This window comes from Xiphophorus maculatus, chromosome 6 (assembly GCF_002775205.1).
Source record: "Xiphophorus maculatus strain JP 163 A chromosome 6, X_maculatus-5.0-male, whole genome shotgun sequence".
Lineage (NCBI taxonomy): Eukaryota > Metazoa > Chordata > Actinopteri > Cyprinodontiformes > Poeciliidae > Xiphophorus > Xiphophorus maculatus.
In genome coordinates, this window is record NC_036448.1 from 1,975,323 (window position 1) to 2,118,386 (window position 143,064).

General features: G+C 40.1%; 9 protein-coding genes across 12 annotated transcripts in view; 7 read left to right on the forward strand and 2 right to left on the reverse strand.

Annotated features, from left to right (window-relative positions):
* LOC102218734 (growth/differentiation factor 15) overlaps window positions 1–965 on the forward strand; it is a 1,936-nt gene extending 971 nt beyond the window's left edge. The window contains exon 2 of the mRNA XM_005811061.2: window positions 1–965. This exon is cut by the window's left edge and continues 132 nt beyond it. Within this exon, the coding sequence (XP_005811118.1) occupies window positions 1–626 (626 nt within the window). The 3' untranslated portion in view covers window positions 627–965.
* Window positions 966–19,988: 19,023 nt separating this feature from the next.
* Window positions 19,989–58,446, forward strand: LOC102216691 (CREB-regulated transcription coactivator 1). 3 transcript variants are annotated; one of them, XM_005811053.2, is made up of 15 exons: window positions 19,989–20,255; window positions 25,610–25,726; window positions 31,680–31,805; window positions 33,947–34,008; window positions 38,893–38,987; window positions 40,050–40,135; window positions 40,215–40,255; window positions 40,736–40,914; window positions 41,082–41,227; window positions 42,641–42,733; window positions 45,373–45,471; window positions 47,968–48,069; window positions 52,343–52,426; window positions 52,518–52,695; window positions 53,839–58,446. In XM_005811053.2, exons 1-15 carry the CDS (start codon window positions 20,130–20,132, stop codon window positions 54,042–54,044), a joined length of 1,740 nt encoding a protein of 579 aa, XP_005811110.1. In that variant the 5' UTR covers window positions 19,989–20,129; the 3' UTR covers window positions 54,045–58,446. The 3 variants fall into 3 exon arrangements, with proteins under 3 accessions (XP_005811110.1, XP_023191509.1, XP_023191510.1); XM_023335741.1 differs by having other exon boundaries at window positions 45,376–45,471; XM_023335742.1 differs by lacking the exon at window positions 47,968–48,069.
* A 4,389-nt stretch (window positions 58,447–62,835) lies between these two features.
* On the forward strand, window positions 62,836–68,399 carry LOC102218999 (mediator of RNA polymerase II transcription subunit 26-like). The gene is made up of 3 exons (XM_005811062.3): window positions 62,836–63,156; window positions 64,882–64,956; window positions 65,035–68,399. Exons 1-3 carry the CDS (start codon window positions 63,085–63,087, stop codon window positions 66,721–66,723), a joined length of 1,836 nt encoding a protein of 611 aa, XP_005811119.1. The 5' UTR covers window positions 62,836–63,084; the 3' UTR covers window positions 66,724–68,399.
* Window positions 68,400–71,909: 3,510 nt separating this feature from the next.
* On the forward strand, window positions 71,910–84,056 carry LOC102216954 (calponin-2-like). Its single transcript, XM_005811054.3, has 7 exons — window positions 71,910–72,184; window positions 77,894–78,015; window positions 78,108–78,174; window positions 78,426–78,563; window positions 80,096–80,212; window positions 80,731–80,877; window positions 82,819–84,056. Exons 1-7 carry the CDS (start codon window positions 72,128–72,130, stop codon window positions 83,122–83,124), a joined length of 954 nt encoding a protein of 317 aa, XP_005811111.1. The 5' UTR covers window positions 71,910–72,127; the 3' UTR covers window positions 83,125–84,056.
* A 3,451-nt stretch (window positions 84,057–87,507) lies between these two features.
* Window positions 87,508–90,680, forward strand: rps15 (ribosomal protein S15; the record flags this gene model as incomplete). Its single annotated transcript, NM_001286309.1, is given in 4 exon segments — window positions 87,508–87,525; window positions 87,929–88,014; window positions 89,344–89,578; window positions 90,522–90,680. Coding segments are annotated over 4 exon segments (438 nt in total). The 3' UTR covers window positions 90,636–90,680.
* Window positions 90,681–91,786: 1,106 nt separating this feature from the next.
* dpp9 (dipeptidyl peptidase 9) lies at window positions 91,787–108,314 on the forward strand. Of its 2 annotated transcripts, none has more exons than XM_023335964.1 (21): window positions 91,787–91,925; window positions 92,800–92,890; window positions 92,978–93,216; window positions 93,411–93,523; window positions 95,908–96,081; window positions 98,516–98,687; window positions 98,966–99,076; window positions 99,158–99,286; window positions 99,406–99,467; window positions 99,614–99,714; window positions 100,304–100,481; window positions 100,567–100,726; window positions 100,828–100,907; window positions 101,754–101,906; window positions 102,038–102,173; window positions 102,435–102,580; window positions 102,661–102,807; window positions 102,902–103,054; window positions 104,449–104,591; window positions 105,097–105,208; window positions 107,459–108,314. In XM_023335964.1, the coding sequence occupies exons 2-21, from the start codon at window positions 92,835–92,837 to the stop codon at window positions 107,549–107,551; spliced, it is 2,658 nt and encodes an 885-aa protein (XP_023191732.1). In that variant the 5' UTR covers window positions 91,787–91,925; window positions 92,800–92,834; the 3' UTR covers window positions 107,552–108,314. The 2 variants fall into 2 exon arrangements, with proteins under 2 accessions (XP_023191732.1, XP_023191733.1); XM_023335965.1 differs by having other exon boundaries at window positions 98,519–98,687.
* A 2,969-nt stretch (window positions 108,315–111,283) lies between these two features.
* angptl4 (angiopoietin like 4) lies at window positions 111,284–117,404 on the reverse strand. Its single transcript, XM_005811056.2, has 7 exons — window positions 116,807–117,404; window positions 116,338–116,448; window positions 116,146–116,248; window positions 113,125–113,238; window positions 112,937–113,032; window positions 112,437–112,721; window positions 111,284–112,356 (listed from the first exon to the last, which is right to left on the reverse strand). The coding sequence occupies exons 1-7, from the start codon at window positions 117,308–117,310 to the stop codon at window positions 112,175–112,177; spliced, it is 1,395 nt and encodes a 464-aa protein (XP_005811113.1). The 5' UTR covers window positions 117,311–117,404; the 3' UTR covers window positions 111,284–112,174.
* A 17,073-nt stretch (window positions 117,405–134,477) lies between these two features.
* On the reverse strand, window positions 134,478–137,450 carry rps28 (ribosomal protein S28). Its single transcript, XM_005811057.2, has 4 exons — window positions 137,352–137,450; window positions 137,027–137,074; window positions 134,818–134,940; window positions 134,478–134,595 (listed from the first exon to the last, which is right to left on the reverse strand). Exons 1-3 carry the CDS (start codon window positions 137,436–137,438, stop codon window positions 134,818–134,820), a joined length of 258 nt encoding a protein of 85 aa, XP_005811114.2. The 5' UTR covers window positions 137,439–137,450; the 3' UTR covers window positions 134,478–134,595.
* Window positions 137,451–140,955: 3,505 nt separating this feature from the next.
* Window positions 140,956–143,064, forward strand: part of LOC102219519 (potassium voltage-gated channel subfamily V member 2-like) — a 4,557-nt gene continuing 2,448 nt past the window's right edge. The window contains exons 1-3 of the mRNA XM_005811064.2: window positions 140,956–141,670; window positions 141,774–142,407; window positions 142,622–142,747. Of these exons, the coding sequence (XP_005811121.1) occupies window positions 141,144–141,670; window positions 141,774–142,407; window positions 142,622–142,747 (1,287 nt within the window). The 5' untranslated portion in view covers window positions 140,956–141,143. The remainder of the gene's footprint in view (window positions 141,671–141,773; window positions 142,408–142,621; window positions 142,748–143,064) is intronic.

Genomic DNA, 143,064 nt, shown 5'->3' on the forward strand with positions numbered 1-143,064 from the left:
GCTTAGGTAACAATCCCAAAACTAGAAGATACATCAAAGTTAAAATTAATGGGATGAAGCCAAGAAACTCTGCTGCATGGACCTACAATGATAGCAATTCAATGATCCCAAGGGTGACCCTGGACATCAGCCCTGAGGCAAGCAGAGGGATGTGGATAGATGATCAAGTACTGGTCGTAGATGTAGGGATGGCTCCACTTAGCAGGAAAGCCTCTAAATTAAAGCCGACTGTGACTCTGGAACTGGGCCTAAAGGACTCTGTCCCCTCTCGGGGCGGAAGGTGGCGCCGCTCAAACAAGGAAGACCACTGTGATGAGCGAGGGTGGTGCTGCCGGAAGTCTGCGACCGTGTCCTTCAAAGATATCGGATGGACGGACTGGGTGGTGGCCCCAACCGAGTACACCATGCATTTTTGTGACGGCACCTGCCCCCACAACTACAAGCCGGCCAGCATGCACACACAGGTGAAGTCCCGCCTGCACCAGATCACCAAGGGAGAGATGCCCCGGCCCTGCTGCGTCCCGGCAGCGTACGAGCCCATGGTGCTGATGCACTACGACAGCAGGGGGAAGCTGAAGCTGACTCTGTTCAACGACTTCATCGTCACTAAATGTCACTGTGCCTGAGCAGAACATGCAACAGACTGTTTCAACGCCTTTAGACTCCATCCATCCACCCATCCATCCATCCATCCATTCACCCATCCATCCATAGATGCTCCTCCAGGGATTATGGCATTAAATTAAACAAGAAGAATATCTTGTGTGACGTAGGTTAGTTCTTAAAAAGGTGGATTTCATGAATTAAATACTTGACTTGATTAAAAGTGCATTTATTCACTATAAATGGAAAAAAAACCCAGGTATTTATTTAATGTTTGTTTATTTATTATTTGTTTTATTATATCACTGTTGTGCTCCGTTACACCAGATGCATTGAGCTGCATTGTTTTATAGGACTTTGATATTCTGAGTGTTGTCTTATGCATTTCTATAATTGAAAATTAATAAAACTTCAATTTAAAAAAACATAACTGTTTTTCTTGAATTTATCACTGTGCAAATCTGATAGATTAAAACAAAAATCAACGTCCTGACATGTTTTGGGAAGAAAACAATAAACCTTTTCAGGTTAGTAAAGTCAGGGAGGGGCTGGGAGTTTCCGACCAGATAAGGTCTTACTCACTCAGATGGCCTTGAAAGCGTTGCTAAGCGTCGCCTTGATTCATTAATTTAAAAGAAAGCTGCCGGGCAATTTAGTCCAAACTGGCATATCAGGAGACAAACCTTTACAATATTTTTTATGGCATATTATCAAATCTTCCTTTGGTCATTTCCTTTCCGTGCTGCCTAGGTAATGTTTGGCAACAACTGAAATCCCCACCAGAAATCTCAAAGGCACAATTCAAGGCCAAAGATGTGTTACCGGAGAACAAAGATGAATGCAATAAAGAGGGCACCTTGATATGAGCCAGTCGCAGTAGCAGAAAGAAAAAGAAAAGTTTACAGTGTAATAACCCTACCTCTTTTAATGAGTAGTACAGGTGAGGGTCACCGACCTGCGACTGTTTTGATGAAGTCATTGCACTGAAGGATAAGTCTACCTAATAACCTTGAACAACTAAATAAACAGATAATCACGAGAAGGCACTAAATATATCAGACCTCAGTTTAATTTGCTCCTCTACCCAGTCATATACAGCTTTCTATTCTGTTGCCTTCTGTTGGAACGATAACTTCTTAGCATCCACACATTTTGGTATAAACAAAAAGGTCTGCACCATCAGATCCTGAACTGCTTGGGTTGGTTATATCACCCAAATTACTCAAGTGGGTCAGGTCAGCAGTCTTTATCATGGTCGCCATTGTTAGGGTTCATTTCAGTCGTAGTCTCAACTTAAATCAGCGGGGTCAAAGTTATTTTCATGTTGGGTCACATCAGGATGATGAATGTCCTCAAAGGGTAGGCTATAGCCGAATGTATAGATAAAACTAATTACTAATAAAATCCTAGCCCTGTTCTCACGGTGATTACAGTAGTACTGCATTCAATTGAATTTAGAAATCAGAAATGTGTTAAGTTCCAGTTAAACTTAGAAAATTTTGTGCTCAATGTTGTTAGTAGGACAGATTCAGCCCCACCATTTTTAGCATAGTCTGATTTAAAGTCTGAAAAACGGTCAGAACAACAGCAAAAAGGTATGGAATAATTTAGAAACACCAGCTGACCTAATACAGGAACAGTACATTTCATCTTATTTCAGTGAGGATAAAAGGTTACATGTCACAGCGTGCATGTAAGTAGCAGGTCTGATGCACACATATTTTCTGCATATGAAGACGCAAAGTGAAAGCAAAAACAGAAACTCTCAGAGTCTGTTCTGTATTTTTATGTGCCTTACTGGTCAGTTCTTCTTTTTATTTATTTTTCATTAATTAAGCATGGTTGCATCTTATTTATTCAGAACTTCCTCTATATGCAGCATGAAAAGTCATCAGGCTCCTCCTGCTTCCTGGTATGACTGAAACTGAAATAGCATAAAGTAAAATTAAAACAGTAAAAATTCTCTTGCCCAGAGTTTCTGAAATTCTTTTATAACACCATCTTTTAAGGTTTCCAGGTGCCATTATGTTGATAGAGAGTAACACAGAGTTTGACTTCATCTATTGCTCCTGCAATAAGCATCATGTTTATTTTGCATGACGCTAAATAAACTCCCTGTTATTAACTTTTAACTTTTCATTAACATTGAAAGCCCGTGTTAGTTGTGGCAGATGGATAGTTGCACTGAGCCAGGTTCTGGTTCTGCTGGAGGTTTCTTCCTGTTAAAGGGGACTTTTTTCTCTCCACTGTCACTACATGCACACTTGGCATGGGGGATTGCTGTAAAGTCAACAACACAATGCAAGCAATTGTCTGCTGTTGGGTCATGTTTGTCCAGGAGGAGTGAATCCTGCAGGTCAATAACTGGATGCAATCTGCTGGGTTTAATTAGACAAAAAATGTTCAAACTACTTTGAATAAAGAATTGAGCTTGATGCACTGATTGATTGGAGTGTACAAGATCTGTCCCTGGTGAAGCTTGTGTCATTGCGTCTGACGTAAGATATGAACATGTAAGATATGGCATTGAACTTAATTGTTTCAAGTAACATCAAAGTGAAAAGTTCCTTTAGGTTAAAGACTTGTAACTTTTACGTTAATTCAACACAAAAGAGTAAGTTGCCATCACTAAACCAAAAAAAAAGTGAGATTAATGTAAATAAGTCCATAAAATGAACTACACCCCAAACTTTACACTTTATAGAATGTAGGAAATAGGCAGAATATAAATCTAAAGGGATTAAGGCACAACTAAGTACAATGATAGTAATTTATTGGTTGATGCTACAAATGTAAGAGCATATAAGTTGCATTATAACTTTGTTTATTCTTTTATTACACTACAGCCAGTAAAGTCAAACCAAACCAACAGATCTATCCTAAATAAATCAACAACTAAGAATAGACAGATCTAAAGTAAAAGATACAGTTTGGGGTTGAGCACAATAGAACAAGAAAACAGGTAATCAAACACATAGAAAAACCAAAATGACCCTGAATCCTGACACACATACCTCAAAATGATAATTATTGTTGTTTTAAAATATGCTTTAATGGGTGAGTTCACTCTAAGCACGTCTGCAAACAACATGGAGAGAAGAAAAATACACAAAAAATGCTGCCATGAAGTTAGAGCATTCGGAAGACCAACCATAAAATATATGTCAACACAAATAAACGAATATCAGAGTAAAGTACAGGCATCACTTGTTATCCTGCCCTCAGCTCTCTGAAGGTTAAATGAGGTGTAACATCAGTCATTATATCCACACACATTATGTTTAAGTTTCATCAGACCTCAGGATGTCAAGGTCTGCAAACTGCAATCTGGTGATTTTTGCTGCTTGTAGAGTAACGGCAAACAACCATGCACGCACACTCACAAGTAGGGAGAATTTAGAGACACCAATTTACCTGACAGTCATGTTTTTGAACTGTGGGAAACATGCAAACTCCATGTAGAAAGACCCTGGGCTGGGAATCATACCTAGGACCTTCTTGCTGCAAAGCAACAGTGCTATCAGCTGCTCCACTGTGCAGCCCCCAGTTTGTACATTTCACACCAAATTATATTTATGTCTGAGACAGAGAATGTATGAAATGATATGATGGTTGGACATTTCTATGCTGTTTGCATTTGCCTTTAATTGTTTTTAATTGAATGAGGCACATTCCAGAATGCACTAAAACAAATGTGTAAATTTCTTACATGAAATCAAATCAAGTTGGCCAAACGTACTTTATTACTTAAGATAAACAAGTAATATATTTACTTAGATAAACTGGATTCGATTACATGTAACACATTAACACACTTTTTTTTCTTTTTAATTTGGAGCTCCATTCTTTTTCTTCAGTTTGGGCATGTGGTAAATAAAGATAACACTTTATTTTAAGGGGTGTGCATAAGACTGACATGACACTGCCATAAGCATGTCACATCAACAGTCATAAACATGAAGGAGTCTTCATGAATGTTTACAACTGTTGTCATAAAGTATCATTCGGTAAATAAAAGTCCATTAAAAGTGTAAACTTTGCATTATTCGGTTAATAATGACCCTTTTACACATAGTTCTATTAAAATTTGTATTAAAAGTCCATTAAAAGTATCAACTTTGCATTAAAGTGTCATTATTTACCAAATGACACTTCATTACAACAGTCATAAATATTCATAAAGACTCCATGCTTATGACTTTATTTGAAGGGTTGTGCATAAAGCACAACCCTTCAAATAAAGTGTTACCACAATGAATCAGACTTGTGGAGAGCCACAATTTCTTTCTTGACATCTTGATAGACCATTCCTTTAATGCAGTGTATGTAAACTTCTGGTTCCTACTGCAACTATCAATTACATGTGGCAACAAAATGTATGGAAAGACCTCATAGACAAATTGTGGTTCACCAACTTTTCTATTTACAATCAATCAACAAACATAGCAGCAAAAGTACCCCATAATGCTGTATTTATATAGTATTTCTTACACTGTCTTTAAAGCTCTTTCTGACTAGAATCTCAGTGTTTAAGACTATAGTGAAAAGAAATTCATCCATTCATTCATAAACGTCTCCAAATATGCAGCGCTTGACACAGAAGTCTTCCCTTCAGGAATCAGGCATGAGGTAGACGTCTTCATCGTGGGGCTCAGGTGGTTTGGGGTTAAACTCCTGGTCATTGCTGTATATTCCATCATCTATCTCTTCACACTGAATGTACACATCCTCTTCACTCTGAGCAGGTAACCTTTGGAGAAACAGAGTTGAACTAATGACAAAACGCGCAAGCACCATTACATCACAAACTGAGTGGATTTTCCTGCCTGTCATTTTAGGAAAAAACTCCAGGACTGACCAACCAGCTGCCACGGCTAAATAACTGAGAAGAGTTATCTTTGAAATGCATCAATCTAGGAGCAGATACTTGTGGGAAGGTAGGTAGTTTTCTGCATGTATTGCATAAAGATTGTGCAATCCAAAGTAAAGAAATAAACCCCAGGCCCCCACCTTCAAGCACATGCACACAGCCTCACACACATGCATACACGCCCACACACACACCCAGGCACAACCCCACACGCATACACTCACCCCCACGAGTGCACACACACTCAAAGAGCATTACTTTATCTGCTTCCGTTCTGCTGGGAGTCTAGTCTGACAGTTTCAAAAGTCACACAACTGATTCACACGCACACTTCTCAGTATCTTTCAGTATGCACAACATAGTCTACCTGCTCGGTTCTGCAGCAGGCCTGTTGAACGGAGCCTTCTTATTTCCCAGGTTTTCATAGATTGGAGACTGAGGCTGGGGCTGGAGCTGTTCTCTGGTCATACTGGTGTACTGGTTATCATCACTTTGTGGGCTTTCAGCAGAAACCTCCTTCTCCTGGTCTCTTCTCTGTACGGACCCCAGCACAGTTCTGATTTTACTCCAGTATATGAACGCAAGCACTCCGATCACAATGGCAAGGAAGATAACGAAGAGTGAGAGGCCCACAGCTACACCTGTGGAGGAACTGGGATGCAAACAGGCATCAGTGCAGTTCTCCTGGAGCCGGGTTCTGTTCAATTCCATGATCTGGAATAATAAAAGTAACCACATGGTATTACATTGACAATAACTGCTATTTTTAAACAATTTCTTGCAAGAGCTAAGGGATGTTTAAATCTGATAGCTTTTTGGATGATGTCCAGATACAGAAATTTGAAAGCAAGTTTGGTATAGAAAAAATATTTGGTCTTTTAAGTCCCTGTTGTTAAAAAAATGAGAAAGAAAAAAGTTCCATAATTCTGAGATGAATTTGCACGATCAGACTTTGCTTTCATTGATATGCAACATTTTCCTCAATTTACCTTTCCATGTAGATTGAGTTACTAGACCATTACTGAATAAATGTAAACATAACCAAAGAAAGGCTTAGTTTTAGGGTTCAGAAGACTTGTAAGAGTCACAACTTCCATGGAAACGTGAAAAACAAATCAGAATTTACAAATTTTATGTTAATCACTGAGAAAACCTATTTGCCCGTTGAAGATTTATTCTATTTTCCCTTTGTGTCACACTTAAATGTTTTAGATAAACAAACAAAGTTATACATCAGATACGACGACCACTATACTTACAAAAAGCTGGTTCCAGAAGATGATATTATTTATTAGGGCAAAAATTATCATCATTATTATTAATTAGTTATTCAAACAAAATTGATACCATGTGGAAAATATAATTGCCTATCATTATTACATCACAGATTAACTATAAAACAACATATTTTTGGTTCAAATCAGGTGTTTTGAACCAAAACTCCTGATTATCGCCTGTTCCATTAAACCAAGAAATTCCGTAAACAGAACTTGTTTGATAACATTGAAGTGGGTTAAAAAATCCTAAAGCAGCGCATCATACCCTGGTTTAAACAAATTCAAAAACAACCAGGGGACAGAGTCTCTGATGTCTCTGAGTCTGGAAAGGGTTACAAAGCTATTCCTAAGGCTTTGGGACACTAAAGGACCAAGGTGTGAATCATTATCCACACATGAAGGAAACATAGAACAGTGGAGAACCTTCCCAGGCAAAATTACTCCAAGAGTGAATCAACTCATCCATGAAGTCTAAAACATCTAAAGCACTGCAGGCCTCTCCTACCTCTGTTAAAGTTATGATTGGATAATAAGAAAGAGACTGGGCCAAAAATGTATCTAACACCCAAAAACACTGCTGACTGTAAAGAACACATAAACCTTCCTCTCATCTACCAACAGACATCTCAATGACTACATGAAAAGGCAGTTTTTATGAAGATGTGGGACATCTGATATCAAAGTACCACAGTGTTTCCAAAGAGTATAAAAATGACTATAGTCAAACATGGTGGTTGTACCACAGTGCATTTTATAGACCTAAACAACTTGTCACAATCGATGAAGACATGAAGTCTGCTCATAAGCAAAAAAACAACAACAAAAAACCAGGAAAAAAGTCATGAAGGAAAGGCATTTTTGTGTGACTTTAAACAGGCTTAAAAACCTTCCACTGTGGCTGAATTACAATTATGCAAAGAAATTTGGACCAAAGTTTTATTGCTAGTTATCACTAATAATACCTGATTGCAGTTGTCTCTGTAGTTACTTTATCACACAACACCAAACTGGTTTGGATCATTTTTAGACTTATTTTATCTTTGTCTGATGTTAACATTTGTTTGACTGAAATATTTAAATGTGACAAAAAGGCTGGTATGGGCTGCACAGTGGCACAGTTGGTAGCACTGTTCCCTTGCAGGTCCTGGGTTCAATTCCCAGCCCGGGGTCTTTCTGCATGGAGTTTGCATGTTTTCCTTGCATGCGTGGGTTCTCTCCGGGTACTCTGGCTTCCTCCCACAGTCTAAAAACATAACTGTCAGGTTAATTGGTCTCTCTAAATTCTCCCTAGGTGTGAGTGTGCGTGTGCCTGGTTGGTTGTTCTGTCTGTCTCTGTGTTGCCAGGGTGTACCCCGCCTCTCGCTCAAAACCTTTGTTGGAGATAGGAACCAGCACCCCTCCTGACCCCACTAGGGACATAGGTGTAAAGAAAATGGATGGATGGATGGATGGAAAAAGGATGCTAATAGAAAAATATATATGATTCACAACACTGTAAGTGTTTCTACATCTGGAGGAAGTTACTCTGAAAAAAGAGCAACAGAAACCCAGACTTCTGATAAATGTTAAAAGAGCATTCTAATGTCTCATATCTTATTTTTTTCAAGTATACCTATGAAATGAAATAAATTAAATCTTTCTTCCAAAGAAATCTAAAATATCTTCTGTTAGATAAGTTTCAGTCTCTTGTTTGCCAAATAAAAACCCCACAAAGTACAACTTTTCTTTCCAAGCAATGAAAATATGTCAGATAAGTGAAACACGTATCTGGCAAGCTTTAGATCATGAAAAAACTCTGACCTTAGAGGGACAAGTTCCAGCTTCACAGGTCGAGGTCCGTGTAGTAAGTGAAACTAGACTTTGAGCTTTTTTTTCTAAAAGACCTCAAAGTTGCGACATTAAAGTTCCCTTTTACTGAAATCATGGAAGTGGGTGAAACAGCTAAAACCAGATTTCCTGTTAAGGCTCCAGCTGAAAATAGACAGTTGCTGACAGGTGGTAAGTTTTTATTAGCAAACTGTGAATCAGATGATGAGTGAAATATTGGAAATATTGGCCTTAATTAGCTTATGTGGCATTTCTTCTCTTATTTTGTTCTAATTTTTTTTAGAAACAGGAGTGTCATCTTGAAAAGTTCATCAAACATTTACTCTATCTACTATTTCAGTGTATCCAGATCCAGATGCTGGTTTCACCCAGTTTTAGGGTCACCTAAACATAAACACAAATGCCTGAGTTCACAGAAAGTGATTTCCAAAGTAACCAAACATAAGCATAACTGTGATCAGCGAATGGCTGAACACGTCCTTTGCTTCACTCTCTGTGTTCCCTCATGCAGCATATTGAAATGCCCCCACACTTCACTGGCCACAAGTTCCTTTAAGAGTAAAAAAAGAAGAATGTGACAATTAGCAAATCAGTGAGGTCTTTCCTGTCAGTTATACTATTTTGTATTTTGGTCAGTGCTGGCTGAATGAAAGCATGGAGAGTGGTAAAATTTATTAAACAGTTGCCGTTCTGTTGAAAATGCTCTAACTATAATAATTTGCTGCAGATGTTAAAGACAGGGAACAATTTCTAATGACTGGACTGCTTGAGTTTGCATTAATAGCCAAAATAGGTCAAAATTGTCTCTTATTTTCTCTCAAGAAAAACAGCACAATTCCAAAGTAAAATTCTGATTTGATTTTTCTTTTTTAATTGACATGTTAAACTCTGTGATCAAACTATAAGCAAAACAAACCCCAGATTGCCATTCCAAAAAACACAATCATCAGTAGTCACAGTTAAAGTGTGGAAACACTGGAGAATAAACAGAACCGAGGCAGTGCAACAACAGCTGGTGAGTTCACAAGGACCTTTGTCTCCCCCTGCAGTCAGCCTCAGAGCATTTCATCATAATGTGGGAGAGATACAGCAGCTCTCCACATTGACACTTTTCTTGTGGAAAAATATCTGAGAATGTATGTGGTCTCCAAAGACTCATTGACATAACATGATTTAGTTTGATAATGTAACCCAGGCTTTCCCTCTTTAACCCAGCAGCTGGTGGAAGACACCCATTATGCACTGCTTTACAATAATAATGCCACAACATGTACATATATGTTATTTTTCTGCAAAGAACAACTGATGAAGACATGTTTTGTAGAAGATTTAAATTTATAGGGAATTTCCAGATAAGGTTCCTCCATGTATGGTGGCTCGGAAAGTGACAAGCTGCGTAGCAGAGCAGCAAACACATCCTGGGTTGAAAATGTCAGTCACAGCGTTTTTGCAAAAATATTTTTGCATATTATTATTATTATTATTATTATTATTATTATTATTATTATTATTATTAGTTCATATATTCTCTACTGCTCTGCAGAGGTTCTCTCCATGTTCTTCGGCTTGTTCCTACAGTGCAGAAACATGTACGCTGGCTAAAGGCCACTCTAAATTATCCTTGTGTGCAAGTGTGTGTGTGTGTGTGTGTGTGTGTGTGTGTGTGTGTGTGTGTGTGTGTGTGTGTGTGTGTGTGTGTGTGTGTGTGTGTGTGTGTGTGTGTGTGTGTGTGTGTGTGTGTGTGCGTGTGCGTGTGTGTGCATTTGGGCTGTGCAATATCAGGTAAAGTAAGAATGTTGACAATGTTGCAATAATACTATAGCTTGCCAAAAAATGTTTTACTAAGTACTTTTGCTTTGCGATATGTGCAAACATATATACCATATAGTGAGTAATTAATCCTGCTAAGTGATGATAAAAAAAATTTAATCATTATTTTCATTGTGACAACAGTGATTTGTTACAAATGTTGCATCTGCCTGCATGGATGTTTTGGAAAGCAACCAACTTGGAAGCATGGTTTATCACAACATTTACTGCAGTTCAAACAGTTCTTTGCAACATTGATTTTGTGTAGACATTGCAAGAAATGCTACATTTGGGAAATATTGTGAAGCCCTTATGTGAATGTTTGCATTTCCGGTGTGTTTCTGTGCTGAACTGGCATAAACTGGATGTATGAATGCCTTAAATGTGACTGTATTATACTGTGGTATTTATTGCCGTTCATGATCAACCCGGTGTCAGTAGGGTAGCCCAGATCCTCAGCACTATGCCACCACCCTGACAGGTGTTTGAGCTGTCTGTGCTGCTGGTCCAGACATGGTGCTCTACTTTGGTCTCGTCTGACCTATAAATATTACCCCAAACGTCCAGTGGTTTCATCAGATGTAACATCAACTCTTCCATTGTCTTTGCCTGCTTGCTGGCTGCAGGTTTGAGTTTGGCCTTGTGCCTATCACCACTGCACTGAGACAGAGACAGGGAAGAGTCTTATTGAGAAGACTTAATGGGGCAGTGTCTGTTATGTGTTTTACAACCACATAGTGCCATTTCATAGCACAGCACATGTTACCTTCAGTTGTTATAGAAATGCTAAATATATGAAACATGACTTGAAAGAAATGTAACTTTGCAACTGGACCGCTGTCTCTTTAAAACCTCCTGCTCTTTCTGAAACTGCGCCTTCAGGAAATCATCCCAACATGGCTCCTCTATTAGCCTTTTAAAAATCTTTTAAGTAGCTCCTATACTGAGCTCAGCTGACATGCAGTTCTACCTGGTGTTTGCTAATTGCTGCTGGCTAGTCTGAAGGAGAAGAGTGGGGTAGTTCTGGGGCAGGGATGCTCTGTGAGGCAGAAGGTTGGAAATTGCAGCTCTGAGGATTGTGTACAGCGTTCACTGCTGTCTTTCAATCACACTTCTGTTTTTCTGTCATTATGTTGCATATTTGCTAAGTTGTTGGAGACCATTGTGCTCTTCATAACCCATTTTGGGTTTTAGCTTCTAACAGATGGCCTCTGATTTCATTCTAATATGTTGGTATGCAGAGCAGTTCTGGGACCACTCAAAGACTGCAAGATTTCAAACAGTTTGGATGCAAAATGCACCTGATTTATTTCCCCTTTTTGTGCCGTAGCATTTTCTTGTCTTTCCCTCTTAGTCTTTAACAGGACCTCACTAGTACGCTCAGTTGTAACTATTTACCCCTTGAGGCTCGTTCATTGATGTAGCATTAGGAACACATACCCCTTCCTTGTTCCACCTCCTCTGAAATTGCTTCTATTGCTGTGTTACCATGGTAACTTTACAACCAAAGTGCACTCTTCTTATTGGCAGGTGAAACAGCTCCACTTTGCTTTTAGTGGCTGAAAAATACAACAATTAATTATAGGTTGTGAGGCAACAAAACACAAGCCAGAGGTGTTTTCTGTTTACTAATAGTCCAATAAAGCAGGGAGGATTTTTGAACACAACTTTCATAAAAAAACAAAAATCAATAATAATAAAAAATACTCAGAGCCTTGTAAATATAGTAATTACGACCTATACATTTATATCCCATAAACTGATGAGTTGGAAAATTGCTGAGTACAGGAGAAAATCCTCCACCAATAATAATAATAATAATAATAATAATAATAATAATGGCAGCAGAACATCCAAAATGACCACATCAGGATTCCTGTCTGAAGTTTTTCCGCAGTCCAGATGTGTAGTGCGCCTCCACAACACCCCCGCGCAGCAACGTGAACACGCAGAGCCTCTGCAAGGGAAGATTTGTCAAGTCAGCCAGAACCAGAGAGGAAACCAGGCAGCCACAGCAGTCACAATAAAGGCCCTTCCTTTAGATTGATTTATTTAATAAACTTGTTAGTAATTAACCAAAAATATCTACCATTGTCTGTGTAAAGCAGGTCTATGTGGGGACCATGGTGGTTACGGAGGGAGGAGTTTCAGTGTCCCTGGGCAGACACTTCACCCGCCTTGCCTTGCCTCGCCTTGCCTTGAATTGTCTTGCCTTGCTTGTCAGTCTGTTCCACGGTAGCTGTGGCTGCAGCTACAGTCCAGTAGCTTGTCAATGGGAGAGTGACTGAAAGTAGTGTGAAGCGCTTTGGGATCCTTTTGACTAGATAAAGTACTCTGCAAGAACTGCAGCTAAAATATTATAGTATTTTAATTATTTTTACACCATTCTAAACAATACAATCCAAGAAATGGTATACCATGTATGTAGTACATTTTTCCATTAGATCATGTCAAAGTGTATACAACACTTTTTCAACACATTACAATAGACTATACAATCCTATAGTAGTGATGTTATAGGATATAATTACATAGTATCATTTTTCATTATATCCTCTCAGTGTGCACAATATTTTTTTTTACTAATCTCGCCTCTGCGCCCTGTAGCCACAGGGTAGCCACAACTGCCCTGTGGCTACAACTGAGTAGTAGCCACAGGGCAGCTGTGGCTACTATCCAGTAGCTTGCTACCACCAGCGTGTGAGTGTGTGTGTGAATGGATGAATGACTGTAGTGTGAAGCGCTTTGGACTTGTCTTCTGGGAGTCTTCTGGACTTGATAAGGTGCTATACAAGTATAAAACAATTTACCATTTAATCTATAGTAAACAATGCTATCACAGTAATGGTGTAGTATATCATAATTACTACATATAGTATATTTTTTCAATATATCATCTCAAAGTGTGTCCAACTACTTTGCACTGTACTGTGCTATGCTATATAATAGTAATGTCATAGCAAAGTGACATAATTTTCCATTATATCATCCCAGTGTGTGCAATGATTTCAGTATGGTATACCATACTGTACTATATACTTTACTATACCATACTACACTATATCACACTATGCAATACAATACCATACTATACTATACCATACTATACTTTACTATACCATGGTATACTATACCATACTGTGCCATGCAATACCATAAAATACTGCACTATGCTACGCTATACTGCACTATACTATACTACACTATGCTATACAAAACTAGATTAAACTGTGCTACGCTATACTATTCTATATCACACCACGCTATGTTATACACTGCCTGGCCAAAAAAAAGTCGCCACCAAAAAATGGTCATACTCTCTAATATTTTGTTGGACCGCCTTTAGCTTTGATTACAGCCCGCATTCGTTGTGGCATTGTTTCAATAAGCTTCCGCAGTGTCACAAGATTTATTTCCATCCAGTGTTTCATTAATCTTTCACCAAAATCTTGTATTGATGATGGGAGAGTCTGACCACTGCGCAAAGCCTTCTCCAGCACATCCCAAAGATTCTCAATGGGGTTAAGGTCTGGACTCTGTGGTGGCCAAGATGTCTCATGCTCCCTGAACCACTCTTTCACAATGTGAGCCCGATGAATCCTGGCATTGTCATCTTGGAATATGCCCGTTCCATTTGGGAAGACAAAATCCATTGATGGAATAACCTGGTCATTCAGTATATTCAGGTAGTCAGCTGACCTCATTCTTTGGGCACACAATGTTGCTGAACCTAGACCTGACCAACTGCAGCAACCCCAGATCATAGCACTGCCCCCACAGGCAGTGTTGTATAGTAACGAAGTAAAAATACTTCACTACTTTACTTAAGTATATTTTGGAGTACTTCATACTTTCCTTGAGTATGAAAATTTTTGATGACTTTCACTTTTACTTCACTATATTTCCGAAGTTAATTGCATACTTTTACTCCGATACATTTTCAATGTGTGGTTTAGTTACTCGTTACAAAAAAGCGAGAGAGAGAAACGCAAGTGTTTTGACCCCACCTACTGATTAGCAAGTAGCAAGCAGGCTACCGAACAAAGTCGGTAGCCTACTTGCCTGGGCTTGTTCATCACCTCCAATAGGATACACCTGTTTCGCTTCTCCCATTAAACACAAAGCAAGTCTCGCAATCAGCAGCAGCCACATGGAGGAGGAGACGGAGACCGAGACGGAGACCAACGACTGCAACTACGTCGGACACGGCTCCAGAGGAACCACCAGCTGGTGATGAGAGCCCATGGCCTTATTTAAACACAATACACTCTTTCGTGGGTGTTAAAGATTTGTCGTACCGCATGCAGTGTATGTTATTTCTGCCCGAAGATGTGGAAATTCTATCTTACAAAAACTCCCCGTCCAACTTGAAGAAACACATCGAGGTAACTTCTTATGAAATGGTTATAATCAGTGTTGTATAAAGTACTGAAATCTCAGAGTCAAGTAAAAGTATAAGTACCTCTCCAAAATATGACTTTGGTAAAAGTCCAAGTCACTGACTGAAATACTACTTGAGTTAAAGTCTTAAAGTATCTGAAACTTCTTGTACTTAAGTATGGAAATTACTGTAAAAATGGATGTACTCAAGTAATGTAATGAAAAGTACAAGTAAAAAGTAAAACAAAGCAAATGCAGAATGAATGACATAATGACCAGTTGTGTGCACCACCTACTGACTGTAGCATTGACTGTTTCACTGATTTGTGAAGTAGAGTAATCGTAACAGCTCTTTTTCTTCATGTTGGCCGCATTTTCTGTACTATTTATTTTTCTCATTTTCAGCACTGACCTTACTTGAAGGGAAAACTTAAGGCTTACAAAAACTTTGTATTTTCTGTCCTGGAGGGTATACTAAGAAGCTGGTTCAGTTGTAAAGCAGGTTAAGTTAACCTTGTGCTATAGGTAAAGCACCTAATTTTCTTAACTAAATGATGCCTGCAGGTATATCTATTAGCAGGTTTAATTTTGCCTGCACTTGGTTGGGTACATTATTTTAAGTGTATTTGACAAGTTTACCAAAATATAAAAAATGTCATTCAAACTGCATTTGCTTTGTTTTACTTTTTACTTGTACATTTCATTACATTACTTGAGTACATCAATTTTTACAGTAATTTCCATACTTAAGTACAAGAAGTTTCAGATACTTTAAGACTTTAACTCAAGTAACATTTCAGTCAGTGACTTGGACTTTTACCAAAGTCATATTTTGGAGAGGTACTTATACTTTTACTTGACTCTGAGATTTCAGTACTTTATACAACACTGCCCACAGGCTTGTACAGTAGGCACTGTAAAGGGTGCATCACTTCACCTGCCTCTCTTCTTACCCTGATGCGCCCATCACTCTGGAACAGGGTAAATCTGGACTCAGACCACATGACCCTCTTCCATTCCTCCAGAGTTCAATCTTTATGCCCCCTAGCAAACTGAAGCCTTTTTTTATGGTTAGCCTTACTGATTAGAGGTTTTCTTACGGCTACACAGCTGTTCAATCCCAACCCCTTCCACTCGCGTTGTGCGTGTGGAAATGCTTTTGCATTCACAATTAAACATACTCCTGAGTTCTGCTGTTGTTTTTCTTCGATTTGATTTGACCAAACGTTTAAGTAATCGCCGATCACGATCATTCAGGATTTTTTTCCGACCACATTTCTTCCTGGAAGACGATGGTTCCCCACCATCCTTCCAGTTTTTAATGATGCGTTGGACAGTTCTTAACCCAATTCTAGTAGTTTCTGCAATCTCCTTAGATGTTTTCTCTGTTTGATGCATGCCAATGATTTGACCCTTCTTAAACAGACTAACGTCTTTTCCACGACCACAGGATGTGTCTTTTGCCATGGTTGTTTAAGAAATGAGGAGCTACTCATTGCATCAGCTGGGGCTAAATAACTTGTTGCCAGCTGAAAGATAATCGCCTATGCAGTACTTATCCAATAGGAGGCTTGTACCTATTTGCTTAGTTAAATCCAGGTGGCGACTTTTTTTTGGCCAGGCAGTGTACTATACTATGCTATAGACTTAGACTTAGACTAGACTTAGGCTGACTTTATTGTCATTTTGCATGCACAGGGTGTATACAGAATGAAATTTCGTTGCTTACAGCTCAGGACAATGTTTTGAGGTTCCAATGTTGTGAGGTTACTCCAGAATAAAATAAAATACAGTATAAAATATGAATATAAATATGAATATAAAATATAAAGTGCAGGACTGACAGTAAAATGAAAGTTACTTAGCTATGTACATGTGTAAGATATGAAGTGGAGACCAGTTTTTGAGTGCAGTCCAGTTAAGAGTTCAGCAGTCTGATGGCAAGTGGGTAAAAGCTGTTTTGGAACCTGGTGGACCTGCACCGGATGCTGCGGAACCTCTTTCCAGAGGGCAGCAGGGAGAACACTCCATGGTGGGGGTGTGAGGGGTCACTGATGATGTTTCGGCCTCGTGACACGCAGCGCTGTGATGAAATGTCCTGAATGGAGGGAAGGGGGGCCCCGTTGATCCTCTCTGCTGTCCGCACCACTCTCCTCACGTTCTTCCAGTCGGAGGCGCTGCAGCCTCCACACCACACAGAGAGGCAGCTGGTCAGAATGCTCTCTATGGTGCTTCTGTAGAACGTCTTGAGGATGGGTGGGGGCAGGTGTGCTCTTCTCATCCTCCGCAGGAAATACAAGCGTTTCTGTGCCCTCTTGACCAGAGACGTGGTGTTCCCAGTCCAGGTGAGGTTGTTTGTGATGTGCACCCCCAGGAATTTGGTGCTGCTGACCACCTCCACAGCGGAGCTGTTGATGAGCAGTGGAGCGTGGCTGGGCCGGTTCTTCCTGAAGTCAACGATCATCTCCTTCGTCTTGTCAACGTTCAGGATCAGGCTGTTGTCTCTGCACCAGTCCACCAGCTGCTCCACCTCCTCTCTGTAGTCCAGGTCGTTGTCGTCTCTGATGAGGCCCACCACCGTTGTGTCTTACGCGAACTTCACGATGTGGTTGGTTGCGAACCTGGGGACGCAGTCGTGTGTCATCAGAGTGAACAGCAGAGGGCTCAGGATGCAGCCCTGAGGGGAGCCTGTGTTGAGGGTGATGACATCGGAGGTGTGTTGTCCGATCCGGACTGACTGAGGTCTGTCGGTGAGGAAGTCTAGCAGCCAGTTGCGCAGGGGGGTGCTGAAGCCCAGGTGTCCCAGTTTTTCTGCCAGATGCTGTGGGATGATTGTGTTGAACGCTGAGCTGAAGTCCAGGAACAACATCCGCACATGAGTGTTCTTCTCTTCCAGGTGAGCCAGGCTCAGGTGTAGGGCGGAGGAGATAGCGTCCTCAATGGAGCGGTTTCGGCGGTAGGCAAACTGGAACTGGTCGAATGTGGGGGGGAGTCTGGAGACGATGTGTTCTTTTGCCAGCCTTTCAAAGCACTTCATCATGATGGGAGTCAGGGCCACAGGCCGGTAATCGTTGAAAGAGGTGACTTGAGGTTTCTTTGGCACCGGAATGATGGAGGCAGTTTTGAGACAGGCTGGCACTGTGGCTTGGTCCAGTGAGGTGTTAAAAATGTCTGTTAGGACACCAGCCAGCTGACCTGCGCATTCCCTGAACACCCGCCCAGGTATGTTGTCGGGGCCCGGGGCCTTCCGTGGGTTGACTCTTTTCAGAGTCTTCAACACATCGACTGTGTCCAGGCAGAGTGCCTCCTCTTCCTGGTGGGGAACAGTTTTCTTTGCCGGATTACTGCTCAGTGCCTCGAACCTCCTAAAGAAGTTATTGAGTCCATTTAGAAGGTCAGCATCAACTTCACCCACTGGGGGGGAGGATGGATTGTAATCTGTGATCGCCTTTATGCCTTGCCACATACTCCTGGTGTTGCTGGTGTTGTGGAAGAACTCCTGTATTTTCTGACTGTGGGTTCGCTTTGCTAACCTGATAGCACGGTTCAAGTTGGCTCTCGCTGTCCTCAGTGCCTCCTTGTCGCCAGACTATACCATACTATACTACACTATACCATGCTATGCTATGCTATGCTATGCTATGCTATACTATACTATACTATACTATACTATACTATACTATACTATACTATACCAGGCTATACTAAACTATACCGTATCATGCAACACCCATACTAGACTAGACTATGCCATACTACACAACACTGTGCCATTCAATACTATACCTTGTTATGCTATACTATACTATACCATACTATATTGTGCTTTGCTGCACTATACTATGCTAAACTATTCTATGCTGTACTACTACTATATTGACACTGCAGCCAAGTTTATTGGGGCAGGAGCGGCCACAGTTGGAGTTGCTGGATCTGGTACTGGAATTGGGACTCTGTTTGGTAGTCTCATTATTGGCTATGCCGGGAACCCATCTCTGAAGCAGCAGTTGTTCTGCTATGTTGCTTCAGTATAATAGAATGCTGCACTGTACTATACCACTGCACTGCACTATATATTATGTTATGCTATACTATATTATGCTATACTATACTATATCGCGCCACACAACACCACACTACGCTATGCTCTACTGTGCTTTACTATGCTACGCTATGCTATACCACACTATGCTATACAATACTATACCAAGCTATACTAGACTGTACCATATTATACTATGTCAAACTATACCAGGCTAGACTATGCAATACTATACTACGCTGTGCCATACTATACTATACTATACTATACTATACTATACTATACTATACTATACTATACTATACTATACTATACTATACTATACTATGCCATACCATATTACACTATGCTGCACTATACTGTAACAAACTATGCTATGCTATACTATACTATGTTGTGCTGTGCTACACTATACTATACTGTGCTATGCTATACTATACTATGTTATACTCTGCTGTACTATGCAGTGCTGTGCCATACACTGTTCTATAATGTACTATATTGTGCTATACTATACTACAGCATAATATATTATGACAGTATACTATAGTATGCTATGCTAAACTATTAAATACTATACTATGATATGATGTGCAATACTATAATATATGTTATGCTTTATACTATGTTATGCTACACTACAATATACTACAGTATGCTAGTATGTTATATGCACTAAATTTTGTTATCTCTTCTAATATAAATTGACACACGGAAGTTTTTGTACTTCCACACTACGCTATGCTAAACCAAACTAAGTATGTCGGCATACTTAGGAGCTATGCCAACATGTATTGTGTTGTAGTCTAATTTATTTTACTTTACAATATTCTACTAAATAATATTATATACTTCAATCGTATTATCATTTAGTGTAATTGTGTACCTCATCAAACGGAATGTATAGATACTATGCCGTTGTATTATGTACAGCACATGTTATTATCTGTAAATATATGGTAGTTTAGAACAGTGTAGTTCAGTATAGCTTAATCGAACTGAATAATGGTATTCTGTATCATTAATCGTTGTGTTCAAGTATACTATTTCATTCATATACTACAGTGTACCTGCATAGTGTAATTTCATAGTAAATTACAATATATGCTACACTGTAATTCTACACTATGGCACTACGTACGTTCTCAATATATTAAATGACTCCAATGATATTGGAGAAATGGGGGGTGGGAGAAAGTACAATAAAATAACGCTGTGTTTGATTATTTTTTGGTTCGCTTAAAATCCCTGACCGGAAGCTGGACGTCAGCACTCCGTGTAACTTGACCACTGTAGAGAAAACGGAGCAGAAGAGCGAAACATGGCGACTTCGAACAATCCGCGGAAATTTAGCGAGAAAATCGCTTTACATAATCAGAAGCAGGCAGAGGAGACAGCAGCATTTGAAGAAGTGATGAAGGACCTGAGCATAACGCGGGCAGCCAGGGTGAGGACATCGCTTTCTGGCTTTTCTCCTTCCTCTGTCCGGTTTGTTTGTAGCGAGCTGTCAGATGTGGGTTGCAGAGCGCGGCGGCAGGCAGGCAGGCAGCAGGCAGCAGGCGGGCAGCAGGCAGGCAGGCAGGTAGGCAGCCCACAGCCTGGCCAGCAATGGTAAACAATAACAAACGACATTCACTGCCAGCTGGAGCCCTGCTCTCCCTCAGCTCACTGCAGACGGAGCAGGCAGCAGATATCCGTCATGCAGGGATAATATGGACTGTACGGTCTCTAATATGAAAACAGTTATTGTAATATTTAGCTTTGCGGGAGTGCAAAGTGGAGGGGCGTGCATGCCTGTTTGACAGCGCGCGCCCAGGCGCTGCCGTGTCCTCCCCTCCTCGTATAGTGCTTTCTGAGGCTCTGATACATACGAACCAGAACCTACATGCACATGTTTGCTGAAGTCAATGATTTGCATTTATTTCCATCGCTTGCATGGGTGCCAGTGACATAGGCTGTGCACGTGCATGAACGCGGCTTAGGGAACTAGTCCCAGGCCCCTGTACACCGATACATGAGTGGCATGTATGTCAAATATAAAAGCCGTGAGATTACGTGAAATTTAAGCCACACAGCACAAATCCAACGGAGAAAAGCTGGGCTACAGCTGCTGAGTGGAAGCTGGGTCCTGATTGCTGTTATAGTGGAAATGTCATGAGACTGCAGCCAGCCAGGTCAGGTTAAAGACCAGAGGAGACGCTGCTCATTACTACGTCTGTTAACAGGTGGATATTTTTCTATTTTATTGCTGGAGATAGAATGGCGTGTTAACAGAAATTTGATTTGATACGTTTAGCAATTAGATTTCATCCCAGGAGCAGTCCAAGGTTATGTGTGGCCCTAAGCAGAAATTAATTTGGGGGCCGACTTTCAGCAGATCTACTTACAGAGTATGGATAAAAATGTGATTGTTGCTCAGTTGATATATGACACACTGTTAGCATAGCGTTCAATTTGTCAAACTTTATCTTAGTGTGTAAACAAACTAAGCATTTGTAGATCACTCTTAATCATAGTTTTTATCCATAAAAATAAATTATTTAGATGAGGAGTGATTTGCTTCTTTCAAATGGAAGACATGTTTTCCATGTAACAGAAAACAAAATGGACAGCTGCAAATGTTAAAGTAGGGCAAACATTTTGGTCTGTATTTAATTCAGCTCAAACAAATGTTCCCTTTGGTCTGTTCCATACAGACCTGCGGGCTCCTATTGAGGGTTTCTCACTTTGATTTTCCCTGTCATGTTATGGTTTTAGACTACATTTACATGAGACTGCCATCTGGAAGCTGCTGGTCTTTCCAGATGTGGATTGGGGAAAAGTTTCACGTTCAGGCGGCACTGCCTTAACACCTTGAATCCTCTGTAGTTGTCATGCCAGACCACTACATGGCACTGTGATTTTAGCATGTCACCACAATGCACATGTGTTTTTGACCTGCAGCTGTGATTGCTGGAAATGTAGAAATGAGCTGCTGGATTGCAACAAAAAGGTTACAGTTTCACTGAAAATCGTCTCTATATAGACAGGGCCTTAAAGGGACAGTATTATGTATTTATCAGCCATGTTATAGCACAATCTAGTAACTATGTTAACTTCGGTTGTCATAAAAATGCTATATATGTAAAACATGACTTAAGAGAAATTTGACTTTATAATTTATCACCTTGAAATTAGGCCTCTGTCTCTTTAAAAACTCCTACTCTTTCTGAAACTCCACCTTCAGGAAGTCATCACAACATGGCTCCTCTGTTAACCCTTTACAATATTTTAATGAGCTCAGCAAATGCTCAGTCCCACCAGTTGTTTGCTAATTGCTGCTGGTTAGTCTGGAGTTGAGTGGGAGAGTCCTGGGGCAGGGCTGCTATGTAAGGAAAAAGCTCTGAAGCCCGGTGGGCTGACACACATTTATGGGCTAGCCTGGGGCTGTCATAATTTAATAAAAAAAAGGTTTTTGTAAGTAGTTTTTGTTTACATCGATGGACCATTGGTGAATTTTCTTGAAGGACATTGGGCCAATCCGATGAAATCTCTCAGCACTTCTGCCCGACCCTCCCGTCCCTTTTGACCAAAGTTATTAGATTAAATTTGAGCTGGCCGGACTTGGAGAAAAGTGCGTGGCACCACAAAAACAGAAAAAGCACAGATGAGATGTAGAAAAGCTGTAAGAAAAATGGTTTATTAAAAAAACAAGTTTATTAAAAAAGGTCTGCAAATGGATGCAGCAAAATGCGCAAAAATAACCCTGATGTTTGCTATTGCCACCACAAGCTGTACTGCAGCTTCAGGGGCACAGCCAGAGAAACAGGCAGAATTAGCAATTCAGGGGAACTTGTCATCAAAGGAGGATGAAGAGAGGGACCCAGGTCAGATCAGCTGCTGTAGTCAAAATGTTATTATGCAGTCAGAAAAACATTGGAATAAACATATATTTCATGAAACAGTAAAACGACATCTCTAGCAGAGTTTCTTTCACATCCACTTTCACTTTAAGATGGTAACTGTGATCATCTCTCCCATCATGGGTCCAGTCCTGACCACCTATACATGTTCAAATACAGTGAAACTAACCCTGGGATCAGATGCTTATAAAAGTCCACTTGTGCTGCAGCTCTAGTAATTGTTCTTATTAGATTTTCTACCCTGCCAACAGTGAGCAATGGGTTTCTATGAGCTGTAAGTTAAAGGCATGTCCCTTCCCGTTCTGGGAGAAAGGAAAGAGACAGCTCTGCAGACAGAGCTGCAGGTGTACATTTTGCAACTGTACATCTAACCATCAACAGACTTGGAATGAAGGTATAGATGGAAGTACCTCTCAAAAGTATTCACACCCCTAGAACCTTTTCACTGCATGTCCTGTGACAACCAAAAATTTCATTGTACTTTGTAGGGATTTTATGTGACAGGCAATGCACTTGTAACCAACATAAATCAATATGTGGTAGAACCATCTGCAAGTCTTTTGGATACGTCTCTACCACCTTTGAACACCTGGAGGCTGAACTTTAAAGCCCTAACTCTTTTTGAACTAGTATTGACTCAGTCAGAGCTTGTGACCAGGAGTTATTAAGAGCTGCCACCGGTACTCTACTTAAGTCTGAGTGTAATGTCTTCATACTAATACATAAATATCTCTGATCTAAATTGTATTGTATCTCTGGCTGTATGCTAAGGTTCGCTGTCACGCTTGAAGGTGAACATCCAGCCACGTCTAAAGTCTGCTGCAGCCACTAGCTCCCTCCATCCAACCTTTAGCTCCATCCAGCTTTGCATCTGAAGAACTACATAACATACATGTTATATGGGGAGAATAGTGAAGTAACTGAACAGCGTTTTGCATGTGGAGCATAAAGTTCAGTTTTAATTTCATTTGCCCGGAGCGCCTCCCTCTTTCCACAAGTTTGCTGTGTCCCCTACAGGCTTGTGGCTAACTTCTTATGGCTTTCTTTCAAGGATTTAGTAATCTTGCCACTTTTCCACAAAGGCCAGATTTGCCAGCTTAGTATTTTCTGCACTTATTATTGAATACAGAATCACTTCACGCCATATATGAAGATCTTGAATGCAATAAATGTTGGATAATTAACCCATTTAATCTCAAATTTTTTCCTGCAAAATAAGTGCATGCATTTCAATCCCTGGACCTCCCTAACACATGATATTTATGAATTATTACTTTTTGATGTTGGTTATGTTTATACTTGGCAACAATTGTTGCCGGTGGGAAACTGCATACTCTATATTACACAAATATGGCCCGTTTACACATATATAAAGATATGAAAAATCATGACATGCATAACCTATTATGACAAAGAATGGCTACAAGAGTGTTCAGAAATATTTTAGATACATAAAGATTCAATGCCACATCCAGCAGATGTCATTGTCTCAATGTGCCGAGTGACCTTTGACCTCATTTAGTTATTTCATCAATGAGGCAAAGTCAGATGAAAATGTTAGTATGAGGAAATGTGCATCTGGGAGGAAATTCTCCCTGTTCTACCAGACCAAGAACTACACCTTGGCTCTGTCCTAAAGTAGCTTCAGACATGGCATAGTCTTGTATTGGTCATTCAGTGCACAGACTACACTTTGTGGCCGTTTCGGGGGTGAAATAGGGGAGGGGTTCAGCTGTGGGAACGACAGTGATGTAGAAGACATCATTTTGAGGTTCCTTCAGGTCTAGAAGATCTAAAATATCTGATAGTTTTAAGCTGTGTGGGAACAGCAAGACATAGAATAAACAGCAAAGCTATGGACTCATATATACTGAATTATGCTATGTATTATGCTAGCGGCAACAATTATTGCCATGCTTACATTCACTCTTATGATCAGAAGATGAATGAAGGGATACATTTTTTTATATATCAGTAGAAGACACTTGAAAGAACATATGTTCAAAATATTTTATTTATTTAAATATTTTACTGACTTCCTTTTGTACAAGTTTGCAACAGACATTTACCTCCAGGGTCACAGGCAGGAAGTAAAGAGGTCTGGTCATGTGACCTTTCACACTAGATACATGAAATTGATACTGCTTTGAGTAGACACACTATTATTTTATTTTAAAACTTAAATTAGCTGCCAAAAGTCAAAACAATTATTTTAGAGCTTCCAGAAGTTAGAGAAAATGTCTGGCAACAATTGTTGCTGGCGGGATTAAACGGGTTAAGCATGTAGCCATTGAGTGTAATAAGAAATACCATGTTTGAGACTATTTTTAATATTTTGTGACCCCAGTTGTTTAATGCAGCATAAAAAGTTTTAGAGGGTAAAGAGATAAAATAAAGCCTGTAGTTGTTGAGATGAAAATAATAATCAATTTTTGAAAGTAGCTTCTTAGACTACTCATTATCTGGGGTCTTTCTTTGCTGTGATCCCCAAGCAGAAAGACTTTACCAGTTTTTATTTAATAGTAATAATCAATTTTATTTATAATGTCCTTTTTAAACAAGACATTGCCCAAAAAACCTGCAGCTGGAAAAGGAGTTTTCAGAGACTGGAAACATGTTTTCTCTGTCAGAGAAGCTTTCTGAGTCTGAGCTGTTTGCTGCAGCTGCAATTGCAATGAAAGATGTCTCTATATAGTATGAGGAGATTAATACAAAAGCACTATAAGGGTTCAATATTTTCTTCTCAACAATAAGTTTTTATTTAAAAAATAAGTTGTTTCTAACCAGTATTGACCGTTTTAGGAATATATTCTTTACTCCGGGGTACTTTATACAAAATCACATGAATGCGATGGATGTGTATGATGACTTTCTTACTGACCTGATGTTCTGTTTGCAGCTCCAGCTGCAGGACACAAAGTATTTGCAGATGGGATCGAGCCGTGGGCAGTACTACGGAGGGTCTTTGCCAAATGTGAATCAGGTTGGAAGCTGCACTGCTGATGTGTCTTTTCAGGTGAGACCTTACCAATATAGCTTCTCTTTTCAGCAGTTGGGTGAATTTGGGGCTCAAATCAATTTGTTCAGTTTGCCGGTCAAAATTAAATTACAAACATTGCCTCACAGACAATAACGTCCTCGCCTTTTATTTGCCACAGTCGGCCAGATGTAATAATTTAAAGAACGAGGTAATTCCCAACCCAACCATTGATGTACCTGGAGAATATGGAACAGAAAAGTACCACCTGTCCTCCGTCATCTGCCGTGGTTCTGACCAAGCCCAGTGTTATACGTACATAATCTATGGACAGCAAATACTGAAGGCTGTTGATGAACATGTCTTCACTGCAGACAGCCGCTGCAGTGAAGACATATTCAGAAGGGGCTTCATTTACCTTTATGAGAAGGAAAGGAAGAAGACAAAGACCGGATAAAAAGATTTAATGCGACGGTCTCTCCTCTCGAAAGCAATTAAGGTACTTTCGGAGAGGAGCTAGAAATTTCTAATTTGGTTGAGGAAAATATCACTGATAAGAAAATAACCGAGCATTTTGAGGCTGGGGACGTTTCCGTAACTGGGACAGAACATGTGTTGATGAGTTCAGTTACTTAAACCTTCATGACAAGAGACACAAAATCTTCTGGGATCAAAGGGTAAAAAGATTAGACAAGTTTCCTGTTTGCAGGTTTCTCTCCGGGCGCTCCGGCTTCCTGCCACAGTCTGAAATCATGACTGTTTGGTTAATTGGCCTCTAAATTCTCCTTAGATGTTAATAAAACATTTATTTTTTTGAAGAAAACGGTTGGACAATGGCTCAGTTGGGAGCACTGTTGCCTTGCAGCAACAAAGACTTGGGTTTGTATCCTCTCTCTCATAACCCACTTTCCTGTCTACTACTATTAAATAAAGGCCACTAGAGCCTTTATTTCACAATAAAGGCTCTGAAACAAATAAAAGTATTTTTGACATTTAATTACAAAATGTCAGAAATACATTTTGTAATTACATTTCATAAATAAAATAGCAAAAAGAAATTTGCAAGTTTCTCTCCGGGCGCTCCAGCTTCCTGCCACAGTTTAAAATCATGACTGTAAACAAATTATATATATATATATATATATATATATATATATATATATATATATATATAAATTTTGGAGGGAGGAGAAACCGTCAGATAACGCGTCTGCATTTGGTGTTCCCGCTGAAGGCTTTTTTTTTTTTTTGCCCCGATTTTCCCTTTACGACAATCCTACAACGTCTTGCAGTGTGTGGTGTGTTACGTGGTGGTGTGTTGAATATGCCCGATCTAAAATCAGGCATATTCAACATTGTTTTGGCCCTTTTATCGCAGCCTGTGGGGTTTTCCCTGACTGGGAGCGAGGACGCAGCCTGTTGAATGTGACAGGTAGCCAATCAGAAAGCGCAGTGACGTAAGAACGGAGGGGAATCCTAAACAGTCATCAGTTATCAAACGCCTTTTCTTTTTGTCACATCTTTTAAAATGAGTCCAGCTTCTACATTATCATCCCTGTTTGATTATTCTAAATTCACGTATGGTATGTTGGGGGTTTTACTGGTTTTTCTTCTGGAACCGTGATGTTCGTGAGTGGAATCGGTTCATGTGTGGTGTGTTGCTCCTGCCGTGTGGCTGGACACACTAACCGATCGAACCTGTTGGACTTTTATTGGCTCTGTGGTCACAGAGGTTTGGAAAATCAGCCAACAATCCTTAAATCGTGTGAACCAGACCTAAAACTCACACGCTCCACTTTTCTCATCTTGTCTCCACCACTGTCCTAACGCTCTCTGACTCTGGTCGCTATGGTAACGTTTACATATCCCTCCAAAATAAGATAGAGATGCACCACAAAAAATTAATATTTTACTTTCATGAAAATTTTAACGACTAATGGGAGCCCTGAGCTTGTTTCTCTGCAACGAGACAGTTGCGTCTGGGAGTGATGAGAGACAATGACACCCGAAGTGTTGCTTATGTACAGGGTTCTTGGTCTCTACCTGGCCGGTACCGGTTCACGGCCCGGGGTTGGGTACCACTGGACTAAAAGATGGAGGTTAGAGGTTGTCAAAATTTCTTCCATCATTTTAGTTCAATGTGCAGAAGTTCTGGTTCTGGTTTTCCTGGATGTAATCCTCATTTATCCTGGTCATGATAAGCCAGGGGTGTCAAACTCCAGTCCTCAAGGGCTGCTGTCCTGCAGTTTTTAGATGTGCCATAGATACAAAACACTAGAATGAAATGGCTTAATTACCTCCTTCTTGTGTGGATAAGTTCTTCAGAGTCTTGCTAATGACCTAATTATTCTATTCAGGTGTGGTGCAGCAGTGGCCCTCCAGGACTGGGTTTGACACCTGTGCTCTAAGCTGTCTGTAAACAAAGAGAGGCTTTGTGTAGAATAAGCATGACTGTACCAAGTTACACTATAGAACCTCTCCCAGCAGGAAAACTGGGATTTTTGAACTGAGTTCACCCTTGTGTGATCAGTCCTTTCTCAGTGGAGATAAGGACACAGCTTTGTGGAAATGAGGTAAACAAAACACACTAGGAATCAATTTTAGTATATTTAGAGATGAAATTGCTTTTTGCTAGCATTTGTATTTATGTGCATGTAGGAAAAAACAATCTTACTGCAACATTCTGAACAGTTTTGAAATGCACTTTATACACAATCATCATGGGTATGAATGTCATGTCAAATTTGTATTTTCGTTCATTTTTTGAATGGTTCCTTCAGGATCCAAAAATCATACATACAGTTGTAAATGAGTAGAAGTCTTTTGGTAAAGTGCAGCTGAATGATTGTCTATGCCTTTAAGACAGGTCAAGGTCTTTCACTTTGTTGTCAATGATCTGGGCTGACTACAGCTAGTATCTGGAACTAGAATTCATTTGACTGTACCATCTGGTCAAACTGCCACGTCTGTATGTGAACCTATTGTTTGATTGGTCAGAATTTAATCATGACCTACACAGCAGTGGTAAGGATTTCACAGGAGCTCGACTCGGTGTGACTTGTGGATCTTGAATGGGGTGTGTGAGAGCAAACGTCTCGCAAACTTGTGACCTCGTATTGACTGTTCGACTTCGACCGCTGGACCCTCTAGACTGGCCAACACGTAGATCAATTGGAAAATCCAGAGAACTTAATGAAGACCTAATATGGACAGCTGTAGATTTGATAAAGTTGGGAGAGTCTTTTGAAGCCTTTTCTGAATAGTTGTAGACTATCAGTTCACACAGCTGGATGCTAGTATTAGGCCATGTGTCACCACTTTAACGAGGTCTAGAAGAAGGGCAAAACTGTCTGACTCAAATAAGAGCAAATTTATTAGTGATTGCTATGTGGAACAATGCAGCAATCACCAACTCTCAAGCCTGTTATGAACTGGAATCTTCTGCAATACTGGTGTCACCGTCCACAGCGAAGAGAAGTTTACGTCCCATGGACTGGGAAGGTGTTGATCAAGAAAGTCCCTTCTTCAGAACTGATACCTTTAAACTTGACTGACATGGAGAAGCCAAACACCTTCAAGAGAATGTTTTTTGGTTAGATAAGAAATAAGCTCATGTCACAAGATATGAAAGTGCTGAGGTGACTTAACCTGCTGCTGTTTTACCTCTGAGTGACTCTGAACTATACAGACAGAAAAAAAGAGGCAAAGTTTTTTGATTTCACACACCTCTGCTATGTTTTACTCTTACGGTGATGTCCAACACATATTTTATACATCCCAGCCAGGTTCGTCTCCTTTAGTTTTTGCTTAGCCGGCTTCATTCATGAAAGCTCACATTTTTGGGGGGACATTCTGGACTCCATTGGAGACTTCTGGACAGCTAGCAGCACTTTACAGAGAGACAAAAGGGAAAGTGTCGCTTTAAATTTCAGAACAGTGTGCCGACTGTCAAAAAAGATAGTGGTAGCAACATGCTGTGAGATTGTTTCACTGCCACTACTGATGCACTGGGCAAAATGAATGCAATAATCAAATCAATATCTTAAAGTTGAAAAGTTATTATCAAAAGGGGTTCCTGTGAGCCAATAATATCCAACACATATTACAGCTGATATGGAAACACAATGAAATAAGCTAAAATTTTGGCCCCACATACTCGGGGATATTGTGTTTATTCTGTGAGCTACATGGACTCCACGCACTGTCCACAGACGGCTGAGATTTCATGGTTAAGTGTACTGTTAGCATACATATCTCGGGACAAATTCTTTCATTTCCTGCAACTTGATAAGGGAAAAGATATTAGCAAGTTTGATGAGCTAGTGTCGTGATGTGAGCACTGTTTCCTGTGGAGCAGTTTACAGTGCGACACTCAGTCAAGTGACTGAGTATGCATAAAAGCCCCTAAAAACTTTCCTTTGTGTGGATGTTTACGATGGACAGTCGCTCTAAGTCTGCCTACAATGATAAGCACTATCCTCTGCGGAGTGAAGCACGCCCAAGTATGTAGGGCCTTCAGTTTGTGGAGAGACCTTTTCATAGCCATGCTCTGAAACATATTGGAAGCTTCTAGATGATTCTTAAGAAAAAGCAACAAAAAAAACAAATTGGCTCTACAAATTTTGCAAGTTGCAACTTGCTAAGAGAATTGCACCATATATTCAAGAGACTTCCTCCTAGTCTCTGTCGAGGTCTGTGTGCGACCCGCACTCTGGTGACCACGTTCAGTGTGTGTGCAGACAGTTACAAAAATACTCCCACTCACAAAGTGGCACCAAACACACACCAGTTAAAGAAAACATTACCAGTGACAATAAATTCTGCTATTTTCCCTCCCATTGTGGATAATTTCTCTCTCAGGGAAAGATACAAAACCTGGCGGGAAATCCCTTTGTTCCTACTCTTCAGTTCGTCTCTTCCTCTTCTATCCTTGAGGGGACATTGGATTGTATTATCGGTTTAGTGACAACTTTGTGGAACAACTGAGTGGAACATGATGGTTCAGCTGGGTTAAAATAGCTGGAATAGTAGCAGGATTTTGTCAACAAGGTTCAAGTGGCTAGCATATAGATATGGAGACACATGTCAAGTTCTTTTCTTGGGATTTGTGTACATGTTATGTTCCTTCATTCTGGATTATAACAAATTAACTTTAAAATCAAACTTTTGCAAATCATAGTAGTCTTTTCATTAAATACTTACAGCTGCATGTTGTATAACAAATTCAAATCAGTCATTTAAAGCCTCAAATTAACATGATGTTCATGGCCATACTAAATGGACGTACACTTCTCATTAAAGCTGTAAGCTTGAAGAAAAACAGCAGACTAAATGAATGAAATAAAGAAGCAATCAAAGCTGCCAAGGTGATAGAAAAGTTGGTTTGGGGAACTTTTAACACAGAACAGGATAATCGAATGCCTCTCTCTTTAGGAACGAAGGAAAAAACATGTCTTCTTTTCACCCTAATTTCTCAGGAAAAAATCGCTCAATCAACATAAAAAAATTTTCTGTGGTAAATCTTTGAGTACATTTTGCTGTTTATTAGGATTAAACAAGTTAAAATAATAACTAGTACCGGTATTCTACTGATGCACCAAAACTTTTTGTTTTGAATACTTCACAAAAGTGAAGTAAATACTTCACTTTTGTGAAGTATTCAAATTAAACTTCACTTTTGAAGTTTAACTTTGAATTTTTGAAGTTTAATTCCAGTGTTTATTTGTCATTTTGCCATGAGTCCCATTATTTGTTCTACAGCCGTTTTGTACTCAGATGCTTTCTTTATTTTCTGCTGGCAAAGGTGGGGAACATGGGCCAAACAAAGCCTACTTTAGCTAAAGCTGACTTCGAAGTTTAAGGAAAGATTTCCTTTATTTACACAGTAACTACTTACTTAATACACATAAATCTCTTTAGTGGGAAGGACAACTTTTTTCACAGTGAGTGATTCTGTTGTTTTGTTCATTAATATCTTTTCATCATCTCTCAGAATTCAGGTCTTGACACTAATAGATCTACGCGACACCACGGATTGGTGGACAGAGTCTACCGAGACCGGAACCGCATTACATCGCCCAATCGGAAACCGCTCTCTATAGACAAACATGGACGCCAGATATCCTTTACAGCTGTGTCAGTGCTGGAAGACTGGAAGTTACAGTCAACATGTTCAGTAATTCCTTAACAAATGGAAATCTTAATAGATATGGTGGTAAAACATATTATGGTAATGCATTTTCAGTAATTTCCCTATTCGGGGAACTATCAAGTACAATTATTTTATATTTTCTATTAATGGATATAAGAATCTTCTGCTTAGACAGTAAGATCACAGATGAACCAACAACTAGTGTTCTGTTGGTGCTTTAGGTCCATAATCACTGTACTGTAGAAATATTCACTCTAAGTTTTACCAGTTCAGTTTATATTTTGTCCTTTACCACCTTCAACTGAGAGAAGCTCAGTTTCAGTGGTAGCAACTGCATGGTGGCATTTTTTAACTAGTGTTAAAAAACACCAAATACTAAAAAAGAAATAGCCCTTATGTTAGTAGTTACAAGCTTGTAAATAAATAAGCAATGAGAATACTTGGTAAGTGCAATAATAATCGCAGACTCGGCACCAAAACCCTAAAAGACAGAAAAAGTCAATTTCAGGCACGATGGTATTTCCTGCTGTAGCATGCAGAAAGATCAATCTGCCCACATTCGTGCATAGAATATGAAACAGTATATAATTTAATGATTTATGACAGTAACTCGTGATTAGTCGTAAAGTTAGAACTATGCGTTATCATTAGGGTCAGGAGGAGAAAGAATTTATGAACTGGTGAATGACCCCCTAATGAAGTGCCACCCAGAGTAGAAAGCCATATTTCACCTTAAATACTGACACTGGGTTAACTGGCAACAAACAAGTGTGCCCAAAAGGTTAATCAGTACTGCTTTTATGTTAGACATCTAGACGAAATGATGCTGTCTGTCCTGGCCTGGTGGACGGACATAAGCAATGATCCTAGAGGAGAGCTGCTGCTATCTGTCAGTTTACAAAGCCAAAGCAACATCAGCTCAGGAAGTAAGTACTTCACTCTGCACAGAACAAGCTTTTATTTTTACCTGTTCAAAGAGAGTGAGCAGTTTCCGGCGGCGTGCTTGTCTCAGCAAGTTGGCTCATGTCACACTAGGCAATAATCAGAGAAACTGCAAAATGAAAACCCTAAGAGCTACATCTAACACGGCAATGTCGAGGCTCAGTTCAGACTAAGTCCAGTAAAAACAATGGACAAAATCCAGAAAAATCCAGTAAAAAATCCAGTAAAATCAAGTATTATTAAAGACAAAGTTATCATTCCCCTGGGAGTTTTTGGTTTAAAATCATCTTTTAAGTTGAACTACATGTTTTTACTGACTAAAAGTATTTTGGTCTAGCCAGAGTTTTGAGTTTAAATTGGTCCAAAAATCAAAAAGCTAGTCAACAAATATGAGAAGGGTTTGATTTCTATAATGCTTATAAAGATTGTTCCATTGGTAATTGATAACGGTACAAATGCTTTTCAACATGCCCTCTTTTGAAAGCTGTAATGGGAACATTTTTATTATTGATTCTACTTTTACGTCATTTTTATCTCCTGAAAGAATGTCCAAAACATATTTACGGACTTGCTTATGTATGGTTTGGATCAATAATGTGACGTGCGTCAATGGGTGCTGTTTCTTATATAATACATAACTGGAATCAAGGCGGAAGAATGAGAAATAAAACAGGAATACTAAAAATAATAAATCCATATCTTGAATTGTGATTGGAGGCCAAACAAAACCATTCAGAGGGCCACAAATGGCCCCTGACCACACTTTTTACATCTACGTTTGCATCAATTACCTGTGCTGGATAGGCCAATTTTGTATCATTGTTGGGGGCCATATTTGGGGGCCACACAAAATCAGTCCAAGAGCTACAGATGGCCCCCACGCCACACTATGGTGGTTCTTTGTGGTATGTTGTTTTTCTGTGAACCGAATGAACAAATAGTAAAAAATTATGATCACATTCTTTCTTTTTCTATCCTGATAGCATTTGAAAGTGGGTGTACCTCCCATTTTTATAAATAGTTACAGTGTGTTGAGGAAGAAGTCTTGCAATTCGATGAACAAATCAGTAAACTGTAGGCAGATATCCATTTTTATTCTGTCTTGCATTTAACAAAAAAAGTCATAAAACTACATGGGATGATGATTTCTTGACCTGAAGCGTCACATTGACAGCTGTCCGTACGGCTCAGTGTACCTGTCGCCGCCTCCTGACACCAGCTGGAGAAGGTAAGAGCATTTGTTCAGTCTAACTTCGTGGCTCGGACACTTCCTCACACAGCCACACATGTAGCCTTCCACATGCTCTTACATCTCATGAAACAGTTCAATAAGGTTAATGTAGAACTGAGAGCATATAATCACACCTCCATACTGACTGTGAAAAACAACTGATTAGTCCTGCCTTAGTGTATTACCGCTGCATTTCAAAACTACTGGATATGCTTAAAATGTCCATCATAAAATGGTATTGTTGCTACATTGTTCACAAAAAGGTTAAAAGAAATTAAGCATCTTTAAAAACCGTAACTAATGCATGTGGTGTTTGACTGTTTAATTAGAAACCCTTCCATACCAATTTTTGTGTCAAGTGTGTGGGTGAGAGCAGTGCTGATGCTCCATGACTTTAACAACATTTCGACCTTGGAGGACAGTGTGGTAGTTGTGGGTGTGTGCCTGCATTTCAAGGCTCAATTTGTTAGAACGGCGCATGTTTTAACATTCTTGTCATCAATAGGCCCGAGCAGCAAAAGAGCTGTGAAGGCCTATTGTAATCATACTGTTTCTCATTATTATGATTCCGTCAAATGACTTGGCTTTATGGGGGCTTTATCATATTCAAAGAGTCACCAAACTTCACGGAAAATTGTCCAAATTTTTGGATTCCGGGGCCTCCTCCCAGTAGGACGTGCCCGGAACACCTTACCAGGGAGGCGTCCAGGAGGCATCCTGACCAGATGCCCGAGCCACCTCAACTGGCTCCTCTCGATGTGAAGGAGCAGCGGCTCTACTCTGAGTCCCTCCCAGATGACTGAGCTTCTCACCCTATCTCTAAGGGAGAGCCCAGCCACCCTACGGAGAAAACCCATTTCGGCCGCTTGTATCCGCGATCTTGTTCTTTCGGTCATGACCCAAAGCTCATGACCATAGATGAGGGTGGGAACGTAGATCGACCGGTAAATCGAGAGCTTCGCTTTTTGGCTCAGCTCTCTCTTCACCACGACGGACCGGTACAGCGCCCGCTTGACAGCAAACGCTGCGCCAATCCGCCTGTCGATCTCTCGCTCCCTTCTTCCCCCATTTGTGAACAAGATCCCGAGATACTTGAACTCCTCCACTTGGGGCAGGACACCCCCCCTGACCCGGAGAAGGCACTCTACCCTTTTCCGGCTCAAGACCTTGGCCTCGGATTTGGAGGCACTGATCCCCATCCCGGCCACTTCACACTCGGCTGCGAACCGCTCCAGCGAGAGCTGCAGATCACGACCCAATGAAGCCAAAAGGACCACATCGTCTGCAAAAAGCAGAGATGAGATCCTAAGGCCACCAAATCGGATCCCCTCACCACCTTGGCTGCACCTAGAAATTCTGTCCATGAAAGTGATGAACAGAATCGGTGACAAAGGGCAACCCTGGCAGAGTCCAACTCTCACCGGAAACGAGCCCGACTTACTGCTGGCAATGCGGACCAGACTCTGACACCGGTCATACAGGGACCTGACAGCCCGTATCAAAGAGCCCGGTACCCCATACTCCCAGAGAACCCCCCACAGGGCTCCCCGAGGGACATGGTCGAACGCCTCCAAGTCCACAAAACACATGTAGACTGGTTGGGCGAACTCCCATGCACCCTCCAGGACCCTGCCGAGGGTGTAGAGCTGGTCCAGTGTTCCACGACCAGGATGAAAACCACACTGCTCTTCCTGAATCCGAGGTTCGACTATCCGGCGGACCCTCCTCTCCAGGGAGGCTTAAGAGTGTGACCCCTCTATAATTAGAACACACCCTCCGGTCCCCCTTTTTGAACAGGGGGACCACCACCCTAGTCTGCCAATCCAGGGGAACTGCCCCCGATGTCCATGCAATATTGCAGAATCGCGTCAGCCAACACAACCCTACAACATCCAGAGCCTTAAGGAACTCCGGGCGGATCTCATCTACCCCCGGAGCCTTGACACCGAGGAGCTTCTCAACCACCTCGGCGACCTCGTCCCCAGAGATTGGAGAGCCCAACCCAGAGTCCCCAGGCTCAGCTTCATCAATGGAAGGCATGTTGGTGGGATTGAGGAGGTCTTCGAAGTACTCTGCCCACCGGCCCACAATGTCCCGAGTAGAGGTCAGCAGCACACCATTCCCACTATAAACAGTGTTGGTGCCATACTGCTTCCCCCCCCCGAGACGCCGGATGGTGGACCAGAATCGCCTCGAAGCCGTACAGAAGTCTTTCTCCATGGCCTCTCCAAACTCCTCCCATGCCAGAGTTTTTGCCTCAGCAACCACCGCATGCCGCTTCGCCTGCCGGTACCTATCAGCTGCTTCTGGAGTCCCACAGGCCAAAAAGGCCCAGTAGGACTCCTTCTTCAGCCTGACGGCATCCCTCACCGAAGGTGTCCACCAACGGGTTCGAGGGTTGCCGCCGCGACAGGCACCGATAACCTTGCGGCCACAGCTCCGATCGGCCGCTTCGACAATAGAGGCACAGAACATGGTCCACTCAGACTCCATGTCCCCCGCCTCCCCCGGGACATGTTCGAAGTTTTGCCGGAGATGGGAGTTAAAGCTCCGCCTCACAGGGGATTCCGCCAGACGTTCCCAGCAGACCCTCACAACACATTTGGGCCGGCCAGGCCTGACCGGCTTCCTCCCCCACCACCAGAGCCAACTCACCACCAGGTAGTGGTCAGTGGACAGCTCCGCACCTCTCTTCACCCAAGTGTCCAAGACATACGGCCGCAGATCCAATGAAACAATGACAAAGTCGATCATCGAACTGCGGCCTAGGGTGTCCTGGTGCCAAGTGCACGTATGGACACCCTTATGCTTGAACATGGTGTTCGTTATGGACAATCCATGACGAGCACAGAAGTCCAACAACAGAACACCGCTCGAGTTCAGATCGGGGGGGCCGTTCCTCCCAACCACGCCCCTCAAGGTCTCACTGTCATTGCCCACGTGAGCGTTGAAGTCCCCCAGCAGAACAAGGGAGTCCCCAGGAGGAGCACTCTCCAGTACCCCCTCTAAGGACTCCAAAAAGGGTGGGTAATCTGAACTGTCGTTCGGCCCGTAAGCACAAACTACAGTCAGGACCCGTCCCCCCACCCGTAGGCGGAGGGAAGCTACCCTCTCGTTCACCGGAGTAAACCCCAACGTACAGGCGCCGAGATGGGGAGCAACAAGTATGCCCACTCCTGCCCGACGCCTCTCACCTTGGGCAACTCCAGAGTGGAAGTATGTCCAGCCCCTCTCAAGGAGGCTGGTTCCAGAACCAGAGCCATGCGTCGAGGTGAGACCGACTATTTCTAGCTGGAACCTCTCAACCTCACACACTAGCTCCGGCTCCTTCCCCACCAGAGAGGTGACATTCCACGTCCCAAGAGCCAGCTTCTGCAACCGAGGATCGGACCGCCAGGGTCCCCTCCCTCTGCCGCCACCCATCACACAATCCACCCGACCCCTTTGGCCCCTCTCACGGGTGGTGGGCCCATGGGAGGGGGGACCCATGTTTCCTCTTCGGGCTGAGCCCGGCCGGGCTCCATGGGTAAAAGCCCGGCCACCAGGCGCTCGCCATCGTGCCCCCCCTCCAGGCCTGGCTCCAGAGTTGGGCCCCGGTGACCCGCGTCCGGGTAAGGGAACGCCAAGTCCAATGTTTTTTCTCATCATTGGCGTCTTCGTGTTAATTACGCCATTTGATATATCAAAAATAAATTTGCTTAATTGAGTTTGAAAAAGGTGAGAAGCTCAGTCATCCGGGAGGGACTCAGAGTAGAGCCGCTGCTCCTTCACATCGAGAGGAGCCAGTTGAGGTGGCTCGGGCATCTGGTCAGGATGCCTCCTGGACGCCTCCCTGGTGAGGTGTTCCGGGCACGTCCCACCGGGAGGAGGCCCCGGGGAAGACCCAGGACACGCTGGAGGGACTATGTCTCTCGGCTGGCCTGGGAACGCCTCGGGATTCCCCTGGAGGAGCTAGAAGAAGTGGCTGGGGAGAGGGAAGTCTGGGCCTCCCTTCTGAAGCTGCTACCCCCGCGACCCGACCTCGGATAAGCGGAAGAAGATGGATGGATGGATGGATGGAGTTTGAAAAACTTGTTTTTAAATTAAAATTTGGCATCATGGGGTGCTGTGGTGGCATAGGGGCGAAGCATGACCCACGTATACTGGCCTTAGTCCTTGTGGCGATAGTCTCATTACTCTCTTTCCTGTCGAATTACCTTCTTATAAAGGCCACTAGAGCCACCAAAACCTTTAAAAAAAATTGGCATCACAAAAGTCACATGATCAATGAGTTAATGTTGACTGTGGTGCAAACCACAAAAAAGACGATGGCAGGAAGTAGTTTAAGGATGATGGTGCGGCATGTTTCTTAATGACCTAATGTGTACAATCTTATTCACATGTGATTTTACTTATTTAAAAGAAATACATCCAGTATGGCCTGGTGTTTGTTTTTTTTTTTTACATCAGTGGAATATTGACCAACTTTTGCACACATTTGTAACAGAAATGCAACTACTTACTCCAAACTACTACATAAATCAACGTTTTGAGGCTTAATCATAAATATTTCAAACTTTTGCTGTGTTTTTCAATAGCACCCAAGTTATGCATGAAGCCTGCAGAAGCATATTTCAGTCAAATGTAGTGTCTGCCTGTACCTGATAGGTACCTGCCGTGTCTGCAAGCGGCAGACACGGCAGGTTGGGGCAGAGGGTTCTTACTTCTATCTTCTTCTCTGACCCACTTTTCCTCATGCAGGACAACTTTTACCTTTGAAAACTAAACTTTGTTCTTTCAAAGAGTAAACAAGCACAACATTATGGATGGCATATTCACATGCTAATTTGCTTGTTATCTAGATTATTTCCTACATTTCACTGTATGCATTGTTTCCTGCAGGACAAATTCAGACTCAGCCCTGCATCAGAGCACTCTGACTCCTGCACAACACGCCTCCTTCACTGGAGGCTCTCAGGAACTTCAGCCAAAACGAGGTACAGGACATGGCAACACTAATCATACTTTTCTTTTGAGTTACCATGGGTAAAGGAACGTTTCGGTGTCCTAAACTGGTTTAAGTTGCTGTATGTAGTGCAAGTTGTTTGCTAGCTCTGCCTTTAATCAATTAGTTTGTGCTCCTAATGAGGCGTGTGCGTATGATCTGAAGTGGACGGCTGTTTTGTTGTGATCTTGTTTCCCTGTGTGCTGTGTTGCTACTTTCTCTTGATGGTTCAGTCGAGTGCCCTCCAGTGCATGATGAAAGGGTCTGTATGTTGCTTTGAAGGCGTAGAAGGAAAATTGATTGGTGGGAACATGTGGCTAATGGCTTTTTTTTCATTTAGAAGCTTGGGATGAAACTGTATTCATTATCTTTTGTGATTATAACACATTCTGCTTCAGCTGTACTTTTGTTTACTTTTATTTTATGTCAGTATCATGGAAGAAATTACTTTAACAAGAGTCTAGATGAGAAGAAATAAGAAATTTATTAAAACCTTGCAAGGTGAGAAAAGAAATACAGAGTCAAAGGAGTCTGTCAAGTCTGTTCTGACCAACAGTGTATCTGGCTTCCTTTTATAGGTTCTGGTGAGAGAAGAGAGACTTGATTGGGCTATAAGTGTGAATCCCCGATTGTGATGTACCAGGGATTCTGTGGAGCCCAACACAGATGGTCTTGCCATTTGTTAATTGTTAAGGATAGGGGATTGTTCTTTCATGCTAAAGAGGGCAGATAAGTTCTACGTTGGGGAAGTAACAGATAGCCTCCAGGATCAAGGAGCTCTCCCCTGCTGTTATATGGTACTGCAGAGGTCTATCTGAGAGCAGATTGACCAATATCATGATAAGACTATGCAGATAACCTAAAACAGAAGAGGGATGAGGAGCACCTTGTAAAATTTTCCATTACAGTCAGTGAGCTTTTCTTTTTTATCTAAATATAAGTGCATCACAATTAGCATGAGCTGATGTGCTCTAGCTCATTATGAGATGAAATAGAATTGATGTCTGTGCAGCAAAGAGACTGAAAGGACTGTTTTCTGTCTCCATCGGTCCAGTTCTCCTCCTCACCGTTCCAGGGTCTGGAGTCCTTAAGCAAGAGGTTGATGAAGACGGACAGAAGCAGAGCTGGGACTGTAAAAAGGTAGAGACTGGATGTGAGGATTTTTCAGATCTTTGTGGGATCCACTCACTACCTTTGCTGTCATTTTCTGTCCCTTCAGAATGTGTCGCAGAATGAACCCTGTCAAGTTCCTGGCATCCAGTGAGTATTTTACTGCTTTTATAAAAAGAAAGGAGACAAAATATATGGGGGATTGTTGCAGACGTTCTGTGTGTTGGACCATGTGTATACCAGCCAATCTCAGTGTGTGAACGGTTGGGAGTTGATACATTCGACTCCTGGAAACAATAGAGACTTACAGACCATACCCTTTTAAAATTATAGCTTCAGTGCCGTCACTGGGACAAACGAACAAAAGGTGATATATTTCACAGAAAAAGGAAAATGGAAGGTTAACTCAGATAAAATGCATGTGTTAATAACGCATTAACGTTAATAGCTCTACTTCACACACATGTGGTAAGCAAATATATTAAAAATACATTTCTATTTGAATTAAACCCATCTGACTTCAATTAAAACACATTTTATCAGCTTAACAGCCAGAAAGCCAATGAGCCAAAAGACGAGTGCGGTCCAGTCCAGCGTTCTTGGATTCACAGCATTGTCTGTTTCCTGCAGCATATTCCCGACCCCAGAGCAGCAGATGGCTACGTCTCTGAAACCAGGGGCCCACAACAGTGGCGGCTCTCTTCCTGACCTGACCAACATCCAGTTTCCTCCCCCTCTGCCCACCCCGCTGGACTCAGACGACACAGCAACCGTCTCGTTCGGCTCTGCCGGCAGCACTCAGACTCCAGGTATTCCTCACATGGAGCCATGGACTCATTCAAAACTTATTGCTGAGTTCTAATTCCTGATAATCTCAAACATATCTCTACAGGGCTTTTCATTTCAAACTTCTGTTAGTGCCAGTTTCATGTGCTTTTAAGAAGACTTCCCTTGTGCTGTTTTTTGTACTGGGTAGGAGAGGACACTTCTCAGCCAACAGTAACCATGGAAATGGAGCCTGGCCAGGAGAACATGGTTCCTCTCATCCTGAATGCAGGAGACTCACACCAGCAGCAGAACCTGCAGCTCTCACAAACGTCTCCAGAACTCCCTCTATCCCAGGTATTCTCTGCTCCAACAAGGAACTGGGACAGAGAAATTCTTATTTTACTTTATTTTACAAGCATGGAGAAATCATCAAAGAAAAAGAGACTAAATCTACAAAAGAATCTGCAGGTTAAACCTGTCAGTGGTGGCATGAATAAAGCTTTTTGCAGTTCATGTCGTTGGAAGCTTTCAATTGGACATGGACGGGAGAACAATTTATCTCAGCTGTTTAAATCAAGTTAATGATAAATAAAATACTTTTCAGCTTGCTATTTCATTAGTGTTAAATTCTATTTGCATAGTGATGTCTCCTTGAAGTTGCAGTTTGGGTTTAAAAGCAACATCCTTCTGTTTACTCAGGCATCACCAACTCACCAAGTGTAAGAAAAAAAACATTGTGTTGATTCCATCTTTTAATTGTTAAAAGTAAAGTAAAGTAACAGAAACAAAATTAAATCTTGTTTAGGTGGATGTGGCTCAAATGTTGGAGATATTGGAAATGTTATGCAAAGACATCGCAGATGATGCCTCATGTATTTTGGAGGTACTGAGTTGGCAAGCCAACATCTCATGTTCCAAATGACAATCTTGTCATGTGAAGCAGTTTGCGTGGCAAAGTAATAAATAAATAATAATAGCTTGTTGATAAATGGGTCTGTAACATTTCAGTGCGGTTCCAGTTAAAGTTTTGTTTAAAACTTACAGAAAATATCATCTGATGCTTCATGAATTCAGCTCTGTTTTCAAAAAGGTAAAATGTTCTGACTTTTGTTTCAGTTGCTCTCCGGTGAAATATCTGGTGATATCTCTTAGCCCAGCCCAGCATAGGTTAAATCAGCGGTCTCCAACCTTTTTAGTCACACGGACCGGTCAGCCCTTCGCAATTTTGCTGCAGACCGGGGGGGTCTTCATTCTGCTGCAAGTTGGCTCAATTTTGACGCGCAAGACGTAACCGGTGAAATCTGGTTTAGGATTTTCAAAATAAAAGATCTGGAAGTAGTTCATTATTTCTTGCGCGGCCCGGTACCAATTAGTCCGCGGCCCGGTGGTTGGGGACCACTGGGTTAAATGACTCAGACACACACCTGAAGCTGCAGCAGTGTCTATTTCATTAACAACATTGTCATGTTAAAGAGTTAAAAATGGCTAATTAGTTAAAACAAATCCAGATTTGTTACCCAGTAGACTCACACTATAGGCCTCTTCAAAGAATCTGTAGTGCTAGTGGACTTCATTCACAGTATTTTTTCAAGATGTGTGCGGAAAGAAAAGGGGCCAAGACAAACATCAGATGTCCTGAGGTTGGGAATTCAATCCTGGATGCATCCAGAAAATTGCATTTCTGTTAGCGTTTTAATATTTCAAGGGTCCATTAATGTCACCTCTGATTGTGTTTTTTTTGTGTGTCTATGTGTGTGTTCTCCCCAGACGGCCATCAGTGCTATGAATCTTGAACAACAGTTGTCTCAGTATTCTTTCATCAATCAGCAGTCAATACCCCAGACACACCAGAACCAGCAAGTGAGTTTCTGTCCAACGTCAGCTGTTATGCAAATTGTTCAACAGTTAACCTGATCCCACATTACACTCCCGATTAACATTCTGAGAGCAGGAAAAAAGTATTAGCATTTCTTGCTGCTGCATCATAACCAAATGCTTTAAATTGCCAAAAGAAGAAACAAGAGTAAACAACAAAAAATGCTGTTGAAAACTCTTTGATCAAAGGTTTAAGACCACAGATATCCTGCTCTGAGCCACGTTGGGCTCTGAGCAGATGGAAAATGACTTGGCTTTTTCCTCCTATAGCACACAGGTTCTTTGAAATTACGGTCTTAAAATGTCCAACCTTATCAGTGATGGAGTGTGGTAAGAGGTTTTGTTTGTGCAGCTCAGCAGTCCTGCAAAAATCAAAGACAGGAAGGCTTTTTGCTTTTCTCCTCAGAGGAATATGACGGACAATTATATGAAAGCAAGATTTATGCACAGATTTGGACTTCTGGAGAAAATCTCCTAAACCTTTGATCATCTGCTGAAGTGCATCCTTGAGTTCAAGTGCAATTTCTAATTTGTCTTCTCTGTTTGTTTTGTCTCTTGCTCATGTTTCCTTTTTTCCGTTATAAAATTCTGATACTACTCTACTACCTAGTTATAATATGAGTCATTTTCTCCCCAGTCTTATCATTTTGATCAGGAGTGCATTTTTTATTTTATATATTTAGATGTTAGCGTAGTGGAAAGAAATCCCCTTTGGAATTTGCTAAGTCACATGACCATTCTTTCATATTTTGAACTTAACATAAAGTGAAAATGTCAGGATCTGTGTTTTTCTGTGTATTTATTTTGAGTTTTCTGTGTCTGAGTGTTGTCCTGTGTCCCTTTGATTGTTCCCAGGTGTGTCTCGTTCCCTGATTACCTCTTGTGTATTTAGTGTCACCTGTGTCTCTGCGTCTCGGTCGGGTCCTTGTCGTCTGATGTTATTCTCAGTCCGTCGTCTGTCCATGCGTTTAGCCTGTCGCTGCCTGTGTTGAGCCCAGGTCTTCCGCTCAGCAGTGCTGCCTGGCTTTTGGACATTTTGTACCGTTTATTCTTTATTAAATATCATTATCATCACTGCAACCTGGTTCCACCGCATCTGCCTCACCACTACACCCGCACTTCATGACAGAAAATCCAGAAGCAATAAGTGTAATTCATTACTTTTCATCTTGCAGCAGAGCAGCAATAATCTGAAGTTATTGATCTTAATGCAACCTTATTAGTTACTGACATCATCGTAGAGGAATTCTCGCCACCCTTCTTCACAATGCTGTTTCACTTTTATTGACATTTGATGACTTTAGGTTCTGTACTTGTCTCTTTGTACCTGGTATCACAACATTTTACTCAGTTTGAGGTCAGTTTGAGGTCTTTGACTCAGGCTTTGTAATATCTCAGTATTATAAGAGTAAGCACAATTGATTGTTGACACAGTAACGGCAAATAAAATTACAAATCATCGATCTTCCATCATTATTTAACAGAAAAGGAGCATCACAAAATATTTCTGGTGGTGTAACAAGACTATTTTTAAATTTATACATGTCACAGACTGTTTCTCTATGGAATTAATGAAGATGTTTTACTCTAGGTTTAGTTTACTAGCTTATTTTGGATGGAGTTAAGCCCAAACAGATATCATTTATTGCTCAGTATTAGTGCCAAAATTAAGACTATTTCACACCTAGCTGTGGCTACTTCCTTGTTGTAGGAGGCTATATTCATTCTGAAGATGGCTACTGATCTCATTAATGACTGTCTAGTGCTGGTAACTGAATAGCCGACGATGGCTAATGAGAAGAAGATTACTTAGTTGCGTTAGCTTTGCAGAGGCTAGTGACTAGCATGCCGAGGTGGGTCACCCACTGGAGTGCCTGCTTCCTCTGTTGTCCATTAGCAGAGATAATCTAGTTTCTGCCTTGAAAGGGCTAGCATTAGTCTTGAATAGACTAACAGCTAGCATGCTTGGGTTGGTCACTCACAACTTGTACTTTTCTTTTTTGAAGAAAACGTTATCAAGGAAAACGGTTGACCTACAATATCTGTAAGCAACATATAATAGATTTATTGACATGTTCTTTTGTAACACATTAAGCATAAACATGCTGTATAATACGGAACTGAAGTTGACTTTCGATTGAGTCTTCTGATTATAGTATAGTAAATGGCAAATGGGCGATTCCCATTTACTACCTTGAACATCTTTAATTTGCTCTTGTAAAACTTCAATACTTAGATTCTTCAAGCATGGACTATATTTTTCTGCACTGAAAGCAGTATATCTAAAATTTAGTTTGTGATTTATGAAACCCTTACTGATGCCAGCGTATCATTAATCATATCAGCAGCTGTCTTCAAGGAAGAAGCCACCTGCTGACTATTGTGAACCACTGGGTTCACAATAGTCCTAATTTTGGCACTAATAATGCAGCATAATCACAAACTGTTTAGGTTAAGATTTGTCTAATGGAAGACACAATGTGTAAAAAAAACCCAGGAAATACAGTTGCCTTGATCTACATGACACACCAAAGCCTGTCTTCTACCTTTAAAGAGGATTCTTCTCTCTGTAGTTGTATTATGAGACAATCTTATTTATTGTGATTCCACTGCTTCCTCTCCAGCAGACAAGTCTAGTCCAGCTGCCATCTTCTGTGAACTCCTGCCCTACGTCAGACAACCAGACATCTGCACAAACTAACATGACCATCGACATGAATGCGGTGAGCAGTGCATAGCCCATATGGCTTAACAGTATCTGTTTTGTTAGTGAAAACAAGGAATCCGTACTTTGGCTGGTTCCTGTACTTTCTCGGGAGTTAAGTCGGATGGTATGACTGGGTAGATTTCTGTCCCTGTGTGTCCGTGGTAAGCAGTTTTAAGTTTTTAGGGGTTTTAAGTGTAACTTGGTGCAAACCTATTCTCCTTATTTAAAATTCAAATAAAATCTACATGGTATTATGCTCATCTACAAAATCATTCAGCTGCCTGTTAGCATATTTAGTTTTGCCGTTGTATGAATGCTGAAGTTTGAAGGTGCATGAAAAAGTGGTTTACATCCAGTTTGTCCAGGGAATGAACGGAAAAAAAGGAATACATAAAACTTGAGGCTCAGAAATGTTGACTTTGAAGATCTACAGCAGCGGCCCTGCCAGACAATCTAAAATCTTTATCTGTTTATAAAGCTGCTTTTTAACAACTTCAACAACTCTATTACATTTAAAGTAGCAAGACAATAGGTCATTCATGTTTTGCTGTCTCTCTCTGAGCATGTTTGTGGACAACATTATGGGATAGCATATTCAGGTTTGCCTTCAGATTTTTCTTTATATTCTTTAATGGGGCTGCATACAGCCCTGAATGTACACAGTAAAATCAACGTTTTTAATTTGTTTTTGGAACAGTACTAAAAAGAGGCAAAATTATGCAGCTCAAAAGACAACAGATGGTCAGTCTGATCCCTTGTTGTGCCTTGGTTTTATTTCTAGCAGTTTTTCTTGTTTTAAATCATTTCCTGCTGTTCTTCCTGTTTCTTCCTGCCAGCTTTGTTATGCAGTGAAGAGATGTGCAGTATTTCTTTTTTATTCCATTACCGTGTTTTGCAAAAAGGCAGCAACACACCTCTATGTATTTTATTGCGATACACCAACACAAAGTAATGCACAAAGGAGAAGTGCCAGCAGTATGGTTTTATATGTTTTCACACATTAATATCTAGATGGTAAATTGACATAGACATTATCATTCTTTTCTAGTCTCTCTGAACACTGAGAGCTGTGATTCCAGGAGCCACACTCACATTTCTACATCAGAGTATGCAGTGTTTAGAGGTTCATTTACAGCCTTTATGTGTTTTAACAGCTTTGTAAACTTTTGTTCGTTCTTTGCAAAATAGTTAAAGCTCAATCAAACTGAATGAAGAGTGTCTGTGAACATCAGTTGTGGAGTCTGTTAGGCCTGGATTTTGACTGGGCCATTCTAACTCATGAACATGCTTCAATATAAACCCACTCCATTATAGGTGTGAGTTTAGTCTTAGTCAGATTTTCTTCCAGGATTTTCTGGTGTTTATATCAATCTACCTTCCCTCCTTAAGAAATCATCCCTTCAGCATAATGCTGCCTCCACCATGGTTTCATTGATACCTTGTTCACTTTGATCCTCCCATGTAGAGCCCCCTCCAATAAAAATGTTCTCTTCTGACCAGAGAACCCTCTTCAACATGTTTGTTGTCTCCTACAAGGCCTCCAGCAAATTGCAAACTAGACTTCTCATGGCCTTCTTTTCAAAATGACTTTTTTCCTGGCATTCTTTCATGAAGACAAGATTTCTGAATTGCAGGACTCGTAGTTGTCATGTCAACAGGTTCTCCCGTCTAAAGCTGTGAGTCTCTGTTGTTCCTGCTTCTCTGATTAACTCTGTCTCTGTCCAGCCTATCAGTTTAGACCAGAGGTCTGCAAGCTGGTGCTCCGGACCCGCAAGTGGCTCTTTGGGTCGTCCACAACAGCTCTTTATAAATTTGTCTAAAATAGTGAAGAACCAACTAATGTTTTTAAATATACTGTAGATATAATAACAAATCCTGGTTTCATCACATTCTCATGGAATAATTTCATTGGATTTTCACAACACAGTAACACTAAAACTGCCAGTAATATTTATCTTGTCTTTAGCTTGGAAATTTATGCATAATTAATAATTTTCTACAGATCAGCATCCTATAAAAAATGCATCCGTTCTTTTTCTTCCTTTTTTTTAAGCCTAAAAATACAAATAAAATGTTGGTTCTTTAACAGTGACAATACATTTCCCGCAGTAGAGATTTATCAAAAATTATAAGTTGTCTTCTGTCAAAATGTTATGCAACAGTAGCATCTCTAAATGAGTTTTGGAGCCAATGGATCTCACTGGGTTTTTATGGGCATTAAAGTAAAAGGAACAAAACAAAAGTACGTACATGCCACACTTTCCAAAGACTAATTTGTAGTGTAGAAACAATCAGGAAATCATAGCTTTGTGTTATTTTCCTCCGTTTCATAATTACAAGGTCATTTGTGTTGATCCAGCGTGTAAAGTCTCAATAAAATACATTAAAGTTTGTGGTTGTAACATGAGAAAACTTGGTTTAAGAGTAAATGTTGATGTATGAGAGGAACGGAACTGCACATGATTGGAGAAGGTGCTCCTGTCTGAATAACAGATGTATCCTCTCGTGTCAGGCTGCCTCCCTGCAGTACCGCCACAGGGTCGGGTCCTCAGCCAATCAGTCTCCAACCTCTCCCGTCTCCAATCAAGGCTTCTCACCCGGAGGCTCACCTCAAGTAAGGGCGTGTGAGCCGACAAGCCCAGGGCTCGCTCTGTGTTGACATCACCGTCTGTTCCATCGTGGTTCTGTGGTTGTTTTTGGCGCTTGGGGCTGCTGCCCAGCTCATCCCCCACCCCACATCTCCTCCTCCCTCAGAACTCGTTTCTGTTGGTACTGCAGATCTGGGCAACATATTTTCATTTCTATCCGGTCACACATAGTCAAAGAGCCCCTATCTAACTCAAAGCTTGTCACATTTCAATGCATATCTATCCCTGCTTGTCATGAGTAAATATGCAAATTTGTCACATCAGATTCCATATCCCGTGCAGAACTCCACCGAAGTTGAAGAGTCTCCTGATATCATGGAGACCTTCACAGATGACTTGTTTTTACAGTGTAAATGCAGGAAATTCCTTCCCTCTTTTCTCAATCTGCACTATACCGTGAATTTTCACCCTTGGAAAAGATGAAGAAAGGCAAATCCTTTTCAAACTCTTTAGTATATCTTGCCCAGATTTAGCCTGCAGTGTTGTGAAGCCCTCCGTGTCCTCGTTGTGTAGTGTTATAGCTGTTTTCTGATGTGAGTCCACTCTCTGCACCTTTTGTGGTGCTTGCATTGCAACTCAATTTTTTGCTGCAGCCTGAAGTTGTTCTTGTTTGCCGGATGCTTGTCTGTTGTGGCTCTGCAACACAACAAAGTATGAATGAGCTGGGAGATGGCTTTATTTGTCTCACAGTTCCTCAGTTTCTCTTTCCTTGTCACTCTTAATTCACAAGGCAAATTGACACTTGAATGCACAATATATTGAATCCATACGATAGCCATATCATTGCTTGTTGAAAGCTTGTGGAAAAAAGTAGTGGCTCACAGTCTGGGAATTACTGCAAACCTTTCAGTCAATTCCAATTTTTTCCAGTCGTAAGAATTGGGAGCTTGTCCCGGATTGTTACGACTGGCTCAAGGTCATAACAAAAACAGGAGACCATGCAGTGGTTAAAGTGCATAAAACGGAATATTTAATTAACAAAAACAACAATGGATTGGGGGTGTCGGTATCAGTGGTGTAATGCAAATGCTGGGGTGTGGTGTGTGAGAGCATATGGAAGTGTTGAAGCGCAAAAACAAAGACAAACTCAAATGTGCAAAAAGGAGGGGAGCTGAGGCCTGGCACCAAAACACCACAAGCGTCAAATGGCAGAATGGATGCTGAAGGCGACCCAGAAGGCGGAGACAGCCAGGTTTAAACACAACCTAAGCGCTGTAACGCTTGGGTTGTGTTTAAGGGAGGAGAGGAGGCGGCAGATTCGTCAGGACGGTCAAAAACTCACAACCACACTGGTACTGGGAATTCCACAGTGTTGTCCATTAATAAATACGCTCTTCACCAACCTTACAAAGCCCGGTTGAACGACTGCTATATTATCAGACATGAAAATTGAGCAGCGTCCAAACAACCCGTAACATTACTAAAAGGTTAGGGAGCTAACATGTCCGTCTAGCACGTTTCTCCCACGCTCTCTACAGAGAAGTCGTGGCGCATACTTCTGACATCATTAGCAATACTAGAGTATCTTAAAGAGACACTACACAATTACGGCTGTTACAGCGCCTGACTACGGCCAAATATGGTAATAGGCAATCAGAAAGGTTCGGCTGAGGAGACCGTGTGTGTGAATACGGCCCAGCCTCACCCAGACTCTACCTCCAGCGGCCCCCGAGTAAATTGAGTTTGAGACCCCTGCCATAGAATCCTTTTTTTCCTACACCTCTACTACTTTAAACTTTGCCTTGTAATCAGGGCCTTTAAATTAGCCAGGGGTATGTATAATTTTGGCATCAACTTGGGGTTTAAATGCACAAAAATAAATGAAAAAAAAAACAATTGGTTGATTAGCACCAATCTGAGATTGGAGCATCTGAATTAACAGCAAGGGAAGATGGAAAAAAACAGAACCCAAATCTTAATGTGTTGCTTCATGTTGAGCCAAACACACCCAAGCTGAACTCTGAAGAGGTTTATGAGTCACAGTTGAAAAAAAGGCCAGAAGACCTCAGGACAAAGAGCGCTGCAACTGCAATATAAATTAAAATTTGTTTGAACTGTATTAAAGCTGGGCTTTGTATACTTGAGATGAAAAAGAGATACAGAAACAACAGTGGCGAGGGACATGGGTGAGGTGAATTGCTCGGTGTATGTGTGCATGTGTGTGGGGGTGGGTGTGTGTGTGTGTGTTAGTCCCGCTGAGTTTGTGCTGCAGGGGCTGAGCTATAATCCTGAGGTCATCCACTGCTGCCTAACAGTGGGCACCGCTGTCCTGCTCTGTCCTGTAGGAACATGTGCAGCACTCAGCCATGATGTGCTTTCAGACCAGCATGACTGAAGAGATGATCCAATTACTGAGGAGCTGATGTTTAAAACAGGGAGGCTATGCTGCTGAGTCTGTGAGGACATTCAAAAGAAAATTTCTGAGTGAACTGTCTTGAGTAGAGTGAGGGAGGAAAGCATAGAGTCATAAAGGGGACAACATTTTCAGTCATTCCCTTTATTCTGTGGGTTTTACGTCACCAGTGGGTTCGTGTTAATTAAAACATCAAGGCCAAAAAACAACAGGAGGAGAAAATGCCATAGCAATCTCCTCCCCTTCATCACAGCGAACTAATGTTTCTTTTTGTCAAACAGTATTTCATCTACAGACCTCTACAAGAGAATATGGCATCTAGTATTAATTGATTGATTTCTGATGATTTTGTTGATACAGGCAGTTAATTTAATTAATCAGTTATGTATTTTCTGTTTATTTCAGTTACCGTACAATCTGAAATGTTCTAGAGCAAGAGATCCAGGCTGAAAAGACTCTGGGTTGATTTCACTTTAACTGTGTGTGCATGGACCAGTTTAATATGGCATTGTCACAGCATAGCCATTAGCAAACATACCAGACTTAAGCTGGACAATATACAGTAGTTAGGCAAGAATTTCAAATTCCCAAAGTTTAGCTAAAATCTGCTGGTACCTGATTCCATGTTGATCATACTATCTTCATCAAACTGCTGTCATAGAACAAAATGTATTTATCCACATGTTTTGTGAACAATGGGTGTTTTTCTTTATTTTAAAACCTGAAAATAGAAATAAAATGGCAGTGCTTTAAAAATTAAAACAAATTTCCTGTAACAGATATTTATTTTTAAAAATTAGGTTGTTTTTTTTCAGAAGGTCATGGAACATTTGAGTTGTTTAACAGGACAGAGGGCAAAAAATGGCTCTGAGGACTGTAAAGGTTGTCTGTAGATGATGGTGATCCCACAGAATGATTGTCAACTGTCATTAAAATGTTGGCTCACCGCTAAATCTACTACCACTCAAGGTGTCCTTGGATGGTTTCACATCACTGATGTTGTTATAGAAGTGCAGCTTTTTGTCTGGAAGGTTCCTTTTTACTTTGAAAATATGTCCATTTCTGCGTTACTTTAGCATTTGTTGTAAAACGCAAAATCATTTTTATTTTTACAATCTTTTATGAACTCAAGAGAGGCTGAGATTGGTGACATTGATGTTGATGGTTGGATTTATTTTTTTAATTCTGCATCAGAATATGAGAATGTGATTATATGACATATGGTAAGAAAAATATTTGGGGTTATATTTATTTTTGATAAGTTATTGTTTTTTCATTTTTTGAGTTAATTTGTGTATCTGTCTTGTTTTATTTATGTCACTTGGAGGGAGGGGGAAATTTTGCAATATAAAATTGTATAAATAAATAAATCTACTTCAAGCTAAAAATACCAAATAGAGTTACAGAATACTTCCAACAGATGGATTGAAAAAAAAAAGTAACTTCAAAAAGGCTGATATTTATTTTAATACATGAATGAAGTGGTTTGTGATGGTGTTTGACAAACATATACAACTTAATGAAGATAAGTATTTTGCATTATTGTAAGGCAGGGGTGTCGAAACTTTTTGTCAAGTAGGCCAAAACAGCTGAGTCAAAAAGGGTCACCAAAAAAAAAAGTTAAAATAAATGAAAACAAAAATAACAAACAAAAAAATATTTTTTTTACTTATTCTACAATAAACTATTCTGCAATATTAAACGATTAACAGGATGTGTAAATAGATGGCACCCGAGGCACACTTTGGAGACCCCTGTTGTGAGGTCACCTGAAACATTCGTATTGCTGTATTTTTTTCCATCCACCGTATTTCCACTGCTCCCTCCTCATCGTCACTCAGGAGTTTGGAAAGAAATAACAATCAGATCTTGTTTTTCTGCTGCAGCACAACTCCATCCTGGGCAGTGTGTTTGCTGACTTCTACGACCAGCAACTGCCGTCCATTCAGGCCAGCACTCTCTCACAACAGGTCCACGCTGTGTGTGTGCGTGCACGTGTGTGTGTTTTCACAAAAAGAATACACGCAGGTTGGAATGGAAAATGTTTTCTGTGATTTCCAGTTGGAGCAGTTCAACATGATGGAGACTCCCATCAGCTCTGACAGCCTGTACAGCCAGACCTCCACCCTCAACTACTCCCAGGCTCTTATGATGGGTTTGACCAGCCACTGCAACCTTCAGGACTCCCAGCAGCTGGGCTACAGTAGCCATGGCAACATCCCCAACATCATTCTGACAGGTGCCTCTACAACATTTTGTCTAGACTTGCTCATGCAGAAATCTTCAGTTTTGTCTGAAACTGCAGAGTTCTGTCTGTGAGCCTCATGTTGTTACACTGTCTGAGTCCAGTCTGCACACCTGATCACTTCCCTAAACTTAAGTCAGGCCTTTCTGCTTGACTTAACATCAATACAGTGCTTGTGATTGATTTTGGATTAATCAATTAATAGCTGGACAGCAAAAGGAGCCTAATAGCAGATTTTTTTTTACAGTAATTTGAACAAAGTGAAGCTAAAATTTTAACATTTAAGGAGTTCTGGGTAGAACCGATTTACAGACAAAGAGTTTTAGGTTTGGTTAGGTCAGGGGACTTTATTTACCCATAGGTGGATTTGGTCTGGAGTGGTTGAAATCATACATATTCATACACACACACACACACACACACACACACACACACACACACACACACACGCACACACACACACACACACATACACACACAACACACTGTAAAAAGTAAGAACACATCACATAACCTTTGACAGATAAAATGATCAAGGCTTCACAAGTCATATTTGAAGCAAAGTAAGACCCAGAAGAAGAGAGTATGTAATTGATATAAGTATTGTGTTGAAATAAGAATATTAGCATAAAACTGAGAGCATTGATAGAGCAGTGGGAACAAAGCTGTTTTTAAAGCGCCTTGTCCAACATTTAGGGACTAAAAACCTCTGACTGGAGGAAAGAAGCTGAAAGTTCCTGTTAAGGGGATGGAAAACAAAGAGGCTCTCTGCTGGAGCCAGCTAATATACAGGAATGCTCAGTTTCAGTTTAGACAGCAGCTTAACAAACTGCTGGTTGGAACTCTAGTTCTCTGCAAAATGTATTTATTTTTGGTACAGTTTTGGCTTCATTATTCTGACTGGAGGGTTCTTTCAGCAAAAGACCTTTTTTAATGTCTGTATAATATTAATACTAGATTAGTTGATAATGCATCATAATTGAGATTAAGCCAGGGCGCTGTTTTGTCTTCCTTCACTTCATTTTTATTATATTTAGCTCTGGAAATTTTCCTTAGTGCACCAAAGACTTAATTAAAACCAATATTCACTGTGTTTTTTGTTTTTTTTTACCGATCTAATATCCTGTTTTGCATCAGTGAGTGGAGAGTCTCCTCCGAGCCTCCCCAAGGACCTGACCAGCTCACTGTCCACAGACATCGGCTTCGACGTGGACTCCCAGTTCCCACTTGATGATTTAAAAATTGACCCTCTGACTCTGGATGGCCTGCACATGCTGAATGACCCAGACATGATCCTCGCCGACCCCGCCACAGAGGACGCATTTCGCCTTGACCGCCTCTAGTTCTTGTTCTTTGTCACTCACCGTACCTGAACCGGGCCGTCCAGCGTTTCTGCCTGAGCAGAACAAGCAATTCCACTCAATCGAACCCCTGACTGTGAGTTTTTCAAAAACCAGGCAAAACGAAAAAAATCCTATTTGGGAAATTGCATGGAGACATTCCTGAAGACTGCTTCTAGCTTCTGGCATAAAGTACGGGATGAATCTATTAGATGGCTCAGTCTCTACATTCACCATTCGGATCGCTTTTCAACACCAGGCTAACTGTTTGAGCAATCCGGCAGCAGACAGCCTGGTGACTAGCTACAGTTAAAACAATCAGCATATTCCAGTCCAGCTGCCTGAGTATTTTATATTTTGATGATTTAGAGAAAATCCAGAAAAGGTAGACTCCTCTCAGACTCCTCTAGCTTGGGTTTTGTGATTTCATCTTGATGGTTTGTGATATATGCCCCAAGAGGCGCTGAGTCATCACTTTATTTTTAGGCTATTTCTGAGAATAGATTTTATCAAAGGGAATAGGAGTCATCGTTTATGCATGAAATCATAAATCACTGTGGATACTTGTTTTGCCTTAAAAGCTTGATGTTTTGGTTTTCATTGCAAAAAGAACAAAAAAAAGCTAAGAAGTCATTTTTACAGAGTTGCAAAGTTGCTTGGCCTGCATAATTTACAGTTGTGTTGTCACTACTAACTCATAAGTCAGAACCTAACTGCGGATCCACTCGGTCTTGGTGAAGAAAACGATGTTTACAGGCTTACAGGCTTATACCCTTACTTGTACAGAATGTGGTTGGATTTTTGCGTAATGATATCTATGCAGAACTACGGTGACTGGGAGGACTGGAATGTGGGAACTAGTTGAAGGCAGAGTCGGGGGTTCCTCTGGAACGCACGTGGATGTCTTTCAACAAACATTTTTCTTTCATTTTAAGGTCAAATATGGAATAAAATAGAGTAAGCATGGCAGTTGCTGGAGATTCCTGGATTTCTCCCAAAGACGGGACCTCAGTGGGTGAAACCTTTTTTTCCAGTCAGCCGAACTGCCAAACAGCACTGTTGATGCAATGAGAATGTACTTAGTTTACATCTGTGTGGTTGTGATGCTGTCATTTTGTTATCCTCATTCCCTTCTTTTCTATTTTTTTGCTACCTGTAGAGCCAAACACCTTCCGCCTGTTACTTTAAGCACACGTTTGAGTTTGGTTGTTTTCCTGCCATGTTTGTCGTTTTTGTCTTTAATTCACCTTTCTGCTGTTAAGGTTTGTCTTGATGTTGTCTTTTAGGTGGGTGGTTTCTCTTCACTTTGTTCACAGATATGTTCCATATCTCATTTTTTGCACTTTATGCTTTCATTCGAAAACACAGATTCAAGAGTTTCTATATAGAGCACCCCATCCTGTGACTGTTAAGTGAACTGGACCTGTTTGATCTGTCTTTGTTCAAACTTGCCTTCTTGTACAGACAAAGAAGAAAAAAGAGGAAAAACCCAAAAAGCTAAATTAAAATTATTTTTGAAAAACAGAATTATCAGGATAGTTTATACAAATGTGTTTTTTCTGAACTAGGTTGTATTTTAGGATTCCTGTGTTTAAGCATTTGGTCACTGCAGCAGATTATTTTGCTACTGTCAGAGGGTCTGGGATATAGAAAATAATAATCACACAGAAGATATGGAAATAAATATGTATCGTAAATACAACTAGGGATGCACAATATTTTATTATGTCGTCTCTAGGTCTGGCTTAAGCAAGAGATGCACCAATCAGTGTGTTCTGACTGGATACCAATCTCTGTTTTTGTGAAGCTTTGAGCTGCCTAAAGGATTTGAACCGTTTCTCATTTGTATTCAGGATCTATGGAGTACAGTATAATGCCATTATAGCTCCAATATCTGGACTGGTCAATTTCAGAGTTGGGTAATGAAGTTGGAGTAACATTACTTAAACTTATTTTCAATCTGCAAAAGTGAAAACTAGCAACGTAAGTAAGAGTAATGCGGTATTTGGTAGAAAGGCCACTGAAGTACTGACAGTAACTGATCATCATCTGACTTAATGTATAAAAATGATGTCATCAGAAAATATTAAGGAATGTGCAAAACCAGGTTTTTTAACAACTAGAGAGAAAAAATATCCAAATAAATATCATCACAAAATAACCAATTCAAGCAGTAAAATCAATTAAAAATAAATGTTCTACATATAAGACTTATGAAACTTATGAAATATATCCAGAAATGTTACTCAGGCAAAAGTAGCGGTATTTTATGATAGTATTATTCAAGTAAGAGTAAAGATTAAACTCCTAAAATTACTTTTATTTTTCCTCCTGGATGTTATTTGAGAAAATGGAACTAGCTAGCTTAAAACAGCTCTCTAGTTGATATTCAGGGTTCTACTGTCAAGATTTTGCTATGCTAACATAATGTAACAAAACTCAAAATGTTAATCTTTCATTTCCTCCTTCTTGTGGTTGGTCTCTTCACGTTTTCAGCTCTCTGTGTAATGATAACTCACACATTTGATAAGGGAGCATGTATTAAATTAACCTGCACAACGTCCAGATTCCACAAAAAAATTTGAAATATTTTTAATCTTCACTTTAGAATCAGGGTTAAGAAGTTTATACAAGCTAAATATTTTCTATGGTTTTAAGCTTTAAAATGTAATTTTCCAACACTTCTTTGTGCATCTCTGGTTTAAATCTACATCTTGACAATAGCTGAGGCTGCTTTTGACCATTTCAGAATAATTTGGTATATTAAAATAGGAAGTCTATAGGTTTGGTTTAAAATGTTGAAGTGCTAAGCTGAAAATGAAGCTCAATGTAGGTATCCAGGATCTGAGCCAGAAAATCAGTCCAGGTGAAATTTGTATGAAAATAAAAACAGGCTCTTTTCTTGGTCACTATGTTGGATCACCTTTAGCCAATGAAAAAAAAAGTGCAGCTGCAATGATTCCTACTTAAATATGTTTTAAAGACTATTTTACTTCTCCTGTCACAGTCTGAAACAGAAACGTTGGTCTTTTATTTTCCTATTAAATGCATGAAACTTCAGACATGATTTCTCTTTTTGTTGGTGATTGTTTCCTCTGAATGTTGGAAAATATTTAATTCAAATATTTAAAGGTTTTTTTGTTTTTGTGTGTCTGTTTGCTAAAGATATGTTGTCATGTTATACTTGTGTCATGTGTGTGTAAGTGACGCCTAAAAATGTACAGTGATGAGCCTTTTATGCACATGTGGAAGCTATTGTTTTGGCACTGTGTTTAATCTGCAATATATAGTATGTGCTTATTTTCTGTGCAACACCTGCAGAATTTTATTATGTCAAAGTACCTGTAGGATAGTTGTGTATATTGCTGTACTGTAGGAACAATGTTTTTGTGCTTACTGTGAGATGGTGTCAGAATGGGAAAATGCACTGAGAAATACTGCTGGATCTCTCTGCTGGATCTCCAGACTCTAAAGTGAGCCTGATGTTTTGCTGGCTCGGTTTTTTTTTCTTTCACGTTTTCCGTTAAATTCCTTTAGCTAATGTGTTGTTTGTGTTTGTCACTTCTCTGTACATCGGTGTTCAGGTATCCATTGGTGAAGCACCAGTGTTTACAGAGACAATGGTTTACAACAGGGCAAAGTTTGTTTGCCAAAGCCTTCATCATAGTTTCCGCCCTGTATCTGGACTAATGAGCAACTGCACTATAGATTAGGAAAATGGTTCAGTTCCTTCGCTTCAATGCTGGGAGGATAATCTTTGTATTGGTGAAAAAATATAGATTTACTTCCGTGAGGTTAGTGATTAGAAGTTTCCCTTATGTTTCATCCTCATGCGTTTCATGACCACAAAGTACTGTTGTTTAGTTGAAATTTCCCATTCCTCTGTTCTTGCTATAAGCAAGTGCCATAACAAAGATTTCTAGCACGTTTGCATCTGGGTAAATTTGAATATCATTGAAACACTTATTTGTTTCAATAATTCAATTCAAAAAGCAAAACCTGTTCATGCTGCAGCTTTGACTTTGCACAGGGAGATATTTCAAGCATTTATTTCTATTCCTTTTATTCATTTCAAGGAGCAGTATTATGTCAAATTGACTTTTATGAGCTTTACTTCATGTTATAATGTTATTTTATAATCAAAAACATACCTGGAGTGTCGCCTTCATTCTTTCATGTATATTTGAGAAATTTTTTCATCTCCACAGTAACCATTCAGCTGTGCAAAACACCTAGGTGGACTTAGCCCCGCCTTTGAGGCACAGCTCCTCCTCTGAGCTGCAGTTTCTAAGCTTTCGCCTCACAGAGAAGCCGCCCCTGCGGCTCCCCTACTCAGCTCCTTCAGACTAGCCAGCAGCAGTTAGCAAACACCTGGTGGAACTGTGCATCTGCATTATTATGAGCTACTTCTCAGAGCAATGTTGGTAAAAACTTTGTTAAAGGGTTAATAGAGGAGCCATGTTGTAATGACTTCCTGATTGCAAAGTTTCAGAAAAAGCAAGATTTTCTTAAAGAGACAGAGGCCCAATTTCAAGGCGTTTAATTATGAAGCAAAATTTATTTTACATATAGCATTTTTATGACAACTGAAGGTAAAATAGTTTCTTGATCATATTATAAAATGACTCTGACAGCCACATATATTTAATAATATATAGTATCCATAATTACATATACAGTATTTTACATAAAACCAACAAAAAGAGATTTTAATACAGAAATTCACTTCTTTATCTCCAGCTGCAGATCACACTATGTGAATCTACACCAAACTCTTGGATGGACATTGCATCACAATTCTCTCAAGGCTGTGGTTATCCGTGTTCTGATCGCTCACCATTGTTTCCACTAAACTTTTCACTAAAATTCAGTCTGTGAACATCCAGCTTCTTTAGCAGAGAAATTGAATTTTGGGTTTTGATTTGCTGTAAGGCAGGGTCATCATCATGAACAGAAGTAAATGCTTGACATAGATCAGTGGGAGTGGTCTGAGTTTTACTTTTTGAATTAAATTATTAAGAGAAATATGTAAATTAATTACATTTTTGATTATATTCTCATGTATTGAGATGCACAAATACGTACTTAAAAATGATATTGTAGTAAACCTGCATGAACTTTAGTTCTGTTTCTTTTTTATTTAGATTTAAATCAACATTTTAACCAAAGTTCAAAACAGCCATAAGCTAGAGAGTATGGTAACATTCTGGCTGTCAAATGGTCAATTTTTGGGGGGTTTGAAAAATAGCACATAAACATTTCAGTTTTTGCATGAAGGTAATTTCAGGGTATGTCAACATGTTATATTTTATTTTGAAATCATTTTTAAATGTTAAAAAAATGTTAGTGAAACAATATCTCATGAAAAAAAGTTTATCTTATTTAGATAGATTTACATTATAGTTAAAGATATAATAGGAAATACCAGAAACTGATGCTTTGAAAGGTGAAAGGGAGTCATACTTATGTTTGGTCACTCAGTGTGTAACTTGCAGTGACTGAATCCTTAATGTGCATTTAGAGGACAGCCCAGTGCTGGTTTAAGCCTCATACAATGGCAGCTAAAGTCTTATATATACAGATATATATAGATATAGTGTTTTATTTTGGAGCACGGTGTTACTTTCCCAAACACTAAAATGCATTTTACTGCCGTAAAGAGATGCACTGTGCTCCAGTGGTGTTCTCACTTCAACAGCAAACGTTATGCTCATATAATATGCAAATTCTAGCATTCTGCAACACCGCTTGGCGAGTTGTTACTTTTCTCCAGCTGACCCTTTAAGAATGATTCGTTCACAGCTTTTCCCTAAAATTGTGTCTTTTCTATCTTAACTGTTAAATTGGACCAAAATAATGAAAGTTAGCTGTAAATGTGAGCTGTACTGAAGACGAAAAACACTTCTATACAAACAGTACGTGATTTCTTGTGTGATGGCTTCTGTCTTCGTATCTATTTTATTTTTTGTAAATTTAATATAAATAAATATATCTGACAATACATCTTGGTCGTCTGTGCAGTGTCGTTTCAGATCAGAGAAATCACTTTCAGGTGCATCACTTACATGATTAAAACATGATTAAACTAATCAGCTCTTTGGGACAAAACAGTTGAAACTGTGATTCAACTGTGATTTTGGATTAGAAGAGGCCTCAAAAGAATTTGAAATCCACAACTTACACTATTAAACAACTCTGTGTCCAAGCACAACTCATGCTGAAAAAAACTAATCAATATAAATCAGAAAGAAAATGTGATCCCAGATTTTTTTTTTTCTAGGACTGTAAATAGTCTAAGGATTAGTTTTTAAATCAAAATAGCTTCTTTAGAGAAAAAAGTGGGATGCACCCCAACTGTTTATTGTAATATGTCATCAGGATTAGAAATAAATTTATGCTAATTTTAGAATCAACCCTAACTAAGTAGTTGAAAAAGTTTTTGGTGGTGATTTCCCCTGCTTGGATTTTAAATAATTAAATAATAGACAGTTATCACAATATTTTTAATGTACATGAAATAAAACTAAAAAAATCCTCTAAAACTTAATCTAAACCTATATATGTTTTCATAACACACAGGACACAGTATACTGTGCAGTAACAAATGAAAAGCAGTGCTCTCCTTCAGCAACAAATTGAAGTTTAAAAACTCCAGGTCTCCATCTACTGGTAGAAAGCTGTCAAGCATCGAGCTTTCATAGATAATTATTCCTTTGACGCCATAAGACGTTTATTTTATTCGTCACCACAGTATATGAACTGGTCAAATCAAACCAGACCATTTGAAAGACTGATAAGTGGGTCTTTAAGACTGCAAAACCCTTGATTTGTTCATCTTTTGTGTATTTTGCTTCCAATACTTTTCTGGTATCACTAAAGGGAGTTTGAACAACATTTCTTCATATTTTCTGAAGTTATGAAGGTACGGCAATAGTTCGCATTGGGCATTGGTTGCTTTGTCACTCAACTATAGTTCAGTTGTTAAACCTGGCTATCTTGAATAGGTTTAATTTGTGAAATCATACAACTTATATAGACATTGCTAAATCATTTAACATGCATTATGCTAAAAAAAAAAAAAAGCATAACTGAAGATTTAGCTGATTTTACATCCAAGATTCCCATATTGGATGTTGAGCTCATGACTGGGAAGAACTGTTTGTCTTTTCCAACTTGAATTTCTAAATGAAGGAACCATTTGATATTAATTCAGCTTAAAAGTTGGAGATCTCTGAGAAAAAATCGAAAGCAAGATTTAATCTTTCAATAATGCTATACAAGTTGATATGATTTTTTAAAAAATCTTTTCTTTGGTTTATGGCATAAACCATCAAAATAACAAAACTCAGTCTTTTTATTTTTACAGTCTTTTTTTAAATGTGTTGAGTATGGTGGTACTGGAAAACACAGAAGTATTAGTATGCAGCCAATATGTGGGTCACATATGAATTTTGCTCAATTTGTCTTGGACTCACATTGGGTTTCTTGTATGGGATATGATTAGGTTGACTAAATAAAAACCATATCAGTAATGTCATTTGGCTGCAGGTCTTAGGCAGATTGATTATGTATATATATAAAAGCTCTTAATATTATCTAATACATCTAAAACTCATAAATGTTTCAATTTCACTAAAAGTTGTTTTTTTTTTTTACTTCAGACCAATACAGCAAACAAATGTAACCTGTTTACAATTCCATCTCTTCCATCAATCACAATGGGCAGTGTTCACATCCCCAACTCCAGCGTTTTTAAAAGTTTAAAACCATATGGTCAGACAGATTCTAAGAAGAGAACATCCATCCATTTTCTGTTCACCTAATGGGGTCGGTATGCTGGTGCCTATCTCCAGCTACGTTCCGGGCGAGAGGCAGGGTTAGGGAGAATTTAGAGAGAGAGACCAATTAACCTGACAGTCATGTTTTTGGTTCTCTCCTGTGGGAGTACCCGGAGAGAACCCACGCATGCACAGGGAGAACATGCAAACTCCATGCAGAAAGACCCCAGCCAGGAATCAAACCCAGGACCTTCTTGCTGCAAGGCAACAGTGCTACAAACTGCGCCACTGTGCAGCCCTCTAAGAAGAGCAGTAAAAGCAAATGAGTTGAGTAAGCAGTTTGCCAACAACTGTTGGTGTCATCCATGACTTGTTACTGTACATTTTAACTTGTGCCATTTAACTGTTTTACATGAAAAATAGTCCTCATACAACAATATACTTTGGTCAGAGGCTTCTTCAGATTTGATGAAAGAATGACCACTACAGGGGATCCTTTCTGCTAGTGTGAACAGTGACTATTTGAAAGATACTTAGATGAGTTACGACAACATTTAATTTCCCTCTGGGATAATTAAATATTTTTTCATTGATTTGAATTGAATTTGAGGCCCATTTTACAACTTATTTCATACCCATGTGGACCCAAAAAATAAAAGCTGGATAGCAGTGGGTCTTCAGTCATAGAAATTGCTACAAATTATAACACTATGACAGGTTAGTAATGATAATGTCTCAAAAGACAGTCGCACTTAGTTTTTGAAATCTATTTGAACTGTTAGGAAAAGGTAGACATTTATACTTTCCAATTCAGTTTAGCACTTTTAATTAAGTAGTAAATCTCGTAGCAACTACAATATATTAAAAGCTAATCTCATTTATACTGAATATTGTAGATTATGTTTTAGTTTATTATTCATTTTATAGGGGCTCAATCACTGCTGATGGCTCTGTGGACGTTTACTTGACTACGTAAACACGTCACGGCGCAGACTTCGTATCCCAGCATGCAGCAGGAGGCCGTTGAGAGATCCAGCAGCTGGTAGTTGGAAGAGCGCCGAAGCAGGCAGGAGCCAACGGCCAGCAGAGCCTACACATTTCCTCCTCCATGTGAGATAAACTGAGCCGTTTACCTCGCAGGCTACAGAAAATATGCTGTTCGGGCGCCTGATGTGTTCCAGAAGCGAATTTTGAGTCTTCATAGTCATCCGGCTTTCATTTTGGAGGATTCCTCCCTCCATCCTCCGGATCGCAGCGAACAGGCAATGACAACGGTCTCAGCAACCCCGCAGCAGATGAAGGACCGGCTGCTGCAGGCCATTGACAGTCAGAGCAATGTGAGGAATGCTAAAGCTAACCTTAGCTTGTTTATCTAGATTGTGGCTAACGCGACATAGCAGTTTACATCGTAGACGAATGATTTGTTTTTAAAAGAAAAGGCTCGGCAGTGTAGCCGATACCGACGTATCGAGTGTTTCAGACACAAGGCGACACAGGGGCGTCTGAGTTGACAGCTAGCTTTCAAGCTAATTTAGCTGCAGCGCTCCCTTGATTAGACATCTCCAGTTACATACCGTTAGCATGCTAACTCTTAGCCTAGCCTTAATGCCACAGCAGCTTTAGAACATACAACGATATGAAGCAATACAATCGACTCATTGTATCAATATGTGCCAATTTCACCCAAACGTTAGTTAGAAGTTATGCTATATATCCGGTACATCGTTAAAGCTGTCAATTCTTCACTAAAGGAGGTCGAAACTAAAAACTAGCTCAAAATGCTAAAGCCTGGTTTTAGGAAATAGTCGGGTCCTTCCTTCTCAACTAAGTTGAATGCTAGCCATAGCCTTTTCCCCTAATATAGGTTTGTCCACCAACGCTGTTTGACGTTAGTGAATACATATTAAATTATTTTAACGGTTATTAATATGTTCCTCCTGTAATGACTCAAATACTATACTTTATTGTAGTATTATGGAGGTTTTGAAAAACGTCAGGATTTGGAGCTGTCACTTAGCCATGCTTTGCAACGTCGTTCTGTCTCTGAAGCATACAGTTTAGCTCATTTTGCCTCAGTCTAGCTGGTGCAGATACACACGACTCTAAGAGATTTAGGTTTGTCCAAACATTGAGGGCTTTTTACTATTGACATTCTTACATTACTGGGCCTAGGCCATTGGGATTAATAATACTGTTGACTCCGTCTTCTCCAAGTGTTAGAGCTTTTATTTAGCGGCACAACATTTTCTTAGAGATGCATTAAAAAGACATTTGTTGCTAATTATTGATATCTGTAAACCTGACTTGATATTAATAAAAAAGAAGACCATTCATAACTATTTCTTAGCTTTCCTGCAGTGAGCTGTCACTTATTTCTACTTGGAGCAGAGGTGGACAAATGATTTTGGAGTTCACATTTTGATTGTCTTCATCAACTTACACTGACATGATTAGCAATGTATTATTAATAACTGTAAACATCTGAAATAAAGTGAATATGTTCAGGTTTTCCCTCAACTTTGAGATATCTGAAAAGCTTCCAGCATTTCCAAATCCGACATATTCAATAACAAACAAGGCTGAGAAAAAAATAAAACAGAGCAGCCATACATTATAATTAAGAGCTCAAGGCGCTTAGTTGCTAATTTGACTAAATTTCCCCTCAGGTGTGTATGAATTGGCATCTTTGTACCCGTAAATCTCATGTAAAAACAAGTGGGAAGGAGCAAAATGTGGGAACCAGTGGACATGTAAAAAATCTTTTTTTTTTTCTTTTTAAATTATTTTTTAAAAGCCTTTGCGCTTAATGTGACTGAATCACTTAAAGTGTGGAAGTTGCCTGAAAGTGCTAGCTAGTGCTTAGTTTTACGTTTGATACGTTTACCGATCTGAAAAATATCCGATTTTTGAGTCAAAAGTTAAGTTGGGGCTGATCACACTGAAAGTGGACAGATACCTGTTAGCCCATTTTGTGTCCCATCTTGATCTTTTATCTGTTAATTTTATTTCCTCCTTTTTCCCTTTATTTTAATTAAATGCACTGTTAAATGTTCTCAATGCAGATACGCGATATGGCGGTTGTATTGGAAGTAATTGCTTGTCTTGAGAAGTATCCAATTACCAAAGAAGCTCTTGAGGTAAGACTTCATATTTTATCAACAAGCTATTCATGTAGTCACATCGCAGTTCAATGTATGTGGTTTTGTGTTTTGCAGGAAACTCGACTTGGAAAGTTAATCAACGATGTGAGGAAGAAAGCCAGTAATGAAGACCTTGCAAAACGAGCCAAGAAACTGTTAAGAAACTGGCAAAAACTGATTGAACCCGGGCCGACTGGGCCTGCCAGCGTCCCCGGATCCACCAACGGCAGTTCTCACCCCTGCCGGACAGAGTCCTCTCCGGCAGACCTTTCTGTCTCTGGGAAAGGCGTCCCTGAGGTGAAAACCAGAAACGATGTCCACAACACGTACTCGCCGAAAGCTGAGAAATCAAGCAGCCGTAAGCGGCGGGCGGAACAGAGAGACAGTGGGGTGTACTTGCCTGAGAAAATCTCTAGGATGTCATCGTACGACAATTCAGTTTCACCGCCCACCAATGGAATCGCAGGCAGCCCAGAGACCCTACTTGACCAGGAGGTCGTCACGTCTCCTGATAGATCCCGGATAGACAATCTTGAAAATGACAAAGTTAACAGGATTCCAATAAATGCTGTCAAGCCTCGGCCCAGCTCTCCTGGAGCGGCGAAACCACTTAGTACTTCCTCTCTGATAAAAGTTGCTGTGATGCAGCAACAGGCTCGATTGGACGAAGGAGGAGGAGGAGGTTACCAAGCCAGAAGTCCCCGCAGCGTCACTTCCAGTCCGAGGAGTGCTAAGCAAGACTCTGTATCTAAGCGCTCTTCAGCATTCGCAGCTAAAGGAACGCCAATCCCAAGCCCATCTTCCAGAGACTCTCCCTTGCCTTTTTCTCACTCTGTGTCCTCCCCAGGACCAATGTCTTATGCAGATAAGGTGACGCATTCTTTTCACAGGTCTTCAGTGCCGCCGGCTGCTTCATCAGATATTCCGTCTCATTGCCCAACCCAAGACTTTTCTGCAGCGCTGGAATCCCCGTCGGTCTCCCCCTCCCCACTTCTTCCTCAGCTGAACTCTGACCCACACAGATCAACGTTCGAGGGAACCACAGCCGTGTCCGACGATGCGGACGGGACAGCGGTACAGAACTCTGAACATAAAAGGAGAAAGTACAGGCCAAGAGACTTCTCTGTGAACTTGGACGGTCAGAAAGTAGAGGACTCAACGAAGCCTGTGAGATTAAAAGAACGCAGAATAACGTTTGACCCGGTCACAGGCCAGATCAAACCCTTGGTGCATAAAGAACCTTCTCAATCAGAGGACGTCCCCACTCCAGACCCCGCAGAGTCCCGGCAGAGAGCCCAGAGCGTTGTCCCACAGTCCACTGCCACCACCTCGGCCCCCGGCCCTAGTCCGGCCACCGGTGCCGGCCCAAACCCCTTCCACCAGACCAACTGGAAGGAACTGTCTCGGAACGAAATCATCCAGTCCTACTTGAACCTTCAGAGCAACGTGCTCACCTCCTCAGGGGTCCAGGCCCCCAGCGCACACTTTTTCATGTCTGAGTATCTGAAAAGGGAGGAGCAGGAGAGCAAGGAGTCGAGGACGAGCCACGTCTTACAGACGGATCGCCTGACAGGGGACTTACCAGGCGTAAGTCGAGACATCACAGAGGACGACTTGGACAGGATACACAAACAGAACTGGCCCGGTGTGAATGGTTGCTACGACACCAAGGGCGCCTGGTATGATTGGACAGAGTGCATATCACTGGACCCTCATAGGGATGAAAGCAAATTGAACATCCTGCCATACGTTTGCCTAGACTGAGAGCGTTTGGGAAGGCTGCTGTTTCTTTTCCACTCCTTTTTTCGTCTCGCCACAGAGACCAGATAGTTTGATCTTTATTTTATTTTTTTAAATTTTGGTTTTGTTTGTCCACTGTGAGTTTGGTGAGAACCAGACCTACTAAACCCCCCTCCCCAAGGCTCATTCTGTGAAAATCACTTGAGACTTTGGTATTAAAAAGCATAATAATTGAAAGAAAAGTTAAGTTTGTAATATCAAGGGCTGTTTCTGTTTTGTTTTTTTAAACTGAAAGAGACGAGGTCTGTATTGCAGAGTGCTGCTGCTATAGCAATGAAGGGAGGAAAGAGAGGGCAGCATTATTTCTCGTAAACCTGAAACGTCACTTCTGTTGGTGTGTGTCAGTCGTCGGTAATGTTTTTCAGGCTGAAATAATGCTCCTGCTTTGGTTTTCTCTCTCCTCGTTCCTGATGGAAGATTTGCAGGATCCGGGGTTTGAACGAGGATGGGAAGGTTTGGGTTTGGTCCAGACCAAGATGCTGGTAGAGTTCATTTAGCACAGTCAGCGCTGAACGTGTCCAGAATATCCAAATACTGGAACATATTTAGCAGTTACAAAAGGCTTTATGTGAAATATATAAAGTAAATTATAAATTTCTTATGTATACATCTATTTATTTTTGACCATTTCATTTATGGGATGTTCTAAACACCTTTTCAAAAAAAAAAAAAAAAAAATCTAGATTTTTTTTTTTTCGGTTTAAATTACAATGTTGTCATCATGAATCTCACCAACTTTTTTTCTTTTTTTCTGTATTTGAGATTGGCTAAATATTTTGGTTAGTGACATTCCAAATCAACTATCCAGCAACTTTAACTCTTTCTGTCTTATAAGGGTCCGTTCAGTGTCAGGGCACACATTTCAAATGGTTCCAAAAGTGCTGATTACTCATTTGAAACAGGTCAATGGGGGGGCAAAACCAATCTGGAAGGATGTGTTCAAATGCTCAAACCCATTTACTTACCTCTGAAGACATTTGCCTTCTGAAGTTCTCTCATTATTTGAGTGAACCAACCCAGGTGAAGGTATAGGTGAAGGTATGTGACGTTCCCAAAGGTCACCTAGATATCTGCAGGTAGGATTCCTTTTGCATTCAAGTCAGTGGAAAAGGCATCAGGATCAAACATTCTTGGAATTTTTCATCCGATGAGCAGCAGTATTTGATTTGAGTCCATCTTAAAAGCACCACTCACTCCCTCACTCACATGATTTCAATCAAGATCAGCCTCTGTGTTGCCTCTCTGTTCATTCATTCTTTAGTTGTTTTTTTTTTTTTCTCTTCCCTACCAATGTGCCTTGGTAAAATGGTAAATCTGGATTTGCTTCCGCATTAAACATGCCTGTCGGTACTTTAATGCGCCAGAATTCAAAGTCCCATGATTGAAGCCCCCCCCCCCCATGGTACGTGCAGTGATTTCTGTTACTTTTGTACACAGTGATCTGGGGAAAGATGAAGCTTTCACCAAGCTGCAGGCGATGGTAAAAAAAACAACAAAAAACTGCACAACGCATCTGGCAATAAGGACAAATGCTACCACAGGTTAAGAATATGTTTCTGAAGTTCTGGCTGGGGCGTCTTTATTTGTTCAGTGTTTAACATCTCTAAATTGTTTGAAAAATAAATGATCTAAATTCTCAATTTTCTTACCTGGTTTGTGACTCTTTTCCAGGGCGGGTCTGGCTCATGGAGCTTAATGTTAGTGACACGTTTAAAAGTCTAGTTTTCAAGTGGATTGGTGACCATAGGTTTTGAGAGTGAAAATGTGTTTCTTAAACCTTTTCAGTGCTGTTGGATCTTTTTTTTTTCTTTGTCATGTTGCTATGGTAACTGAACTTTAATATTAAACCTTTAAAGAAGGACCAGGGTTTTACTGAGAAATCGCACAAATAAAAACTGTTTACAGGTTCTCAATGTGATTAAAGTATGGGGAGTTTCTTAACAATGGATCCAAAATGTCAATGCCTTCAGGCCTACCAGTTTGTATTTGAATTTTAAAAAGAGAAGCTTGTATTCATTACACAATGATCTGTTTCAGGTGTTTATTATGGTGATCTGTTGCAGCTAATAGAATTGAAAAACTAATAAAACTGTACTGGTGAGTTTATGCAGTAAATATTTTAAGTTAGTATTTTTATATGAATGATTGTCAGTGCAGTGGTCAGCCTGTGGATCTGAGGCCCAGCAGGTTTCTGTCAGCTGGTGTTTTTCTCCAGCCTCTGTTCTCTGGAGAACTGTGTGTCGCGGATATACTGCTTGCCATTATCCCCGTTGCTTTAGAACCTTTTTCTAAGATGTTTTCCTTCCACTCAACCTTCAATTGATATTTTTACATGTGGCACTTTATATGTGCCACAAGCTATGTATATAGCTTTTTCAGCAATAGCCACAAATATATATATATTTGACTTGGTCTAATATAGTTTTTTTTTTTTTTAAGTTATAGTTATAAGTCATAATAATATAAAAAAGAAATGTGAAATATTTCACTGTGTAATGAATACGAGTTTTGAATAATTGAAGTAATTTCAAGGCTGCTCAGCGGTGCACTTATTAGCACTGGTGCCTTTTAGCAAGAAGGTCCTGGGTTCAAATCCTGAACCTGGGTCTTTATTGAGTCTGCATGTTCTTGTGCATGTGTGGGTTCTTTTTTGGTTCTCTCTGGGTACTCTGACTCCATTCCAAAGTCCAAGAACACGACTGCTAGGTTAATTGATCACTCTAACTTGTCCTGTGTTGCCCTGGCGACCTGTGATATTCTAATGAACTCAGATGTACCTCATCATTTCTTCCTTCTGGTAATTTTAGTTTTGAATATCAGTCGTAAACAGAATTAGATCTGGAGCCCAGGTGGACCCTGCAGTCTTTTTATCTGAACTCTGCGTTCAATTAGGGACCAATAATGACTTCTCTGAAAAGATGTGAACCCAGCTGAGACACAAGAACCAACAACTTATAAATCTTCTAACATGTTTATTAAATGCTTTTCAATCATTTACAAAATACTGGTGTAAACATAAAAATGATCTCATTCGATTGTCTGCAAACAAGAAACGAGATGAAAACAATTCAGGAAGTGAACTGTGTTTGAATTATTAAATGCTCCTTAGCTGCTTAGTTCACTTTTGCCTTTGGCCCGCTGTGCTTATCAGCCCAAATACCAGAGCAGATCCCTGTGTAAGATTATTAAAATGGCACATTTAGCAACCAAGTCAATTTTCATACATTTTTAAGAACTTTACCACTAATTCTGCAAAGCTACATTTCTGTTAGAACCCAGAGTGCAGAGGTTGTTCTTTTGTCATGCATTATTATGGACATCTACCCAGTATGTCCAGAAGGGTGTGCAAAAAGTCCAGTTTGTGTCAAAAATATGTTATGTAAGCGGTTATTGCTCAGTGCAATATGAATTTAGTTGGAAGAACTAATCTGAAAGGTCACACAATGTATCAAGACCCCAGATGTAATATTTTTTTAAAATCCTAAACAGCCATTAAAAATGAGCTCTGTGTCTGACCTTTTTATGACCACTGCTTGCCCTTTGAGACTCAGTTTGGTTGCTTAATCATGTCACACATTTAAACTCTTTACATACTATCTGGCGCGGATATCTCGATTCTCCCTTCCTGTGACAGAGTCAATTCTGAGCACACCTGGATGACATCATCAGGAACACAGCTGTGGCCTGATCATGACCACACAGACACAGAGAATCTCCACCTGCTGTGAGGTCAGAAACCAGACCAGATGCCAGCAGACACAGTCTGTGAGAGGTGCAAGTTGTTTATTATTATTATTATCTGAGTTTACAAGTGAGTAAAGTACTCTGAAATTAAGTTTGAGATTACTCCCTGATAAAGCTATGTGCTATTATCTTTTGTTGGGGTCAGTCTAAGATCATCCATCTTTTCCACGGAGTGAGGAGGAAGCTGTGATGTGATTTATATTTGTTATATTCATCTAGTTTAAATGTACATGTTTTTATTCCCAGATTAAGAAACTGGTAAGTCTGAAAAATGTAAATACTAACAGCACATCAGCACTTTTGACCTCAAAAGTGCTGATGTGTTTACGGACATCAGTATCCTGGTAAGCCATCTGAAGCTAGACGTGATGAACCCTTCGGCATTACGTCATGCCAGCAGCTTGCTATCTTCACTGCTTTAAAGAAACTTTTTTTCCCCTGTGACTCAGAAAAGTGCGACAATCCGTCTCGTCCGCTGCACGTCTGGTATGCAGGGTGGGTCCTATGGATCACTCCCCCATTCAGGAATTTGGGAAGTTTCCTTCCATATAAGGACTTTTCGATATAAATCGCGACTAGAGGAAGAGAAGGGGGGGTGGAGCCAAGGATCGATTAACAAAGTTAAACCAAAGAGTACACAAAGCAGCAAGAGAAATCCTTTCTTAATATTTGTGTGGAAACTTTTCCAACGACCCCTTGATACTTCCCACAGAAACATGTCTTAAGCTAATCTCGGGATTTGTCAACGAACTCTGACCTTCGCAGTGGAAATTACGACTCTCTTGGGTATTTTTAAAAATGTATTTTCTCTTTAGGAAGGTGGAAAATCCACGTGCACCATGACTGGTAGAGTTACGTCTAATGCTAAAGTCAAACGTTGCTAGCAAATTGACAGGTGTGGTTGTTAAGGAAAAGGTTTACGCCATCTTATTAAAATAGATTAAAAACCCTACTTACTATCTCACTCATATGTCTCTCCTTAAATAATATTATTTATCATATAAGTTTCGAAGCACCCTTATTATTCCACAGGTACTACATACATGCATACGTACATAAAAGCCCTTGAACTTTTTCGTATTTTGTCACATAACAACCACAAGCATAAATATATTTAATTGGAGCTTCTTGTGAAAGACCAACGCAATTCTGAATATACAATTCTGATGAAGAAAAAAAAATCATACGTGATTCAAAAAATTTTTTACAAATGTTTCCTGACTACAAGACAGGAATCTTGCTTAAACAGCCTTATCAAATTATATAATCTAGTGCTCATGACGTATTTAATGTAAATGATAGCTTTCTATAAAAGGAAGAAATAACCAACTTTGTTCAGGCTCCACCCAATAAAAATCCACCTCCATGCGGTGGTTCAAATTGCCCCGGTAAACCACACGCAGAAGCAGGCGGACTGAGAGCAGGGAACTATCTCTATATTTTTCTTTGACTGTTAAACCGTGGGAGCGCTCTAATTGGCGGCCGTAAAACGAGAGGAAGTAGTTTGTTCTCTTCAGGGTCTCATTGGCAGAGACAGTCGAAGATAATTAAGTGCATTTTTGTGTTCAGACGTCGGTGTGCTCCTTTTAATTTATTTGAGAAAAGAAGTGACAACAGTTTAACAATGGCTTCCTTCAACAAAGGCCCTGCCTATGGGTTATCTGCAGAGGTGAAAAATAAGGTAAGTGCGTTGCGTGTAATAATTGAAAACTAACTCGTAACAAAGTTTTCCTTCCGTTATTTACACGTGTAGTTTTCATGGAACGCGAGTCGCGAAGTCACCTGGCTTCCATTTTGCCACCCGCGGTCAGGTTTAAAGGTGGAGGTGAAAAGGAGACAAAAGCCTGGCATAAAAGTTAATTTAGTCTTTTTCACTTCTTGTCAAGAAACTAAACAACTTGAAATAATTTGTAGCATTAAGATATTGAAGTTAAATTTCCTTGTTTCTCGTGTTTACGAAAGTAAGTCTTAAAACCCATGGGCGTTGCCCATCGTGGCAACCAAGTTTTGTCGTTGTGGCAAAAAGTTATCCCGCTTCCAACACTTTTTTCCCCGCGTGCAGCCAGCCGCCCTGCATTGTGATCCGCATTAGCAGATAATGTAATTCACCTATTAGTCCCTGTTATGAGTGTCCGTCATAACCCTATGTAAAGTCTGTCTCTCTTTCTGAGGTTGTTTCTCACTGCTCCCCTCCATTCAGTGCGTTTCCGCACTGTTGGTCGTCATTTAACTTCTTTGCGGTTATATTTCTAACCCCTGACTCCCTCTGTAAAAAAAGGTCCCCGTGTTTGTGAAACGCTTAACAAAATGAACCCACTAATGTGTAACTTCAGCGGCCTTCATGAGGGAAGCACCTTGTTTATACAAGGCAGCCTGCATACCTCTTCATCAGGAAGTCTGAATTTGGCTTCACTTCGGTGAAGTTCTGTTTTTGACTGCTTTTAAGGAATCCGGACCATCAGATCCGGACTCTGGACGATCAGACTTGAGCGGGATTATTTTTTTGCACTAGAGACAAAGGCCATTATCAGTGCAATTTTTTTGACATGATGGTCCTGCTTTAAAACTGTAGTTGTTTCAAATCTGGGTTGAATTAATCAAGTAAGCTTGGTATCATCTGAAAACCTATCGCACTATATTTCTCTTGTTTTGGTTTGAATACCTGTACTCTTATTAAATGTTACCTATCTAATCCAACCAGAATAATTCTTATGGGAATCCTACATTTATTAACAATATGCCAAGCATAATATAAAATGTATGTTAAATTGCTTTAAATAAAAGTGTGAGTGATGGTCAACATAGATGACACTAGCAGAAAATCCCCCCAACACCATGAGGCCAACCCGGTACCAACTTCATGGAGGTTATCCTAGGAATGCATTGTTGTACACTAAGTATACTCTCTAGAGGAGGGGAGGGTGACATGGACATAGAATTTTATTGCAATATTTAGTGGTACTTTTGTAATAATGGTAAAAATTATTAAAACAATTTTTTGGTAGCTGTATGGTTGTGACTGCATGACACAGCATACTCTCACAAACTACTCTTGGAAAAAAATTTCTCATTTGAAAAAAATCTTCTGCAGGACACTTGAAGTGTTTTCTATCATTAAGCTGCACAAAGTTCAAATTCTTTTAAAGGTAATTTTTTCCCCTTCCCGAACTGCAAATGATGACCTGTAACTCTGGTTGTTGGTTCTGAGGACTGATCTGATACAAAGTGGTTTAGATTGTGATGACACTATTGAAATTTAAGAAGATTGAAATAATGTAAAGTAATCTAGTCTCTACTTGGTGATGTTTTTAGATTTGAACTATAAATTTAAAATCTAATCCTTCTCATCTTAATTCCTTAGAAGCAGTCAGTGTGAATTCATTCAGTCAGATGCCGACTTCAGTGTCGCTATCAGCTGATGCTGGAGATTTGGTATGCTTTTCATCATGCAAGGCAGTACGCCATGATGAATTTAACACATGATGTGTAATTATTTCATCCCTGGTTGTCCACATCTTTTGTTTTGTTTTAATGACTGAACCAGGCCGTATAAGTTGCACTTCTTGTTGTGAAGACCTTTCAGTTTTTTGGTTTTTCCTGTCTCTTTCCGAAGACTATAACATACCTCCACATCCCTCACATATTTTTTTCCATCTGCGTTCTTTGGATGTGGCCTTGTTTGGGAGAAGGGGTCAAAGCCCCCCTCCCCATCCTTCCCTCTTGTCTTCAGCAGAAACTATGTGGATTTCCCTCTGTCTCCTGCTGCCTCTCTCCTTGCTCATTGCAGTGGCATTTCCTTTCATAACTCAGAAATGCGAGGCATTTAAAAGATGCTGTTTTTCACAAGTTCACACATTAAGGTAATTGACAACGTGGTGTTTTTTGGAGGGGCGGGGGGTTAAAATAAAACCTGAAGTGTAAAACTTGAGCTTGGTGATGATGTTACTGTGGGCTACATTTAAAGGAAGACTACCTGATGGCTTATTTGGGATTAAAGGAATCGCACCAAAGTGGGAATCTAATTTCTCTTTGTTTGGTGTTGGAGGCAGAATGAGTTTGTGGTTCTTAAAAGACAATTTTCTCCATGGAACAGCAGATGAAAATGGGATATGAATGAGAAGTTTAGACCTTTTCCCTTTGAAACGTCCTTAAACATACAGATGACTTGTTCTGTGAGTAGTTTAGTTTGTCAGCTACAGTAACCTTTTTTGCTTGTTGGTGCAGAACGTGTTCTCTCCCTGGATCAGCACGCCTAGTCCTTCTTCTTGTTGCCTCATTGAGCTTTTTTTTTTTTTTTTACTCTAGCGCTGTGGGCTAAATTCCTAGTGCTCAGCTTGTCACTGTAAATTACATCTTCCAGATTCTTTGTGGGCAATCCAGCTTGCCACTGTTGTCTTTAATAGGTGGCTATCTGAAGGAAGGGAGTTTAATTAGAAAGTAGCTGTTCCTTAGAGTGCAGCCAGCTGTGAGCTCTTCTGTGGTGTTGTTGGGCCTGGAGAGTCTGTGCGCGTGCACACACACACACACACATACATACACACACACACACCATTCAACACCTTCACTGGGGGAACAGAGGTGTTGATCTGTTTCACTCTGGGTCTCCCCCTGTTCCTGTCACTGCAGACCCAACCAATGTTTATGTGACCACAGTTGTCTTCCTGCAGGCCAAACACTGGCTGCTGTTCTCCTGCTTACTGTCTCAGTGACAAATGAAAATCTTAGAAATCAGTAACCACTCACACTCCCGCCACATTTTTAGCAACTTGGCTCTCTGTGGTTCTCAGGAAAACGGAGCAGCTTAGCAAACAGGAAGTCTTTGTGTGTTGCATTTTCCTTTTATTTATGTGACAAACCCCTCTCTGACCACTGCTGTGAGCAATGAGGCAGAAGTCTTAAAGAGACAGTATAATGTAAAATCCACTTTTTTGAGCTTTACATTGTATTATATTGTCTCATCAAAAATCCACCTGGAGTGTTGCTTTGATTCTTTCATGCATGTTTGAGAAATGCTTTAATCTCCATGGCAGCTGGGCAAAAACGCCTGGTTGGACCTGGCCCCGCCTTCGAGGTGCAGCTTCTCCTCGGAGCAGCCGAGATCCCAAACCCTCTGGATGAAGCAAAGTGTAGAACAAGGAGCTGGTTTTTACAGGTACTTACCTGTACAAAACTGGTACAAATGTTATTAAAGGGTTAACAGAGGAGCCATGTTGTGGCTCCTCTGTTTTTGTTTGAGAAAAGGTTTTAAAGAGACAGTGGCCCAACTGCAAGGCTATAAATTACAATATAATTTTTTTTTCATTTCATATATACAGCATTTTATAACTGAAGTTAACATAGTTACTTTGCCATAAAATGATGCTGTAATTCCCTCAAAGTACATTCAGACACAAATGGGTTCCTCCAGCTGATGAATTTATTAAAAATTCAGCACATGAAAACTGAATAAAACAAAACACAATAGCAATTTTCTCTTGAGAAAATAATACAAATCTTGAACCCCTGCAGACGTATTAAGTACACATTAGCATCTAATGAGTGAATCCATCAAGCCAGGAGGAGATCATGGTGGAAATTAGGGGTGCATTCATAAACTTGGCCTGATTTTCTTCATTTTGAGAGATCGATCAATATTTACAAGAAAAACTAATTGTATCTAGTCTGAAAATCAGCCACTGTCATCTTTTGTGAGAGAGGGCTGAATGAGGTTCGATCTGCACATTTGCGGTTAACAATCACCTCATTGTTGCCAAGTTGGTGATCTTTTTGCTGTTTCAGTGACTTTTTAAAGAAAATCGATAAATCGTCAGTTTTTTGTTATTTTTTTAAGATTAGTGATTGGCCAGAAAACTGCAATCGATGTATCATTGGGCTGCGTTCACACTGCAGCCTGAACTGACCCAATTCCGATGTTTTTTTTTTTTGATGTAATGCGACCTGTATCCGATCTTTTCATGACAGTCGGAATAGCACAGGTCACATTCTTTTTGAATGCGACCCATATCAGATACGTATCCGATTCAAATGTGACCTACCGTTCTGGTCGCATTCATCCGAATTAGAACTTCACTGATGCTCAATAAATCTCACTATTCTGCGTCCTGATACGCGCAAGCGGGAAGAAAACCAACAACCATGATGGACTATAATGAGGATTAAGTTGTTAATATGCTGCGCCGGTCAAACAACTCTTCAAATGTGTAAAGCCCAGTTCACACTACACAATTTTAAAATTTTCAGAACCTGAGACCACACACTAGCTGACAAAAATCGTAAGTATAACAGGTTTGATCATGCAGTGTGTGGTGTCCAGCCAAACGGCAAGAGCACACGAGCTGATTTCTCTCACCGACATTCAGATTCCAGACAAAATCCCACCAATATCATACGTGATTTTAGAGTAAACAAACACGGCTGACAACGTAGAAGCAATAGCGATAGTATGTGCCCTTATTTTAAGCATAAAAGATGTAACAAATGGAAAAGGCCTCTTGGAGGCGATGCTAGGGAGGCGAGTTATGTTTTTCCCATTTGTGTGTTTAAATTGTTTTCCGTTAGATCGTTTAAGCTTCATCGGTTAATTAGTTATTGCTGTTTTAATGTTTACAGTTACTTTGAGAACAATGGGCACAAAATAATGGCTACAAGTCTAATTAAGTAATTTTAAAGCCAGGCATTAATCAATGTTTTACTAGTGACAAGTACAATCTACCTGTAATGCATGTGGCTAGGATTAGGTAAAGTCCTGACTGAATGAATAACCTTATCATTACAACCTATCTATGTCACGTTAACGATGAACAGCTGAAAAGTTACCAGGTTTATCAACTGCAGTAGCAACTTCACTCCAACTCCTCTCCTTGTCATTTCTGTGGATATTCTTTGCACAAAATGTTGTCATGTTATTTCCACGCATCATCTCCGATGTCAACTGCGCCATGTCAGCTGTTGGGGAGGGGAATCTGTGCTTTCTGATTGGCTACCTGTCACATTCAACAGGCTGCGTTCTTGCTCCCACACGTGAAAACTACACACTACTTTGGCAAACACTGAGCACTTCTTCTTTTTATGGTGGTTGGCAGAACACTGAGAACACTAACACAATTGCGCCCTCTACTGCGCATGCGGGACATTTTCAGGTGGTTGCCCGTTCACACTGCATAACACATACAGGTCGCATATGTTTGGCAGTGTGAACAGCCCCGGCAAAAAAATCCGATTTGACAAAAAATCGGAATTGGGTCACTTCAGGGCAGTGTGAACGCAGCCTAGTGGAAATGAATGCTTTTAATCTGCTTACAAATACAAAACTGGAAATTAATGCATTTACTGTTTGAAAATCTGGAACTATGTGAAACACATATTTGACCTCTGACCTTTGCCTGGCCAGATTGCACAGAAGTATGACCCTCAGAAAGAAGATGAGCTCAGGATCTGGATCGAGGACATCACCGGCTGCCCCATCGGACCAGACTTCCAAAAAGGCCTGAAAAATGGAGTCATCTTGTGCGAGTAAGTGGTGCTCCCAGGAGTCCACCATGCTGAGCCTCAGGAGTCTTGATTGTGTGTTTTTTAACTTGAAATTATCTTCTTCTTTTCTCCAGCCTCATCAACAAACTGCAGCCAGGCTCTGTGAAAAAGATCAACCAATCAGCTCTGAACTGGCATCAGGTGAGTTAGCTGGCCATTAATCTGTTTTTCTTCTGAACCACTGCAAGGAGTGGCTCCTTCACAGAACAGAAGGCTGTTTGTTACACAGCTACAGACATGACCATTAACAGCACTCCAAGTCATGCCTTGTCATGATGGCTTCCTGCTGATTAGTTGCAGAACTGGCTTTCTGTCTGAGCTTTTTATTAAAGTAAAGAACTCATGCAAACAGTGTAAATCTTGAATAAACATTGGATTTGGTGTGGTCTTAGCTGGAGAACCTGACCAACTTCATCAAAGCCATCACAAAATATGGCCTGAAGCCTCATGATATCTTTGAAGCCAACGACCTGTTTGAGAATGGCAACATGACGCAGGTCCAGACGACGCTGCTCGCCCTCGCCAGCATGGTGAGTCCTCAACTAACCTTGACAGACATCTTCTACACCCATTATGTCTTACAGCGGGTCCTGTTTAGTTTCAGTCCATGCTTTAGTTTAGTGCTGGATCTAAAGGTTAACATGTAGGCATCTAAATTTCAAGTCTATAAAAAGACTCGTATGTCCAGATTTAAATTTTTTGCTTCTTTTAAATTTTGAGTTTGTGTTCCTTTAATTTTTCAGTTCTAGCCAGGGAATTGCTGTGCCAAAAGTAAAAGATGGTGGAGCAAACCCACCTGTTGGAGCTGCTTTATTGCCCAATATTCAGCCTTTTCTACAAACCAGTGAAAGGAAAAAAAGTCTCATAAAACTTTCTTTGGCTTAGGGAATTAAAATGAATACATTGTTACTTGAGCCATCAGCTCATTAAGAAGAGCCTTTATTTAAACAGATTAAGGACAATGACATGATTAAAGAAATGGTTGGCTTAATCCTGTTGTTAGTAACCAATATGATGCTGACTGTACAGACACACTTTGACAACCTTAACATGTAGCTGTACTGCAGAATTCAGTGTGTTTTGTTTCAAGGAAAAAAAAGGCAACCCACAGACTAACTGACAGATCATGAGCAGAGCAGGTGTTTAAATTAGTTAACAAGTTGCCGCTGTCTTCAGATAATCACTTATTAATAATTGGTAAATAAACATCAAGCCTGAAAACACAATACTGCAACAGACTGAATGTTCTGCTATTTGTGTGGGAAGTGTTTCACAACAATGCAATTAATGTATTGGGATTAATTGCAAAGAAATATGCAGTCAATTACTATGGCAACAAGTCTGCGTGGCACAGCTGACACCGAAAGCAAGAAAAGAGTGCAAATGGCTTTGAGTTAATCTTCAATGCTTTTTGTGTTATTTTTCCCATCCCTGTGGTGCTATGGTAACCATGGCAGCACGTAAAGTTGCAGTGGCCCCCGGCTCTCTATTTCAGTGCTATTCTTTTTTTTTCTTGTAAATTTTCTTTAAAAAATACGGAAATCTGTTTGTTTGGGGGGTTTTTTGCGTGACTCTTTGTGATCGCAGAATTACAAAAAGCTGGACATATTGCACATATTGCATAGGCTAATTTGTAGAAGATTCATATTCATTGCAAAAGCAATTGACTCTATGCTAAATCAAATAAAACACCAACACATATATTTAACATAAGTTACTAAATGAGTACATATTGGTTTTTGTAATTCATGAAAGTCTAAAATCTATATCATAATGGTGTTAAATGAAACCTGCTGGAATCCCATTAGTGGTAATCAACTTGGGTAAACATAAGTACAGGATAAACCATTTTACAGTAAAGTAGAATTATTTTCAGCTTTAAAGACGTTTTTATAATGGATGTTGGAGTTCAGATGTCAGCATTGTAGTAATCAGAGAATATGTCAGTAGTTTTGGGTTTCTGTGTTCTGGCTTTAATGTGTCTCATTTGGTGTTTTTTGTTTTTTCCTCTGCTTTAGTATGAGTGTAAGAACTCCTTGAACAGTTTTTTGTCCTCTGCCAGGCTAAGACCAAGGGCTGCCAGTCCCGGGTGGACATCGGCATCAAGTATGCAGACAAACAGGAGCGGATGTTTGATGAGGAAAAGCTGAAGGCTGGACAGTGTGTCATCGGCTTACAGGTGTGTATTAGTTAGTAGCTCCTCCCCATATTTAGAGTTACTGTTTCCCATGACTGAATGCATATTGGTATGCAGTGACTGTTACTGTCTTTGGGAAAACAACCTGCATCTGGGTCTAGATTTTTTCTTCAGATTTTTGTAGAAAATGTTTGAGCTAACATGCCCTCTTCTCTTGGTGCACAGTGTGAAACTAGAATAGCTGCTGACTTCATAAACAGCCTGTTTCCGTATCTGCTTTGCTCATTGTTCTGGTAATGCTTTTGTTTATTGCCTCGTTGCTAAGGAACTTGTCACTTGGACATAAGTGCTACCTCAGTACTGCAAAAACTTGATCTACAACTTACTGTTTTCAGCATGCTTAGGTGCGGTGTTGCAACAACAGCTGACTGAAACTTTGAATCATGCATTAATGGATCAGTGGATAAACAAGCCTCACATTTCTCCACACTTCAAATACTGCCATAATCCAGCCCATCCTGTCTGCTTTAGCTCCTGTCTTTTGCCCTTCCCTTCTGCAGATGGGGACCAACAAGTGTGCCAGCCAGGCTGGGATGAATGCGTATGGCACCAGGAGGCATTTATATGACCCCAAGGTTCAGATACAGCCCCCCATGGACAACACCACCATCAGCCTGCAGATGGGAACCAACAAGGGAGCGAGTCAGGTGCTGCATCACTGCCTCATTATGCCACTGCTCTTGGGCTACAGGGGAAGTGAGCATAGAGAAGAGGGGGTGGTATTACTTAAAAATATTATATATGATCATATTCCACATTTTCTGCTTTTTTTTCTAATTGGACTTGGCCAAACAAACATGTAACTTCAAAACATTTTTTTTCCATTTTTCTTAAACAGCCACCAGAATGAAAAATATATTTGTATATAAACAGTGATGTCAGTAACGCGTTACGTCGGACCACTTTTTTCAGTAACGAGTAATGTAACGCGTTGCTATTTGAAATCCAGTAGTCAGACTACGGTTACTTATTGAAATCACTTTGCGTTACTGTGCGTTACTATCTTCTTTTGTTATTTAATCGTATTTCCTCTACGCGTCTTGTCGAGTGACCGACGTCTCTATGCGACAGAAATGTAAACAATGGAGGGAGATGCGCATTTTGTTGGTGGAAGTCCGATTATTATAAGCGGCTTTCGGCGGCTTTCAGCTTTTTTTTTTTTTTTTTTTTTAAGTCGCTTGCAAATTTAACGAGTGGCAAGTTGCGCCTTTTTGGGCTCGTTTTTGAACGTGAAGTTACTCATTTGGGCTTGGAAATAAGCAGAGACTCATAAATCCCAGAATTTGTCCGTCATTAAGGTAGTTTTAGTCAGGCTCTACCTGTCCATCATTTGCCAGATGATCCGTCCCGCTGTGTCTTTGTTAATGTCAAGTTAATATATTACCTCTGAAAGACATCGAGCTTCGCGTTGCGCTCCAGAAAACTGCCAACATCGAGACCAATTTGAACAGCGCAATAAACGTGAAAACAGCCACGAATAAACGTGTCCGTAGTTGCCAATAATTATAATGGCAACTTAATGCCATTATATTTATTAATATTAAGATAAGTGTCACAAATATGTGCAGCCATCTGAGTTGTGGAGCTGCAGGAGGAGCTCTGTGCTTTGACACCAAACGCATGGCCGTAACGCAGAACCTGGAGGCTGGGGGGATATATGGGGGCTTAAAATCCTTCTTAGAGTTTTCCAGTTTTCTTAGAGTTTTCCAGTGGACTACGGAAGAGGATTGGGGGCACCGGAAAAAAAAAAAAATTCTGAGTTAAAGTCAGAATTCTGAGTTTAATCTCAGAATTCTTTTTTTTTTTTCGATGGCCCTAATCCTCTTCCGTAGTGGACCACACAAATTACTCACCTTTTTTTTTTTTTTTTTTTGTACTGTTGTAACCATTAAACAATCTCCTCTTCAGTTCAACCTTGTAAGTGGAGACACATTGTTGATGTTACCATTATAAAATAGCTTACAATTAAGTATTGGCAAAGCTTAATGTAATTTTCACAGGAGGCGGAGCGTTGTTGTTAGCAGCTGCTGAAAGTAACAGTTATTTTTAATGTAACTTAGTTACTTTCCAAATCAAGTAGTCAGTAATCTAACTAAATTACTTTTTCAAGGAGTAATCAGTAATCCGATTAAAGTTACTTTTTCAAAGTAACTGTACGTATATAAATATATACAAAATCACACAATATGTTGTCACAGAAAACATAAAATTCATAACAATATAAATATAAACTAATTTTGCCCAACATAAAAACTGTGTAAATAAAATACTTAAGGACTCAAATGAAACCAACTGCTTGTGTACTGTATTCAACTTTAGTTTTACGAGATGTTCTTGTTGCCCCCTCAAAACTAAGTCTTGTTTTCAGCATTAAAGGAAATCTTCCTCTTAAAAATGCTCAGCACCAATATGTCGCATAAAAACCTGCAAGAAGTAAAAGCTTATGCTCACTTCCTATTGGTTAGGCACTTCAGTCACTTTCATTGCTTTGTCTGTTTTACATCTCCATTGAAGCAGCAACTGTCAGTGTTCTGGGTTTTATATTGCTGCAGCCTGGCTGGAAAATGATTGTCATGTCTTTCCTCCAGGCTGGGATGACCGCTCCTGGGACCAGGCGGGCCATCTATGACCAGAAACTGGGCACAGACAAGTGCGACAACAGCACCATGTCCCTGCAGATGGGGTACAGCCAGGGAGCCAATCAGAGCGGCCAGAACTTTGGTCTGGGACGGCAGATCTACGACTCCAAGTACTGCCCCAAAGCCGGAGAAGTCCCTGATGATCAGAACGGCGCCGGCAGCGGACGAGAATACTTCCCCGACTACCATGACGAAGGTTACCAGGGCTACCAGGAAGAGGAGCGGGTGTACCATGACGACGGGACAGATTATTAAAAGGAGGGAGGTGATGTTAGACAGCTTGGAGGCAGGCAGACGGGGTTTTTTAATATCTACAGGATGTTGAGCTGCCTTTTCAGGTCCCATCCTTTTTTAGCATTGTATGAATTTGTCGTTAGGTCTAATTGATACACATATCATGATGAACTGTATTTTTGTGATTTATCTTTTTTTATACTTAAAAATATATAGTGATTCCACCTGAAACCAATGGTTTGACTTGGTTTATTGTTTAGCACCAGAACATTTTGTGCCAAAGTTACAAAGTTGGAATTTGTTGTCCCAAAAGCTGATTTTTGTTTCGTTTTCTTTTTGTTGTTTTTGTTACATGAAGGGAGAACCCCTGGCGTTCTACATGAAACTAACTAGTAGTTTTTGAGAATCCTATAATATGTAATTTGTGGGGAAAATCCCTCTTATATCTGTAGTTTCTATAATGGCTGCATCATGTTGACATCCATTCCTGTGAATACGACTGTACATTTCTGTGTTATACTGTCAGTATGTTTAGTCCAGTATTGGTCATTGACCTTAGTGAAATCACTTTTTCAGATGAGGGATAAAATACAGATCTTGTTGGAGCAGTTTTTTTCCGTCCTATTCTTTCAAACGTCTTCCTTTCTTATCTTTAGTGCAGGAAATTGTTGCTTTGTTTGTATAACCAGTCCAACTGGACAAATGTTTGTTTTTTCTTTGGACCAGAGGCTGCAGGAGTTTCCAACATTCCAAGCAAGAATACTGGATTTATTGTTTTTCAGTGACTGTTTAAGTGAATATTTCATGAACAATGGTTGACATGCGAACAATCTTAACATTATGTTTGATCATTTATGATGCTATTTATGCTGAGTCTGAACAATGTTTGCAATATTGTTGCCCATAGAGGAGAACTAAACATGTGAAAGTGGTTTAATAAACTGTATACATTAGTTGTGGTCATTTTTTCTTCTTAATTTCTGACCTCAGGTTTTTACCCAACAGCAGGAAAAACTGGAATGTCCTGTTGCAGCACAGCCTCCTAACCCTGCACTTGAAGATGCTTCAGTTATTTATTTTGGCACGTCTTATGTTGAGTATTTCTCTAGTAGCTAGTGAAACATTTTCATACCAGAGTGATCTATCAGTTCAGTTCCTCTAACACTTACTGCAGGATAGCTGAACAAAAAGGTACATGTCTGTGAAAAAGCATCCTCTCCTTAATTTGTCACTCTGGGCTGTTTCAGATTGCTACATTTTAGATAACTGGAGTAAATGCCAGGGGTGAAGCAATTGATGGTTGAAATAATTTAGTAATTTGAGTATATGGACTCAATAAAAGGTTCTCTGAAAGAACACACTGAGCTGTAATTAAACCAAAGCAAATGTTTGAGTGTCTGCGTGGGGATAGATGAAATAATTTCCTGATTTAAGAAATTCAACATATAACACATTAATTAATGTTCTGGGATATCCATTTCTGAGGCTATGAGTCTCCATTGATCTAGAGTATGTCATAAACAAATGGAAAAAACATGGAGCAGAAGGTGAACCAGGCTACAAGTATTGGCTTAAAAGCATATAAACTCATCCAAGAGATCACCAAACACATCTACAATTCTACAGGCCTTACTTGACTTGGTCAAGGTCAAGACCTTTGGACTACAGCATTTTGATAAGATTCATGAATTGGGTAGGACGCAAACACTGAAACATCCTGACAGCTTCTGATCTAAGGGACCGAGCTTCCTCACTGTTCTCTCCCAGAGCTCAGCTGCTAGCCAAATGCTCCTCAGCAACAACTTCCCCAACTGTCCAACCACAACCTGCTGGTCATCTGGGATTTTGCAGCAGGATGGAGTGCCGCATCACAGAGTTATGTTAAGGTTATTTGTACAGAACATTTCGTTTGAAGTTCTTTACATCATAAAAACATCATACAGTGACACTTTTTCTCAAATGTCATCAAAATTATCACATGAATTTCAAATAAGTTGCTCAATGTTCCAGTTACTATGATTGAAAAGCAACGCCAAACAGATGGGTTTTTAGCCTTGATATAAAGGAACTCAGTGTTTCAGCTGTTTTGCAGTTTTCTGGAAGTTCGTTCCAGACATGTGCTATGTAGAAGCTGAATGCTGCTTCTCTATGTCTGGTCTGCTCTGCATCCCCAGAACCAGAAGATGTAAGAGGTCTGGAAGGTTGATACATCAGCAGATCTTTAAAGTTTTGTGTTGCTAAGTTGTTCAGTGATTTATAAACTACCAACAGTATTTTAAAGTTCATTCTCTCAGTGAAAGACTTCAAAACTGGGTAATTTGCTCTATCTTCCTGGTTTTAGTCAGAACAACAGCAGCAGCGTTTTGGATAAGCTGAGGCTGGAGGATGGATTTTTTTTTAGAACAGACCTGTAAAGACACTGCTGCAATAATCAATGCAACTAAAGATAAACTAAAGAGTGATAAAATGGCTCAAAGATCAGATTACCACATTTTGAACCCATGACATTATACTTCTCACTAAGAATCTATAGTCAGTTCTTATGAAGAGGGGCCACCATAAGTCAGAATTTGGCCAAAAACTTAATATGTGAAGTGAATTGAAGAAGAAGTTATGAAAAAAAATATTTAAATTAAAAAAGAAATCTTCAAAAATCAAAATACAAACCATATACAGTATATATACTAGCAAAACCTTCAGCCATAACCAGACTAATCTTTCCTGTTAATGCCAGCCTCTGAAACTGCAGAGTCATCTCAGGACTTCTGCAAATTACAGGTCTGTAACTACAGTGGACATCTGAAGTAATACAAGAGGCAGACAACTGACATAGGTGGACAACTGAAAATACAGTTGGCCTTCAGTTCTGCTCTGCTGTATGCCCCACTTCCCCTTCCTGTGGTGACCTATGTCTCGCTTTTAATGGCACTTCATATCCCACCACACTTACATCTCTCATGTCAACAAAGAGAGTAGCATTTCAAGGCCATGCCCTAAACAGTTTAGTTTAACTATCTGTTGGAATATTTGGTCTGCTTAGATCTGTGACTATATATTTAAACAAACCTGTATGATGATAGAAAAAAATAATGTGTTCACTCTTTGAGGACAGTGAGCTGCGGGAAAATCTTATACAGGAATAAGGAAGTTGAATTTAAATGAAACCTAGGAAAGCATCTAAGTCCACCCTCTTCTTTCTGGTTTCATTTAAGCAGATACCTAAAATTTCAACATGGAGTTTCCTTATTGCATTGCAATGAACAGCATAATCAATTCATTAATATCTATATATCTATTCAATTCAATTCAGTTTATTTCTATCTATCATCTATCTATCTATCTATCTATCTATCTATCTATCTATCTATCTATCTATCTATCTATCTATCTATCTATCTATCTATCTATCTATCTATCTATCTATCTATCTATCTATCTATCTATCTATCTATCTATCTATCTATCTATCTATCTATCTATCTATCTATCTATCTATCTGTCTGTCTGTCTGTCTGTCTGTCTGTCTGTCTGTCTGTCTGTCTGTCTGTCTGTCTGTCTGTCTGTCTGTCTGTCTGTCTGTCTGTCTGTCTGTCTGTCCGTAAGAAAAAAAAATAACTGTTGCTCGATGGCTCAGTTTTTTCTTTTCAGATTAGTAGAAGTGAATTTTGCATTTCATTAGGAATTCCAGGGACTGGGAGAAGAGAAGACAGGCACAGAATTCAACTTGCTTGATGTGTTTCCACAGTCACTGATGATTTGTGGAGAAACGTCATCCGCTTCTGTTGGTCCACTCTTTCTTATCAAATCCAAAGTCAGCACCACTGTCTGCTGACAAGCTTTATGGAGATGCTGATATTAATTTTCCTGTCACCTGGGCACATCTTGATATTATTTTTGTGTGCAACCACCACTGATAATATGTCTGTAGTTCAATCAGGGGTAAGACTGATTGAACTACCAGATTTCAACATCTACAGACTAAATTTGTTGTTCAGTCTTTGCAAAAACAACTCAGGCTCAAGCTTCAGATAGAAAGTATCTTTTAGCACCAGTTTTCAAGTTTTGCCACTGATTCTCAAATGGATTTATTTCTGGACTTTGACTTGGATGTTCCATTGCATCTCTTGCTTAATGTTTGAGCTCTTTGTCCATGGTGAACATGAAGTCCCAGCCTCGTACTTGAAGAGAAACAGTGTCTGTATTCAGAATGCTGTCAATCGGTACCAGTTTATATCAAAGAAAAGAGGGGCAAAAACTGGTAAAACCTTCATAGTGGAAATAGTTGTTTTTTTATGGTCGAAATGCTCCATCTGCTGGTCACAGAGGACAAAATCGCCGGAAAACGTCTTACATTAAATCCCGCGATATCACACCTAACGAGACTTGTGGACGTTCTTTTCCCTTGGATCATCGGGCAAGATGGTAGGTATCAGTGCTAGAGCAGTGCTTGTTAAACTGAAATCCTTTCCCATCTGAGCTTTTACGTTGATGGTTGGGGAACCTGGTTGCACCGTCTAACCTGGGAAGAGTTTTGTTCAAGTTGTAGTTGAAAATTGTTTCTTAAAATGTCAGATAAAGTTGCATATAAGGGCTTTGTTTTAGCCTTAGCCTAGCCCGACTTTGCTCGCCTAAGCCGATAGACAAGCGCACTTTGTGGATGTAATTTAAAGTAAATTGTGTTGTAAATTGTCTAAGCGGATTTTGAAGTTGACCAGTTAGTGTTTCATGATGAATAATGATATATTTGTAAGATATTAATCCTCGTCCAGTGGTGAATGCTAATCTGTTTAGCCACACTCGCTGGAGTAATGCTCGTCTGTTTCAGGCGGACACAGAGATCAAGAAGAAGCGTACCTTCAGGAAGTTCACCTACAGAGGTGTGGACCTTGACCAACTGCTGGACATGTCTTAGTAAGTGACACTGTGCTGGCGGGCCTGCCATAGTCTTTGCTGTTTTAACAAACACCACATGTCAAAAGTGTTCCGTGAAGAGTTGATGTTAAAGTGTCTTTTCGCTGTAATCACATTTGGTTTCATTTACATCTATAAAATATATATGTATCTATTCTCCAACAAAATGTTTTGCACGTAATTCCACATTCATGTCCTGTTATTGTTTGATGTGTTCCTGGACCTATGGAACACACCTGCAGTCAGGCTTGTTCATGTGAGTTTAAGCAGAAAGGTGTCTAGAAGTTGCAGGACACTGCCCCCCTGAGGTCAGGAGGCTGTGACCCCAGCCCTACAAAATCTAGATCCTAAAAAAAGCTACCAACATTCTCAAGTCCAGCACATTCCATAACAGGTTGAAAGATCAATAAGAAAATATTCTATTTTTGCAGCACCAACCTCAGCCTTCCTGTTATCTCTCCATCTTCCAGGTTCAATGAACCAGACATGTAGAATCCAATCTCCTTCTTATGGCTTTCTGCGTCTCTGTGCTTCATCTGATTCACTTTAAACTTTAAACACCAATATGTTGTGACTGCACCGATATGTTGTCAGCATGACCTTCAGTATGTCATCAGTACTTTGAGTTTCTAACAAACTGGTCTCTACGTTGGACCGATTAATCGGTTGACGTCAGATTTTGCTGGGACGGGGAAATAATGGTCGCTTATTACACCGATCGCTTTGAGCTGTGATGTTTCAACTGGGGAAATTGGAGCTTTCTTTTGTAAAAGCTATTTTCTTGATCATCTTATTGAAATATTTGAAAAAAATGATAGCTACGGTCCAGAGTCAGGAATCGAAGGCCCGACTAAGGATGTACGATCCACTCTTTTCACTTGTGATACCATTATCTGAGATTTAGTATCGGCTGATACCGATTCAATACAGAAAATCAGTGCTGGCTGACTTAAAACTTCTTTTTTTTTTAGACAAAAGTATTGAACTACAAATGTATATAATTCTGCACCAGTACAGCACACTTTCATACACCAACTGCTTCACACGCTCGGTCAAACATGTAAAAACACCTTTAATTTCCACAGTCAGTGCAATTAGGAGTAGAACAGCCAATGTAAAATAAATATGTCACTCAGAGCACAAAGCATAGAATTGGACTAAATGGCTCTTCCCTTATGGATCAGGCACATTGTTACTGATACAGATATTAATATTGTGTGGGAGCATTTCTGCATATGAGCGCCCTGAATAACCATGTACCGACATACCTGTGTTTCAGTGTGTACTTGCTGAAGTGTCTCACTCCAGCTGTGTGTGTTGTTTGTACAGTGAGCAGCTGATGCAGCTGTACTGCGCCCGCCAGAGGAGGAGGCTGAACCGGGGCCTGCGCCGCAAGCACCAGTCCCTCCTCAAGCGCCTGCGCAAGGCTAAGAAGGAGGCTCCTCCGATGGAGAAACCAGAGGTGGTGAAGACCCACTTGAGGGACATGGTGATCCTGCCTGAGATGGTGGGCTCCATGGTGGGGGTGTACAATGGCAAGACCTTCAACCAGGTGGAGATCAAGGTGAGGGAGACGGACTCCATGAGTCGGGGGGATACACTCGGTTCTATTGATTATTCATTGACAGTCGGGTGAAAAAAGGTTCAGATACAAAACACCACTTATTATTGTTTTGTATATTTGAAATATGTCTGAAAATGCAAATAATGAAATTCTTTTTAAATAAGAAACATACAAGTTTTTGTCTAAAATACAATAACAGCATTCCTTTATCTGCAACTAATAAAATATGTTTAACTTCAGTAATATGGGAAAAGCTTGGCTTATTACTACGTAGGGCTGATGTAGTAATTTTAATTAATTAATACTTGGATAACAAAGGAGCTTAAAAAATTTCATTTTCACAGAATTTAAATGAGGTGATGTTAAAGCCAGTTCTGCATATTTTCAGACATTTATATGTAAAATGCATATGTTCCTGTGCAGATCTAGCCAAATTACTGCTGCTGTTTGTAACAGCCGTAATTGTGTAGTGTCTCTTTAAGATACTTTAGTATTGCTAATGACGTCACAAGTAGACTTAGACTTGTACTTTATTGATCCCTTGGGAAGCCTCCCTCAGGAAATTGAAGTTACCAGCAGCTCCCAGGCAAAAAACAAAGATAACACACAGTAAGCAAAAAAGAATACAAAAATACAAATTAAATACTAAGGTACACACTAAATGTGAGTAACCAAAACCTTAAATTATGCAAGAAGTATGCGCCACAGCTTCTCTGCAGAGAGCGTGGGAGAAACGTGCTAGACTGACATGTTAGCTCCCTAACTCAGTTAAGCACTGAGGGTTTCAGTAGGTGTGATGGCTGATAGTTGAGCATATCATATTTACTATCTTTGTCTGAATGTTCACTGAAGAGTGAAACTGCTCCTCTTTCCTGTGATTGAATCCGTTGTGTGCTTTAATGTGAAAGCTTCCAGTCTGACTGGACTTCCTGTCTCTCCACAGCCTGAGATGTGCGGCCATTACCTAGGAGAATTCTCCATCACCTACAAGCCGGTCAAGCATGGTCGCCCTGGTATTGGAGCCACACATTCTTCTCGTTTCATCCCTCTGAAGTAGAATGGCTGTATTGTTTGTATAAATAAAACCAAAAATGAGCTGGGCTTCTCCACACAACTGTATTGTCTGGTTGTATTTTTTCATTTTTTCTGGGTTTTTGTAGGCTCTTACCAAGTGTCAGGCCTTAAATCTTAAATAAGGCCACATTTTCCTCTTGAGTTTTTGAGTGGCCTCTTATGTCATATTTCATTAATTGCTCCTTTTTTGACTATATTTAGGACAATTTTGGTGCCATTCACTGGCTGACAAAACTGCTAAGCTCTGTTTAAAGGAATTTAAACACAAAAACCAAACAGCCATTATGAAATCAACGGCAAAGATATTGGAGTTATAAGGTAAAACACATTCCATGGAATAAGTTTACTTCATTTTGCTTTAATTCTTCACCAGGGAAAATACGTTATTATTATTGTTTAGGATTGACATAGGTCTAAAATTAATTTTGGAATGGTGTTTGAAAGGGCTTCCTACTGGATTGCGCAGAGATGGAGCGGCCGAAGCTCCCAAGTCTTCGACGCAGTCGTCCGGGGTTCGATTATCGATTCTAGTACACTTAGTGCATTTCTTCTTTACATATTTCCAGTCTGATCAGCTTCAAATAAAGACCATTACTATCAGAAAGCTTTAAAACAGAAGGAGCTGTAAGGAAACGGGCCGATAATGGAACCATTCAGAGGATTCAATGCTGAATCCTGTGAATACTATACATTTAGAATCATAGACATGATGAAGCCTATTCTAAGATTAGAGTAGCCAATGTATCTCAACATATGTTCAAGAAGTTATAGTTATTTAAATGTATTGCCTAATGTTTTTGTATACATTCAATTGGTAATCTGGATTGATTTGAACATGTAAAGAAAAAAACATACTTTAATGCCGGAAGAGAGATCAGAATTGTTTCCAGCAGCTTTCTACAGAAGAAAAGGCCAGTTTCACTGTGTTACCGACATCCCGTAGTGTTTATGGGCTAATCTCTGTGTAAAACAGGGGGTTGATGAAGATTTACGCTCAAATTTATTTCAGGTGTCACCATTCCTCAGATTAGAACGTTAAAAAGAGTTTCATCTAACTGAACACTTACAACGGGGTTCAACTTGAGCGGTGCGCCTGGGAAAAAGTACCGATGTGTACTCTACCGGGAGCAACGTTCCTCCTTCCCGATCTGTGAGCCAGCTGCATCTTGTGTGGCTGTTTCGGCCATGGATTCAACCTTTAGCAGTCGCGAAACCTGTTTGACACTGAGCTAATAGCGTGTAATAACCGCTTTAAGGAGCTGTAGCCAAACTGGTAAGTGCTGGGGTAAATCTGAGCCTGCACCCAAATGAAGCTTGACTGGAATGGGTTTTCTCCGAAAGCGCTGCCGCTACTTAGCGGCTACCAGCTCTGGTAGCTAGCTAGTTAGCTTGAGAACGAAAGTGACAGAGGAGGAGAGTCCTGTCAAAACGGAGCGAAGGAGGAAAACTGATTAATTCCTGTTTCTCACAACTATGGCTGTCAGTGGTTACTGTGAAATGTAATATTGGTTCTGTTAAAAAAAAATCCGAACAGCCAACTATGTGTTCCCGGTGTTTTTCAAGATTTGCAATCTGAGAACAAAGCTCCATTGTAGGCTAGCTAACCAACAGACCCCGGTGTGGTTCTGTTCCAGCCGGGGTTTGCTGTACATTGATCCCAGATGTTAGCACATGTAAGACGGAGTGATCTCTGATATGTATAAATGTTTCGTTTTAAAAATGCATTTTTTTTAAATTATTTTTTGAAAAATCAACGTTAGAGACGCACTGCCTCCCATAAGGCTACACAATTAAGAGTTCTTAAAAACTATTTATGTTCTTTCTGTCAAATCTGGAGTCAAATATGTGAAGTCAGAAGAGTTGTTGTAGACCAGACTGACTGGTGACATCGGTGCAGATTGTCTCCACTGTGAATCAGTGTTTCTTGAGGAAGGGAACACTTCATAGCAGTCAGTCAACTGTAATTACCAACAGCAAGGTAAAACAGGAGCATTAGTGGGTCGGAGCCTCAGTTTTTCCCTACAGTTTGTGCGTCAGGCTGGTCTTACTCACATCTGAGTGAACTAGCTGATTTCAACTTACGAATGCAGTGCTTTATCTCCGTACATCAGCTGGATTTATCATGCATTATAATGTTCTGTTAACAGGTTACATTTTTGGGATCTGAAGTGCTGATCGGTGAATGCATAGAGGAAAGAAGGTAAAGCGTTTTGACAAGAAAGAGGGCATCTGGAAAAGGTAGAATATTTGTGAATCTCCTTGGGATTCAGTGAACATTGAGTTTGTTTACCCAATGCTCACTGGTTCTTGGTATTGTTGCTGCAGTTGTTGGACTGTGAGCATGATGGCTGTTGACGGCCTGTGGGACAGCACAGAGGTGGTGGAGATGGGCGACGTGCCGTCTCAGTTCTTTGTGGAGAAACACTCTTGGGAGGGCCTGCGTGACATCATCCACTGTAGCAGAAAATACTCGGGAATGATCGCCAACAAGGCCCCCCATGACTTCCAGTTTGTGCAGAAGACGGATGACAACGGGCCCCACTCCCACCGGCTGTACTACCTTGGTAAGTCTAACAACCCGGGATCAGCTTTGAGTTTGTGTTTTTTAAAATTTCTGTTTATGTGTTTTTTCTCTTTATTGAATTTTTTTTGTTTTTCTGGTCGCAATGTAATGTGGAAAAACAGTCATTCTGTTGTGTTTCATATTTTGACTTCAGTAGAGGAATTGCATTGAGGCTTTTCTTCTACTTGTTTCCAGGAATGCCTTACGGAAGCAGAGAGAACTCGTTACTCTACTCAGAAATCCCCAAGAAGGTCCGGAAGGAGGCGCTCTTAGTGTTGTCATGGAAACAGATGCTAGATCACTTCCAGGTGACTTTTCCATAAGGTTGAACAGTCTGCTCATAAAGTCTTAATTTTGCATTATATTTGATTTTCAGAGGAACTGTGGAACCATCAATAGAACAATTACAGTAAGAATACATGTACATTATATTACTGCCTACATATTCATGTCATCAACTTGCAACCTCCAAATTCATATAATAAAAACTCTATATTAAAATATAAATGATTTATAAATCCAAATGCAGTAGAAATACAAACCTTTTCCTCCCTACATATTCATAAACAGCCAATTTTACATAAATGTCCTTGCTTATCCTCAGTACCTTCACATCCTCACACATTCAGCCAACACACAAAAAATTGCAGATATAATAGTAATTCACTAACACATACACTCCCACACAAACATTCTCATCCTTTAAATCTGAGCGTTAAGAATGATCACATCTTTGATTTTTCTTTAGCCAAGATTTAGTCATGTGAACAAACTTTTTAAGTTCAGGTGTAGCGTTGTATGAAAAAGTGTTCTGACCAAATGAGGTTCTACAGTTCTGTTCTGACCTTTCTCTAATGACTCTGTAACTGTTTTGCCTTTGTATAAATGAGCGTAATGGATCATTAGCTAACTTTAAGAAAACATAAATTAGAAAAGCTTTCAAAAGTTTTGAAAGACCTCAGTGAAAACTGGAAATGTTGGAATAAACCAGTAAAAACCTGGGGCCTCATGCAGAAAAGAGTGCGCAGTTTTCACACCAAAACTTTGTGTACAGAAAAATTTAGAAAAGTGCGGCGCACAAAAAATATGTGTAAAACTGTGCTCATACACGTGGCTGTGCACCTTTCCTTTATACATCAAAATTTGCAGGAAGTAGAGCGCAGCTGCTGGTCCACCCTGTTGCCTCCTGTCACTTTGACCGGCGGAGGCTCTGCGTTTAATGAAGGAAGTGAGGCAACAAATGTCTTTGAGGTGGATTTATTTGGGAGCTCCAAATCTTCATTACACCAGCACCCTTCCCTCGTAAGTGAAACAAAGAAGCTGACATTTATACCTGAGGCAAGTTCCAACACTTACACCAGGTAAAGGGGTGATCCAAAAAGAAAAGACAAACAAACACTACTTACACAAACCCAACAATAAATGATCCAACAAATATTTACATGCATGCAAATTATTAAAATTAAACTAATCTAAAGTCAATCAAAAGTAAATATAACTAAATATAAATCCTCAGAGTATTCCCCCTCTTAATGGAAGTTGGTATGCTCCAGGAGCATTCGTCTCCCTCTCTGATCCACCTTGCTGAGACACACCCAGAAAGGCAAATACTCAATTAACTCAAATTGAACTAATCTAAATCAAAACGAACTGACATTTCCCCCTCTCTCCCACATTCTCCGAACAGGAAAGATGGCCAGTCTCCCCCCCACAAAGAATGTTCACCAAATGTCACAATATAACTAAACAAAAACTAATACAAACACATTTGAACTGAAAACAACATAATATCAATAATCAACATGGGATGGAACCCATGGTCTCCATCACACCTCCATAAATACATATGTAAATCAGTATAAATACCCAAAAGTCTGCCACCATGTGAAGCAATAACCATGGCAATGTCCTTGTTTGTAGCAGTATAAGTATTTATAATAATAATAATAATAATTATATATATTATTTAAAAGGTGCTTTCAGGGAACATAAGGTAACCTCACATAAATAAAAGTAATAAATTTTAAAGAAAGGAAAAACAAATCCAAATAATAATATAAAGGAAATAAAGAGATCGCGCAAATGCCTGTTTGAACAGCAGAGCGTTCAGCCGGGATTTAAAGACAGACAGAGAGTCATTTGAGTGGGTAAAATGGACGATTATTACAAGTAGTGGAATCATGTGCATAAGTTGTACATTTACAGAATAGAGATGCTTTCTGTCCAGAAAGGCGCATTCACAAAGCTGGCGGCTCCACTGAAGGATTACTGCAGCTGGACTGGTACCGGTACTGCACGGCTCCTTCTATAAGTTCTGCTCAGAGCTCCAGGATAATCAGTCTGGATTAATCTAAACACTAATAAACCATCATCAACTTTTCCCAGCAGATCAATATGATCAATCGCTCCCTCTGGATCCTTTCATTGGCGATGTTTTCCATCAGAGCATAAGCGCTCCACACTTGGCGACTCACCTTTATGCAGCTACTTAAACGCGTGTGATTGTCTACACACCTCCATCACCTTAAAAATAATCAAACCTGTTTGGAGTTAATCTGCTGATCCAACCATGTTTTATTTTTATTTTTTTGCGAGAATGAAAGCAAACTACGTATGAAGCAAACTTTCAAAGAAACAATTCAGTAGCGAACTGAAAAGGAGCTTACTTTTAGCTTCCTCCTGCGTCTCCTAGGCAACTCCGCACCAAGGGGCTTACTCTCGAGAGGAGGAGCTGCTGAGAGAGCGGAAGCGTTTGGGAGCGTTTGGGATCACGTCGTATGACTACCACGATAAGATGGGCCTGTTCCTGTTCCAGGCCAGCAACAGTCTCTTCTACTGTCAAGATGGAGGCAACAACGGCTTCATCGTGAGTACATTGCTTCCATTTAACTTAAAGAACTATTATTACATCTGCATCATGCAGCCACAAACTTTCGTCTTTTTTTTTTTTTTTAAGTTTTAAGCGATGGACCAACACAAAGCAGCACACAGCTCAGGGAAATGATACATGGTTTTCAAAATCCAGTAGAAATGAAAATCTAAAAACCTCCTAAATAAAATGCAGATTACTTTCAAGTCTTAATAATAAACACAAATAACAAGAGAAAATAAAGAATGCAGTTGTCAAATGATGACTTAGTTTATTAAAAAGCAATCCAGACCAGCCTGCACATGTGTAATGAAGATACACTGCCTGGCCAAAAAAAAGTCGCCACCTGGATTTAACTAAGCAAATAGGTACAAGCCTCCTATTGGATAAGTACTGCATAGGCGATTATCTTTCAACTGGCAACAAGTTATTTAACCCCACCTGATGCAATGAGTAACTCCTCATTTCTTAAACAACCATGGCAAAAGACACATCCTGTGGTCGTGGAAAAGACGTTAGTCTGTTTAAGAAGGGTCAAATCATTGGCATGCATCAAGCAGAGAAAACATCTAAGGAGATTGCAGAAACTACTAGAATTGGGTTAAGAACTGTCCAACGCATCATTAAAAACTGGAAGGATGGTGGGGAACCATCGTCTTCCAGGAAGAAATGTGGTCGGAAAAAAATCCTGAATGATCGTGATCGGCGATTACTTAAACGTTTGGTCAAATCAAATCGAAGAAAAACAACAGCAGAACTCAGGAGTATGTTTAATTGTGAACGCAAAAGCATTTCCACGCGCACAATGCGAGTGGAAGGGGTTGGGATTGAACAGCTGTGTAGCCATAAGAAAACCTCTAATCAGTAAGGCTAACCAGAAAAAAAGGCTTCACTTTGCTAGGGAGCATAAAGATTGGACTCTGGAGGAATGGAAGTGGGTCATGTGGTCTGATGAGTCCAGATTTACCCTGTTCCAGAGTGATGGGCACATCAGGGTAAGAAGAGAGGCTGGTGAAGTGATGCACCCATCATGCCTAGTGCCTACTGTACAAGCCTGTGGGGGCAGTGCTATGATCTGGGGTTGCTGCAGTTGGTCAGGTCTAGGTTCAGCAACATTGTGTGCCCAAAGAATGAGGTCAGCTGACTACCTGAATATACTGAATGACCAGGTTATTCCATCAATGGATTTTGTCTTCCCAAATGAACGGGCACATTCCAAGATGACAATGCCAGGATTCATCGGGCTCACATTGTGAAAGAGTGGTTCAGGGAGCATGAGACATCTTGGCCACCACAGAGTCCAGACCTTAACCCCATTGAGAATCTTTGGGATGTGCTGGAGAAGGCTTTGCGCAGTGGTCAGACTCTCCCATCATCAATACAAGATCTTGGTGAAAGATTAATGCAACACTGGATGGAAATAAATCTTGTGACACTGCGGAAGCTTATTGAAACAATGCCACAGCGAATGCGGGCTGTAATCAAAGCTAAAGGCGGTCCAACAAAATATTAGAGAGTGTGACCATTTTTTGGTGGCGACTTTTTTTTGGCCAGGCAGTGTATTTCCCCCTGTGCCCAACAACTGGTTGTTCTACCCTGTGCAGTGACAGAAAAGGTTTTCCAACAGCTGCGTCTCTTAAATCAGTGTGTTTCAAGGTGGAGGCCACCAGAGGGCGCTATGGAGGCGCTATACTTTCTGAGCATTAGAGACGCTCAGAAAGTTGGAGGGAAGATGAGAAAAAAGCTGGAATCCAATACATTTGGTAATATGTTGTGACATCAACATCAGATTAATAAAGTCATAATATATTACCTGATAAAAAAATTTCCACCACAGAAAACCCCAGCATCATCAATGTCATGATGACTTCCTGAAGGCAAATCTAACGCCTTATCTTTCTTTCAGAAAGATAAAGCATTGTTAAAGACAGAGGCCCAATTTCAAGGTGTTAAATTATGAAGTCAAATTTCTCTTAAGTCATGTTTGACATATATAGTATTTTTATAACAACTGAAGTTAACATAGCATTTAGCTTGTGCTATAACATGGTACTATGTGTCTGGTAAATACATAATACTGTCCCTTTAAGGCCCATCCATATATTGCGGCATCCATTATTACTTTTCCAGCATCCCTCTTTGTGATACATGCGTTCTTCTGCAGGTCACTTTGGGTTGGGTTTTGACATCATTCAGTAGTTTGAATGACCTCGCAAAAAAAAAAAAAAGTCAGTAAACCTTGGACTTGAGCATCAGGACTGTGAACGCAGTCTAGATTCTCTGTGTCTGCAGCGTGGTTCTGACCAGTGAGTCATCAGTACTACAAAAGGAATTACCAACAGTTTGTAAATACTGTTGGTAATTATATTAAGTTTTGCTAAATCATCCACTGTGAACAGGCCTTTTGGCTCAGACTGCTTATCTGTTTCAGCAGTCTGCCCCAGTAAAACCAGTGGAAATAAAGAGCCAGTGCTCAGGCACCCGCATGGACCCCAAGATCTGCCCCGGACACCCAGATTTTATAGCCTTCATTAACAACAATGACCTGTGGATAGCCAACATCAAGACGGGAGAGGAGCGCAGGCTGACATACTGCCACAAAGGTTTGGGACTTTTCTGTCTGATCGTTGGTTTCATGTGCTTCAAGTGACAATCACAAAGACAACAGACGACATGCACCTGCTGTTCTCTCTGTTTATTTGTTTGTAAGGAAGAAAAATGGACAGTTTTTAACTCAGATTGTGCCAAAGAAAGAAACAATAGCATGATGAAATGGAGATTATCTTAGCTATTTTTTTTAGAATTAAAAGTTACTTTTCAACAGAACAATTTCTACTGAACTGAATTCTCTCCCCTTTGTAATCCCTGCGTCATCTCCCAGGTTTGGACAACGTCAAAGAGGACCCCAGATCTGCAGGTGTAGCAACGTTTGTCATCCAGGAGGAGTTTGACCGTTTCACTGGTTACTGGTGGAGTCCATTTGCAGCAGCAGGTCAGCGCTGAAATCTCAGCCAGTCTGCGAAGCTGTGTCAGGTTCTTTTCACAATGGCTTCTGCCTTGTTTGTTCCTGTAGATCCTGATGGGGGGAAAACGTTGCACCTTCTGTATGAGGAGGTGGATGAGACCGAAGTAGAAATTATTCATGTTCCGTCTCCGGCTCTGGAGGAGAGGAAAGCAGATGCATACCGATATCCTCGCACAGGTCAATCCCAGCCTTTGTGTGTGTGTGTGTGGGTGTTGTTTTTCTTTTTTTTACTTTTATTTTTTATTTGAAGTCATTTAATGTTCTAATATTAAACGTGTGTCTATCCATGTGCATAGGTAGTAAAAATCCCCAGGCTACTCTAAAACTGGCAGAGATCAGGATGGACCATCAAGGAAAAGTGGGTTACTTTTCATCTGTTCATGTTGGAATTCATCTGATCGAATATTTAATTTTACAAATATGTGTCTGGGTGTGTGTGTGTGTGTGTGTGGGCGTGCGTGTGTGTGGGGTATGCGTGCGTGTGGGTGGATGGGTGTGCTTCAGATTATTAGCACACAAGATAAAGAGCTGGTCGTCCCATTTAGCACCTTGTTTCCTGGAACAGAATACATTGCCAGAGCAGGATGGACGATAGACGGAAAATAGTAAGTGGAATTGAAAAGGTTTTGGTGTGTTGTTATCTATATGATGCCAAGAAAGAAAGTAAAGTGTTTGTGTGTGATGAGTCCTATTCCAATATACCGTACTTTGCAAAACCATTTACAGTTAGCGCTCTCTACAGCAGAGCTAACGGAAACTGTGGCTGATTTTCAGATCTTTGTGTGGGTAGTTCAGATTGGTGGGTAATATCGGTTTCACATGTATTGGTCCATCACCAGTAATCCAAAATTAAGGAAATTAGGGCTGATTTATTGGTGCACCCCTAGTGAGGAATTTACTTTATATTGATATTAGCTGTGTTTTAAGATGTGTTCTTTAAAGCTGCAATATGTAACTTTTTTTTATCCATCCGTTCATCCATTTTCTCACACCCTTATCCTATTGGGAGTGCTGGTGTCTATCTCCAGCTGTCAACTGTCACTATGACTATACAGATTATATACAATTGTGTACTATACCGTGACAACCTAGTGACAGTTTCAACAAATATATATTTAAAAAATTTCTAAAAGTTACATCTTGCAGCCTTAAGAGTTTCTCCCAGCATAAAAACTTTGCTGTGTTTGGTGCCAGCGGTTGGGCAGTGCTGCTGGACCGCAGCCAGAGGAAGCTGCAGCTTGTTCTGCTGCCTCCAGCGCTCTTCATCCCCGTCACAGAAGACTCCACCCTGAGGCAGGACAGTCTGGAGGCTGTGCCCAGCTGCACTCAGCCATACATCATTTATGAGGAGGCCACTGACGTCTGGATAAATGTGAAAAGATTTTTCTACGCTGCTCGATTGACATGTGATTGGAGTCGTTTTATAGTTTTACACAGTTTTGTCTTTAATTTTGCAGGTTCATGATATATTCTATCCTTTTATTCAAACAACAGAAGATGAGTTTACTTTCATTTGGGTAAATGAGTCTAAAACAGGCTTCAGCCACCTCTATAAAATCACCTCACTGTTACAGCCAGGCTACCACCACTGGACAGAGGAATACCATCATGTGGAGGGTGAGAAAAAATGTTTCTGCATTACTCAAAAATAGATCAGCAAAAAGTAGTCAGTGTTTGCTCTTCAATTAAGTCAACAGATTCTTCTTTTTTTTTTACAGGAAATTTTAAATGTGCAATCAAGGAGGAGGTTACGTTGACCAGTGGAGAATGGGAAGTTCTGTCCAGACATGGTTCAAAGGTAAACGCTTCAGGGAAAACTGTGTAAATGCTTCTGGGAGTTTGACTTCCTGATTTTAACATATAAATAGAAACAGTAACACTTTATTTGAAGGGGTGTGCATAAGACTGACATGACACTGTCATAAACATGACATAACAGTCATGAACATGAAGTAGTCTTTATGAATGAATGTCATTTACCAAATGGCCTTATGACTGAAGGTCATTTTTTAAATGACACTTTTAATGCAAAGTTCCATTAAAAGTCCATTAAAAGTGTAAACTTTGCATTAAAAGTCTCATTATTTACTGAATGACCTTCATGACAACAGATGTAAACATTCATAAAGACTTCTTTGTGTTCATAACAGGTGTTATGTTATATTTATGACAGTGTCATATCAGTCTTATATGTTAAAATCAGGAAGTCGGACTAAAAAACATTCGGTCCTCAGCACATTTTATATTAGTAAATCAAACCTCAAATAAACAACAACACATGCGCCATGCCATTGTGGTGCATAAAATGCCAAGTCCAGTCAAGTTCATTTGTATTGTACATTTCAGTAACAAGGCAGTTCAAAGTGCTTTACATCAGAAAAACACAAAAATCAACAATTGAAACATTATACATTTCAAAGTGCTGTCATTACATGTCAAAATGTTAGTGTTTCATTTATTATGGTACAAAAGTAACTCTAAACATGTGAGTTTAGAGATAAGAACCTAATATTTGTGGGGTTCTTCTAGATGATTATATGTTTTATAAGTGCTTCCCATTGGCTGTCTCATCATTCCCTTTACTCTTTCTAGCTTCCTGCTTTTTCCTGCTGCTGTAAGCTTTCTCTCCCTGTTCTCTTATTAGATTTGGGTGAATGAAGGAACCAAGCTGGTATATTTCCAGGGCACCAGGGACACGCCGTTGGAGCACCACCTGTATGTGGTCAGCTATGAGTCTCCGGGCGACGTGGTCAGACTAACCAAGCCTGGATTCTCTCACTGCTGCTCTGTTAGTCAGGTACTTTTTCACTTGTGTCTTTACTTGCACTCTGAGATATTTGCTCATGCCACTACTCTGGCTTCCACTCCATACCAGCCTTCTCATTACTAATGTCGCTTCCTCTCTGACGTTTCTCTCTCCCCTTTCAGAACTTTGATTTTTTTGTGAGCCACTACAGTAACGTGAGCACACCTCCATGTGTTCACTTGTACAAGCTGACCAGCTTAGAAGATGAGCCCCTGCGAGTGGTTCCAGAGTTCTGGGCCAGCTTGATGGAACCACCAGGTACAGAACAGCAGCATAGCTAAAGCAAACCAGATCCGTTCACCAGCTTCCAAGGATTCATTGTTGCAGAAGAAATGAGCCAATGAGCAAAGAATGTATAAACTTCAAAATTATGTCACTAGGTTAGATTTTGATATCAGCATGGGTTACTAGTTACCCAAACTTCAGTGAGATTTTCATGTTAAAAGAAATGCCGCTGTTATTAGGAATGTCCTAATTGGGATGCTCCTTCCTTGCTTTGCGTTGATCATGGTCTTCCAGGTTGCCCTGGAGATTACAACCCACCGGAGATTTTTGACTTTCCGGGGAAGTCGGGCTTCCAGCTGTATGGGATGGTGTACAAACCTCACAACCTGCAGCCTGGCAGGAAACACCCAACTGTTCTGTTTGTGTACGGTGGCCCTCAGGTTTGTAGGCACGATCACTTTAAGACAACTAAGAAAATGGGGAATTCATTTCCAGAATGTCTGTGATTGGGTGTGTTCAGGTGCAGCTGGTTAACAACTCTTTCAAGGGGATGAAGTACCTCCGTCTCAACACGCTGGCTTCTCTCGGCTATGCTGTGGTCGTCATTGATGGAAGGGGTTCCTGTCAGAGGGGCCTGGAATTTGAGGGAGCTCTGAAAAACAAAATGGTAGACTGAGATACTGACACCAAGCTTGAATATAAATGCAACTGTTTGAACTGAAAACAAAGCTGCAATAAACAACTCAACTTGAACTGTCCAGGGTCAGGTGGAGATAGAGGACCAGGTGGAGGGTCTGCAGTACGTGGCTGAGAAGTTTAATTTTGTGGACCTGAGTCGTGTTGCCATTCATGGCTGGTCGTATGGCGGTTTCCTCTCTCTGATGGGCCTCATCCAGCGACCCAACATCTTCAAGGTTAGCAAGTCCTGAAAGAGTTTCTGTTTTGATGTTAGCACTGTTACTTCTGTCTCTTAGTGCTAATTGTTGAAACCACATTTTAGTTTTCATACCCACAGCAATTTTTAACATTTTGCCATGTTACGACCACAAACTTCAATGTATTTATTGTGATTTTATATTATATTCTATATACACTACGGCTGCAACAGATAATTATTTTAGTAATTAAGTATTCTATCAATTATTATAACAGCCAGATAAAATCTTGGCTCTTTCTGCTGATTATTTTTAACATTTTTTATTTAGCCATTTAAACCTATTTCATACAATATTAGTAATGGATAGATAATTCAATTCCTTTTCTTAAAGGGACAGTAATATGTGTTTTCCAGCCGTATAGTATATTTTTTTAGCACAATCAAGTAATTATGTCATGTCAAGCATGACTTAAAAGAAATTAGATTTTGTACTTGGGGCGCTGCGGTGGCGCTCAACCCACATACGGAGGTCTCAGTCCCAACATGGGTTTGAGTCCCAGCCCCAACTTCATGACCTTTGTTGCATGTCTTCCCCCTCTCCATCAACCTGATTCCTGTCTGACCACTATCAAATAAAAAATAAAGGCCATTTCAGCTGATAAAATCTTTAAAAAATAATAATCAGACTTTGCAATTTAATGCCTTGAATTGGGCTTCTTTCTCTTTAAGAAGCTCCTGCTCTGTCCGATACCTGCCTTTAGGAAGTCATCACACCAACATTCCTCTATTAAGCGTTTTCAAATGTTCAGTGAAGCACTAGACTGAGAAATAGTTAATATAATAAACTCAACAGGTGCACAGTTCCACCTGATGTTTGCTAATTGTTGATTCAAAGAAGAAAAAAAGATTGATCTAAAATGTAAATGTTTTTTTTTATACATTTTTGACTTTCAGTTCTGAGTGTGTTTTTTCTGCAAATGGGCTGTTTTGAGTCTGGATTTAAAACTGGATTTATCATGTTTTGTGTGTTATTTTGATTGTTGTTTTGGATTTGAACTTGTATCTAGCCATGAGTTTCATGAATGTTCACACTATTACACTATTACCAACATACTCCAGGTAATGTTGACTTTGTTACTAAATTAGCTGATTATTAACTTCCATGTTTGTATTGAAGCTGCTCTCTCCAACCACATGGTGTCAGTGTTGAGCAGTAAATGATCATCAGCTTGAATTAGAGAATTGCCAATAGTTCTTTTCTAAGCTTGTTATTTTCAAAGCTGGAAGGTGAGTTTGTAAATGTGGATTTAAAGCTATGAACCCAGTTTCTCTTTCTAAAGATTTTGCTCTGTTAACACACACAGCTGATTTCGAGAAATTTTCCTAACTAAGCAAGCGTTTGATGCTAGATTCCTTTCCGTTTTGCTGCAGTTGGCTATCGCTGGCGCCCCGGTGACCGTGTGGATGGCCTACGACACAGGCTACACGGAGCGCTACATGGATGTGCCTGAGAACAACCAGCAGGGCTATGAGGAGGGCTCAGTGGCTCTGCATGTGGACAAGCTGCCTAGCGAGTCAGTACACAGCACACACCGTCTGCCTGCCCCGACTTAGCACAGTGATGTTCTTCATGATTGTTCCTGACTGCAGGATGCTTGTTTTGAAATGTGATTTATGCTTTTAAAGTGCATGCAGAAAAGACAGTTTGAACATTTACCTTCTCCTAGATCTCTGTCTGCACTCCAGATTATTTTAGAGTTAAAAGAGCTGAAAATATCAAACGAAGCTATTAGCAGCTTGAAGTGCAGGATTTTGAAATTATTTTTATTGAATTATTTCACCAGTTAGCTACAGTAGAAATCTGTCATATTAGAGACAAACCAGGATAGAACAGGATTTTTTTTACTTGGAGCTTGAAGGAGTGTGATCTGACAGACAACATGTTAGAGCACCGCTCTCGGATTCTAAAGTCAGAGTGAAGTATTTGAACTATTTTGAAACGTCTCTGTGAGTCCGTTAGGACCCAACATCCAGCGCGCCCTGTGGAACTTGCTCATCTTAACCTGCTCTTCCTCACAGGCCCAACCGTTTGCTGATCCTCCACGGCTTTTTAGATGAGAATGTGCACTTTTTCCACACCAACTTCCTGGTGTCCCAGATAATCCGAGCTGGGAAGCCCTACCAGCTTCAGGTCAGTGTCATGTGTTGATTTAGCTCACTGTGGCTTACAGCAAATGAAAATCCAGATTTGTTTGTCAAAATTTACAACCTCAGTTGACCAAATTCTTCACAACATCACATGTAGATAAATGAAAAAGCAAAAACTAAAATTAAGTTTGGTAAAAATAATTTAAAAAAAAAATAAAATTGGCAGAAAATCCCAAAAACCAATAATATGAACATAAAACAAGTTGTTTTGTTGCAATACAAAAAGAGAGATTTTTCTTATTTGAAACTACTTTAGATCATGCCTCATTGGCTGATTTCTAAACTCGTCCTGCTTTTCCACATGATTGGTATTAGAGGTCAGAGGTCATCTCTTTGTTATGTCTTGTCTTCATTCCTTAAGAAAATGATCACTGCATGAGACTGATGAGAGAGGATTTCAAAAGTCCACTATTATGCTTCCTTAAACAAGCAAGGATACGTCTGTGGCCTATACAAAACATGTTCATTACATTTAATACATAAAATCATTGTCAGATATTGAGATTTCACCCAATCAGTTCTGCCTGTGTTGAACCCATTAAGGAATGCGATGTCTTAGTGCTACATCACCTTATGCAAATGAGCTGCTGCTGGCCATGCCCTAATAACTGTGCAGGCCACCAAACTGTAAATGTTGTGGGTCAGAAATCCTTTTTTTCTGTTTATGTCATATTTAGGGCTGTAAATGCAAACACGTGATTTATCTGAATATTTGAACATGTTAATATTACATAATACAGATTAATCAAACTACCTATTATGACCTAAAAGCCTCTCTCCCACTGAGGGTTACCTCGTTCACAGCAATGCATTATGGGACAGACGCACTGTGAGCGACAAACAGCAGCAAAGTTTTCTGTGACAACAGTCAGCAACAAAAGTTGAACATTTTTCAACTTTCTTGTGTTGCGTCACCAGCCTGCATGTTCATATCTACATGTAGTAGCTCTACATTTCTCATGTAGGAGTTATGGTGGTCACTCAGCTGGATGAGAACCAGAGACTGTCGCCTCGTCACACAAGTTCCATAGAGAATGATTAGAGAGGAACGTTTCTAAATGAACATCTAAAACAACATGACTTCCTTTAAACATTCATGAATATGAAAACTGAGAATCTTCAGACATGTTTTGGTTTGAGATGATAAAACATTTCAAAAAATGTTTTATCATCTCAAAAAATGAGATATGTTTAAAGCAGTGTTTCCCAACACTGGTCCTCAAGGCACACTGCCCTGCATGTTTTAGGTATTTCCTTGCTTCAGTCCAGCTGATTTCAATTGATGACTGATTAACAGGCGTTTGTTGAACTGCAATCAGTTGAATCAGGCACATTAAAGCAGGGAAACCTCTAAAACATGTAGGACAGTGTGCCTTGAGGACCAGGGTTGGGAAACACTGGTTTAAAGGAATATGGCTTCCAATATGACTTCATATTCCTGACTTCCTTTATGCTTAAAGGAAGTCAGGAATATGACTGAAAATCCCCCAAAACAATAATATAACATTCCATTATTTAAACATTCCATGAATGTTTAAAGGAAGTCTTATTCCTGACTTCCTTTAAACATTGATGAATATAAAAACCTGGAAAACTGAGAATCTTCAGACATGTTTTGGCTTGAAATGATAAAACATTTTTTGAAAATGTGCATACAGCAGCAATTTGATGTGGGCTTTAGGGGCAATTGCCCAGGGCGCCATCAGGAAGTGGTGGAGCACCCAGGAACTAGAGATAAAATATATCTTATCTGTCATGCTGAACATGTTTTCTACTGCTTGTATCCATGTGTGGTGAAGTAAGTTTCCATTAGTTGCTGTTGAATACTGACAGACCACATTGCCTTCTTTCTGCTACAAAAAGGAAATCAGATAATGTCTTGCATTTTAATTGGTTGGAGAGCGGCAGGCTCTCCAACCAATTAAAGGAGGAGGAGGAGCTTACCCAGGGCACCATTCCTGTCAGAAGCACAACTGTGTGCATGTTTATATTTCAGGCTTATAAAGTTAAATATAGTGATTCATTGTGATTAATCACAGTGCCAGAGTGCGATTAATCTGATTATATTTTTTAAATACTAGTAATATTCAAACTTTTTGATCAACTAAACTTGGGCTTTACTGTATTTATTTCTTGTATTTGTTTAACAAATGCAGCTATGCTTTGCTGCATCTGTGTTGCTGAGATGAAGTTCTCTCTGATGTGTTCTTGTCGCTCTGCTTCATTATTGCAGGTTTACCCCAACGAGCGGCACAGCATTCGCTGCCCTGAGTCTGGGGAGCACTACGAGATCATGCTGCTGCACTTTCTACAACAATACCTCTAAAGCCAGACTGTGGGCCTCCAGATCACCCCGTCTTTATTCTCTGTGTCCTCCTGTTGCCAGTTTGTCACCCAGGAGCAGCAGCCATGTTTCTCATGTCGTTTCACTCTGCAGCTCTACTGTTTTTCTCCCCCGTCCTCCTGTGCCAGTAGGACTGAGCGTCTAGTCCAACCTGGAAGCAGAACAACAATCAGCAGTTTGCGTCACACTAAGTCACGTTTTCTAGCCCAATGTGGTTTTCTTTTCCTGCCCTCCAAACTGCTCAGTAGGAAGTGGGACGCAAATGGAATCTTTACACGTATTTACTGGCATGAACTCTCACACTGCACATACACACATCCCACTTCCTTTTCCACATACACACACATTTTGACTAAGGAACATGCAGTCTGAATAACACCAGAGAAAGGAAGAAGATCGATGCTCTTCCTGTATCCACCTGTTTTAACTATTTGTTGTTTAGAATAAAATATTTTTATGAATTTTTATTCCTTTTTTTTTTCTAACTGCCGACTGATGGAAGCTACTCATTGATACCTTTGTCTCCTCTCACATTATGTTGCTAAAGATGTCTGCTTGCCTTCTTTCTATATAATTTATATTTGCCAAAAGTACCTCTTGACTCTTGATCATGCTGGTATTTCTTTTCTTTTTTTTTTTACTGCAATAAAGACAACAGGAGGGGGAGCAGCAAAGTCTTACAGCCGCTTTGTACCACCTGAAATCCAGTTTGTACATGACGATGAATAAATGAATGAATGGGTCACATGCTTTTTGGTTGTGTGGTCTAGTTCAGCCTGGTTCAGACAGCAGCTGGGAAGGACGTGACCTGCAAGTTCTATGGAAACCAGTTGCTGGGTTTTACCGTGTGTATCAGCACATAGGAAAAATCATCTAAACTACCAGATACTACAGTTATTTAAAATCTAATGGTGAGATTGTACAATGTCATGATTTAGCATAGATTAAAAGAAACAGGACAAATAAGTTCACCCATGTTTTAGTGGTTTTTAGAACAACCTTTAGGAATGTTTAGAGCTACACTTGTCTCTGAGATGATGAGGAGAAATGTTTACACATTTCATTTTGCAACATTGCATCTGCTCAGTGAGCTTTGAGGTCCCACTGCAGAATTGATCTGAGATCTGGAGTTTGGATCATTTAGGGACTGATGTGTTTTTTTTGTTTTGTTTTTTTTTTTAGCCATTTTGCTTTAAGTTTCTTAGTGTGACTGGGATCCTGCTAAGGATGACAATTAGCAAATGTTATTGAAAAGACGATTTATTTCAGAAACTTTCACTAAGTCAAATACATTATATAAACTAACTACACAGCCGGCTCTTTAAAATACAGTTTTAAATTTTTTTCATTTTTATAACATTTTTTTATAAAATTTTGTATTTTCAATACAAATCTTTACAGTTACAATTTTACAAAAAATCATACAATTTCTGTACAAACTACAAAAAAAGACCACCCTTATTAAATTGTAAATTCCCAGCATTGAACCAAATATTTGAAATGAATTAACTTTCCCAATCTGCTCTGAGGAATTATTACTGCCAGACCTGTGATTTATCACTTAGACAGCTCCTGTCTGGCAGTAGGAAGTAGGGTAAAGAAACATTGTGTCCCTCCATGAAGAAATTCATGAACAGATGAGAAACAAAGTCACAGACATTTATCAGACTGGAAAAGGTTACACAGGTTTTTGGACTCTGTTCACCACTGAATGTCATCACAAACAGAGAAAACATGGAACTGTTACCAACCAACCAGAAGTGGCATTCTTAATTCTAGAGAAAACACGGACAACTCATCCAGAGAAACAAAACGGAAGTTGGTTTCCGAATGCATCTTCTGATTCGGGAAATGGCTAACAGGCGATTCCACCTCATTTTTTACTACTACAAATTGTTTTCTCATTATAAAGATACAGTGCGTCAGGGAGAAAAAGCCCAAACAAATCCAGGGAGAGTCATGCTAAGCTAACTGCTAGTTATGAGGATTCAGGACAGAACTGAAGCATCTGTCCTAAGATCATGACATCGAGATCTCCAAAGAGTTCTGCTAACTACCACTGTGTTATTGCAAAGCTGCTATAAATGGATTTTGAAGTGATCCGTTGGACCCTCCAACCTTAAGATGGAGGCCTGATCCGTCTCCATCTTGAGGTTGGCTGGATGTGGGCTTCTTCGGATGAGCGGTGACACAGGTTGACCTTGTGACCTGGAGGATCACAGCGGATGAAGCAAATTAACTAAGCGGGGCAAAGAAGTGCAAAGTGTAGCGCTGAAAATTAAAGCTGACACCTTAAAGCTTTAGTTTGCTTCCAGGTAAAATAACATGCAAGACACCTGCCAAGTGAGGCTGAGTGACATGCAAGCATAAGTTGAAGAAAAAAAAAATTATACAGCATAAAATGTGAGAAAATCTAATCCTGTCAGTACTTTGACAAAATTGGTAATTATTTTGATGTCAAATAAAAACAATCCAAAACAAGAGAATGAAACAGTCAGTCATTCATATTTGTGGTCTTCATAATATAAACTATTGAGTGTAGAATAAATCAGTTGGCTGTTCGATGCTTCTGGCCATTTATTGTATTGATGTTACATAAATTGACAAGGGCAAGTTTAGCTGGACCACAGGTACAGAAGTGTTCGTTTCCTTTATGCCTGGTCTTCCAGTGGTTAGCAGGACTGTGGTCACTTTTTTCCTGGGGTGTGTGTATATGTATATAGGGGTGTGTGCGCGCGCGTGTGTGTGTGTGGCTTATTTGTATTGGATACAGTGTAAGGCCCATGTGAGGACCCACTAGTCCTTATGCCAGACCCCATAAGAAGTGGTGCTGTTTGGGGGTTGGCGGTTTAGGACTGAGGTGTGAATTGAGTTCGGGTTTGGTTTAGGGTAAGTGTCAGAGTTAGGCTGTAGAAATGAATGAGAAATGAATAGAAGTCAATGAAATATTCCTGTGAAGCTAGACAAACCTAGCTACTGTGTGCGTGTGTATGTAGGTATATATATGTATAATGTGTGTGCGTTTGGATCTACAATGAGCAGGTTAACAGCCAATGCCTTCATGTTGTTTCCCAAAAAATTGACAACTTTATAAATTTTACAATACTTGAATTTTTTTATATTCTTAATCTCAAAAATATTTATAGAATTCACCTAATTTAATTTGGGCCCACAAGTTTTATGTGAAGTACAATTTTTGCAAAACACGCATTCATTAAAAACAAAATTAATTCAAATCGGAATTGAATTAATGGATGGATGATTTCCCCAGTAAGCTCTTTCGAAATTCTGGCCCAGCAGTTAAATAAAATTCACAAATCTGGAGATTTGTTTAATTTGAACTTTTAAACATTGACTTTTGTTAAACTTTTTGTGGCTCCCAAAGACTTTCAACTTGATGATTTTGGCCCATGTGCCAAAACGTTTGGACACCACTGGGTTAGCTAGATGAAGAACAACCCAAAACCACCAGATCTCATGTCTATCACACATTGTGAGATGCTGGAACACCCCTATGACTGGGCATTGTGAATATCATCATGGTGTTGACAGAGATGAATATTGAATGAATACCCAAAACAAATATTTGTTTAAATCAGTTTTATTGGCTCAATGTGGCCAAAATGGTCATTTTTCTCCTACTGCCCTCCCCAATTCACCCCCCAAAATACCTCAATATAAATTACAAACAGAAAGCAGCACATAATACATACATGGTTTTTAAATAAGAAAAATATATTTAAAACATCAGACTTTGAAGTCAACTGGCAAAGATCAGAAACATACTTTACTAAAAAACAGACATTTTTCAAATATGTACAAAACAATGCCATTTATTGAAAAACTAGTCAATATGACTAAATATCAAACCCTCCAGAAGAAAAAAAAATCAGTGAAGAAGACTTTCAGTCGATTCTGACTATAGAACATATAGTATGTGTTAAGAAAGGCAGGAAAGGTGAGTAATATCGATGCTAACGTAGCGTAAAGCTAGTTGTCAACAGTTTACCCCATTACCAAACTCCAGCCTCATCATGCTGAAATCTGCTGTTTATGTTTTAAATGGTTATTTGGTCCACAGCTTGTGGTTTTAAGAGTTTGCTGACTCACCATGTCACTAGTGTAAATGCCTTGCACAAAAACAGCAAATCTGCAGCTGATGTGATGCTAACAGTCACATTTGCTAATTACCAAACCTCAGCACAAAGCCACATCATCCCCAGTGAGGCGTCTGAGCTTGTTGGAAAATGTGTGATGACTCCCAGCCCAGTCCACAGGCTGAGACTTGCTCACATCTACAGGATGAAACCTCATCAGGAAAACATATTAGAGAAATTTTCCACTGCACATTTGGCTTTGGACTCAGTTACTGGCTGTGGCCTCACATAGCAATAAGGAATCTGTCTTTTCACACAACAGACCACAGAAAACTCTTTTCATCTGACTTTGTCCTTCTGCTATCAGGACTGTGGCTCTGGTGTCAGGTTTCCCCCTCACAAAGAAAAAGCCCAAGAGTTGGGCGTGTCTACCACAAAAACCAGCAATGAACAAAGAACGGACACTCAAGACTCTGCTTCCTTCTCCCTCTTTGTCTCTTTCAGCTCTTTAAGACTTGTTGATGGTAGCCGGAGCAATCATCATTGTGCTTGACTTTAGGGGATAGTAGCGCCCCCTCCAGGTCTTCCAGAAGATGGCTTGCTTCCTTTGGTGTCTCTGTTTGGGAGGAGGGCTCTGGAAATATCTCCCATTTAGGTTGGAGCGACCGCAGTTGCTGAACCACCAACCACCTTCAAAAACAGAATCAGCTTGATTAGCATGCTTCAGTCTTGCCAGAGTCGGTGTGACAGGACAGTGTGCCAGTACTTACCAGAGAGGTGTTTGGCACAGTTAATGTCACCTTTACGGTCATTGTCTTGGTCCCGGGTTGAGAACGGCAGAGCAAGAGCTGAGTCGGTGGTCAGGGAACTCTCCAGCGTATCAGTGGTGCCAGGTTCCTGAATCAGGAGTGAGTAGTTGGTTTCTTTTCCACCAAGTTCAAACGGGAAGCGAACTGATGCCGAGTCATCCCCCCAGTCTGAGAATTTGATGTTGAGGCTATAGCTGTCATCTTTGGTGATGGCATGGATGTTTTCCAAGCCTAACCAGAACTCTCCTGAACAGGAACAGAAACCAAAACTTAATCCAAAACAACAAAAAGCTCACAACATCTGTTGTTGTCTTAACTTCCCACATCTTTCAATGACTTCATTCTTAGTGCCAGGAGCTACTGAAGGCCTTACAGAGGAACTGAAAGGCAACCATCCTGACCCCGCACTGACCAGCTAACACCGGATAGTGAAAGTGGATAAAACCCCAAAGAGTCTTTACCATTCAGGCTGCCAAAGCCTTTTTCGTAAGCCTGCCACAGCTGGTCAAAGTCTACAGAGCCGTCTTGGCGTCTTTGGATGACTGTCCATCCACCATCTGGGCAGAGAAACGTAGAGAAGTTGATCAAACAAACGTTACATCATCCAGGAGACAGACTTAGCACTCAGAGGAAGTTCTGCTGCGCTCACCAGCTGTCATCTCACAGAAGACGTTGAAGGACTCAGAGTCACTTGGCTGGATGGGGTAGACCCCGCTGGTGGTCTCTCCTCTCAGGAACAGTTCATGACAGTCTGTAGCCATTTCTGGAACAGCAGAGAGGGAGAAATCTAACATTGAGCATTAAACGTGGAGGGATGTTGGTGAAACCTATCTTGTTAGTGCCTGGGCTGTCTAATATACTATTAGATTTTTCTCCGGTTATGTGAAAGATTCCTACAGAACGCAAAACTGAACTGTTTGACAGGTTCAATATTGCCTTGTTGTTTAGTCTTAGGCTTCTTCCAGGTTGTCACCTCAGAGGGTTAACTGTGCAGGATGTCTTGACCTAACACATGATCTTGCTGTTACAGTTTCTCCGGGAATGCTGACAATGCTCAACACATTTAGCTGTTGCAGGCTCTACTCCCCCTGAGAAACCACAGAAAATCGGCATAAACTGAAAGTTTTTTTAAGTCATCTGATTTCCAGAACTTGAACAAGTCACAAAATTAGCCCTACTCCCTGTTAGAATGAATCTGATTAGTTTCCTCTGCTGAGCATTTAGAAATAGGTCAGTCTGTTTTAAAGAAACCCTCAGCTGAAGGAGAGCAGAGTGTTTGCAAATAAAACTAATCGTTCCAAGTGAGCAAAGCACAGCTTATTGCACCAAGTCTGGAGATACTAACTTACACCTGATAAAGCCATTAAAAACAAGAGTGTGTCTCTGTCGTAAACATGACCTTTCTCCCAGTTCCCAAGCAGAATTCCCCTCTTTTACAGCTGCCTGGCCTTGCAAGCTATAGGGTTACACACCATTCATCCTTTACATTCCTTATCCTCCCCCTTCCCCATGTCTGCGGCCTGTCACACCTCCGTCACGTGCATAGTAGCTAGGTAGTGACGTAGATGTGCATGGCTGCTGCATGCATGGGGAGTGATCAGATGGTAGGGTTTGGGGGGGATGGGGATGTTTCCTTAAGGGAGAAAAGCATCTAGAAACGGGAGTGGGGGAGAGTCTGGAGCTGCAAGCTGTCATTTGCCTAAGGAGGCAACATCTTGCCAATATTCAAGTGGCACCAGGTAGGAAAATGTAGTATATATTAATAAATTCTAATAAAGATGAAAAATCATGCATGCGATTGGCGGAATGTTGCCTAGCCGATCATAGACCTCTGACCTCTACTCTAAAGGAACAAACTCTGGGGGCTGCTGCCTGACTGTGGGTCAGAGGAAAGGCTACCTGAACTTTGGCACATTTCCAGAGGAAGAGAAAGAGTTTTCTTTCTGTTCAGGGTGTGGGGCATGTAGTGGGTGAGGGGGTGTGGATGTAGGGGAAAGGTTGCTCACTCATGAGGAACATCCAAACATTTGTTTTTGAGCCTGATGCCATAAAATTGGGAGGAGTCAAGAGTCTTCTATGAAAGGTTCACAGATAAATTTAGACAGCCTTTCCTTGTTTTCCTCCTCTTTCTTTGGCTCAGAGGGAAGTGTTATCAGTAAAAACAGAGTGCTGGAGATGGAGGCAGCCTCCCAGGCTCTGAGTAATCCACTAAAGCTTCTTGACCCTGACAGGATACTCTCTGAGACGCTGAACTTTCTCCCAGCTGGAACTCTGCCAGGAAAACTTGTCCATTTTTTCCCTCATTCACAAAGCACTGCTGATGTCAGAGTGTTGTGGTATTCCTGGGATATGTGGCGGACCTCGAATCACCTTTCACCTAGTTCACATCTAGAAGCAGTTCGGAGTTCGGTTTTGACTTTAAGTCAAGTTTTACAGCTCTCTAATAGCTTGAATTCCAGTTTTCACTTCATTTGTGGTTTTAGATGCACTTTTTTCTTATTTGTCTCTGAAGAATAAGCTGAAAGTCTGTTTTGGGCCAAAGGCAAGTGATTTTTTTCACCATGTGTCTAAATTAGAGAGTTAAAAACATGCAGAGACCTACAATTTTTAACAGATTAAAAGTTTTCCATTAAAAAAAAGATTTTATCTGCTTAATAATAAATTAAACATGTAAATTTTAATTAAATGAAGTCGAAAAGAACAAATTACAAGATATAAATGTTCAATTGACAAGCTCGTCCTACAAACAAAAAATTATAAAAAGAATATTTTTATATCAGATCTGTTTGCTTGAGAGAGGAATGTGTGTCGTTAAACTGAGCACACAGAATGATTCCAACAGCCAAACCCTGCTCACCATCAGCCCCCACAGATCACCTAATATCACCATTACATGATCTACTTTAAGCAATTATTTATTTTACACCTAACCTAACTATTATCATGGATGGAAATCTCAGCTTCTGCCTTGTGGATATTTAGAAACCAGCTTGGCCATTTTCAGCAGCCCAGTAGAGTCTGGATGAAGGCAGATATTCTCACAGGCTGGAGAGTTAAATGAGCTCCTCTGACTAAACTCAACATCCATTCTTTCCTCGTTTCAAAGGGAAGTGTTGTTCTCCCCTGTCACCACATGCTTGATCCAAATGGCTGAGCTTTTTAAGATAGCTAACTTTCTACCAAATGGCATTAGGAACTACATCTGAATGATTTAGAACTATATCAGACTGGAGTTTGAAGCTGCCTGGATAAATTGCATAGATTTGATAATAAATTTCTCTTACATGACTGTGAGATGACAAAGGTGAGGTGAAATGTCACAAGATAACTAATCAGAACAGAAAAAAAATTGGAAATGTCAAAATGTTATTAAAAGTCAGATGATTTGTGTGACATTATAGAATAATTCAAGATGAAAAGGTTGTGTTCAGACTGGTGTATAATGTTAAAGGAAGCCAACCTCCCGTGTTGAGTTGATTGTGAGTCAGAACAGTCCACCTGTTGCCATTTCCGGGCTCGCGATTAGACTGACTTTAATTGTTAGTGATTTAAGCTTCTTTCTGTCCTCACCCAGCAGATGGTTTGCCACGTTTTGGCGTCAGATTTTCTTCAGCCCACTTAAGTCTGTGTGAAGGGAGGGGGATTTGTGGCGCTGAGGGGTTTTACTTACCGAGCGGCGAGTCGTGCTGCTCCTCTGCGTCGCTGTGCGCGGGGCCCTCGGTGCTGCCTCCGCCGCTGCCCCGGGGTGAGGGCCTCAGGCCGACCTGCTGGATCTGAACACAACAGGAAGCCCCCAAAAACATGAATGAATTGTCCCCAGCTTTCAGAGAATGAAACCGACCAGTCTGTGAACGCGGCTCACCTGGCTCTGTAGCGTCCTGATGCGAACGTTCTGCTTGTCCAGTTTCTCCTGCTGGAGCCTGATGCGCTCCACCAGATCATCGATGCGTCTGTTCTGAGAGTCCAGCATGAGCTGTGGAAAGAAGCAGCATTAATAAGACCCAGGTGGACGGTTCTGGTTTCACATGGAGCCCTGGTTATGCAACTGCCTTTCGCAGCCAGCTGGTTCTGGATCAGCCCGTTTCCCCGTCAGGCTCTCCAGGGTCCCAGCAGCCAGTAGCCCCTCACTCTACCATCTGATGCTTCAGGTCTCTTTGTCTAGCAACCCTGAAGTCTCTCTGCATGTGCTGCGTGCAGCTCCCCACCCTCTGCTCCTCCTGGGCTTTTTCATTCTAAAAGTGCACACTTTAATGCAGACTTGAGTCTACAAGCAGGAAGCATTGAACGCAAAGGAAGCCTCATGTGTCCACCCTCCCATGACCCTTCCTCACCTGGATGCTGCGTGCATCGCTGCTGTTCCTGCTGCCGGGTCCCTGCAGCATGCCATCCACCCTCTCCTCCAGCCGGCTCATCCTCTCGCTCATGGTCCTCCTCTCCTGCTGCATCTCCTCCACCTTCTCCCTCAGCTCGGCTGTGACGTTGAGGAGCTGGCCCTCTCTGTCCTCCAGGTCTCGAGCTCGGGCCCTGAGGCTGTCCCCCTCTACCTGCTGCCTCTGGCTCTCTTTGCCCAGCTCGGCAGTGGTGCGGTTGAAGGCTTTCAGCTTGGTGAAGATGTCCCTCATCTGGCCTTTGGTTTTGTCTACGTGCTCCTTCAGGTTCTGGCCCAGCTGCAGCAGGCCGTGGGCCAGGATGTTAACGTCGTCCCGCGCTGCATACTGCACATGCTTCTCCTTGGCAGCAACAGTGCTTGGCGAGGCCCCCTTCCTCTCAAAGGGGAAAGCAGAGGCCATGAGCACCACCAGGCAAAGTATCAGGGCTGCAAGTGTTGTCTTCATCGCTGCTGGAGCTTCCACCCCTCAAACCGAGTCCTGCCAAGTCTTGTGGAGTTGAACTGGAGAGCTGAGGCTCCTGGATGAACAGACACAGCTCTGCTGTTTTATACTTTCCCAGCCCTGCAGTGTAAGCCATGCTGCTGCCTGCCATTGGCCAGCTGGGCAGAGGGAGGAGTGCAGCTGCTCTCAGGTTTCTGTTCCTCCTCCAGCTCCATATTAACCATTGATATCAGATGCTGTGTAAGGAAGGAGATGATATAAAAAAAGATCACTTCTATCAAACCGTTGTCCTTCCTTCTGCGAGAAGAGCCACCTCACCACAGCTGGGGATGAAATTTGTAACATTTCTGATCCCTTCATCAGCGCAGGGACATTATGAAACAAGCTGTTAGACATATCAGGAGCCAGACACTGAGCCATCCAGATCAAATACTGCTGGAGTAGATGTTGGCATAGTTCATCAAAAGCTTTACAAATGTCAGAACAAAGAGCAGATGAGTCGGAGGAGAAACGCACATCGCAACTGAAACTGGTCAGGAACATTCCTGAGGAAGATTTAAGACTCAAAGTGGGAGGGAACTTTGGTCTCTTAAACACAAACATTTAGAATAGCTAATCTTATCAGCGTTTTCTGCCGTCTTATCTTTATTTCAAATAACACCAGCATGCTGGCAGCAGGATGAAGTTGGTGTGAAACAGTGAAGAATGAGAAACCTCCAGGGGACAGAAGCACAACTGCAGCATATTTCTACTCAGGTAAAAGTAAAAAGAAGCCATGCAAGAACTTACTCTAATATATCCAGTAGGTAATGTACATATATCTAAACACTAGAAGTACTTCCAGTGACAATTCCTAGTATTTACTGGATCTTCACCACCTCCAAATGTCAAGAAGACAGAAAACAACATGAGAACAACAAAACTTTAACAGGACGGCTCTGTCTGTTTCTGCTGCATTGATACTCTTCAGTGCGGATGCTGAGAGAGAGAGGAAGATTCAATTTAAAGTGTTTTTCAAGTAGCAATTCACTGTTAATATAGGAAGAAAAATAAGCTGTTTAAAAGAAAACAAAACTGTCAGGAGATAATAGGAAGGGGGAATGTAATTCAGGAAAGTTGTTCTGCTTTATTTTTTTGAGAACATGCTGGGTTAGAAAAGATGGCAGCATTTAGGAAAACTCAGATGAGAATCTCAAGTCTTTTCTTACTGCTAATAAAAGATGCCGCAGTCAGTTTAAACTAACCTGTTAAATAGTTTTCTCTTCCTAATATATGGTCATTTTCAAAAACAAAAACTTTTTGATGAGGCTCATTTGTCAGATTAAAAGAACCTTTTGATACTGGACAACCAGCCATTAAGCAATCAGATATTAAACATATATTTCATTGAGGACACATGTATGTATTAAAACATTTTTTTATTGGTCTGATGTAATATTCTAATTTTAAATGTTATCATTAACTGTACTTGGAAAATCATTTTGGGCTAGAAATACTAAAAGAATATTACAGTCCTCTGTATTCATACCTCCCTCTGATGACGTGAGGCGTGAATGTGGAGGGGGTGCAGGGTGCCTACGTTCAGGCCGACTGTGAGAATTAGGGGAAAGTTCACAGCAGACAGAGCGGCCATGCTACAGCAAAGCCAGGCGGTGTCTGGAAGTCTCCGCCTGGCAGCCAGCCGTCCAGTCTGTGTGATCAGACCACAAAGAGAGCTGTTAACCCTCTGCTGCCTGCAGCCCAGACTAAGTGGGTGAAAGGTGAGCGCTGTGGTCTGGGCTTGTACTCCAGCTGCTCCCAGACAAAGGATTTCCTCATTAAATAAATTGCCGATTCGACTTCAGTTAGTTGATTATTGTTATTATAAAACACAGGACAGATTATTTTGGCAAATACAAGTGTTTTCTATTATAGTTAGTCTGTATTTATTACCTTCTAATAACTGTAACTGTAATCTCCACATAACCTAAATAAAAACACTATTTTCCTTCAATAGTTTACATTCATGTGTATTTACGAATGTGTATTCACATATGAATACGCATTAATATTTTCAGGTATATCTTTACATAAGCGTGTAGTTTGGAGATGAATAGACAATAATACAACTTTTGGAGGAATTAACCAGACTGTATTTGAAAGAAGCAGACATTCTGAGTGCAAACATTACAAAGGTTTGAATTCCTGCTCTCACATTAAAAATAAAAGCTCTTCATATTTGGAATCTTAATTTTTGCATATGAACTGGCATGATCTCTGTGACAAAGCTAAGTAACGTGCTTGACATATAGAAGAGAAACTGTTAACAGTGTGTTGATCTCATCACACTAGCTATGAATCCAATATCAGTACTCTCCTTGGCATTAGTACCATGGATATTTAGATTGATACGCCCAGCCCTAGCAGAGAAAGGAAGTCCAGCCTTTGTGTTTCCACTAGAGTGAAGTGACAGAATATCAGCTGGGTTTGGCCAATTAAACAATTAGAACATTTCCAGAACTGTCTGTTTACTACTGTGGAGCGTTTAGATATGAGCATCAGAAATGACATCAGAAAAAGAATGTTGCTTTCTATCAGTCTGGAAAAGGTTATTTGTCTCTTTCTGAGCAATTAGAAATATAACAATGAGAAAGAAAGCTTTGGAAAGAGATATGCAAATAAACCACTGGGTTCCAGGAAAACAAAGCCAGCTTGGTCATAAAGAACAAGACAACACGGCATCTGGTGCAACTCAATCAAGACACCACGGCAACTCAGCTGGCTCAGAACAGCACTTCAGCATGGTGGTGAGGGTGTGATGATCTGGGTTAAAGATCACAGCCATGTTTGCATCAGTGATTTAGACATCTCAGGTTCAAACTTGAACCAAAATGTATAAAAGAGGAAAATTATCTCAATCTGCTCATCAGGTATATATACTAACAGTGGTTGGGCTTTTCCAAAGACTATGTGTGTGTGAGATCTTCCTGGTAGTTGACACAGAGCACACAGCCCCATCTCACCACAGATACTGATCCAATTTCCTCCTCCCAGCTCTGAGCTGCCTGCAGGCGAACTTTCACCCAGATCCAAACACAAAACATCTGCAGCAGCAGCCTCACACTCAGTGCTGGAGTAGCGCTCCGATTCTCTGGTTCCCATGGACGCAGCACTGATCTGATCCCCTCCTTTTTTTCACTGTTTCACCTGGTTCTGGGGGAAGTCACACTTCTGACTGCTTCCACAGTATTGATTAAATAAGAGGTGAGAATGAAGGATGATCATTTTTTCTGATCCCATTTTTACTTCATAGCATCATCATTTTGAGAAGAATTTCAAAATAATGACCTGAATTAGTGTTTTAAAACACTGACACAGTCAGATTACATGCTCTGTGTTTCCATGAAATAATTAGAAATAATCTGGGAGCTGTAACCTTTTTCTTCTATTTAACTGAAAGTGAAGGCAGCTCACTTCTCTAACTGGATGAAGACAAACCAGTCATAGTTTACTGGACACACCAAACTAAACAGTTCACAAAAAACTATTTGTGCCTTCTGAACCTTGTCACATCGTGTCACTTTGCTACCACAAATGTGAGGTGTAAAATGATAAGTGATTTATCTGAAAAGTGTGGCATGTTTTTTATTCAATCTGCTTTACTCTGAGACCTGCAAATAAATTTATCCAATTGCCTTTAGAAGACATAGAGTTAAAGACAATCTCTTGAGATAACAACCAGTAGTAATTCACTTCAGAAATCTGGCTTTATGGAGAAAGCCGTTGTTGTGAAAAAGGAGGAAATCTGGGCTAACTCAGGAAGACATGGTAGTGGCAGCATCATACTGAAGATGTTCTTCCTCCCCAGATGAATGTTAGGGACAGATGGATGGAGCCAAACATAGAGCTACCTGTTACAGGCTGCAAAAGACAAAAAGAGGGGCATTATATTAAATCAACTTTTTGACATCAAGTCAAATTTGTTATATGAAAAATAGTTCATATTTGTCTAATTAAGATGTAACAGAAATTGAGTGGATGATAAAATCCCATTTATCACTTACTATATCTTGACTTTACACAAGAGCATGTAGCTTTTTAACACAAGTTAGGGCAGTATTACTGTAAGGTCAGCATAAGCTAACGCGTCCTTTCTATAAACTTTACCAAAAAGAAAATGGTTAGTCTGGTCTTAGAGGGAATATCATGGAAAATCAACATTTTTGATCTTTATAAGTTATAATACTATCCCCTCATCAAAAACATACCTATCGTGTTGCTTTGATTGTTTCATACACTTTAGAGGAATCCATGAATCTCCCGTGGCAACCCTTCCTGGTGCCTAAATGCTTACTCTCACAAAGCTCTGCCTATTTCCACAAAGCTCCTCCTCAGAGCTGCAGTCTCCAGCAGAGCTTTTGCCTCACAGAGCAGCCCTCCCCCACTCTGCTCCTTCAGACTAGTGGCAGCCGCAATTAGCAAACACCTGGTGGAATTGCACATCTGTGAGTGTTGGACTAGTTCTCAGTCCGACGCTCTAAGGACTGTTGAAAACTGCATCATGTAGGACAGTTGTTGTGATGACGCTGAAGGCCGTGTCAGAAAGAGATAAGGGCTTCTTAAAGAGACAGAAGCCCAATTTCAAGGCATCAGATGTTGGCTATGCTGTTGAAATTTTCATAACAACTGAAGGTAGCATCAAAGGATTTAGATTTTTCAGAATGTCCTAGTCAAATTCCTGACCTAAATCCAAATGAGAATCAGTGGAAAGACTCAGTAACTGAAGCTTTACATCCAGTTGCTCTGAAATGAAGTTAGCTGTTTTTCACAACTAATGTAAAAAGCAAACATAAAAAGTGTTCTGATCCACACACACTCTTACACACTCCACTTCCATCTCTACAGCAGGCAGCAGCACCCACCAGAGGTACACAGCTAGGGCTGCCACCTAGTGGTCAGCTCAGGTCAGCACTGACCTGAGCTCATGTATTGATGAGATTTATTGATGTCATCAGCTGAAGCCTGCATAGCTATTGAGACAAAGTGGATGTGTGATGTTGTTAGCCTCCAGGTAACCATGGAGATGAGCTGTGACTCATCTGGCTGCTGGTTCAGCTGGCCATGCACAGAACAAGTCAGAGGCAGAGAGCAAGCCAAGGCACGAGCTTCCATCTCTTCTTCTTTTTTAACACGTTGCTCAAACTGATAAGGTTACAAAAAACACAACTAATTATGACATAAGCCTGTCATGTAACAAAGCCTGGTTATGTAACAAAGTTATTACTGCCTGTGTGTTACAAAGCCTTCTGCATGCAGCTGACAATAGACAGGATTCTAGATCATGGATCATTTCCTATCTTTCCCCCAGGCTTTTCATCAGCACTTGCACATGCTCAGTCATGTGCTGCAAAACACAAATAAATGTAACCACATCCCATTCTGTAGCTGTCTGTGTCTCTGGGATTATTCAGCTAGCAGCATGCAGAGCAGCAGCACTGCAGACCTGTTAGAATGCAGCGGGCCTGCATGTCTGATGACTGCACAGAGAACGAACCACTGCTGCTTTGTGCCCAGAAATCCAGAGTTACACAACTGCTGTAAAACAACACAACACTGGCTTCTTGAGTTAGCTGGTTATGCAAGCTGCATGGTTAGCGACGGCACTATGAAAAAGCATTCAGCAGCGTTTCTCAGCTCTGCTCATTTAAATGGATGTTTTCTGTGGTTTCCGTGGTAGATGGAAACATTCTGGTTTATTTAAAACGTTGAAACTTGTTTATAAGTATTTTTTTCTTCCTGCAATATCAGAGTGTGTTGAGTTTTGCTACATTTCTAACGTCAAGGACTTTCTATAAGTGGCTACTTCTAAGGTTTCAAACTGAAGTTCATTCCTCTTTTATTGTCTTTGGGGTAAACTAGTTTCTGCCGGTTTTTTCCCCAGTCTTTAAATTTTTCTCTGGAACCAGTAAAAATCTTATGTAGTAAATTTAGAAGCATAATTTGTCTAACCTCGAAAACATTTGTCCCAGTCCTTTCAGGGAGAACAAAACAGATCATTTCTCCACACGGCACCAGTTTTGAGCAGAAATACATTTTTACACTTATAAATTGAGTTAGAAGTTTTGTTATTAACAAAACATTCCCTTGATGCCAATAAGAATTCTAATCCCACACCTGGTTCACTTCCAACATATTTTCTCATTTCTTTTTGGATCAGAAATAATCTGTAAAAATCTGTTCTGTAGATCTTTGTAGAACCCTTAGCAGTGCATTAGGTCAGCTTTCACAGCTTTCATGGTAAAGTCCTAACTACTGTCTGTGCACTTTTGTGTGAGAATGCCATTTAATTGTTAAATAATTCATGAAGTTTTAGGAACTCTCTGATGTGTTTGGATGCCGGTCCAGCCTTATTTGGTGGTTTGTTCCTCTGTGTGTGTGTGTGTGTGTGTGTGTGTATGTGACATTTCATGTGTGTGACTGTTCATTCATCACATGCTTTTCATTTGCGATGAGTGTATTAGGTCTGGTCATGTGGCACTTGAAGTTAGCTGAATTAAAACAAACAAATTATGAGACTTTTAAAGACTACATTGAATTAATCAGTTTTGGTTTTATAGATCGAGAGGAGCAGCAAAAGCATAGCTGCATAGCTGCATAGCTGCTAACAACTATAGTAATAGTTGTTAGAAAGCGAGGGAGTCATCCAGTACATGTTACTGGTACATGCTAACAGCCCAGATACGGTTAGCATGTAAGCATGTCATGATAGCAATGAGGCTGTCATACAGCAACAGTCTCTTCAGTCAGAGGCCTCTTCTGACACATTGCAGGACTGACTGCTATTAGAGATCCTTCCTGCCCATAACATCTTCATCAACATCAACTATCTGAAGATACTTGGATGATGAGTTATGACAATATTTAATTTATTCCTTCAGGAATAAATTCCAGTTTTTAAATATTTGAACTGAACTGTTAAACAGCGGTACAGTGCAGAATGTGTGATGCTGTGGGCCTGTGTCTGTTTCAAAGGCCTGGATCCTCGTTAGAGTCAGTTTCATCATAGGAAAGAAAAGAAGGAAGAAATGTATCAATTTCAGAGAACATTTTTAGCGACTTGTTGCTATAATTCAGAATGATTTAATAAAAGATTTCTTCAAAGAAAGATTTTAGTGAAGTACTTCTCAAAATGGGAAACTTTCTTTAACACTGTTCCCATGACAGCAGGGGAACAAAAACCCTGCTGTGACATACATTATAGACAGAAAAACCATAAAAAACAGATAAAAAAATCTGGAAAAGATTAACAAAGACTCCCACGCCAAACTCAGAAGCTCTAAATAAATCCAAATACATATTTCTATTATCTGGGGGATGAAAACAAATAAGGCAGCTGTGGGTTCCAGATGAGTTCTCCAGATGATCTAACCACCGAGCCGGAGGAACTGTTGCTTTAAGATCCCCCAGAGTGGCAGAATTGTGAAGTTCCCACATATTTAATCTGATTTACATCAACTAATCTGCATCATGTAAAACTCTTAAGAGTCCACTTCAGATTTAGATTAAGGTCAGGACTTCAGCTCAGTGGGTTGAAGTTTCTCAGCACAATGCGGCTGATTGATCACCCAGTTATTTTTAATAAGCAGAAGGGAAGACAACAACAGGTGGAAGACACTCTGACTGAGGACGGGTCCTGCTCCGGGACAGATGTAGATGTTGGCAGACAGCTACAGTGCTGAGCAGCTGCAAGTGGAGAATGTGAGAGGAAAGCTGGTCTTCCAGAACCCCCGACTAAGATGAGTGAACAGAAGAGTTCTGGAAGAACATTTTGTTACAGATCGCTTTCATTACAGCGGGGGTCTTGACCTAAAACTATTCTTCAGAGTAGCTGCTGGCTGTGAAACGCCGATGTCTCAGCAAAAAGGATGCTTTTATATCTAGATACCGGCTGAGAGAGACAATGTGCCGTCAACGTGTTTGGAAAGTCCTCAGCAGTCAGAAAGCGCTGCGTTACGTACCTACCGCACCCCGTTCTGATGAAATGGAAAACAGCTTGGAGATGTTGAACTCCACACGCTTACCATGAGTTCTGCAGCTAGCACTCCTTCACAGCAATAAGTAGAGTCAGTCCTAACATTTCACAAATCAAAACGAAATGGATCAACTGTAGCTCAGCAAGGCCCGAAAACTACAGTAAGAAAGAAGTTCAAATAAATCCAAAGACAGTGAATAGTTGATTCCTACAGTTCCCATATCATGTGAACAGGATGTACGTGCTGCTGGTCAAATGCCCAGATAGAGGTCTGAGTCCATCATTCTACAGTGAAAGATATTTGATATGAATGGAAAACACATGTGAAAGTTTGCAACCTTCCCAGGAGCCGATGTCCCAACGTGTTCACCCTGAAGTCTGCACTGCTCTGAGAACTGACCCTGAAACCCCAGAGCTCTGTCAGGCTCTACAGGCCTCACTGGGCATGTTAAAGTGAACGCTCAGGAGAGAGGAATAACAATAATAATAAAAAACTCAACAAGAATGTCATTTTAAAGGACATTTAAAACGACCTTTAAAATGTCGTTTTAAAGGTCTGAAAACAGCAGCGTAGCTCCCAGGACACAGATGAGACACAAAGTACAGAGGGCCAATCTTAATTAGTGCCGTGCACAGAGCAAACTAAAGCCAGTCTTATAACACAAACAGCTGTGTTATAAGACTGATAGTGTAGGTGTCATGATTTGGGCTTGCTTTGCAGGTTTTATCCGTTACTAAATATTCTACTTATAGAAAACCCTGTTAAGAATTTTTATTATTAAAGTTTAACTAACACCTCTATGAAGTATAACCCCACTCCCAGACAATTAAACCAAAGTGGGCGGAGCTGAGAGGCACCAAGGGCACGGCGGAGCAAAAACACTGTGGAGGACATAAGATTTTGTCACTATATGTAATGAGTTTTCCTTAACCCTCTAGCTACTTTTTTCAAACAAATGACCGGCAACAGCTCTAGCATTTTTTCTGTGTTGTTGCAGATTTTTATGGCAACAACACGTGAAAGAACAGTTCGCTCTGCAGCAGCTGAGTGAGCAGCCATTTCTGCTCTTAGCTCCTCCCATTTCCTGAGCTCTGCAGTCCGAGGAGGAGAGAGGAGACTCATTCCAGTTGGTCCATAAACCAAAGGTATCAAACATGTGCAAAGCTGAAGAATTGCTATTGATCAATGATTGCCATCAGGGAGCGTGTCTGAGTGAGATGGTTTTATACCCGAACTCGGACCGTGACACAGATATTAACCAAACTACCACAAGTTGATTTGTGTTGTATATTATTTAAAACCTGAATCAGTTTGATTTGTGTAACTGTCATACGTAAGACAATCACATATAAACAAGTATGACAGCCAAAGGTAATGCTGTTTCTGCACTTCATGTATTACCAAATGTCACACTGTATTTTTGATCCCAGTCCATCTGCTTGGCTCTCTCATTAACATCCTGTGACTTCTAATGCCCTCTCTGAGCCTCTGTAATCTCAAATCCGGACGCCTAATTGAATTTAGGCCTTGGACAGCAGCAGTAGAATAGGACTGCCATGGAGGCAGCAGACTGTTTTGGACCTCTGACTGAGAGAACAAACAGCTCTATAATTCATCTGCCATTAACAGTCATGTTAGCTTAAATCTTCTGATTGTGTTTTGTTTAATTCAATTTGTTCTATCGCTATAGAAATGATCTTTTTTTTCTGTCTGAGTTGATTTCAGAGCACACACTTACACTGTAAAAAATGATAACTTGACTAATCATTCGAGGAATGATTAGTCAAGTGATGCAAACCAAGACATAAACCATCTGTCAGTGCAATGACAATGGTTGATAAGCTGTCTTGTAATTATTTAAACACTTTTTACTTTTGCATATTTGATTTAAATGTGTGAAAGGCAGGTACTAAAATTATTTAGTACCACTAACCAACCTGATATTCTGAACAGAAACAGAAAGATGTTTCCACCTGGAACCAGTCAGCTGGACGGAGTGGCCGGGATCTTCCTCTGACAAACGAAAAAGCATGTTTGAATTAAAATAACTTTTTCTCAAGAGTTTCAAGTTATTCTACACTGTGTGGGTAATTATTAGGAGTATCTAATCTTCCTAATAGGCTTAAATACTGTTAGGAGTATTTAATAGTATACTTCATGTTTATCCAAGTTGGATAAACATGAAGGTTTAATGGATTTTAATATGGATAATATTAATATGGATGTAAAGAAACATGTTGAGAAAAAAAAGAAACAAAATATTTCACATCCAGCTTTTGGAGAAAGTGGAAGACAATCTAGTTAGATGGAAATCTCCTATTTTACAAAAAACATTCTTCTTTAGACACTATTTTGAATTCTAATCTAATTTATTGTATAGTGATGTTGCTTTTTGTTACAGTAAGACTTAAATGTTCCAAGAATTTTTCTAGCTTCAATAGAATGTTTTAGAAATTAGATTCATATTTCATCCCTTGTGTATACTAGCTTATCCATGCGGGGGCTTCTCCAGTGGTTGTTGGGTGAGAGGTCTGGGTCACCCTGGGAGGGTCACCTGTCCATCACAGGACAACACACCGACACACAACCATACACACACTCACTCGTTCCTATAGAAAATCTAGAGAGACCAGTCAACCTAATAGTCAGCTGACTGTGCAGCCAATTCACCATGACCCTGTCTGTCTCAGTGAATGTGTTTTAGTTTCTGTGTGTGACTTCTAATTCCTCCCTCGACAACCTGCCAAGAATCTAGCCCCGGTTTTCACCAGCCAGTCACATTTTCAGACTGTGCACCTGTTGTTGTGAGAGGAGAAACAAGTCCCACTCTTGGCAGGGGATGGGCGTTGGAAAAATAAATCCACGGCTTGTTTTTCTGACCTTCGCACAATGCAGTCTCCCTCCTTTGCACTTTAGCTTACATTAAAGCAAAAGAAGACCACTGTGCTTGATCTTTATCTGTTCCAGAGATTAACTAACTCCAGAATGTGCTGCACATCAGGAGGTTTTTTATCCATTCACGTTTACCAGCTGTTGTTGCTCTAAAATGTGAAAATGTGATGGATTCTCTTGCAATAGGACCAATGCCATCTTGTGTAGTTGATGACAGAACATAATGACAGTCTCCCAAGAGACAGAGTTTACTAGAGTTCAGTAACCAGATGTGTTGAACAGAAGGACGGGGTGGAGGAATGATTTACTGACCATGAGAAAAAAGATGGAATCGGGACAGATAAAGACGGACAGGAAATGACTCCTAGTTACTTCTGGGCTGATTGTCTTTTTTTTTTATGTCCTCTGGGCCCGTTTTGTAAAATCAGAGGGCCACCATCCAAATCTTTGGGCTCAGAGTTCATAAATCAGGGGTTCTGCAGCCTCCCTGCTATGCGCCCTGCTGCGAGCCCTGGGACAGACAAGGGTCCAGCTCTGCTTGTTTTACATGTATTATATCACAAATCCATCTGACATTAACAGAAAATCTTATAAACTGACAAACCTCTGACTTTTAGTCATCATTTTGTCGAATGGTGGAATTTGAAATGCAGTCTAAATTAGAGCTTATAGTTATTAGTTGACTTTGCTTCCTTAATGTTAGCAAAATGAAGTAGAGAGAAATGAAGTGTTTCTTTGAAAATATTTTACATTTCAGATATTCTGAAATCAAAAATACTAAATACACCAACTCTTCCTCTTCCTGTGGACAATGAAGCTACAGATGAAAGAACATATTAATATGCAAAATGAAAAAAACCTGACTTTTGCTCTCACTTTGTTTTCTTTTCATTTAAGTCAGAAGTTTATATGCACTTAAGTTCACACACACCTTAGTTTATGTTTAAAGAACTGGAGAAAATTTATAATGAAGCTAGCTTTGTAAAGTAACCCATATAATCATGACAAATTATGTTTTTTCTTTTTAGGAAATTTCATTTGGAGATTGTTAGAGTCAGAAAATCTTCCATCTGCAGAACTTTTTCACATTAAGTCAAACAATTATTTGACATTGACAGACTGTAAGTAAATCATTTCTGAAGCAGGACAGATGTAACAGGCTGAGCATGAATCACTACTCATGTGCTTCTAGCTTTTGTATTTATCATTTTTCATATTTCTCATTTGTTCAAAGCAGCAGTATATTGTTGCTTCAGTGGTGAATAACCGCATGCAAAATGATACTTTACTGCATTTCTTTTGTCTACAACAGTAAAATAATTTCAATGATTCAACTTATGTTATTCAGGAAGAAGACAGACTAGATTAACATTTTCATTCATTTCATAGTAACGTCATATATGAATAAATGCCTGACCTGAAGTAGAAAACCTTTGGAAGATGTTGGCTGAAGCAGCAGCATCATTATCCACACCTAGAGAATTTCTGTACTAACAGGGGCTGAAACAACAAAGAGTGATCTGAAATCTGATCAAACTAAAACTGACATATTTGATTATAATGACACTCGTTATAATTAAAATAAACACTGGGAATATTGTAAGCCTGGGAACATCACTCAACTCTAAAACATAGGCAAGCAGCATCATGCTGTGGAGTGTTTGTTGCAGAAGGGAGTGGTGCACTTCACAAAATACACAAAGTCATGAAGAAAGAGCATTATGCAATAAAAATACATAATAACAAAAATGTCCGAGCTCCAACTTCAACAGATTCATCAAATAGAGAGTGAAATATTTCAAACTTTTAATTCTTGTAATTTTCTATAATCATGGCTTACAGACAATAAAAACCCAAAACTCAGAGTCTCAGAAAATAATTAGGATACCACACCAATTTAAAAAAAGCATTTTTAAAGTATATGTTTTATGTAGTGGGCATGTTATGGTATATACACAGTCATAGGGAAAACTGCTGAGTGGACAGATGCACAGAAGATACAAGAGGTGATTGCTGAAGAAGCTGGCTGTTCACAAAACAATGTATGAGGAACATTTCCATAGAAAGTTCAGTGGAAGGTCGAAATGTGGTGGGAAAAGGTACAGCAGCAACAGAGAAAACTGCAGTGTTGAGAAAAAACATCCATTCAGGAATTTGCTGGAGTTTCACCAGGAATAAACTGAGGCTGAAATCAGAACATCAAGCGTCTCTACACAGACCAATCCCAGGCATGAGGTACAAATAGTGCAACAAGGAGATAAAGAAATGTGGCCCAAAGACCTCTTTTCAGAGAGAGAGAGTGAAGTTTGCGTTTGTTCTGGAAATTAAAGTCCCAGAGTTTGGAGGAAGAGTGAAGAAGATCAGGATCCATGATGCTGGAAGTTCAGTGTGAAATTTCCACAGTCAGTGTTGGTTAGGCTTCTGGTCCTCTGGGTTTTCTGAAGTCCAACACAGCTGTCTAGAAGGAGACTCTAGAGCACTTTGATGACTCCTCTAGCTGACAGGCTGCTTCGGTCACGGTGGTGTTACCGTGCATAGTTGACCTAACCTTTAAATACACAGATAAGATATTATGAAGGAGAAGATGAGAGACACTAGACCCAACGATGCACATGACCTGGAGGCAGCTGTTAAAGCCACCTAGGCTTTGCTCAGGACTGAGAGGCAGATAGAAACATCAACCTTCCTAAAGATAATAAACTCTGACATTGAAGATGATCTGTTTATCAAAGCTTCTGCTCAAAGTTAGAAAGTGCCACTTCTCTGGACATGTTTCAAGACCGACTGTCTGTGCTGTCGTCCCTTCAGACTCCAAGGTTTTTACTCGCTGCACCTCCATTTCAATGTTTTCTCTCTTCTTTTCTTCCACAGTGCTACAGAATGTCTGAGCAAAGCCAGAGACAGACAGACAGACAGGCAGGCAGACAGACAGGCAGACAAGCAGGCAGGCAGGCAGACAGGCAGGTAGACAAACAGACAGGCAGGTAGACAGACAGACAGACAGACAAGCAGGCAAGCAGATAGATAGACAGTCAGACAGGCAGATGTCCACCGCTGGTGTTTTCTCCACACTGAGTCCGTCCTTGCAGACAGACGTAGAGTGGCCTTGGCTGGATCTGTCTCTGCTCTCCAGACCTATGTGTTACAGAGTGGGAACCCGGTGCTGAACTGGTAAACACACACCGCCGACTGCTCTAAATGCATGTGTGTGTGAGCTGTTTGTGGCTTAGACAGATGATGACCAGGTTTTTGAAGCTGAAGGAGACCTTGGTGACACTGATCTGTTTTCATGTGCACCAGCTGTTAAGTACTCTGAAAACATTTTTTAACCTCACTCTTGTTTTTGTAGTTTTTATATAAACCACCTAGTTTGTCCAAAAAAAAAAAAAGAATCAATACGATGAAGAGGCTTCAAATGAGCTGTCATTGTATATGCCTTCATCTTAAAGCTAAACACCATTTATTCAGGTTTGTTGTGTTTTTCTGACTTTATAAAACAATGAAAGGAATGTTGGCTGTCCATCTCCTGTGCTTCTAATTCAAATTTCTGAGTGCAGTCAGCTTGTGCCAGCATGCTTGTACTCTTGAACCTGAATGCTGAAAATTCTCCAGGAGTTAATTTGTAGTCTGGTGTCAGTTTTCCTCTCTGGTTGCTCAGGCTGGTTACAGCCACAGGAATCCTGGAAAGCTGCACAGGCCTTAAAAGGCTCCCTGTAAAACTGTGCAGAATGGTTTATATATAGAGAAAGACTTTGTGCAAACACAAACATGTGTTGTTTGTACTACATGCAATAGAGGAATAGAAAACCAACAGACACAGCAGCACCTACACCTAGATTTTTTTCTAGGTGGGGGTGAAGGGTGGCACACTAAAATTGCAATTTCAACTAACTACACTGCAAAACAAAATATGCTCATTAATAATAACAAATTATTGAAATAGACATTTTGAGCATTGCATTCCTAGAATGAACAGTAGGTCAAAACTTTAATAACAAAACTGTTAAGTAATGTTGCATCTTTACGAAGATGCAACATCTTCTTGCATTTGCCTTCAAAATTTTCAGTCAATCTATCAGAAAATCCAAATGAAATTTTTAACCTGAAATTATTTAAATTAGAAATCAAAACCATAAAGATGTAAAAGAAAATGGTAAAACTACCATGTGAAGGCTGAAATAATATTTTAATATCCAGATGCTATTCTCTCTTTGAGTCTCTAAATGTTAATGTGAAATGACCTCTTAACTTGTTTCAAGAGGTAATTTCCCCAACTTTGGGAAGCCCTAATGTACATGGTCTAAACTGCAGGTTAGGCTTCTTTTTGAAAAACGATGCAGACTCCGGTCATCTGCAGAAATGCTCAGATGACTCAGCAGTCGTCAGGTGGATCAGAGATAGTCGAGAATCTGAGTGGTGCTGGTGGACCACTTTGTGTCCTGGTATGGAAACAATCACCTCATCTTAAATGTGAACAAAACAAAGGAATTTATTGCAGATTTTGAAAGAGCTGGGTTAAACACTACTTTCATCATGGTAGATAAAGTGGAGGTGGTAGAGGAATATTAATTCTTCAGTGGTCAAGATGTTGCAGATCTTCTGAGTGTGTTTTTGGGTGTCATCACTTCTGCCGTCATCTGTTGGAGCAGCAGCATCAGAACCAGGGGCATAAAAAGGCTCAGCAACCTGATAAAGAAGGCTGGTTCTGTTCTGATTCTGTTCTGGGGACGACTGTGGAAGCTCTGGAGATGATTGTGCAATGAGAGATTCCTCAAAAGAAAGAAATTGGATAACACTGAACATCTTCTTCATGAGACTGTCATACAAATGTCTTCAGTCAGAGGCCTCAGACTGCTACAGGAGATCCTGAAGCCATCAGCATCTGCAACTATGAAGAAACTTGAACAAGTTAGATTATTTGTTCTACTTGGATTATGAAAGTGTTTTTGAACAAATTGTTAAAATGGAAATTCCTGATCAATAGTTTGCACCCGTCTCTTAAATTCACATTAGCACCATAAATCAGCTTGGTAACATGGGAAACTAAGGTGGCCAAAAATCAGACCTCAGTATTTAATACCCAATTCTAATCGTAAAATTGTGATAATTTATTAAATACTTTAAAGCTGCAGTAAGTAACTTTTATAAAAAATATCTGTTGAAGCCATCACCATGTCATGACAGTATGGAATGAGACAAATATGTGAGAAAATGAATCTGTCTTTTCCTAGTGGTAACTAGAAACAGCCAATCAAAAGCCAGAGGTGGGTCTTAGCTATATCAGATCCTGTTGTGATTGCTCAAGCTGATTAGCATAGCCAGTGATGACAGCGGATAAAAGGTTTTCCTGTAATGGTGAGTTGTTTCTCCACCATTAGCACACTGAGCAGAAAATAGTGAGGTTGACTGACAGCGCTAAGACCCTCCTCCTCCTGGCTCTGATTGTTTTTGGTGAGAAGCAGTTTATTTTTTCAGATGGCAATAGCAGAGGTGGGATAAAATGTATCTTTTTACTAACTTAATATGGTGACAGTTTTAATAAATGTACAAAACATATCCTTTATGAAAGTTACAAACTGCACCTTTAATACAAGTTAGTCACCAAATTGGGGAACTGTCTGACTTAAATATAATTTTATATTGGATTGACCTGAATAAAAAACAAAAACAAAGAAAAAGGCTTCCACACAAGACATTTTTCCAATTGGTTTTTACTCTAAAATTTAAACCTGAACTTAAAAGGGAACTGCTTTTAGAACATTAGAATGAAACTATCTGCAGTGAAAGAGTTGTGCTGCCCCCTGCTGGAAAAACACTGCATGTTACAATATTGCAAAGCAGAAGCTCAGGAAACTTAACCTGAAGACATAGCAGATCTGAATGATCGGCTGCTTTCCACTTGTGACAAGCTGCTGAGGAAACTAAAAGTAAAGCTGTGCTGCCAACAGGGAGGAGGACGGTAGAGCCGTTAACGCCAAGTATTTTCCTGGAGGTAATTTGAACTAAAATGTTTGTGTTTTCAAACCACCATCTTTGTAAAGTTACTACAGCTGCAGAGTTTCTAGAACACGCATGTAAAAATCCTCCTGTACTCTCGGTCATGTTTAATGTGGGGATATTCTCCATCAGATGTGCTTAAGTTATTGTTTTTTCACAATATCACTGGGACAAAACATAATCGTCACTTATCTTTGGTATGATGGTCAAACTTAAAATTTATTAGATGGATTTATTACAAAAGTTAAAAAAGACACATGAGTCAAACATTTGTGAATACCCACATTTATTTCAAAACATTTGAACGTGTTTTGAAATTGTGAACATGAGCTGTAGTCCCAGTGAGTGGAGCTGGAGCCACCGGATGTTCCACAGCTTCATCTTCCACTGTGAAAACAACAACTCAGTCAATCCATCCGAAAACACACACACAAAAAAAGTAATGCAAGCCATCTGATGCCTTTATTCATTAAGACATCTGAATTGAAATGGCTAAACCCAAGCTCAGATGATTCTAAAATGTTTCCAAGTGTTTTAAGATGAACAAAAAAGCTGGATTCAAATAAGCAGTTTAAATATCCAGATGTGGTTCCAGCTGTTTGGTCTCACCTATCGCAGCCTCCTGGCTTCTCTCTCAGACTCCAGAAGTGTCAGCACGTCTCCTTCTCTGACGGGGCCCTTCACGTTCCTGATGATGGAGCGGTTGCTGTCGTCCATGAACTCGACTCGGACCTGGAGGAAAAAACAACCCGAAATGAGAAACTGGAACTTCTCATCTTCATTTTGTTTTGACATTTTTGGTCTGAGTGAAGTTAAAGCTCACTGGCAACAAGAACCCACTGGACTTCTGACAAAACTAAATCAGTACGACTTCACTAATGTTTCATCCATAACCATGAGCCAGACTATAATGGAATAGTGTCATCTTGAAAGTAGAACTGCCGTAAAGCAAATGTACGTTATGAAGGACAAGAAGAGCACCAGCAGAGGGCAGGAAGCTAACGCTGTTAGCAGGAAGTGCCTCTAAGCCACCAGAATCACCTCTGGAACTTTGGACCATTTCTGAGGAAACAGAAATGTTTTTTTTTTTAAGCAGAAAAACTACAAAAAAACAAACCATCTTAAAATCTGTCAAAAAAAATATATATATACAAGCAAACCACAAAAATCTCTATTTTAAAAGCCTAATTTCAACCCCAGTTTGAAACAGAAGTGTTTGCAGAGTGATTTGAAGCAATCAGGTGTCTGCAGATCTAAAGGGATGAACAATTTTTTAAAAGTTTTTATAGCATCACGACATCCCAGACTGTACACTTTCCTTGGATCCAGTCACGACAGATGACAATCATGTGAACTTCACCTGGGTAAATATTTCTGATGTACATAGCATGAAAACAGGATATTCTATTAGTTCATCTGAGGACCTTTACTATGATGGCTGAAGATATTTTACAATTGGAAAATAAAAATTCAAAAGTCAGTAAAAGTTCTCAGTTGGAGTGACAAAGGAGTGAAATGACCTGAAGCTGGTGGAAAACTGTGAGATGAAAAAATCATGGTCAATTTGTTAAATTGTAGTTGTCACACACATTCTTTGCTATTAAATTATTTTAAAAGAAAAAGGCATGTGAGGCTCTTCACATGGTGATGTTAGCATTGTTTTAGCAGCAGATGCATCTTTGTTATGAATGATCACGTTCACTAAGGAAAGGTTCTTGCTGCATGTACTGCAGGAATTAAAATCTTAATTTGAATTTTTTTAATTAACTATTAATGTTGTATATAAAAAAAGGCTTATGTGGTTAATGAAAAATATTTTGTCCGATTACTTGTCAGAATAATCAATAAAATACTCAATTACTAAAATAATCGTTAGCTGCAGCCCTACTGATTATGATTCTTTTTAATTTTGGACCAAACAACTTGGTAAATATTGGGGCTGCTTCACATTAAATACTGTAGCTTAACAGTAATGGTGAATATGATTACCATAATTTTCTTCACCATACTCTTTTCCATTATTATGATAAACACAACACACCAAAAATTTCATCATTTCGGATATATAACCTATATCAGTTTTGGTTATAAAGCCCGGAGGAAGTACATCCAGGTGGCCACATTTGTTTGGAAATATGAATTTAAGGCATTCAGCTTGCATAGGAGCCTTTATGCAAGCTGTCTTACTGCTCTGATATTGCACTTTCAATATGACATCATCTACAATGTGGTACAATCTAAAGATATATTAATTGAGAAGTAATCAAAATACCTTCAAGTTACATTTTGCTTTAAGATGTCTGAAATGACGTTCATTAAAGAAGACTACAATTAGGAAATATGAAGCTATAAGTCGGTGCTCTGAGAGCAAAAACATCAATTCTTCCATGAATTAAAAATATGGTCAATATCAAACATTCGAAGTCAGATAATTTTCAAACAGAAACCTAGGCACTACATATCAAAGAGTGTAAATATTAATTGGCAGATGAATGGAAATGACAAGCCCCTACATCAAAAGGACCTTTTTTAAATGCTATATTCAATCCTACCCTACTTCTGTCATCTTTCTCAGTCTAGTTACTGATAGAAAATAAAGCTTAGGAAGGTTAAAACATGTGGGTATAAACTTAAAGAGTGAAAGACAAAAATTCCTCTAACACAATCAACGACATTTCTATTTCTAAAATGATGGGATGAGGGGAAAAGCTAATAAGGGGCATGGCTCGGTATAAATACACATAAATACATATAGAAGTCTTCTTCAGAGTCAGGATAATGCCAAGATGCTAACCGGTGGAGAACTATGCTAACATACCTGTGTACACTGGCCCTGAGAACCGGTTCTTCCGAGGACCTTTGTGACCTAGAAAATAAAACATAGGTGAACATGAATAAAACAGTTTCATATTTATGACCGAGAACACGAACATAATGTGGAAACATCAGCTCTCAGATAAGAAACTGTAGCACGGACAGGCCTCCATGATGGAAGCGCGACATTAGGACAGTTTATTTCCATTTAACTAAATAAAAACTTTACTTAGCCTTAAAATACTGTTACCAACTGAGTCAGCATGTGTTCATAAAAATGTAAGTCCAAACAAACGACATTTCTATAATAGTCTGATGGGTTTTCTTACTCTAGCAAGCTTAATCGGCTGCACGCGGCTGGCGTCCATGTTGTCAGGTTTTACCAGAAAGGAAGTCACGTGGTGCGAGGAGCGCATATATCCACACTGGGACTTCCAAGTTAAACTCTTCTTGACTATTGTTTTTAGATCAAATAAGAGCGTTATATATAACATTAAAATAAACATGAATGCATGCAAATTTCTATCGAACAGACAAATTCAAAACCTTAACGTGTATATTTTAAAATTAGTATTTGACTTTTCAACTTCCGTTTCCGGTACCGGAAAGACTTGCCGTAAAAAAAAGTAAAATAAGTCTTTAACCCTATGGCATGACTTTTTATTTTTTTTGGGGAAAAATATTTTCCTGCATTCTTTGGGAGCTTAGTGGTCTATAATTACATATCAATCATCAAGTCGGACCCCGACACCTCCCGGAACCAGATTTGGGTTTGTTGCCTCAGGGCAACATTGGGGTCTAGAACACTTCAGTGATTATGAGAAGTGAAATACAAATCAAACAAAAACTAAATTCATAAAAAAACCTTTTTTTGACAAAAATAAATCAGACATGGTTCCAACTCACCAAATATAAAATAAACAACCAATGTTCATTTATGAATGCTACATATAACAAATTATTAAAACGAGCATTTGTGTGTTTGTACGTGTGTATATTTGGCAGAGTTGGAATCACTAAGGATGTTGACATCAGTCTTTTTTTTCTATTATATGTAAAACATCAGGAAGGAATTCCTTGCTGATGTGAAAAAGAGTGTATATCACATTTCTGGTTCTTGATTATTGACATACCTATGAATCACCATCTGTTTATCTGATTATCTATGGGTTGTAGCCACCAGATTCACACCAGTGACTATAGTTAGGGCTGCAAGTTCTTTTTTTAAGAGTTTGTAATTCTGATTTTTTTTTTTTTTTGGTAGAATTTGAGCCAAGCCAAGGACAACATTTCCACCAGCTCCCATATCTGGTAGATCTGGTAGTTGCACGACTCGCCCTGTGAAGGTTATAGAATAGAATAGAATAGAATAGAAGTACTTTATTCATCCCAGCAGGGAAATTACTTCCCAGTTACAGCATAGAGATAGAGACAAGACACAATAACAACTACCACTGAGTAGTAGTTGTAGATAAAACAAAAAATAAAAAATAAAATATAAAATGCTATAAATTGTAAAAATATAAAATGCTGTTAATGTAAAAAGCAACTTAAGAGCAGTCCTTGCAAAGATTCAAAAAATGCAGATATGTACTACAGCAAGTGTGCCACAGTTGTGCAAAATTGGACTGATTAGTGCAGAACAATGATTTAGCTTTTATTGTACAGTGAGATGGCATGTGGCAGGAAGGATTTCCTGTATCTGTCCCTACGACAGCGGAGCTGTTATCAAGTTGTACAGAACACTATCTGCACCAGCCATATGAAGTACCTTGCAGCCCCATATTTTTGGTTTTGGCAGGTATTGCTTCAGTCTTTGCCTGCCTTGGAATAGGGCCATTTATTCATTGATGACCAGCTTATCACCTTTGGGACTAAAGTTAGTTTTGAGGATAAACAAACAATGAAATAATGGTTGTACAGTGGATCCTCATATTTTCATCGGGAATAACCCCAACTTATGAACCGTGCACTTTTTGTCCATGAAATGATCTTGCATCCATCTCCTGTTGCTGTTAGTCAATAATAAAGTTAAAAATTTGGCTTTATAATTATTTTGTAATCAACTGCATATCAACGCACTAGAATAATATTGTCTGAACAAAAGGGCCCCAACTGCGCAATGTTGCCCTGAGGCAACAAACAAAAAAACACAGTTTTAGCATATAAATTATAAAAAATATTGTCTTGAAATGATCTACAATGCTTCTTTACATACTCACAGACAAATATTTTTAATTAGTTACCCAAAATTTAAACATGAAGAAAAGTTATCTATAACTTACAAGTAGGAGGCAATGTGTAGCATGAAACTCTCCTTCATAAAAAAGACTGCTCCTCTTCCAAGTGAAAGGTCACATGAACCTCAATACCTCTGTTATTTGGACAAAAATATGTCAGGTGGTACTTTAAATCACCTCTCCCCCCCAAAAATAAAATAAAGGAGCAATGTGAGATATGTGGTTTGTTGCCTGAGAGCAACGCCCTGTTATAGAGGGTTAATAAACAAGGGTTTTCTTTACTAATATTTTTACGCTTTTTTCCTCGTTCTATTCATTAAAATGAACATATTAGTTATGGGAAATATTGTTCAAAAGAAAAAAGAGTTTTTGGGCTTTTGGTCTATTCATTCCCTTTGACCCCCCACAGACTCATACTGATGTGCCCTATATACAAGATGTTTTGGCACAAAATAACTTTTTCTTCTCTCTACAATTTTGTTAATCGTAAAGAGGGTTGGATAATAAAAAATGCAATAACCTTTCTTTTCTTTTTATTTTATTTTATTTTAAGGAAAATCTCACAGTGTGTACAGCTGTACAGCAACAATCCAGACTCTCAGTGACCTGGGGGCAATTTAGAATCACAGAAAAGCTCCAAAAGGGAATCAAACTTAAAACTCTGAACTAAGAACTTCTGATCACATAGTAGCAATTAACCATAGCTGCCATGGTAAATTATTACTGATAACTATTGTCAGTAGTCCCTAACATTAATATGATCAGAATGCATGTAATCATATATATACGTATATACAGTATACTATTGTTATAAAGGCTGAGCCAAGAAAATTTATGTCTGTATCAAACAAGTAGCCCTTCGTGTTACTCTGTACCCGTGAAGTAGCTCCCAGTCTCTAAAAGGTTGGTGACCCCTGACCTACCCAATTCTCAGAAACTCGACTGCAATGGCCCTTATACTTACTCACTACGCAACACTCCACTGTTGAAGAAAAGGAAAGGTTCCAAACATCATCACAGAAAAACAATGTTAAAAGGGATGTTTGCTTTTGGGAACATATTGTGGGATATCTTACAGTTTATTGATAATAGGGATGACAGGATAAATGAAAAATGCACCAGGGCATTCTTGATAACAAAGCCCTGGAGCATTCTTATTAAGAATGTACCAGGGCATGTTGGTACATTCTCATGTTGGAAACGAGAATGAATATCCAACATGAGTCCCAAACACACATCCAACTGCTAATTGATTTTAGAAAAACAAAGTAAAATAGCTAAAATGGGCATGTCAAAGACTTCACATGTATCCAATTGAAAATGGAAAGAACTGAAGAGCAGTGTAACACTCTTTTATTTATGTATACATGAATAGAAGTGAGTCATTCAAAGTTATTTTCTTCATATTAACTTTAAAGCACACATTCCATATGATATTATCAGTTTAGCAAAGGGATTAAATTGTACGACTATAGTTCGTATCTGTAGCATTAGCATGTACAGTACGTAGCCTTGTCAGCAATACTGTCATCACATCACTCTTTCCGCCTTCTTGCTCTCTGACAATTCAAAGCCCTAAATCACAGTACTAATCCCAGTGAACAGTATTTTTAACTTGCTCTGGGACAGAGAGAACATCAATAGGATTACAGAATCAGAGAAGGCACTGAATCCTTAACATATGCTGCTGATCTTCATGCTCTCTGACTCAAAAGATTGGTATCACTTTTGTCAGCTGTATTTCACCCACAGGCAGGATGATTTTGAGGTGTAATCTTTTGCTTATGTGATTCTCATGGAATTTTCTTGCTGTTTTTCATCAACTTGATCCTAACTTGGCACAAAACCTTCAGCTGGTTGTACTGCTAAGGAGCGGGCACAATGGCAGCCATAAAGCCCAAGCTGAAGGCGCTGAGAAAGCGTCGCTCCAGTCTTTTTGCCAGTGTGAAGCGGGATCTGAGCTTTTCACAAAGCGCAGAAGAAGAAGAATATGTATTTCCCTTTTCACAGGACAGCTCGGTAAAACCATGGACTTCGATGGACAACCTTGACAGTCCTGATGGGAAAAAAATAAAGGCGGAAGATTTGCCCAACCCAAGAAGATCAAACATTGTCAACCTAAATATAGGTGGAAAAATATTCCACATCCCAAAGCACTTGGCTCTCCGATATCCAAGGACCAGGATCGGAACCCTTGCTCTGTGTGATGATCCAGTGAAGCGGCTCACTCTCTGTGATGATTATAATGTTGTGAGCAACGAGTTCTTTTTTGATAGGGACCCTATGTTTTTCCATTACATATTTCACTTCTACTGCAGCAATGTCCTCTGGGTGATGGACAGCCTCTGTCCTGTCAACTTTGAGGAAGAGATGTCATTCTGGGGGCTGAAACTGAAAGACACTCCAAGGTATTCTTCATGTGCTTTGTATTCAAAACCTTTATCGTTAGTTGTTGTGTGTGTATTTTAAGGAGATCTAAGGAATGTACTCTTGTGAAAATGTTTTTCTCAGGTGCTGTCGGATATTGTTTGAGGAGAAGGTAGATGACATCAGAGACCAACTAAAGGTTAACCAGGAGCTGATTGATGAGATTAAACCTCACCAGGATGACGAATGCTACAAGACCATGTTTCTGGGAGGTTTGCGAAAGATTCTCTGGGATTTGATGGAGAATCCGTACTCCTCCCTACCAGCCAAAGCCTTTGCTGTATTCTCCAGTCTTTTTGTTCTCATCTCAATTGTTGCCATGACAATGAACACTGTACAGGAACTTAGGGAATACAAAGTTGCAGGCAAAACCTTCATGGAATGGGTGGAGATTGCTTCCATCCTCTTCTTCACTCTAGAATACTTTTTACGTCTAGCCACCACTTCCAACATCAAACATTTTTTGAGGAGTGCCCTCAATTTTGTTGATGTGGTTGCTGTCATGCCCTACTTTCTCCAGATAATCTTTGAGACATTTGTTATAGATTCAGAAGATGCTAGTGCACAAGAAGATCTGAAAGCCATGTCACGAGTCAGTAAAGTCAGCAAGGTGCTCAAAGTGGTCAAGTTGATGCGAATCTTTCGTATCCTGAAACTCGCTCGTCACTCCACTGGCATGAGGGCCTTCGGCTTCACCATCCGCCAGTGCTCTGAGCAGGTATGGACTCAAGGTTAAAAAGCACAAACATACATTGCCATCATTGGAAGTTTTTATTTGTGTAGAATTCAACAAAAATAAAAAACTGGAATGGTACTCAATGGAAAGAAGGGAAAAACACACCACATCACCTATCAGATTGTAAAAATATACCTTAGAAACAGATCTGCAGTAGGAACAGGCAGCTGGTAACGTGTTTCTTATAACATCGCAGGTTTGCTGTCTGTTTCTCTTCATCGCCATGGGCATCTTCACCTTCTCTGCTCTCATGCATTCTGTTGAGGTGGATCAGCCCGGGACTCCATTCAGCAGCATACCAGATGCCTGGTGGTGGGCCGCAGTGAGTCAAGCCCAAACATTAATGTTTTTACAACAACCTCTTGGTTATCAATCAATGAATCAAATTTTATTTGTATAGCACAGTTCAGCAACAGGGCATTTCAAAGTGCACAAAAACACAAAGTCATGCAACATAGAATCAACAATTGAATCATCACCGTCATTAAATTCTTAATTTGTGATGTTTCAAAAGCACCTCCAAACAGGTGGGTTTTTAGTCTACATAAACTCAGTGTTTCAGCCGTTTTTCAATAATCAAAAGGTTTGTTTCAGATTTTCCCTTATTATTAAAAGGGAAAAAACTTTTCAGTTCAGTTT

What these genes read in the sequence shown, in the direction of transcription:
- rps28 (XM_005811057.2), bottom strand. Translation starts at nt 137,438, where the DNA reads ATGCGCTCCTCGCACCACGTGACTTCCTTTCTGGTAAAACCTGACAAC. An exon ending in AGCCGATTAAGCTTGCTAGA is followed by an intron (nt 137,075 to 137,351) that starts GTAAGAAAACCC and finishes TTTATTTTCTAG; the next exon opens with GTCACAAAGGTCCTCGGAAG. An exon ending in CTCAGGGCCAGTGTACACAG is followed by an intron (nt 134,941 to 137,026) that starts GTATGTTAGCAT and finishes TTTTTCCTCCAG; the next exon opens with GTCCGAGTCGAGTTCATGGA.
- LOC102216954 (XM_005811054.3), top strand. Translation starts at nt 72,128, where the DNA reads ATGGCTTCCTTCAACAAAGGCCCTGCCTATGGGTTATCTGCAGAGGTG. An exon ending in TGCTCGCCCTCGCCAGCATG is followed by an intron (nt 78,564 to 80,095) that starts GTGAGTCCTCAA and finishes GTCCTCTGCCAG; the next exon opens with GCTAAGACCAAGGGCTGCCA. An exon ending in AGTGTGTCATCGGCTTACAG is followed by an intron (nt 80,213 to 80,730) that starts GTGTGTATTAGT and finishes TCCCTTCTGCAG; the next exon opens with ATGGGGACCAACAAGTGTGC.
- LOC102216691 (XM_005811053.2), top strand. Translation starts at nt 20,130, where the DNA reads ATGGCGACTTCGAACAATCCGCGGAAATTTAGCGAGAAAATCGCTTTA. An exon ending in GCATAACGCGGGCAGCCAGG is followed by an intron (nt 20,256 to 25,609) that starts GTGAGGACATCG and finishes TTCTGTTTGCAG; the next exon opens with CTCCAGCTGCAGGACACAAA. An exon ending in CAGAACTCCCTCTATCCCAG is followed by an intron (nt 41,228 to 42,640) that starts GTATTCTCTGCT and finishes TGTTCTCCCCAG; the next exon opens with ACGGCCATCAGTGCTATGAA.
- LOC102218999 (XM_005811062.3), top strand. Translation starts at nt 63,085, where the DNA reads ATGACAACGGTCTCAGCAACCCCGCAGCAGATGAAGGACCGGCTGCTG. An exon ending in CCATTGACAGTCAGAGCAAT is followed by an intron (nt 63,157 to 64,881) that starts GTGAGGAATGCT and finishes TTCTCAATGCAG; the next exon opens with ATACGCGATATGGCGGTTGT. An exon ending in TTACCAAAGAAGCTCTTGAG is followed by an intron (nt 64,957 to 65,034) that starts GTAAGACTTCAT and finishes TGTGTTTTGCAG; the next exon opens with GAAACTCGACTTGGAAAGTT.
- dpp9 (XM_023335964.1), top strand. Translation starts at nt 92,835, where the DNA reads ATGCATAGAGGAAAGAAGGTAAAGCGTTTTGACAAGAAAGAGGGCATC. An exon ending in TGTCCAGACATGGTTCAAAG is followed by an intron (nt 100,908 to 101,753) that starts GTAAACGCTTCA and finishes TTCTCTTATTAG; the next exon opens with ATTTGGGTGAATGAAGGAAC. An exon ending in ACTGCTGCTCTGTTAGTCAG is followed by an intron (nt 101,907 to 102,037) that starts GTACTTTTTCAC and finishes CTCCCCTTTCAG; the next exon opens with AACTTTGATTTTTTTGTGAG.
- angptl4 (XM_005811056.2), bottom strand. Translation starts at nt 117,310, where the DNA reads ATGAAGACAACACTTGCAGCCCTGATACTTTGCCTGGTGGTGCTCATG. An exon ending in GCGATGCACGCAGCATCCAG is followed by an intron (nt 116,449 to 116,806) that starts GTGAGGAAGGGT and finishes TTCTTTCCACAG; the next exon opens with CTCATGCTGGACTCTCAGAA. An exon ending in CTTCTGTGAGATGACAGCTG is followed by an intron (nt 113,033 to 113,124) that starts GTGAGCGCAGCA and finishes TTCTCTGCCCAG; the next exon opens with ATGGTGGATGGACAGTCATC.